Below are 144,179 nucleotides of genomic sequence, written 5' to 3'. Positions count from 1 at the left end.
CGAAGGCCGGCAGGAGCTCTCATGTATCACCTAAGGATTTCAGGCCAATCAGTCTCTCGTCGTTTCTTCTTAAGACGTTTGAGTGGTTGACTGACCTGTACCTAAGGGAAAGGTTACCTCGGGGGTTACTGTCGGCTTCACAGCATGCGTACTGCAAGGACAGATCGACGGAAACGGCTCTCCATTCGATTGTAAAGCAAATAGAGGGCTCCCTCGAACACAAAGAGTATGCTCTGGGTGCCTTTCTAGACATCGAGGGGGCTTTTAGCAATGTCTTACCGGGGGCAGTCGAAAGATCTCTGGTGGGTTTAGGAGTCAAAACGGCTGTGGTTGAATTTATTAGCAAACTTCTATGCGGCAAAATTGTCGCAGCGGAGTGGGGAGGGGCCATAATTAAGAGGAAGGTGTGCAGGGGCACGCCACAGGGAGGTGTCCTATCTCCTCTGCTCTGGGTTGTGGTAGTCAACGAGTTTCTTGTGGAGCTGGAAGCCAATGGTTGTCGGGTGGTTGCCTATGCAGATGACCTCGCTATCCTAGTCAGAGGCACATTTCTGGGCACCCTGCGCGATGTTCTGCAGGGCTACCTGGATACTGTGGCTAGGTGGGCTGAATCATTTGGATTGGTGGTCAACCCGGGAAAAAGAGAAGTGGTTCTTTTTACAAGAAGATATAAGATACCCGACTTCAGAACTCCTTCGATTGGAGGGGTACCATTGGTACTTACAGACAGGGTTAAATATTTGGGAATTGTTCTGGTAAGAAGCTGTACTGGAGGCCCAATGTGGAAGAAAGGGCCAGGAAGGCCGCGGTTGCCTTGTACTGCTGCAGGGGGGCTATCGGAAAGAGATGGGGGCTCTCGCCAGGAGTAGTACACTGGCTTTATTAGATGGTGGTCAAACCGATTCTGCTCTATAGGGTGCTGGTCTGGTGGAAAGCACTGGACACGGCGAGCACCTCCAAAATGTTAGTGTCAGTGCAACGGACGGCGCTTATTGTTATCAGTAGCGCTCTGAGAACAACACCTACCTTGGCACTGAATGTCATGCTGAATATAAATCAAGTAGATATTGCGGGAAAGGCAGCCGCGGCCCGGTCGTTGGTCAGGCTTCGTGATATGGGTTATATGCTTTCTGATTTCGGACACTCTAGCCTTCTTACTAGTTTCGACTTTATCCCGGACAGGACGGACTCTTGCATGCCTATGACCGCTCCCTATGCAACCTTCACCCCAGTCATTCCCCCGAGGGAGGAGAGGGGAGAGGAATTATCTGGAGTGTGGGACCGGTTAACTTGTTCACGGATGGTTTGAAGTTGGACGGAAAGGTTGGCGGGGGGATCTTTTTTCAAGAGCTAAATGTAAGCCGCAAGTTTAAGTTGGCTGATCACTGCAGTGTATTCCAAGCGGAAGTTGCTGCGATTAAGGATGCGGTGGATGAAATGTTATCCAGCGCTACTACGGTTAGGGAATTTAACACCTAATCTGATAGCCAAGCGGCTATAAAGGCCTTGAGCTCAACTACAGTGCGATCGAGGGTGATCTGGGATTGCCTGACCTCATTTGCGATTGCATCGAATTATTTTACAATTAAGATTATCTGGGTCCCGGGCCATAGTGATATTCCGGGTAACTGTGAAGCGGATCTCTTAGCCCGAATCGGTACAACTGAACCGGATGAAGATGGCTGTAGGGATTTCGGTATTCCGCTAGCCACCTGTGGATTGCTCTTCCATAGCTGCGCCTCGATTAAGCTCAGCAAACGTTGGGCGGGCACTACGTCTTGCAGGGTAGCAAGATCTTTCTGGCCGAAAGTGTATGGCAGGAGGGGTCTGCTGAAATAATTGGGGTTTTGACAGGGCACTGTCCCATGCGTATCAATGTGGTACGTCTCAATATATTGGAAACTCCATCCTTCTACAGCTGTATGGAGGATGATGAGGTGGAATCACCAAATCACTTTATACTTGATTGCCCAGCTTTTGCCAGAAATAGGCGAAAGTATTTCGGTCGCGACTCACTTGGATTTCCCGAGGAGCTATCCAAGGTTGAGATCGGGATCATTAGGAACTTTATTGTTGCTACCCAACGATTGTCTTTGTAGTTATATCTACGGCACCGTTATTTTAGTTTATTATATGTGGTATCACAACGGACCTTCATGTTGTCCAAGTGAGCTTCCCCTATCAGGGAAGCTACCACCCAACCTAACCTAACCTAAATTGTATATATTACATATATGTACATATGTATATATATATAAAGATATATATATACATTAAAAGGTAGAAAGTTTATTGTTTACTAGCATAAGTTAAATATATTGTAACGAATTTACTTGCAATTCCCCTTATTTGCAAACTTCTGCTGAGTTCGAATCACTAAACTGTTGAATAAATAACTCCAATATTCCGTATCTACAGTCAGTACACGTTCTTTACCATCCACATTCCCTCTGACGGTAAGACTACTCAATTTTCTACCAATTTGCAACACAGATATCACAGGACATTCAATAGCTGGATCTAGCTCTCGATCTCTACCTCTTACTCGCGCTTGCTCATCTCCTCCAGCTTTGCGTTTACGGCCACCCACATTGTTGGAACTATTAGGACCAAGATCGCAATGACGTGCAATGTGACCGGACTTCCCGCATTTGAAGAATTTGATAACTTTTTCACTCCGCTTTTGCGATCCTTTCAGCGCCTCCAATGTTGCGTATACCCACTCTGGCCTTTCTACTTCCACACGACGTGCTTTGAAAACTGGCTTACACAGAAGCGACGCTGTTTCCTGAATCAGAGCTTGTAACACCGTTTCTGCGAATGTTGGCTTTGGGTTTGCGTATGTAGCTTGCTTTGTTTCGACGTCCCGTATGCAATTTATAAAGCTCTGAATCTTTACCCGTTCAGTGTATTCCACGGGTGCGTCTGCATTCGCTAAATGTGCTAGCCTTTCAATATCCGACGCAAATTCTTGCAATGCTTCACCAGGTCTCTGGAATCGGTTCAGCAACGGCATTTGGTATATCTGTCTCCTATGCTCAGTTCCGTATCGTCTCTCGACAGCGGCCATCAATGCTTCATAGCTGTTCCGTTCGTACTCTGGAATAGTCTGTAAGATTTCGGAAGCTGGTCCTTTCAATGCTACGAAGAGTGCAGCAACTTTATCTTCAGCATTCCAGTTGTTCACTGTTGCGGTCTTCTCAAACTGTAGCTTAAAGACCTGGAAAGGAACAGACCCGTCAAAGGATGGTGTTTTTACCTTTGGATTGCTTGCTGAAACAGCTGGCCGATTTAGTTGTAACTGCTCCATACGACCTTTTAAATCATCTACTTCTGCTTGAAATTGAGCCATTTTTGCATCCTGCGCTTCCAGTTTTGATGATACCTGTTCCAAAATTTCTGCCGACATTTCAGATATACGTGCCTCTTGCGCTTCCAATTGAGATGCCATATATGTCTTTTGGTCTTCCAGTTGAGATGACACTTGCGACGTCATTTCTGAAATACGTGCCTCCTGTGATTCCAGTTGGGATGCCATATATGTCTTCTGCTCTTCCAGTTGGGATGCCATATATGTCTTCTGTTCTTCCATCTTGGATGTTAAACGTGTCTCCTGCGATTCCAGCTGAGATGCCACTGTCGATGTTTGAGCAGTTATTGCAGCCAATATCATGTTCAAGTCTGTGCTCGTAACTGTCTGCGATATCTCGTTTTTCTCTTCAATTTTTGTTGTTGTTTCGGCCCCATCAGGATAAAAGACAAACTCGTCCACATCAATTCCTTGCGACTCCATTACCTCTCGTAGCCGTGCTTGAAGTTCGATCTTATTGCCGGTTGTATTTAATCCACGGTTCTCCAACTCCTTTTTCAGTTGCTGGATCTTCAATTCACTGTATTCCCAATCTTCGGAATTTATTCAACAATTCCTCTTCTGACACCAATTGTAACGAATTTTCTTGCAATTCCCCTTATTTGCAATCTTCTGCTGAGTTCGAATCACTAAACTGTTGAATAAATAACTCCAATATTTAATAGTGCAAAATGGCCTTTATTAAAGTACTTCACAATAACACTCAAACTTTGCAACGAATAGCTTGCTTAATAACCAAACTGATTGATAGCTCAAATGAAACTCTAATATTGCCCGCCAGATTGCGTTCTTAATCAAAAACTGATTATAGCGCCTCTACCGCTGGTGCTTTTATACTCTTTGATTTCCCCGTGGCATCTTCTAGGCGCTTCCAGAATTTACTTAGTTGTCGCCATATAATTATAACTACAGATGCACGTATATAGCTTCTCATATGCGTGTATTTGTGAGCGACACTTCAACAATTACAATTGCATACTTTTGGGAGCATCTCTTCTCTGCTGCGTGTACGTACATATGTGCAGACATAATGTTTTATTCGTTTATGTAGATACATAATGATTGAATTATTGATGTGAATTCACGTCACTGCTTAGCATCGGCCTAGAGATAGTTTTGCTAATATTCCTAACAATATTTAAAATACAACTGCTAACACGAAAATAGCAGTGGTTATTTTGGTAAACATGTAATTCGAAAGCAGAACTATCGAAAAGTTCCCTTTATAAATAAAAACACTTAGTAGAAAGTCGAAAGTTGACTTTTCCATTTTTATATTCGTTTTCAACTTTGAGGAAAAGAAAAATGATTTTCGAAAACCCCATAAAATTAACGATTCTCTTTAAATGAGACGGTTTAAAGTTTCCTTAAATTTTTGAAAACGTTTTTGAAGCTGCTTTGCATAGTTTCAGTAACAAAATTTATGGCAGTTTGTTCTTGATTTTTTCGAAAATAGAAAAGTAATTTAATTCACGGAATATTAGAAAAATATCTACTGCTATTTTCGTGCTCACAGTTATTATTTTATATTTTATTTTTTTGAGATTTTATGATTGATTTAATAACAGGTTGATGTCATATGAGATGTGTTTTCATATTTAGTTTATAAATGTTTTTATTTGCTAATGTGTTACATACTTTTTTTATTTAGTTCATTTCATTGTATATTGTATTTAGCGTATACAGTTGTGTTCACAAAAATAGCAATAAACGTTAATGTGCATTTAATTGTTTATTCGTTTACATAGTTTGGAATTAAATAAAGTAACAAAAAACTAGAGTAAAGTTGTTAAATAATTTTTGTAAATAAAATTATATGTTGGCATTGTCAAAGAAAAATTAAATTGTTTACTCCAGTAACTTATATTCATCACAGCAGAGAAAGTCCCAGTGCCTCGGGTCCTTATAACAATAATAATAAATTATGTATATTCATTTTTAAGTTTCTAACATATATGTAATACTTCTATATTGGCAGTAGCTTAATGAAATTTAAAACTGGATTTTAACTGTTGGTTGGAATTTCTTAACCAATAATTGCTGGGACTCTAATGGTAAGTTTTTTTAAAAAAGTTTTTATTGTAAAAAATCGGTTATGAAATTCTAACCATGAAGTTTCGTTTATTGTATTTGCATATACATCGAATGCTGAGTGGAATAGCATCCTACCCGGCTGCCGTTTCGAGAACGCTCTTTCCCAGAAAACGTTTGAATAACGCCCTAACTCAGAAATTTTTTCCAAAGACGTTCATATCAGAACTCGGTGTCAAAATGCATACGTTCTTTAACCGAATTCGGAGATAGGGCGTTTCCGAAACAAATTCCGAAATAGGACGTTATTTAAACGTTTTCTGAGATAGAGCGTTTTCGAAACTGCAACTGAGATAGGGTGATATTCTACCCAACAGTCGATATGTTTGCCTTTTTATATGGGAATGGTTTGTCTACCACTAAAAACAAAATTTAATATATCAATTTCCATTTTGTCTTGAATATCTTCTTCAAATTTGAGAAGATAGGTATAGAGAGTATTAAAAAATCGGTAATACGGCTTTTTTGTGGTGGAGAAGGTTTTGATTTCCTTAGCCAATCAGTTACAACTCCACATAGGGTGTCAAACCGCGCTTCGTCTTTTTTTCGTTTGGATGACGTCGACGGAGAGGCACGTGGCCCTTCTTCGGATTGGGAGGACGTAGATGGAGGGGCACATGGCCCTTCTTCGGTTTGGGAACTTCTAGGAGGTGTTAACGTTGATATTGTAACGAATTTGCTGCAAATCCTCTTATTTGCAACCCTCTGCTAAGTTCGTATCGCTAAACTGTTGAATAAATAACTCCAATATTGAATACTGGAAAAATGGCCTTTATTAAAGTACTTCACAATAACACTTATACTTTGCTACTCGCTGGCTTAATAACCAAACTGATTGATAACTCAAATTAAACTCTACTATTGGCCGCCAGATCGCGTGCTTAACCAATAACTCCTTGATTGCTCAACTCAAACTGAATTACTTCTTACTCGCCTGCCCCGCTTTTATAGTTTACGCTGCATACTTCTAGGCTCTTCGATTTCCAGAAGTTACTAGTTGTTTCGGCTACAAAATCGCCAGCCACAACTACGTGCACAAATTATTGCTCTCTTTTGTGACAACTCAGATAAGATATATGCATGTGTTTGTACATTTCCGCTCCGCTGCTCGTATACGTACATATGTGTAGACGCAATTATTTATTCGTTTATGTAGATACATAAAGATTGAATTATTGATGTGAATGTTTGTAGTTTACAGTCTCTCGCGCGCACATAGGCATATAAGTAAATGCATCTGTGTGTGACATCTCTCTGGGCTGCCCTATATATGTGTATACTTGATTTAATTATTAACGTAAATACTCCTTGGCATGGCCTTAGCATCGCCTTAGTGATGGGATAATTTAGTGATGCTAATATCCGTGACACTGCCCTCCACCTAAGTCTGATCGTTCCGATCAGACAAATCTCTCGATCTAAACGTTGCTAACCTTTCCAAATGGACCACCTTCATTTTGGTTCGTGGTTTACCGATGGTTTGTATGCGGTACACTACATCGTTGATCCGTTTTACAACTTTGTATGGGCCTTCCCAATTACACTGCAATTTCGGGGACAAACCTTTTTTACGTTGTGGGTTGTATAACAGCACCAAATCTCCTTCCTGAAAACCTTCTGAATTAATTGCTTTATCATATCTGGCTTTCAACTTGTCACTCATAATCTTTGTTCGTTGCCTTATCGGATCATGTATTTCTCTTAGCTCTTCTTCCAAATCACTAGTGGATTTCCTGACATTTCTCTCCGCATTGGCATCTATCCCAAACTTCAAATCAGCTGGCAGTCTAAGGTTATTGCCAAAAATTACTTTTGCAGGGGTTTGGTCCGTTGTCTCATGCACTGCTGATCGGTAAGCCATCAAGAATAATGGTATGCGGGTATCCCATTCTTTATGGTACTTGTCCACTATTTTCCTTAAGTGCTCCTCCAATGTTCTATTGAATCGTTCTACCATACCATCGGATTGAGGATGCAATGCAGTTGTCCGTGTTTTTCGAATGCCCAATGACTTACACATTTCCTGGAACACAGTTGATTCGAAATTCCTGCCTTGGTCAGAATGTAACTCCATTGGTACACCATACCTTGCAACCCAATTGCTTATAAACACTTCTGCTACCGTTTCCGCTTCTTGATTTGGGATTGGGTATACCTCTGGCCATTTGCTGAAATAATCCATAACTACCAGTACATATTTGTTTCCGCCGTTGCTAGTAGGAAATGAACCGGCGACATCCATAGCGATCCTTTCAAATGGCGCACCTGAGTTATATTGCTTCATCTGGCCATGACTTCGTGTTCTGGGCCCTTTCGCTCTGCTGCAAACCTCGCAGTTCGCAATCCACTCAGTGACCGACTGACGGCAACCAACCCAATAGAATCTCTGTTTAATCTTCTCGAGCATCTTCGTGATTCCAAGATGACCTCCGCTTGGACCATTATGCAGCTCGCTGAGCACATAAAGAATCCTATTTCTGGGAACAACTATCAGTTTATTCTTGTATCTACCATCCTCTCCCATACTCGATGAAGGCAACCGGATATCAATTCTAAACTGTTCCACTGTGCCCAATATGACTTCGCAATGGGACTCTCTGCTGACATCTCTTCTCTGTTTGGTCTTTCATTTCGATCGAGCCCTTGCATAACACTTGACAGATCTGCATCTTCTAGCTGGCACTTTCTTAGCTGTTCCTTGTCCCATTCATCTGTACATGTTATATTCATTAGCCGGACATCTATAATGTCTTCTTTAGCCTCGGCTTTTGAACAGTGCTTGCATTCCAAACTACATGGTCTTCGTGACATTGCATCAGCATTTCCATGGGTACTACCTTTTCGATGCTCAATGGAAAAGTCGTAGCTTTGTAGTCGCTCGATCCACCGTGCCAATTGTCCTTCCGGATTACGGAACTGCAGAAGCCATTTCAACGCTGCGTGATCTGTCCTGACACGGAATCGCTGGCCGTAGAGGTATTTGTGAAAATGTTTAATGCACTCTACCAATGCCAACAGCTCTCTCCGCGTAACACAGTAGTTCCTCTCTGGTTTTCCAATCGAACGGCTGTAATATGCAACTACTTTCTCCTGTCCATCGACCAGTTGTGATAAAACGCCTCCTATAGCATATCCACTCGCATCTGTATCTAGAACAAATGTTGCTCCTGGAATCGGATATGCTAACATTGGGGCAGTGCACAAACGCTCCTTCAATGTTTGGAAAGCCACTTCTTGCTCCTTCTTCCATTCAAAAGCTTTGTTTTTTCTTGTAAGCTCATGGAGGCTATGGGGTACGCTGGAAAAATTTAGTACAAATCGGCGGTAATATGTGCACAGCCCAAGAAAACTTCTCAATTCATGTAGGTTCTGTGGTCTTGGCCAATCCTTTACAGCCTCTATTTTTTCGTTCGCAGTGCAGATGCCCTCTGTCGTTATCTTGTGACCCAAATAATTAACTTCCTTTTTAAACAGCGCACACTTTTTGGGACTTAACTTCAGACCAGCGCCAGCTATTCTCTGGAAAACTTCCTCCAAGTTCTTAAGATGTTCATCAAAGTTCTTGCCCAATACGATGATGTCGTCCAGGTACACCAAGCATGTTTTCCAATGTAGTCCTTTCAGTACCTGGTCCATGAGTCTCTCAAAAGTAGCAGGTGCATTACAAAGTCCAAAAGGCATCACTGTAAATTGCCAAAGACCATCACCGACACTGAAGGCTGTTTTCTCTTTATCTTCCTCCTTCACCTCCACTTGCCAGTATCCGCTTTTCAAGTCCAGCGTGGAAAACCATTTCGTACCAGATAGCGAGTCCAGAGTATCGTCAATTCTTGGCAATGGGTAGCTATCCTTTTACGTCATTCAACTTCCGGTAGTCCACGCAAAACCTCATTTTTCCATCCTTCTTTTTTACAAGTACTACCGGTGAGCTCCATGGACTAGCTGATGGTTCGATGACGCCGCTGTCGCTCATTTCTTTAATGATTTGACTCACAACTTCCCGCTTCGCTAGTGGAACACTACGTGGAGCTTGACGGATCGGCCTCGCATCTCCAGTGTCAATTTGGTGTTTCACAACGTTGGTGCGGCCTGGTTTAGAATCATCCTGGTCAAATATGTTCGCGTACTTTAGGAGCAGTTGTTTTGCCTTACTCTTATAGGCTTCCTCTAGCCCATGCGCCCATGCCGTGATATCATTTGAAAGATCAGTATTACTAGATGAAACGTATTCCTGGAGCTGTTCACAGTTAATAACTAATTCGGCCTCTTGGCATCTTCCCAAAATAGCTCCTTTGGTCAAATTGAATGGTGACTTGAACTCATTGAGTACTCTTACCGGAATACGTCCATCTTGTTTTGTCATAGCCAGGGTTTTTCCTACAAGTATGTTCAGTGCTGATTTATTTGCTGCTTCGACAACCCACAATTTGTTTATCCCACAATCTCCATCTACCTTTGCCCAGATTACTGCTTCTGATTTTGGTGGTATTTGCTGACTCTCTTCCACCAGCACTCGTTTACTGCTGTAGCCTCTCTCGTAGCCGAAATTAAGTGGCACATCCATGTTTTTATATCGCATCGTCTTGCTTTGCATATCGATCTTGATGCCTTGGTTGATTAAGAAGTCCACTCCAATTATGATTTCATCAACAATACCTGCCACTATAAAATTGTGAAGTACCGTGACGTTCGCAATTGCTACTTCACATTCTACTTCTCCAATTACCTGGGTGTCCTCTCCCGTGGCTGTACGTAATCTTGCTCCAAGCAATGGTCTTATCTTCTTGTTGACTAAATCTGATCGAATGATGGAATGGGATGCACCCGTATCTACAGTCAGTAAACGTTCCTTTCCATCCACATGTCCTCCGACAGTAAGATTGCTTGACCTTCTTCCAATTTGCGAGATAGAGATTATGGGGCATTCAATTGAGGGAGCCAGCTGTCGCCCCTTGCGGCTGACTCGCTTTAGTTTAACGATTGAATGGATTTGGAGATTTGATCGTCTCCTTCAGCTATGCGTTTACGGCCACCCACATTGTTGGAACTATTGGAATTGCTACTGCAATGACGTGCAATGTGACCTGGGTTACCGCACTTGAAACATTTCATAACTCCGGCATTTTTCTGTTGTGATCCCTTCAGAGCTTCCAAAATTGTATCTACCCACTCCGGCCTTTCTACTTCCACACGATGAGCTTTGTATGCTGGTTTACTCAATAATGACGCCGTTTCCTGAGTCAATTCATGGGATACCGTTTCAGAAAATGTTTGCTTTGGGTTCGCGTATGTGGCTCGCTTCGTTTCGACGTCCCGTATGCCATTTATAAAGCTCTGAATCTTCACTCTTTCCGTGTATTCCACGGGTGCATCCGCATTTGCAAGAGGAGCCAATCTTTCAATGTCCGAAGCAAACTCCTGCAAAGTCTCGTTAGCTTTTTGGTAGCGGTTTTGCAATTCTATTTGAAATATCTGTTTCCTGTGTTCGCTTCCGTATCGCCGTATAACAGCAGCCATCAATGCGTCATAACTGTTCCGTTCGTACTCTGGAATAGTCTGTAAGATTTCGGCAGCTGGTCCTTTCAATGCTACGAAGAGTGCGGCAACTTTATCTTCCACATTCCAGTTGTTCACTGCTGCGGTCTTCTCAAACTGTTGCTTAAAGACCTGGAAAGGAACAGAACCGTCAAAGGATGGTGTTTTTACCTTTGGATTACTGGCTGAAACTGCTGGACGATTTAATTGTAACTGCTGAATCCGATCTTTCAAAGCATCCATCTCAGCTTCCATTTTATCTTGTCGTTCACTAAAACCCTCCAACTGCGATGATATGCGATCCTCTTGGGCTTTCAACTGCTGAGCCAACTGAGATATCATATATGTCTTCTGTTCTTCCAGTTGCGATGCCATATATGTCTTCTGTTCTTCCAGTTGAGATGACATTTGCGACGACATTTCTGAGATACGTGTCTCCTGTGATTCAATCTTCGCTGTTATACGTGTCTCTTGGGATTCCATCTGTGATGACATATACGTTTACTGTTCTTCCAGTTGTGATGACATGTTGGTGGATATTTGTGATGACATTTCTGTTATACGTGCTTCTTGTGCTTCCAGTTGAGATGCCAGTTGCGACGACATTGATGCTACTGTCGATGTTTGTGCAGATATTGCAGCCAATATCATGTTCAAGTCTGTGCTGCTAACCGTCTGCGATGTTTCGTTTTTATCTTCAATTTTCGTTGTCTCTTCGCCATCAAGATGAAAGACATACTCTTCCACATCAATTCCTTCTGCTTCCATTGCCTCTCGTAGCCGTGCCTGAAGTTCAAGTTTAACGCCGCTTGTATTCAATCCACGGCTCTCCAACTCCTTCTTCAGTTGCTGGATCTTCAATTCACTGAACTTTGCCATGTCCTTGTTGTCCTCTGGAATTTATCCAACAATTCCTCTTCTGACACCAATTGTAACGAATTTGCTGCAAATCCTCTTATTTGCAACCCTCTGCTAAGTTCGTATCGCTAAACTGTTGAATAAATAACTCCAATATTGAATACTGGAAAAATGGCCTTTATTAAAGTACTTCACAATAACACTTATACTTTGCTACTCGCTGGCTTAATAACCAAACTGATTGATAACTCAAATTAAAATCTACTATTGGCCGCCAGATCACGTGCTTAATCAATAACTCCTTAATTGCTCAACTCAAACTGAATTACTTCTTACTCGCCTGCCCCGCTTTTATAGTTTACGCTGCATACTTCTAGGCTCTTCGATTTCCAGAAGTTACTAGTTTTTTCGGCTACAAAATCGCCAGCCACAACTACGTGCACAAATTATTGCTCTCTCTTGTGACAACTCAGATAAGATATATGCATGTGTTTGTGCATTGCCGCTCCGCTGCTCGTATACGTACATATGTGTAGACGCAATTATTTATTCGTTTATGTAGATACATAAAGATTGAATTATTGATGTGAATGTTTGTGGTTTACAGTCTCTCGCGCACACATAGGCATATAAGTAAATGCATCTGTGTGTGACATCTCTCTGGGCTGCCCTATATATGTGTATACTTGATTTAATTATTAACGTAAATACTGCTTGGCATGGCCTTAGCATCGCCTTAGTGATGGGATAATTTAGTGATGCTAATATCCGTGACAATATGTTGAAAACTGTCGGTACTTCTGCGTTTTGTGACTGCGTGAGGATAGATTCTTCGTCGTAAAATTGTCCAAACAAAGGCTGCGATTGATACGCAGACTGCGACTGGTATGTAATGGATCAGTTTGTAATTGAGTATTAAATTGATCCTGCTGCTCTCCAGGCTGTGATTGATAATTGAACTGATCGTTAGAAACAACGTATAACGGTTGCGGCTGGTGGGTGACTTCCAATCGAGGTGAATATACGGGCTGCGACTGATACGTGGAATGCACTCACCGCGGCCGTTTAAAGCCACCTTCTCCGAGCAGATATCGATTGCATAGTTTTCGGAAAACTGTGTAGAATGTTAAAAGGGTTTATGAAGAAATGAAAACAACGTGAATAACTTGAAGCGCTAATGTTCAGCGCAGAAATTCAATTCATTTTTATTGACAAATGCTTCTATATTATAGGAATTTTGCCTACAATACTATTACAATATTTTCATACAATACTTACGCACTAAAAATAACTACATTCTATATCTATATACCTAGTCGGTAGAATATTCTTATTACCTCACAATGTAATAATATTTGGTCAGTTGCACTGACAAACTGACGCTGTCGATCAGTCATGCTCGTCAACGCGTGAGCTAGTGGGTGTAACGCTTATGGGTTAAGCAACTGTAAATGGATATGGCTCCCCGCTGAGTTCAATGTAACTTATCTATACCGATATGACTGTGTCTCTATGAGTAATTTGTGTGTGGTCGAAAGTGAAATTAATTTGCGTATGCCTTGCAAGCTAGCCCTATTCTGGCATGTACATAAATGCAAATATCTTGTATTGTGGTAATGCCACACCATTTACCTTTAAGAAGAATCGCATACACTTGAGAACAATTATATGTGATTCTTAAAGTAACTTAATGACCCATTTAGAATTTACAAAATTGTAATTGCTTTTTAGTTTGCTATTGCAATTTATTGTCTTGCGGTAATTTGATATTGAGCGTGAAGAGTTTGTTTACTTTTTTTTATATCCGTTTACATTTGCTTGCCATGTGTGATTTTTTGTGCTGACACAATTTTTTTTTCTATTTGTCTTTTTTTTTTGTACATTTTTTTTTATATATGTTTTGAAGTATAATATATATATGTACATTTGTATGGTTATGTGCTTGTGATTATGAATAATGTTTTGCATCAAGTGGTACTGACATTTGTTTTTACACATCAGAATTTTAAGTGTGTCGACCCACTTAAAATCCGTTTATGTTTACAAATTTATTATGAAGATGTTTTTGTTTTTATCGCCCTGTTGATAAATGATTCAAGGTTCGATTCGAGCTCAAGGCCAGAACAATAATTTTTTTTTCTAATAATAATTATTGTTATTTTTTTTATTTTTCTAAATTTGAAAAATTGTATTTTGTTTTTGGAATAGTAAGTAGAAAATTTTTCAGACAACCTGCCATAGCTGGGCAGATAGATCCATTTCCATGCTGCGCTAACCATTTAGCTATACAGCGGTGGTTTGTTTGACTAGCAAATTTGCTACTTCTATTCCTTTTTACCAACTATATTTATTCAGTGCGACTTGAGCAATCTGCGCGTTGAGCTCGAATCGAACCTTGAATCATTTATCAATAGGCCGATAAAAACAAAAACAATTGTTAATAAACCATGAGCACTTGGGAATGCCAAACAAAGTAATTGACAATAAACAAAAATCCAGCATTATCAGTGATTTGCACCAGATGGTGCAACCTTGAATCATTCATTAAGAAGTAACAGTCACTTGATGCCAACATGGGTTAGTATTTATTAACTACATTTTCTTTTTTACATATCTATAGTGTTGAGTGAATTGGAATGCTTATAGTGCGGTTGTTTTGTGTTTCGTTTTCATATCATATGTGTTATATACTAGTAGATGTTCTATACTAGTTTAAGCCCATTTTTATGGATTACTATTTCTTTTATAAGCTCTCAGTGAAAACTCATCTGCTTTGCAGATGCCGTTCGGAGTCGGCATAAAACATGTAGGTCCCGTCCGGCCAATTTGTAGGGAAAATCAAGAGGAGCACGACGCAAATTGGAAGAGAAGCTCGGCCTTAGATCTCTTCGGAGGTTATCGCGCCTTACATTTATTTTTTATTTTATTTTATTTCTTTTATTTTGTTTGTGCTATCTCTATTTCCTATCCAATTAGGTATTAACGTATAATTATTATTTCTATCTATACTTTTTACTTTATCACTTCCTTTGTATCTTTATCTAGCTTATGAGATGCTTCTTCTCTAACTAACACTAGGTCGCCTAATTTTATTGCCTTACTGGCGCAACTTTTATCATAATTAACTTTTTGTTTTTCTTTAGCTTCTTTCACAAATTTTCTAGCTCTTTGTTGTGCTATTTGAAGTCTATATTTAACTTCCTTGTCATAAGCTTCGTGATTGTACAATGGACTTATTTTATTTTCGTCTAGGAATTCGTAGGTCGGGGTTTTTCGCAAATATAAGCTCGTAAGGACAATACCCGTGTACGGTCGATGGGGCCGTGTTGTAACAGTACGCGAAATACTTGAGATATTCATACCAATCACCTTTGTCACTAGATATGTATGAACGTACATATTCATTAAACGTTCTATGACTACGCTCTACAGTGCCCAAAGTTTGATACTGGTATGGTGTTGAGTTTTTGTGCTCAAGTTTTAGCTGTTTGCACATTTCTTCGAATAAGTTATTTTTGTATTCGGTTCCCATATCTGTTAGGATTGTTTTCATGGGACCGTAAATTAAAATGAAATGCTCAAAAATAGCTTTAGCAACCGTTGTCACATGTTTGCTCGGAACTGGTAGCAATACCAAATATTTGGTGAGATCGCATATAATGGTAACTGCGTATTCGTTTCCATTTATTGATCTCGGTAATGGTCCGACCGTATCGATCTGTACTATATCAAAAGCCTTCGGAGGTATCTCCGTTATTATCATTGGCTCTTTTATATGCTTATTTATTTTATTTTTCTGACAATGGATGCAGCTCTTTACGTATTTTCTTACGTCATTTTTCATGTTTAGCCAGCTATATTTCTGCTTGATCTTATTTATCATGCGATTTATTCCTGGGTGGCCACCACTAATAGGATCGTCATGATATTTTTGCAGAATTTCTTTAATTTTCCCGGGATTAGTCACGTATATAACCTCTGGGGTTAGTGCAATTGTTAGTTTTTTGAAAACCTTGTTTCCTATTTCAATAAATTTACCTATTGCAGTATAATTTCTTTTAAACAATTTGTCCCCTAAGGACAGCTGTACTTGTACAAGGCCTCACATGCCGGCTTCTTTTATCCTCAACAATTAGGTTGCTTGTATCAAAATCGCTACAAATTTTCTTCCCTTTTTTGAAATAGAATTACAAAGATTGAAAACGAGCTCGACTTGTCTTTTTACTTCAAATTTATTTTACGCTTCATATATTTTGGGGTTCTCAGTGTGGCTTGCTTTAATTTTAGCATTATTTTTTATATTTTGAGCTGCTTATCTAGTTGTGACTTTCATTATTTTGCATGCTTCCACTGACATTTCTTTTAAATTTGTTATATTAATGCGAGACAATGCGTTCGCGACGTGGTTTTCTTTTCCGGCAATGTACTCCACTTCGAAATCATATTCTTCTAAATCGAGTCTTACTCGTGTTAACTTAGATGAAGGACTCTTCAGCGAGAAAAGGTATGTTAAAGGGCGATGGTCGGTTTTAGTTAGGAATTTCCTGCTATAAAGATATGGTCTGAAGAAGGTTATGGCCCAATGGATTGCTGCTAGTTCTTTTTCTATTGTAGCTTTGTTGGTTTCACCTTTTTTGAAGGATCTGGAAGCGTAAGCAATTGGTAACTGTTTGCCATCGTGTTCTTAGCTAAGGACTTCTCCGGAAGCATACCCACTAGCGTCTGTTGTTATGCAGAATTTTTTATTGAAGTCGGGGTATTGCAAAAGTTTTGGGCTGATTAATGCTTCCTTTAAGTGGACAAAAGCTTTTTGACATTCTTCTGTCCAGTCGAAGGAAATATTCTTTTTGCAAAGCCTAGTTAATTTTCTTGAGTACTCTGCAAAATTCGGTACAAATCTTCGGTAATAATTGCAGAACGCTACGAACCTTTTAATTTCATCTGCTGTTTTTGGTGTTGGGTAGTTTTGAACTGTTTCAAATTTGCTTGGGTCAGGTCGTATTCCCTTGCTTGTGCATTTATGTCCTAAATAAGTTACCTCTTGACTGAAAAATAGGCATTTATCTGGATGTAATTTTAAGTTGTACTTCCTACAAGTAGAGAAAACATCTCTTAAATTTTTCAGCATGTGTTTTTCTGAACACCCTAGTACAACTAAATCATCCATATAGAGAAATGCTTGGGATGGTTTGAGGCCTGCAAATTCCAGTGTCATCATTCTTTGGAATGAGTTTGGTGCTACTTTTAATCCATAGGGTAGTCTTTTGAATATATATATGTACCATTTTCTGCTGTGAATGAGGTTATATCTCTAGAATCTGGGTGTACATACATATATTTTGGCTCGCTTTGCTACGGCCTAAGATTCAATTGACACATTCATTCATTTGTACAGACATATATTTTGTACACCGTGCATCATCTGATAACTTGAACCTTGGTATGCCACTGTTTAGAGCTTGCTCGCAACAAGCCTGTATACAAATTATTAACATGATTCATTTGTGCTTGCGTTGCAAATTCCACAGCTAATTTTACTTATGCTTAGAATGCAGTTCCCAGGGAACTGAACTGAATGTATATATGTGTTATACACTTAGTTTTTAAGTATTAGTGTAAGTAAGTATTTTAGCTCATAGAAATTTTGTATAAAAGAAAACAACTTTTGAATAAAGAACTTAAGTCTGTCTGGTGCCGCAAAATGGGCACTGCAACCTAAATTACTTTATTTTGTTCAAATTGTCATTCTACCTACGATCCTGCCAGCCCTGCTTAATTTAGCAGGACTGATTTCAATTTTATACCAAGCAGGATACTGTCTGCAAAGGAGTTCAAGCCATCAACTTTACAATGGCCAATGGTATAGTCAATGCAAAGGGATGGATCACAGCGACAGTGACAACAAGTGTGCAGGACAAACCTTAAAAAAAGTTCTTGAATACCACAAAGGAAAGAAGGAAAAATATTTTCTCGGATACTGCAAGACCACTACCACCACCGACGCATAGCGAAGTGGAATAAACGACAAATCTTAAAAATTCTTGAATACCACAAAGGAAAGAAGGAAAAATATTTTTTCGGATACTACAAAACCTCTATTTCCACCAAAACGACAACCACCGACGCATAGCTAAGTGGAATAAAAACAGGATCCTGCAAGCAAGGAGAAAAAGAAGGAAGCCAAAACGAATGAATTGAAAACTGTGCATAGAGCTAAAGGCATCGCAGACATCTGAGAAACAGCAAAAAACGGAGTGGGATAAACCAAGATCGTGGCATAAGAAACAAGGAAACCGAGGACCAGCTAAGCAAAAATTTGGCATTAGTTAAATTATTTTTTATTTAAGTATTTTTAATACTTTTTAGAAGCATTTGGCAACCTAACGGCTGCCAGTTTACGGGCAAAAAGTAGATCTTTGCCAATAAATTTAAGAATTTTTTTTTCCCTATAATTTTTTTAAAGGAATTATATAAGTAGTCAGGAAGAATTTGACGCAGTCATCTTGCGTTGTAGCAAACTAATTGAGGAAGAAGAAAACAATCTAGAAACAGCAGTAGAAGTAAAAACATTGCCCTAAGGCAATTACAATAGAAGAATAAAGGCGTAGAAATCAGCAACAAAAAATAGGGGAACCAAAGATTCCAAAACCAACTAAAATCAAAAGAAAGAGGGGAGGTAAAAAATTCAACCTCAGAAAAACGATAGCAATTTTGTACCAAAAAATTAACTTATCCACAAACATAGAGGTAAGAATTCGATTAAAGACAGAAATAAGAAAAATCAAGGGCATATAAAGTAAGCATTTTCAATGGAGAATGCATTGCCTGATGACCTTGACTACGAGGGTATCAACCGCATTGTTGTCAATTTATAATTGGAAAATAGGAATTTCGAGAAAAATACAATATCATTAAAGAAATTAAAAGAAGCAGAAAAGTCATTAGTCTCACTTAAAAAATGGTGGAAACTGATAGACATGCCTAGGGAACCCACCTTAAAAAATGTATTAATACCCGGACTAACCACAGCGGAAGAAAGGTGGAGGTTGGAAGTTAAATATATGGGACGTACCGACTAATATTAATCAATAAATAAATAAACAAATATAAGAAAATTTTGGCAATTATTATTTCAAAATGGGAGGCAAAGAATCCAAAATAGAAGTACCCAATGCAAAAGTAATTAATTCCATTCAGGTCGTTGACCATAGTGAAGCATTAGAATTTATCAAAATTTTGTTGATAATATTAACAATTTGCACTTGCTTCAATTTGTTTCTCAAATTATACCCAGCTCACAATAAATTCTTACATATGATACATGAGCCGAGCAGATGGTCTAGACAAAGTCTAATTCTAAATGACAAATATATACCCCAATGGAGAAATGGGAAACCATTCTGAACAAGCTTGTAGAAGAGAAGACTTTGGCGGAAAAATCTTATAAGTGTATCAACAATAATACAACTATACTATGATGTACTGTGTTGAAACACCTCACGACAATATTACAGTAGTTAAACAATATAGGAAAAAGCATACAAAGGGTATATAGCAATTTAACAGCTAAACATCAGATAGAAGCACAACAAGTTTTTTCCAGTGTCAGGGATAAATTGGTATCCTCACTGAGTAGATATAACGTTGAGGCATTGGTCCCCACATCATTTGAAAAGGAAATAGAAATAGATTTCGCTATTTTATTACCAGGAACTCAACCGAATTTAGGGAAAGCACCAAAAATTGAAATTACTGATAAAAATTCGCAAACAGAAAGCGACAAAATGCCACAAACAATAGTCGAATTTTTAAAGACTGCTTCATCAGTTCTGCCAGAATTCGATGGTAAAGCTGAGAACTTGAATAGCTTTTTAGATGCTTTGGATATCCTAGAACAAATTAAGAATACCCATGAAGCTATAGCAGTTTCGATGATAAAAACCAAGCTGAAAGGAACAGCCAGAAACCTATTAAGCACCGAAAGCTCAATCGAAGCAATAAAACAAAAATTAAAAACAGCAATTAAAGGTGAATCAGTTGAAGCTTTGACAGCAAAACTCCTGAATATCCAGCAACGTAGTAAAACGGCAAATCAATACACTGCTGAAATTGAAAGGCTCACAAAGTCGTTGGAAGGCGCTTACATATCTGACGGACTAACACCAGAGTTAGCAAACAAGTATGCTACACAGTCAGCTGTGAAAGCTATGTGTAAAAACAGCTCCAACGAAAAGGTAAAAACAATTATGCAAGCTGCAACGATCACAAAAATGAACGAAGCCATATCAAAATTCACTAACAGTTGCACAGAGGTAAGTGGAAATCCAAATTCAATATTATATATTCGCCAAAAAAATCGGTTCCGAGGTCACTTTCGCAGGAGTTACCAAAACAATAATTATAGAGGAAATTAAAGACGTTATCTCAATACCTATAATAATAATAACAGACAAAATAACCAAAGATCTGGTCGAAATTTGGGATCGCGAGGAATTACCCGCAATAACACCAGAAATGTCCGAATGTTTCACAACATGAAAACCAACAAACTCCACCTCAATAAATAAAAAATTATATATTTTCAATTTACACCTTAATAGCTACATATCTTCCAGAACAACTCTGAAAGATTCCATATCAACCCTCCTAATCGATACGGGAGCGGATATTTCAATAATAAACAAGTAAGGACGGGACTGTCTTGGGCTATGCCGAAGACTTCATACCTTTCATGAATGGGGCTGAACAATAATCTTATCCCGTTCGTAATCTCCGAATAATCAGAGGAATAAGATAAGAAATATCTAGTGAACAGATCTGCATACCTAAACGATTTTTAAGATAAATATAAAATAAAAAATAGGTAGGCACTTTGTGTGAGGATGCAAATTCTCAGGTTTTTTGTGGTCTGCGTGTAAAAACTATGACTACGAATCACGTATTTCAACAATATATGACGTAAACGTAACTATTTGATGAAATGTTATGAATTTTGAAGCTTCTAGCATTTAAAAAGGGGCAAAAAAATACAGTTTATATGGGGTATATAATATATGTACCACCGATCTCTATGATTTTTTCAGATAACAATATATGCTATATACGTAAGCATTTGGTGAAATTTGAAGCTTCTAGCTGTTAAAACGGGGCAGAAATTGCGCAAAGTTTCTTATCTGAACAATCGGTTGTATGAGATATATACTATATATACCACCGATCTCAATGATTTTTTCAGACAACAATATATACTATACACGTAAGCATTTGGTGAAATTTGAAGATTGTAGCTGTTAAAATGGGGAAGAAATTGCGCAAAGTTTCTTATCTGAACAATCGGTTGTATGAGATTATATATATACCCGGTCTCTATGATTTTTTCAGACAACAATATATGCTATACATGTAAACATTTGGTGAAATTTGAACATACCTAAACGATTTTTAAGATATATATAAAATAAAAAATAGGTAGGTACTTTGTGTAATAATGCAAAGCTTCACGTTTTTTGTGGTCTGCATGTAAAAACTATGACTACGAATCACGTATTTCAAAAATATATGAAGTAAATGTAACTATTTGATGAAATTTAATGAATTTTGAAGTTTCTATCCGTAAAAAAGGGGCAAAAATGACAGTTTATATGAAGTATATAATATATATACCACCGATCTCTATGATTTTTTCAGACAACAATATATGCTATATACGTAAGCATTTGGTGAAATTTGAGGCATCTAGCTGTTAAAACGGGGCAGAAATTGCGCAAAATTTCTTATCTGAACAATCGGTTGTATGAGATATATACTATGTATACCACCGATCTCAATGATTTTTTCAGTCATCAATATATGCTATACACGTAAGCATTTGGTGAAATTTGAAGCTTCTAGCTGTTAAAATGGGGCCGAAATCGCAAAAAAAAATATATATATACTATATATATATACTATATATACCATCATATATATATTATATATATCACCGATCTCTATGATTTTTTGACACAACATTATATACTATATACGTAAGCAACCGGTGAAATTTGAATCTTATAGCTGTTAAAATGGGGCTAAAATTGCGAAAATATATATATATACTCTATATATATAATATATATACCACCATATATATACTATATATATCACCGATCTGCATGATTTTTTCAGACAACAATATATGCTATATACGTAAGCATTCGTTGAAATTTGAAGCCTCTATCTCTTAAAATAGGGCAGTAATTACGAAAAGTTTCTTATCTGAACAATCGGTTGTGTGGGATATATACTATATATACGACCGATCTCATCAATTTTTTCAGGCAACAATATGTGCAATATACGAAAGTATATGGTGAAGTTTGTAGCTTCAATCTGTTAAATTGAGTAAGATATTACAAAAATCCTCTTTTTCTGAAAAATCGGTTGTATGGAGGATATATGCTATAGTGGTCCGATCCGGCCGGTTCCGACAAATGTCTAATCGGACACCCAAATACACCCGCTCACCAAATTTTATCAAGATATCTCAAAAATTGAGGGACTAGTTTGCATACAAACAGACAGACGGACAGACGGACAGAAGGACAGACGGACATGGCTAAATCAACTCAGCTCTTCAACCTGATTATTTTGGTATACTTAATGGTGGGTCTATCTATTTTGCTTTAAGGACTTACAATTTTGGGTTTCGTGACGAAATTAATATACCATTTCATTTTCATGAAAGGTATAAAAATAGGTAGGTACTTTGTGTGAGGATGCAAAGCTTCACGTTTTTTGTGGTCTGCACGTAAAAACTATGACTACGAATCACGTATTTCAAAAATATATGAAGTAAACGTAGCTATTTGATGAAATTTGATGAAGTTTGAAGCTTCTATCCGTAAAAAAGGGGCAAAAATAACAGTTTATATGAAGTATATAATACATATACCACCGATCTCTATGATTTTTTCAGATAACAATATATGCTATATACGTAAGCATCTGGTGAAATTTGAAGCTTCTAGCTGGTAAAACGGGGCAGAATTTGCGCAAAGTTTCTTATCTGAACAATCGGTTGTATGAGATATATACTATGTATACCACCGATCTCAATGATTTTTTCAGACATCAATATATGCTATACACGTAAGCATTTGGTGAAATTTGAAGCTTATAGCTGTTAAAATGGGGTCGAAATCGCAAAAAAAAAATATATATTCTATATATATATACTATATATACCATCATATATATATTATATATATCACCGATCTCTATGATTTTTTGACACAACAATATATACTATATACGTAAGCAATCGGTGAAATTTGAAGTTTATAGCTGTTAAAATGGGGTAGAAATTGCGAAAAGTTTCTTATCTGAACAATCGGCTGTATGATATATATACTATATATACAACCGATCTCTATGATTTTTTCAGACAACAATATATGCCATATACGTAAGCGTTCGGTGAAATTTGAAGCTTCCAGCTGTTAAAATGGGGCTAAAATTGCGAAAATATATATGTATATATACTATATATATATACTATATATACCACCATATATATACTATATATACCACCGATCTGTATGATTTTTTCAGACAACAATATATGCTATATACGTAAGCATTCGTTGAAATTTGAAGCCTCTAGCTCTTAAAATAGGACAGTAATTACGAAAAGTTTCTTATCTGAACAATCGGTTGTGGGGGATATATACTATATATACGACCGATCTCATCAATTTTTTCAGGCAACAATATGTGCAATATACGAAAGTATATGGTGAAGTTTGTAGCTTCAATCTGTTAAATTGAGTAAGATATTACAAAAATCCTCTTTTTCTGAAAAAGCGGTTGTATGGAGGATATATGCTATAGTGGTCCGATCCGGCCGGTTCCGACAAATGTCTAATCGGACACCCAAATACACCCGCTCACCAAATTTTATCAAGATATCTCAAAAATTGAGGGACTAGTTTGCATACAAACAGACAGACGGACAGACGGACATGGCTAAATCAACTCAGCTCTTCAACCTGATTATTTCGGTATACTTAATGGTGGGTCTATCTATTTTCCTTTAAGGACTTACAATTTTGGGTTTCGTGACGAAATTAATATACCATTTCATTTTCATGAAAGGTATAAAAAGGGTCAAATTGACAGTGATGTCACGATAAATAATTCTCAAAAAACAGATGTAAAAGGAATTGGTTAAGGGATAACAAGCACTATTGACACGGTTAAAGCGGACTTAAAAGATGATTATCTATTAATTAGACACAAATTTCACGTAGTAGAAGACAATTTCCCAATTCCATGCGATGGAATATTAGGATTAGATTTCATTAAAAAATATAACTGCATTTTGGATTATCACACAGAAGGAGACATATGACTACCCAGAAAACATAATAATTCAGATGACTAACAAACCAACAATCAATAGTATTTCAATTCCCGCACGATCAGAAGTCGTTCGACAAGTTCACATAGAAAATAACAATTCAGATTTACTAATCCCACAACAAGAATTGTCTGAAGGCATTTTTATTGCAAACACACTAGCAAATTCAAAACAAACATTTGTTAGAATTATAAATACAACAAATAAAAATGCAACACTGCAAGATTTTAATATACGTACAGAAAATTTGAATGATTATGCAATAGTTAAAAATAATAAACTCGAAAATGAGGCCAACAATAAGGAAAATTTTATTTAATCTTTCTAATATTAAATAAAAATTTTCCAAATTTTGCAAATAAATCACTTAATGCATTATGTGCAGAATTCATTGAAATTTTTTTCATTGGAAACAGAACCAATAACCACTAGTATTTTTTACAAACAAAAACTTCATATGAAAGACAATAACCCAGTCTACGTAAAAAATTATAGAATACCAGAAGCTCATAAGAGTGAAATTAATAGACAAGTAAATACATTAATTAAAGATGACATAATAGAACTCTCAATCTCAGAATTTAATAGTCCAATTTTATTAGTACCGAAAAAATCACTCCCGAATAACCAAGAAAAAAGATGGAGAATTGTTGTAGATTACATACAGCTAAATAAAAAGTTAACCGCAGATAAATTCCCTTTACCAAGAATTGATGACTCATTAGATCAATTGGGAAGAGCTAAATATTTTTCATGCTTAGATTTAATGTCTGGATTTCACCAGATTTAACTCAGCGAAGAATCAAGAGATATCACATCCTTTACAGCAGATAATGGTACATATCGTTTTAGAATATTACCGTATGGCCTTAAAGTAGCACCGAACTTATTCCAAAGAATGATGACATTAGCATTTGCAGGCTTAAAACCTTCACGAGCATTCCTATACACGGAGGATTTAGTCGTATTGGGATGCTCCGAAAATTATATGATTTAAAATTTACGAGATGTTTTCGCAACTTGTAGAAAATAATTTAAAATTACGTCCGGATAAATGCTTATTTTTCAACCAAGAAGTAACTTATCGTGATCATAAATGCACAAGCAAAGGAATTTTGCCAGACCCCAATAAATTCGAAATTATTAAAAATTTCCCAACACCTAAAAATGCGGATGAGGCGAAAAGATTCGTCGCATTTTGCAGTTATTACAGAAGATTTATTCTACATTTTGCAGACTATTCTAGAATAATAACAAGACTTTGCAAGAAAAATGTAGTTTTCGACTGGACAGCGGATTGCAAAAAATCCTTTGACTATTTCAAAGCTGCGTTAATAAACCCTAATATCCTACAATATCCCGATTTCAATAAACAATTTTGTATAACAACTGACGCAAGTGGATATGCTTGCGGAGCAGTATTAAGCCAAGAGTATGATGGGAAACAATTGCCAATTGCCTATGCATAAAGATCATTTACTAAAGGATAAATTAATTAAGCAAAAATTGAGAAATAATTAGCGGTCATTCATTGGGCCATAACATATTTTAGACCATACATTTACGGTAGAAAATTTTTGGTCAAAACAGACCACAGACCCTTAACATTTTTATTTTCGATGAAAAATCCATCATCAAAGTTAACTCGAATAAGATTGGATCTGGAGGAATATGATTTCGAGGTGGAGTATATCGCAGGTAAAGAAAAATATGTAGCCGACGCATTATCACGCATAGATATTAAATACCTAAAACAAATATCGGTAGAAGCATGTAAAATATTAAAAGTTACGACTAGATCGGAAACTAAGAAATATTATAATAATAAAAATTTCAGTAGTAAAAATGAAGAAATAAAAAGTCACAAAGAGAACCCAATAATATTTGAAGCGCTAAATAACTGTGGACTAGTCCAGCCCGTTTTCGATCCTCCGAAATTACGTTTCAAAAAAGCTTGTGACAAATAATGAAAAAATTAAAGAAATTCTTCACAAATTTCATGATGATCCTGTTTTTGGTGGCCACCCAGGAATAAATCGCATGACAAATAAAATAAAACAAAAATATTACTGGAAGGGAATGAAAAACGATATCAGAAAATATATCAAAAAATGTTTCCACTGTAATAAAAATAAAATAATAAAAAACTTGAAAGAACCTATGATTATAACCGAAACGCCCACAAAAGAGTTGACATAGTACAAATAGATACGATAGGCCCTCTTCCCAGGTCGGAAAATGGAAATGAATATGCAGCTACTATGGTATGTGACTTGACTAAGTATTTAGTTGAATACCAATACCCAGCAAACACGGAAAAACAATAGCCAAAGCGATATTCGAAAATTTTATCCTAGTTTATGGTTGCATGAAGACAATTATAACAGATATGGGAAGCGAATATAAAAATAGCTTATTTGAGGGATTATGCAAGCTTCTAAAAATAAACCATAAAACATCAACATCTTACCACCATCAAACTTTAGGCACAGTTCAACGTAGTCATAGAACATTCAATGAATATGTACGTTCCTACATATCCATTGACAAAAACGATTGGGATGAATATCTTAAGTATTTTGCGTATTGTTACAATACTACCCCATCTACAGTTCATAATTATTGTCCATACGAATTAGTATTTGCCAAACAACCCCAGACTTACGAATTTTTAAGAGAATATACTGTAAGCCCACTATTCAATTATGAGGCTTACGGCAAAGAAATTAAGTATTGGTTACAAATAGCGCAAGATAGAGCATATAAATTAGTAAAACAGGCTAAGGAAAAACAAAAAATTAGTTATGATAGGAAAACAAAATATATAGAAATAAATTTAGGAAATTTAGGCCCGGTTTCACCAACTCGACTTAACTTAGTTAACGGCCCTATTCTGTGCATTTGACAAATTGTCAATAAGTTGATAAATAATCAAGATTTTTATCAACTTGATAAATTTTGTTATTCTGTGCGTAAGTTGACAACTCTAAAAAGCTCTTATGCGTATGCTTTTCCCCACACAGTGGTGAACTAAGTATTGTAAACACAAAACAGCTGTTTAGCGCGAACAATTGTTAAATGGAGTCTGCAGAAACGTAAGTATTTTATTATTTTTCATTATATTTTAGTTATATTGTATTTCTTTTATAGAAAATCAAAGTGCGATCGTGCTACGCGCGAACAGTTGGAGCACTACGTGTTTTTTATAGTGCTAACCCTGAAATGGGGTCAGGAAAAAATAACCCTAGGTCACCGCAACAAATGCGCTCTCTATGGGCTCAACTGGCAGAGGAGCTAAACGCCTTAAGAGGACCAACACGTTCTGCAGAAAAATGGAAGGAAGTAAGTTGTAGTGCAAAATTAGTGGTACCATTTACAAGACGGTTCAATGCTTAATATAGATCAAGAATTTTCGATGTTTGTATCAAAAGACGCGTCTTGACCGCAGAATCAATAATGCGAGAGCGGAAATTAAAAAATATATTTGTGTGAAGAGATATTTACAAGCATACATAAAAAGTATGGCTAATTTTAATTCGTTCAAAAGGTATTATCGAAAAACCGAAAAAAGACCCGCGGGTACCTCCGAAACCGTGGATAGAATCCATATTATTTTTGCGCATAACACCTTTCTGCGTTGGCGGCCTTCGGCCGCGCTTATAAATAATAGTGATAGTCTAGTTGCGGGGTTGACTGCTAATACGCGTCAAAAAATATCGAGAAGTGTCAAAAGACGCGTATTAATCTCGAGAACAATAATCCGAAGGCGGAAAGGAAAAATTTTATCTCTGTCCGGAGATATTTACAGTTGAATTTGGCGATTTTCATGTGGTTGTTATTGTGTTGTACCCACAAAAAAAATTAAAAATAGTGATAGTCAACTGTAAATATCTCCGGACAGAGATAAAATGTTTCTTTTCCGCCTTCGGATTATTGTTCTCGAGATTAATACGCGTCTTTTGCCACTTCTCTCGATATTTTTGGACGCGTATTAGCAGTCGACCCCTCAACTAGACTTTTACCAAAGTATGGATTACACCCCGGTTTTAGACCGACCTTTTCTAATTTTTGGATTTTTTGGCAATAACTTATATGTATAATATATATGTATAATATTTTCAATTTCCACTTTCGGATTATTGATACTGGAGTCAAGGCGCGTCTTTTGGTACCAACATCATTTTTGATCAATAATAAGCATTGAACCGTCTTGTAAAATGTAACCAAATTAGTTAATGGCTTTGCGTATAATTTTTTTACATACAGACGCTTGGAGTATGGAAGAGCCACTTACGTACACGTGCACGACGTATAAAAATGAGCCAAAGGGTTACTGGTGGTGGTCCACAATGCAAATCACTTAATGAGTTCGAAGATCGCGCTTTGGCTACTTTTGGCTTATTAGCGGTTGATGGGGCCGGTTTAGGACTGAACGGTAGTGGACTGAACTCGCCACCACAAGAACTACCAGCAAGAACATCGTCCATATTCCAGAGTCCGTCACCAGCTGAGAGTGATACACAATCTCCAAGCCGTATTCTTGCGATGAGTCCTTCGAATTCGCCAACGATTTTGCCGCAGCAAAACCATGCATCAGACTTATTTGTAGCAATGTGGAGCCCATCATCGCCGGAGACTAATGCTGAATCAGCAAGTTTCGAACCATCGATGCCTGGTATGACACCTCTTGAGCCAGAGACTGAAGTAAGTAATTCATATATATTAGGGTGGGGCAAAAATATGGTTTTCCTTTTCTTGGATTGGTTTATACATACATATATTTTCTCGAAATTGAACGCTCGACAATATTTGTTGTAGAGCGTTATACTTTCTGCAAAAACTAACATTTTCGACTTGTGACTGACGAAAACTAGCAATTTTATTTTTTTGTCAGACGAAAACTAACACTTTTAGGTAGTTAGTTTTCTTCAGACATAAAATGAAATTATTAGTTTTGTCAGACACAAAATTTCTTTTGTTAGTTTTCGTATGGCACGTCGATGTAATGATGTTCATAGAAGTAAAGGAAAAACTGCTATGGGATTTTTGTCCCGTTAATATTAAAAACTAATATTGGATCAGTATACATACTTCCTTTTCCGTATACCAATAAAATAACGAAAATAATTTTTTTGGCCTCCCTAATATACAAATATGTACATAGATCGGACACTTTTAAACTGAAATTTTTTCCTTCAAGAATGCTGGAGTTTTGAATGGAAGCTCAGTCCGTATGTCTCGCGCAGAACGAAGCTAACTTATAAGTACTCTAATGAGCAATATTAGCAAACGGAATAGTTTTGAAGAACGACGGGAAAGAAGAGAAGAGGAACAGCGTCAGGAGCATCGTGAAACGATCCAAGCTATCACAACTATCAGAACTTTAACGAGCTGCTTCACTGAACTAGTCAAAGTTTTAAAACCAAATTAAACTTAAGAATAGAGAAGTTTTACGGACTAGTAATTTTCTTTAATTATAATTGAACCAAAGACTGAATTCCTTATAAAAATATGCTAGTTAATATAATAATAGTCCGTAAAACTTCTCTATACACATGTTAAAGTCAGGGACTGCTAATAATATTTTATTTTATTATACAAATTGCTAGTAATAACTAGTTATTTATCGTTTATTTTATTTCAATTGGAAAACAAATTTCAATTGGAAAATAAAAGTTATGCATATATAACAAATACCCATATTTTAGTGCCTTTACAGTATTGTTTTACCAAGGACTTTTATTTTCCAATCAAAATTAAAAAATTGAAATCATAAAAAAATAGTATGGTAAAATAATGTAAAGTAAAATTAAATGAAATGAAATAAACAAGAAAAACTGTAATATGAAATAAAATAATAAAAATTGTAATCAAATAAGATAGTATAATGAAAAATGAAATAAAATAATAAAAATTGTAATCAAATAAGATAGAATAATGAAAAATGAAATAAAATAATTAAATTGTAATCAAATAAGATAGTATAATAAAAAATGAAATAAAATAAGAAAAATTGTAATCAAATAAGATAGAATAATGAAAAATGAAATAAAATAATAAAAATTGTAATCAAATAAAATAATATAATAAAAAATGAAATAAAATAAGAAAAATTGTAAAAAATAAGATAAAATAAATGAGAATTATAACAAAATAAATTTAATATTTTAAAATAAATTAAATAATATATAAAAAACTCAAATACCATAAAATAAAATGAATTAAACGAAATAAAATAAAACATAATAAAAAGTTACTAAAGTCAAACTTTATATTCTAGATTATTTCACTAAGCTACATATATAACTTTATTTTTATTTTTAAATTTTTAGTTTGCCTGTGAGAGCTATTGAAATTAATTATTTCTGTTGTTACATTTATGTAATTCTTTTCTTTTGTTTTTATAAATAAAATTTATTATAGAATACATACATATTTATGTACATATAAAAATCTTGTGTGTGTCTATATGATTAGGATTACGGATTGTGATAGGGGTAGATATATGAATGAAGATAGAAAAAGTTAAGATAAAAAAGTGAAGGACGATATGAGAAGGTAAAAGCGAACGATTCAAGGTTCGATTCGAGCTCAAGGCCAGAACAATAATTTTTTTCCAATGATAATTATTGTTATTTTTTAATTTTTCTAAATTTGAAAAATTGTATTTTGTTTTTGGAATAGTAAGTAGACAATTTTTCAGACAACCTGCCATAGCTGCGCAGATAGATCCATTTCGAAAGGTGCTAAGCCTTCATCATCAGTACGCTTTAGGCATGCTGTGCTAACCATTTAGCTATACAGCGGTGGTTTGTTTGACTGGCAAATTTGCTACTTCTATTCCTTTTTACCAGCTTTATTTATTCAGTGTTGCGCCATCTGGTGCAAATCACTGATAATGCTGGATTTTTGTTTATTGTCAATTACTTTGTTTGACATTATTGACAAAAACAATTGGTAAAAGCGAACAAAAAAGAAAAAAGGAGAGGTGAAGGGGCAAAATAATAAGGAGCTGAAATGATTAGGGATTGACCCCTTCCCCTTCGATAGATACACGCAAGTAAATTTTTTAAATATAAACGTCCTTTAATGAAGGGCTATGCACGCCCATAAGGTTTTGTTTGTGTGTTCTTTAGAGACGTCCAAATTTCTTCTACACTGGAGTAACATTTGCAAACCATGAACCTAAAGCTCTCGGTGATTGTATCCCTACTTTCAAAAATATAGAGTCGAAAAGGACATTTTTAGCTATGAGTAATATTATGCTTTTTATTTGGGAAATGAAATATTTACATGTGCAGTTTTTTAAAGAGTTGATATGTATCTAGACCGTGTTCTCTCTCCCTCGCGGGTGTACTGAGTAGAGTCATTTGGATCACTTTCGAATTCATGATCATCTTCAACGATATCTACGTCCTCTGCCATACCAGCTTTTGCCATGATGTTGTGCAATATGACGCAGCTCGTAATAATAACAGCAGCTGTTTCGTGAGAATAATGTAGCACTCGATGCTTAAGCAAGCACCTAAAACGCGACTTCACAACACCAAATCCTCTTTCTATACAATTTCTTCCAGATGCATGTATCTTATTAAACTTCCGTTCTTTCGTGGTACTTGGGTTTGCAACTGGTGTGAGAAGCCATGGTTCCAAAGGGTATCCTTGATCTCCAATGAGCCATGATTCCCTTTGGTTGGAAGTAGAACTGGCGTTATGCTTGCGTATCAAATACTCGCGTAGGTCAGACGTTGCCCATATGCCTGAGTCATGTGTCGCTCCTGGAAAGTTGGCATTTAGAAATGTAAAACGCAAGCGATGATCGCATACCTTAAAATAATTAAATTTAATAAATTGTAAATATTTTTAACAAAAGCAGAAAATACCGCTTCAACATTAATGCTGTAGTAGCCTTTTCGGTTTAGGTATTGGCTTAACGGACGCTCCACATTGTTTGAAGGCGGAGCAACAATGGCAATGTGGGTGCAATCAATTGCACCTATTGTACTTTTTATGCCGAATTTCCGGAAAAACCTTAAATAGTACAAAGATTTTCGTTATAGATTTATCTGAAAAATTTAATTAGCACGCATACCCTGTTTTAACAATATTCTCTTCTTCGACTGTGCGAGGAGACTCGATTTCACTGCCCTTAACTCTCACAATTAGGTTTGCCACAGATTTCAAACTTCTGGAAAAAGAAGCCTGGCTCATAGGCATAGTGTAATTGTTGCCCACGCATGTTTGGTACGATCCATTAGCAAAGAAGTTCAATACCGATAGAATACGGATCGTTATTGGCAAGGAGGTTTGTTGATCATCGTGCGGTTCCAAGTCATCAATAAGGCGACGGCACAAAGAACGGGTCAAACGGAAATGTTGAACGAACACATTTTCACTTAAGGCAAATGGATTGCTGGCATCTCTCAGGGATTTTAAGTACCTCGAGCGATCTCTATTTTCCTCATTTTCCTCATCTTCACACAATAACAGCAAAAGTAATAAGTCTTCTTCCATTTTAATTCAGACACAAACACGCAATAATGTAATTTTTAGCGCAAATTTGAATTGTCAAGAGGGTTTAAGATATTGACAACTTGTCAACCAAAGAGCTTTTTATATAGAATAGAAAATACTTGATAAATAATCAAACTTGACAAATAAGCAAGATGGTGAATTTGTCAAGTGCACAGAATAGGCCTGTAAGTCATATTTTTTAATTTTTCTGTTTCACCACCAATGCTTAGCTAAGTCGCAAATTAGTCTACCTGTTAGCTGGCTTATTCTCGACTTTCAACAGTGTTGCTGTAGTACAAATTTTGAGTCGAATTAAATGGCACTATTTATACTTATTTCATTATGCAAATATAGCAACCCCGCTATTGTTGACATCTGCAATTTCTCTGAAGTGGTTTATTTTATTTGTATTCTCGGTGGAAAATTTGTAAAAAATTTAATGGATCTTCGAGATTCTGGCGAAAGTGATTGCGACTTTGAAGCTATGCAGGTAATCGTGCTTCGACGAAAAAGAAAAATTAAAGAGCGTCCTGACTTTTTTCATTATTATGATGATGTTGACTTTCGCGAACGATGTCGTATGTGCAAAGATGCTGCTTGGTTTGTTTTTTCTTTAATAGAAGACGCAATTTATCTTGGAGCACGGTAAGTGTACATCATATTTTATAAATGTTGCCCTAAATTACTTCTTCGTTTACAGCAACAGCGCAATGCAGCCACATCAAATGTTTTTCATCATACTCCGGTTCTATGCTTCAGGATCTTTTCAGCAAATTGTGGCAGACCTTTCCGGAGTTTCAAAAGCAACTGCCTCACGTGCAATTTCGCTAGTTTCCTACCATCTAGCATCCTTGCGACCAGATTTTGTGAAATTTCCTCAAACGGAACAGGAGCGCTTGGAAACACAGGCTGCTTTTAAAGAAAAGGCAAATTTTCCCCGTGTAATTGGGGCAATGGACTGGACAGGTGAATATGCGTGAATAGTAATTGGAAAAAAATATCTCTATATTAATTTATAAACGCTTCCCAAGGCAGCCGGTTCTGTCCGGCTGTCATTTCAGTGTAATCCCATTTAATTTGTTGCGTCCCTCCCACAAATTGTCATCCTCCCAGCAGATCCTTGCAGCGGAGTAAACATCTAGTTGAGGGGTCGACTGCTAATACGCTACCAAAAATATCGAGAGAGGTATCAAAAGGCGCGTATTAATCTCGAAAATAATAATCCGAAGGCGGAAAAAAAAATGTTATCTCAGTTCGCAGATATTTGCAGTTATTTCAATATTTTTGGACGCGTATTAACAGTCAACCCCACATATAGATTGTTACCTGCAGCGGGACTGCGCCATACTCTCCTGCTCCGGGAAGGAAGGTGTCGAACCCTAAGGGCGCCCCGTAGTCTACGCCTCAGGGCCCCTCACTACCTTCCAGCAGCTCTGCTGCTCAACAAGCCACGCCCCACGGCGCCACCAGCTCATACGGCCGCTTCCCCTCATGAAATGCCGAACATAAGCACCCGCCCCGTCTTCTTCTCCCCTCTTGGAACCAACGCCTTTAACAACCCTCTCATTAGGGTCCACCTCTGTTGAAACAGCAAGTTTCCTTGGACTCCCGTTAGAGGACATTGATGACAATTTGTGATCGGTCTCACCTATTGGATGGGGCGAAGCACTGCTACAACAACAACAACATTAATTTATATACAGGTGGTGATGATGGTGAAGTCTTTCGAAATAGAATAGGGTTTTTTTCTTTCAATGTGCAGACAATATTCGACAGCAAAATGAAAATATTGGATATTGTAGCTCGATGGCCAGGATCTGTGCATGATTCAAGAATTTTTCGGAATTCACGCATTTCCTATCGGCTTGAAAATAGGGAGTTCCAGAATGGCCTAATTGTTGCTGAGAGTGGCTATGAAAACTCGAGCGTCGTGTTGACACCTCTTTCAAATTGTACAAATAGAGCAGAAAATTTGTATAATGAGTCGCATATCAGAACACGTAATTGCGTCGAGCGCTCATATGGTGTGTGGAAACGTAGATTTCCTGTGCTATCAATGGGCATTCGAATGAAAGTCACTAGAGTTCCTTACAATATTGTAGGAACAGCAGTTGGCCAGGATCTGTGCATGATTCAAGAATTTTTCGGAATTCACGCATTTCCTATCGGCTTGAAAATAGGGAGTTCCAGAATGGCCTAATTGTTGCTGATAGTGGCTATGAAAACTCGAGCGTCGTGTTGACACCTCTTTCAAATTGTACAAATAGAGCAGAAAATTTGTATAATGAGTCGCATATCAGAACACGTAATTGCGTCGAGCGCTCATATGGTGTGTGGAAACGTAGATTTCCTGTGCTATCAATGGGCATTCGAATGAAAGTCACTAGAGTTCCTTACATTATTGTAGGAACAGCAGTATTGCATAATATTTGCATTTGCTTTAATGATAAATCAGTACCACAACTTTCACCTGAAGTTAACGATGCTGTAATTAATGTTTTAACAGCCCCGCCAAATCGCTCAAACTATGAGCGATCTCGAAATGACCATACCAGAAGAACAATATTTGATACATACTTTGCTCGGCTATAACTTCATAATAACTTGCAATAATAAGGCAATATTAAAGTATATTTTGCTTGCATAGCATATTCATAAATCCTTTAATGCGAAACAAAATTTTTAATACATATTTTCAATGGTAGTCACCCATGGCCATGAGCGAACATATTTAGTGGAAGAGAAAATTCTGCATCCAAATGTTACCCGTCAAGGTGATATCGATATTTTCAGCATAATGGTTACCGAACCAAATTTAGTACAACGCGCCAACATTTCAAAAACTGAAAAACTTCCAGCAACCGATTGATAACAACACTATATTCGATGGCATTGCGGCCTATCACAAACAACAGCAGCTCGATAATGAAAATACTATTAAAGTCAACAAAAGCCTTTGATATTCCTAAACGAGAACGTAAGTAGAAATACATTTCTGTATTTTCTTTTTAAAATAAATTGTATTATTGCTTCACAGATCCATTCTATTAAAGCTAACTGGAAAACACCAACGCTACCACGTGAACTCAATTCTTTCGTGGCAGATATGTCTACTAAAAGCTACTAAAAGCGATTAAAGCACGTTTGAAAGGTAAGGAAGGGCGTATACGTGGTAATTTGATGGGTAAAAGATTTCTCAGCACGTACAGTCATAACAGCAGATCCAAATTTGCGTATCGATCAAGTCGGTGTGCCACGTTCAATTGCACAAAATTTAACATTTTAAGAATTGGTTACCCCATTCAATATCGATCGCATGCAAGAGTTAGTCAATATCCTGCCGCTAAATATATTGTACGTGATTATGGTAAGCGTATAGATTTGCGTTTCCATCCTTAACCTTCAGATTTGCATTTACAATGTGGCACAAAGTCGAAAGACATTTACGCGATGATGATTTAGTTATTTTCAATCGTCAACCTACACTATATAAAATGAGTATGATGGGACATCGTGTCAAAGTGCTGCCTTGGTCAACATTCCGTATGAATTTGTCATGCACATCAGCATATAATGCTGATTTTGATGGTAATGAATATACATATAATACCTGGGCAAATTAAAATTGCTGGCCGTTTCTACGGTAATATTCAGGCTGTTATTAACAATTGGTTGTTATTGGAAGTTCACAGTATCGACATTGTTGATACAATTGGTGATCCTCAAACTTATAATGCAGATGTCAATTAATAAAACCAAAGATGATGTCATTAACGTTATTCAAAAAGCGCACAACATGGATTGGACCAACACCTGGTGCGTTATCTCACGTGTAATACATTTTCTTTTTATCTCTTAAACTTATTGTTCACTTACAGGTAATACTTTGCGTCAAACTTTTGAAAATCAAGTCAATCGTATACTAAAATATGCTCGTGAGAAAACAGGTGGTTCTCCTAAGAAATCGCCTACCGAGTATACCGAGTGCGTAATTATGATGTGTTGATAAATATTTGTCTTACTTATTTTTTTATTTGCATTGTAGATGACACTCAACACTTTCCATTTTGCTGGTGTATCATCGAAGAACGTAACATTTCAAAAAAAAACCAAAGGCTTCCTCACTAATTGTTTTCCTCAGAGGCGGTGCTGCACGATATGCTGAGAAAGCAAAGAATGTGCTGTGCCGTTTAGAACACACCACATTGCGTAAAGTAATATCTAACACGGCCATTTACTATGATCCCGATCCACAGCGAACTGCGATTTCAGAGGATCAAGAATTCGTGAATGTTTACTATGAAATGCCTGATTTTGACCCAACACGCATTTCACCATGGCTATTACGTATTGAATTGGATCGTAAACGTACATATAACAGATAAAAAATTAACCAAGGAACAAATTGCTGAAAGGATTAGTGCTGTTTTTGGTGACTGAATTGTATTTCCAATGACGATAATGCAGATAAATTAGTACTTCGCATACGTATTATTTATTTATTTATTTATTTACAGTCTTGTAGACTTAGTTTCTTAAATTACATCTATGAGATCTCTTTATGTTATTGCTAATTGATTTATTGATTTTTGACTTTACATCATTCAATTATCTAAAAGGCATTTTTTTTGATTTCTTAAATTGATTTGATATTTGAAGTTAATTATTTTGTCAAGTTATGACGTGTCGTCTCCAATAGTCGTCCATGTCGTTGGACTTTTAATATAAAGGTAAAATAGTTAAACTACTTCTATCTCATTTTATGCTTTAAAGTTTCGAACTTTAAGTTTTAACTGTGGTCTTTAGTGATATCACAACGAACCTTTCATGATTTCCAAGTGAGCTTTTCCTACATTGAGCATCTGCAACTTAACTAAACTCAATTCACCAATTTAAAATAAAAAAGCAAGTATAATTAACGTGATGGCGCGACTTTCACTTAAAATTTAATATCTCCATCTCAACCGCTTGCCGCTCCCTGCATTGGAGAATGTCTATCTCATGCCTCTCACGCATAAACTTCATTTGAAGCTCCACCCTCTCTTCTTACTTCTTCGCCAAAGAAACCTCTGCCTGCAATTTGGCTACTGTCCATTTAATTTTAATTGAAGCCAAATGCTCCCAGGACGTGTATTTAGCATTTTTGTCACACTGTTTTTGAGGTGTCCACAGTGGTGTGCTCGTCTTCTTCCGCAGTGTGTCAGGACCGGGTACAGGCGTTTCTACATTCGGCTGTGGAAGTTCCTCGTTTTTATCCGCTGGAAAAGTCTAAATCAGTACTCAAACAACTACATAAAAATTTTAGGCAATTTACCATAAATATCTTCATTAAGGGCATCTGAATCGGCAGTATTCGGAATACCCTCCATCTCTTTGCCATTTAACATGGACAACATCCTCTCCTCCACACCTGACAAAGTCTGCGGTGTAGCAGGACCGCCGCCAGTGCCATAAACCGCCCTACGCTCTTCAGCTGCCTTGTTTTTTGCAGCAAATTTAACATTTTTATATTTTTTTTTTAGTTCTTTGCTTTCACGATAAATATCGTTACTTGCGTTGAACTCCTGCGCAATTTTCTCCCAAGCATCGTCTTTATCTTTTACGCTGATGCAATCGGTTTTTTTTCCTTCGATTATTCCCGCATATTTGCACACATTTCTAATAATTTGTTGGTTTCAGATGCATTAAAAGTGCATTTCCGGGACATATTGCACTTTTATTTTTAAACAAATTAAAAAATTACCAAAACCAACTGACACCGTAACTGACAATACTTCAAATTCACTGGGTGGCGTGTAAAACTTAGTTGCAACTTAAGTTAGTCCAGATTTGCGGCTTAGTTTGTTTTCGGTTTCACCAACTTAGTTACTTAACGAAATTGACATACAACAACCCTATCAGCTGTTTTATAAATAGTAGTATTTTTTGCTACTCTTTAATTTCACGCAACCCAATCCATTTGAAGTATTGTCAGTTACGGCTATCAGCTGCGTATTGGCAACTTTTAATAAAATTGTAATAAAAATAATAACATCTCATATGCGGGTGTAAGCGGGTTTGGTAGTTATTTAATGTATGAGAGTGGTACAAGTGGTCTGCTACCTGCAAGATTTCTGAATTCAATTGGCGCTAACACTGAAGCGACACTTGTGCACATGCATCCACGTAATGTGCCACAGAAGCAAGCAATGCAAGAGCAACTACAACGTTGTATATCGGTAAATTTTTATTCGGTGCTGCGAGAATACTATCAAGGGAAGGATCAACAGGTGCCCGAGGCCGCAACTGAGCCAAGTACACCCATTGAAGAAAGAGAGCCAAGCAGTAAAAAGCAGAAACTAAGCGAAGATGATGCGGGTAAGTAACATTGAATAAACGATTAGACAGGCTTGATCTGTATAAAAATATTGCCAAAAACACTTGGAGAATTCTCCAAAGCCTTTCTGGTCTTGTTTACAGAACGACCTAAATTTGTATGCTCAAAAACCTCGGACAGGTTTTCGCCATTGCAGCACAGTAAAACCTTGCTAGCTGTAATAACTTAACTCTTTTTTTTCTGCAGCAACTTCGGGCGCAACATCAAGCACTGTTACAACAACAGCAGCGTCCTCTAATAGCGACAGCACCGGCGATTATAGCGAAACAAATAACCCATCTGCAACAGTTCCAGCAGCGCCGGCGCAGAAATTGCAGATAGAAAACCGGCGTGCATGTGAGTTAATGCGCGTCAATTTCGATGCACTTTTCATAGCAGCAAAGGAACACCCAAGTAACATCATGCAAGCTTTATTACACTTTGTAAAACCTTCACACCCAATAGTGTTGTACAGTCTTAGCAAGGAATTGTTAATGGACTTGTATGTAGAGCTGAAAACCAACTCTAATGTCACAAATTTGGATTTTACTTGAAATTGGCTACGTTACTATCAAATATTGCCCAATCGCACACATCCTGAAGTAAATATGAATGGTAATAGTGGTTACCTCTTGACTGGTTATAACAAAGGCTAACATTCTTAGTTTATTTAGAATGTGTAAACAATTATATTCAAATTAATAATATATGGGACGAATATATACCACGGTTTTAAGTTGACTTTCGCTGTAATTCTTTTTAAATTGGTTTTACTTCCTTTAATTGGAAATAAAATCCACATTCACACAATTTGGGTGTACCCTTTTCCAGCCACATCCAATTAACATAGCGATTACCCTTACCTAAAAAGAATGGTTGCAAAAACTAAATACAAAGCATAGTTGGTTACTCTTTAGTGCCAGGCCTACGTTTTATGATTGTATCGAGTAGCAAGGGATTTGCGGATTTTATTACGGCTCTAGATTTTCGGAACAATTGCGGCTGCGTGCTCACCAAAATGTAGATCCTGATCAAATGTCACACCCAAGATTTTGGGGTGTAGGACAGTCGGAAGCGTAGTGCCATCGACGTGGATGTTCAAAATGGTCGACATTTAGGACGTGCATGTTGTAAATAAGGTCGCGGAATATTTATTCGGTGATAATGCCAGCTTTCGCGAGGCGAAAAAACTGGAGAGATCAGGGAGGTAGCCGCTTATTCTGTTGCACAGCTCATCGATCTGTGGGCCTGGGTCTGTGGCAATTATTGTGTAGTCATCGGCGTATGAAACTATAGTAACTCCTTCTGGTGGTGAAGGTAGCTTAGATATGTAGAAATTAAACAAAAGAGGGGATAGGACACCACCCTGTAGCACCCCTTGTTTAACTCTTCTTGGTTTTGATGTTTCGTTTCTAAATTGCACCGATGCCTGCCGACCACCCAGATAATTTGCGGTCCACCTTTTAAGACATGGGGGAAGGGTAGACCCTTCCAGGTCTTGCAGTAACGTGCCATGGTTGACCGTATCAAAAGTTTTTGATAGGTCTAGCGCTACGAGTACTGTTCTATGGTGGGGGTATTGATTTAAACCGCAATTTATCTGGGTGCTGATGGCATTTAGCGCGGTGGTGGTGCTATGGAGTTTTCTAAAGCCATGCTGATGACAGGCTAGCTGCAAATTTGCTTTGAAGTAGGGGAGCAAAATGGCTTCAAGCGTCTTGGCTACTGGCGATAGGAGAGATATCGGGCGATATGACTCTCCTATGTTAGCTGGTTTCCCAGGCTTTAGTAGCGGGACCACCTTGGCCATTTTCCATTTTTCAGGTATGACAAAGGTGGAAAGAGACAGGATGAAGACATGTGCTAAGTAATTGAAACCCTCTTTCCCTAGACTTTTAAGCATCGGCTTGTCTATGCCATCTGGGCCCACTGCTTTGGATGGTTTAGCGTAACCAATGGCATATTCAACCTCTCTGGCGGTGATGGTAATTGGTGACGCGCTGAATTTATGTTTATGTGCGTGTCTATTGGCCCTCCGTCTATCTTTGTCGACCGTAGGGTGCATTATATATTGTCGGCAGAAAGCGCTCGCGCATTTTTTCGCATCCGACAGCACTTTGTCGCCAAAGGCGATGGAAACTTTGTCTTTGTGCTTAGTCGGATTCGATAGGGACTTTACGGTGGACCGGTAGAGAGGTTACAACCTCTTAGGTGCTCCTCCCATTTCGCCCGCTTGTGTTCATCCACAAGCAATCTGATGCGTTGGTTTATATCCCTTATTTGGGGGTCGCCTGGATCAAGCTGTCTTATAAGGTCACGTTCTCTCGCTAAGTTTGCGGCCTCCGCCTGGAAGTGGGGCCAGATTTCGGGAATTCTCCCGGTGGGAATGAAACGTGCCGAGGCGGATTCAATGACCTTACGGAAGGCACGCTCCCCTTGGCGGGCATCAGTCGGGATAGGGAGGGCAGCAAAGCGGTTGTCTGTAAACGATTTATATTCTTCCCACTTTGCTTTTTTGAAGTTTATGAAAGTGCGTTTTTCGGTGACGATGAAGTCGGCGGTACGCTCGAGCAAAATAAGTATAGGCAGGTGGTCGGATGCCAATGTTAACATCGGCTGCCAGTTGACGCAGTTTACGAGTTCTGCGCTCACGATTGAGATATCTGGCGAACTGTGACAGCTTCCTACCATACGTGTGGGGGCGTCTCCGTTTATTGTGCAGAACGTCGTTTCTTCTATTTGATCCGCCAACATCTCACCCCTACTGTCCGCCCGCAAGTTTGAGTGCCATAGATCGTGATGGGCATTGAAATCGCCTAAGATAATGCGATTGTTGCCAGTGAGTAAGGCTCTGATATTAGCGCGGTATCCACTGGGGCAGCAGGTGGCAGGAGGGATGTAGATGTTCATGATTTCTAGGTTTGCATCGCCTGACCGGACAGATAGGCCTTGACGTTCTAAGACATTGTCCCTGCGGTCGATGCCAGGATCAAATATATAATATTGCACAGAGTGGTGTATGATAAACGCGAGGCCGCCTCCATTTCCGCTCTCGCGGTCTTTCCTGTGGACATTATACCCAGAGCAGGTCTGCAATGCAGATCTTGCTGTGAGTTTAGTCTCTTGAATCGCAGCAATGCGGATGTTGTGCCGCTTCATGAAATCGACTATCTCCGTGATCTTCCCAGTTAGTGCATTACAGTTTAACTGCAGAGTAAGTGACGTGTGACTACGCCTGGGTTGAGGAAGGCCAGAACGCAACTGCTGTTGTTGCCCTGGGACTGGGCGTCCTTGGGCAAGCATTGGGGTACCCGGTAAATTGGGGTTTGCGACCTGGCAACATGGCGCAATGAAACCCGTCGGGGGTTGCCGTCGCGGAGACGCTAAAACGTAGACTACGGGATGCCCTTAGACGTGAACGGCAAGGAGCCACAAAAGATTTATAAAAGTTACGTGGACGTCGGGTATTGGGATCAAGCCCAGAACAACCTGTCCGATGCAACCATCCCTTACACGAGACACACTGAACAGAGTATGACCGTCCTAAAAAGATTCTTTTCCGGCAGATGCAGCAAAACCATTTCTCAGGACCGGGGTCAGGAGACGGACCCGGATTGGATTCGATACCTTCCAGGAGCAAGAGAATATGGAGCAGTCCCGCTGCAAGGAGCTGCTGGGAGGATGAAAATTTGTGGGAGGGACGCAACAAATTAAATGGGCTACACTGAAATGACAGTCCTTGGTCAGTAAAAATCCCGAGTCGCTCCGGTACATAGAACCGACTGCCTTGGGAAGCAGTCACTAAATATAATCAACATAAATTACAGTGTTTATAAAGTACTAAATTATTATTATTATTTGTGAATTTATTTGGTTACTTTTTTCTTAATAAAAATATATTTGCATTTATTTAAAAGTGATAAGTTTATACAGGAGCTTTCTCAACCAATTTTAACCAATGACCGCATTAGCAGCGTTTTGATGTACCTTTTTGCAGACACATCCATTCCACATAAGTTTGATCTTCTTCGCCTGGAAATAATATAAAATAAATATTTAGTATGTTAAAAAAATAGTTTTTGTTCGCTGGTGCTATTTATTCTTCACTCACAGATGCAACATTTTAGTGAGCACGCAGCCGCAATTGTTCCGAAAATCCAGAGCCGTAATAAAATCCTCAAATCCCTTGCTGGCAGTACCTGGGGAAAAGATAAAGAAACGCTCATTACTATATACAAAGCAATTGGCCAGCCGTTTACGTGCTACTCGTCACCCATATGGTCGGCAAGCCTAAAAATGACCCCACTGGAAGAAGCTACAGGCCTGCCAAAATACTGCTCTCAGAATCGCCACGGGCTGCCATCTTTTGTCCACAGAACACCATCTACATAATGAGGCGAGAATATTCCCCATCAGGGAGAGAAATGAGATGCTAACCAAACAGTTCTTGTTGAATACCCAGAAACCTGAGCATCCCAACAGACATCTGATTGATGAGCCAACACCGCCTAGGGGCTTAAGGAGTAACTCCGTAAGAATTTTGAGGAAATACGGCACCTGAGAACTCAGCCGTATGAATGAGGGTTATTAAAGGCGTTGGTTGCAAGAGGGGGAGAAGAAGATGTGGCGGTTGCTGAGTCTCGGCATTGCTACCAACTCAACTACGGAGATTGTAGTCATGAGTGGAAGCGGCCGTATGAGCTGGTGGCGTCGTGGGGCGTGGCTTGTTGAGCAGCAGAGCTACTGAAAGGTAGTGATGGGTGCTGAGGCGCAGACTACGGGGCGCTCTTAGGGTTCGATACCTTCCCGGAGCAGGAGTATGGCGCAGTCCCGCTGCAGGTAACAGTCTAGTTAAAGGGTCGACCCCTAATACGCGTCTTGACATCAGTATTAACAATCCGAAGGCCGAAAATAAGAATTTTAACTATTTCAAAAGATATTAACGAAAAACAGAAATATTTCCCGCGGGTCCCTCCGAAACCAGGGGTGGGATCCATCGTATTTTTGCGCAGAACACCTCTCTGTATTGGCGGCCTTCGGTCGCGCTTATAAAAAATTACCCTGGGTGGGTCCAACACCGGTTTGTAGACCAAAACTATATCCGCGCAAAACACTTATGTTCAAAATTTTTTTTGTGGGTACACAACATTACAACAGCCACATGAAAATCGCCCACTTCAGCTGCAAATATCTCAGAACTGAGATACAATTTTTATTTTCCGCCTTCGGATTATTATTTTCGAGATTATTCGCGTCTTTTGATACCTCTCTCGTTATTTTTGGTAGCGTATTAGCAGTCGACCCCTCAACTAAACTTTTACCCCTACTCTTTCAAAGGCAGATGGTGTAGCATTCACTCGTTAAGTTATTCACTCATTTGTACAAATATATATATTTCAACCCGTTTTGGAATGTCTTAAAATGCATTAACTCTTACATACATATTAATACATTTGTACATACATATATTTTGGCTCGCTTTGCTACGGCCTGAGATTCAATTGACACATTCATTCATTTGTACAAACATATATTTTGTACACCGTGCATCATCTGTTAACCTGAACCTTGGTATGCTACTGTTTAGAGCTTGTTCGCAACAAGCCTTTACCTGTAGACAAATGATTAACATGATTCATTTGTGCTTGCGTTGCAAATTCCACAGCTAATTTTATTTATGCTTAGAATGCAGTTTCCAGGGAACTGTTTGTAAGCATTAGTGTAAGTAAGTATTTTGTCTCATAGAAATTGTGTATAAAAGAAAACAACTTTTGAATAAAGAACTTAATTCTATCTGGTGCTGCAAAATGGGCACTGCAATCTAAATTACTTTATTTTCACTCTCCAAACATTACATCGTCTTTCATATGTAGTTTTTGTTTATAAAAATTATTAGAAGGAATTGGTTCTGTTTCTAGTGCAAAAATATCTATGAATTCTGTGCATAATGAAGTTAATAGTGAATTAACAAATTTTGGGAAATGTTTAGTTAATCTTTTTCATTTTTCTGTGTCATTACTATTTTTAGTGTGTGTTTTTGTTTTAATTAAATTATAGTCATATAGATTTTCAGTATATATATTGTAATTTTGAATAGTTGTGTTTTTATGTGTGGTGTTAATAATTCTGACGAAAGTTTGATCTTTATTTGTGATTGTGTTTGCTACGAAAATGCCTGCAGATAATTGTTGATGGAGTATGAAGATGGTTTTATTACCAGTGTTTACTGTTACTTGTCTAATGACTTCAGATCTAGCAGGGATCGTAATTGTGCTAGCAGCCAGATAATTTGTTAGGTACATTGTCATTGTTTGGGGAAAATCATATGGTCTTAGGATTAGTTTATCCTCTGTTTTGCCATAATCTAGAATACAATTATATTTCTTTATAAAGTCCAAACCTATTATTCCTTCGCACGGTATTGGAAAGTCGTCTTCTACGACGTGAAATTTATGGTAAATTAGAAGGTCATCACCTTTTAAATCAGCTTTAACTGTGCCTAGTGTACTGGTTATACCCTGACCAATGCCCGTTAAGTCTGTTATTTGTTCTGTATTTATTTTTGCATGATTAAGTACCTGATTCTGTGTCTACTAAACAATTTGAAATTGATTTATTTAATGATGTTTTTGTAGATATATAACTATTTAAGTGTAGATTTAGTACACTTATTTTTCTATCTACTGATTTTGAAGAGGAGTTTCCTGGTTTTCTTGCTGATTACAACTGCGTACATTGCGTGTCTGGTGGCGTGTCTGATTGTAGCATCTATTATTATTTTGGTTTTGCGATCTTCCTTGGGAATTATTATTATTGTTATTTAATCTAAATTTGTTGTTGTATCTTGGCTGGGGTCTAAATGTCCTACCTCGGTAACCTCCATAGTTGTTACTTTGGTAACTTCCCCGGAAATTACTCCGGTATTGATTTTGTTGACGAATATTTAAAATGGCATTTGAGCTGACTGTAATTTCTGTACAGCTATTTGTAAATTTCGAAATTGCATTGTTCATTGTTGTGAACGTTCCTGCTTGAATTATCAGTTTTACTTTATCATTCGAGCAGTTATTACACATTGCCTTTACTGCTGCTTGTGTAGAATATCTCGATGCTAAGTCTGGGTTAAGTCTATCCGAGATATAAGCCCCTTCTAATGATTTTGTAATTTTCTCTATTTCTGCAGTGTACTGGTTTGCAGTTTTGCTGCGCTGTTGGATATTAAGGAGTTTTGCTGTCAAAACCTCCACTGATTCGCCTTTTATTTCCGTTCTCAATTTTAATTTTATTTGTTCAATAGTAGTTTCGTTGCTAATAAAATTTCTTGCAGAGCCTTTTAGCTTGGCCTTTATCATGGTTATCGCTAAGGCTTCATGATTATCCTTGATTTGGTCTAGAATATCAAGGGCATCTACAGAACTGTGCAAATTTTCAGGCTTGCCATCAAACTTTGGCAGCACTGATGAGGCAGTTTTGATAAATTCTACTACTGTTTGTGCCATTGTAATGTTTATGAGGGGGATATGTAGTGGTTTATGTTCTTCCACTGATGAATTTTGACTTAATGTTGATGAAGTGGTGCGGTTTCGTGAGGATTCGGTTAGAACTGAGCTAAAATTAACTTGAAGATTTTCCTCTATCGTAGTTGGTATGGGTATTTCCATGTTGAATCTTGCTAATGAGATAGTAATTTGTCACGTACATGTGGAAATAATTGGTAAGCTTCGTTTTGGTGTTCTTTAGTGAGTATATTATTTACCTTATTGATTACCTGTCCTATATTATTTAGGGCTTCTACGATTGTGTTTAAGTGTTTAATTATAGTTTCTGGCTTTATCGTGGTATTTTTATTTACACATTTATATGATTTTTCCGCTTTAACTTTTTCTTCTGATAATTTGTCGTCAATTTCTTGCCATTTACTCATTTTATTTAAATGTTTTCCTTACCAAATTCATAGCCAGATATTGCTATCATTATGCCTTGAGCTAAGCATTTTGAGCAAGGCATTTTAATGAATTTTCCTAACCATTTTCTATCAAATTGAATAAATTGGACAAAGAAGAATTTTTTTTTAGTTTAGTTTATTTTCCTTAATTCTTGAATTTTTTCTTTTAATTTAAACCTATCTGCTGTATTTGTTTTAACGTTAAAAATTTTGTAAGTTTCAGCTATTTCCATTCTTTTTAAAAATTTTGTTCCTCCCCGCTTCCTTCTTTGGATTTTCGGGGCAGTTATTTTTGGTATTTCTTCTGTTTTATTCAATTTGTTCCTTTGCTGATACTCTTCTATATTGATCGGTTTCGGACCTTGCTTATCTGCTTTATTTATTAAAATTTTTCAGAAATCTTTATAAAATCTTTGATTGTGTTTTCACACTTCTCAAAAATTGTATGGAATTCCTCCTCTGTTGTTATTTCGTTCATAACAAAGGAAATAACTGAAACTGTGTATATTTAACGGTAGTTAGCAGGGTATTTAAGAAGCTTTATGAAAACGCCCTAAGCATTCCAATTTACGAACTTAAATTATTTAATTAATTCTTTTTTTTTTTTCTTTAGATTTTAACTGAACAAATTAATAAACTTTTAACATTATAAATTTGAAATATTGTTTTAGTTTTGAATTAACATTCCTGATTTTTTCTTTCTTTAAATTGCCTAAGCAAAAATAAAAATTTTTGGTTACGTCCCTAAGGCCGCCCAATTTATTCTAAAAATTAATGTATATACTTAACACACGTAAAACTCGCTGCCAATGTTGTATCCAGTCGTACTGCTCACCTGGTCCTGCTGGTTTGCTATAGTTGGTCTCCGGCCGGCAGTCAGATATTATATTTGTTCCACCCTTTTTTATGCGTGGTAATTGCGGTTTGATGATTGCCATGAAGTATGCCTTTTGTTCTAGTTTATTGTCTTCTTTTGCCTTTGTTCGTTTTTTAAAATTCAGATCGGTTGCCTGACGTGGAGTCTTGGCCTTCCATATCGCTCTGTTGTGCTTTTAAAATTGTTTGGTGACTCAAATTTTGTGGCAGGATCTTTGAGATCTTCTTCGATATATTTTGCTTCAGACTGTTAGGATTTATATTGATGAAATCCTTTTCGCATTGCTTGATCAGCAACTTTTGCCTTTAAATGTTGAACTGGCAGGATCTTCCTCCAGCTAATCGTGCTTTACGACAGGTTCCTCTGACCAGCTAGATCTTTAGCAGTTTTGCTAATTTCTGATCAAGATGGCAGGATCGCCATGTAGAATGTTAAAAGGATTTATGAAGAAATGAAAACAACATAAATTACTTGAAGCGATAATGTTCAGCGCAGAAACTCAATTCATTTTTTATTGACAAATGCTTTCTCTTTTATAGGAATTTTGCTTACAATACTATTACAATAGGGAAAAATCAAGAGGAGCACGACGCAAATTGGAAGAGAAGCTCGGCCTTAGATCTCTTCGGAGGTTATCGCGCCTTACATTTATTTTTTTTTTTTTTACTATTACAATATTTTCATACAATACTTACACACTAAAAACACCTACAATTTATTTCTATATACCTAGTCAGTAGAATATTCTTATTACCTAACTATGTAATAATATTTGGTCAGTTACACTGACAAACTGACGCTGTCGATTAGTCATGCTGGTCAACACGTGAGCTAGTGAGTGTTACGCTTATGGGTTAAGCAACTGTAAATGGATATGGCTCCCCGCTGAATTCAATGTAACTTATATATACCGCTATGACTGTGTCGCTATAAGTAATTTGTGTGTGGTCGAAAGTGAAATTCATTTGCTTATGCATTCCAAGCTAGCCCAATTCTGGCATATACATAAATGCAAATATCTTGTATTGTGGTAATGCCACAACTGCCTTTATTGAAAGAAGTGTTGCCGGTAGTCCTGAAAGTACATATTTATATATAAATAATATATTCAGTGCTAGGAAAAATTGTTGGTAAATCGCATTCATTTTTATATCAGAGATATAATTTAGACGTTCCCCTAGTCGGCAATTCTCGCTGCGATGACTTTACTCTCCTAAGTACAGACGCATTGGCATATTTTGTATCTTGCCTTTCCCCGTTTCTCCTCCGCATCTTTCACCCCTGTACCGAATTTCAGGCAAGTCGCACCATTAATAAAATTTTTTGGAACTGGACCTTCCATGGTCCACTTCCCGGACAAAATTTTGAATCTAAAGCATCCGTAAATACCCTTGAACACAGACACAGAAATTTATCAAAATCAGTGCAGTCGTTTACGAGGAGTTTAAACACAAATACACGTTCAGAAAAAAATATATATTAAAATATTACAACCTGAAAGGGCCTTAAGCAATGTTCAAAGTTTCAGGTCTCTAGTTTTTCGGGAAGTTCCTTGAACGAAATTTTCATGTTAGGACTTTTTTTGAATTCTCACGATCCCTGGATCACCTATCAAAACTGTCATTGGATTCTAAAGTATGTACCAAGTTTTAAGACTCTACTTCCACGGGAAGTAACTCAAAAATGGATTGAAAAGATGCCCTAATATTATACTGAAATTTCTTGAAAAAGATGAGACATATATATTGTGCTGATTTACAAAGTGGGTGCAGTGCCTGGTAGATTTTGTAGTATCACTATAATATATGTGACCCGGTCTATGAAAAGGTGGCTTATGACTAAAAAAAAAATTACTACTACTAAGAAACTGGAGAAATTTATTGTTTATCTTTAACAGCTATTTCTCGCAATTTCTTTTTTGAGTCATAAGCCACCTTTTCGTAGACCGGGTCACATATATATTTGTATGCGCCAGTGCATATATGCATTATGATGGATGTCAAACCCAGCTAAGTGCCAGGCCCCTGACAAAGTTCATGAAGATTTTGTAGTGTCACCATAATATATATATTTGTATGCGCCAGTGCATATATGTATTATGGTGGATGTCAAAACCGGCTAAGTGCCAGGCCCCTGACAAAGTTGAGGTAGAAATTATGGTGATATCAACATAATATTTTTAAGTAAATGGGACAGTGAAAATATCTCCGGTTTCGTATTGACTTTATGGCCATTTCAGAAAAGCTGGTTTTTCATAATAAAGAGATCGTCCCACAAGAATTTGGTGATCACAACTTTCTCCACACAAAGAACAATTCTATACACATTTTTTCTTGTGTATAACAAAATATCACACACGCATGGAAATTCTCAACTCCATCTACAAATATGTTTTGGCAGAACGAACATTTTTATTTCCGCCTTCGGATTATTCACTTTATGGTCATTTTAGAAAATCAGAATGGACATAATGTCAATGTCGTCTAATATCAGTTTGATTATCAACATTTTCTCAGCGCAAAACACCTATCTACACAACTGCTTTCCTATGTACAACAAAATACAATCACACGAAGTCAAACTCATAAGAATTAACATTTTTCTCTTCTTTTACCAAATATGATTATTACTCACTTGCGTTGTTCAATATGGCGCTGCAAAAACGACATTGCGTCCATATACATCCAGTGGAAATCCCTATCGCTTGCACCACTTCCCGATGGCGCATGCATCCCACTGGATTCCCTGATGAACCGAATTCGCAGAGCTCTCCATCGCACACCACACTGCTCAACTGCAAATATACATTACCAAACAAAGCGTTCAAAAAGTTTGGAACAGTTGGAGGGGTTCTTCTTGGCAAACTCCCACTCCCATCATTAAATTTTACTTACCATTTATTCCGTTGGCGGCCGCCGCAGAATTCCACGCCCGTTCTTTGGCCACCCGATTCCTATACGACACTATACTTTTATCATAACTACACCGATGCATTTGAACAGCTTCAATGAACTGAATGTCCATTTTATTTTGTCTTTTTAATATAAAATTGAATAAATAAAAATTGTTCACAACACTTTTCCCTTTTGTTTTCGACTCGCGAACTTGTATACAAATGTCAAATTCTTCTCCTTATGATTTGTTTGTAACAAAATTGAGGAGTTGGCTACTTTGCAATATCAGATGGCGCCAGTGTCGCTCATTCTACCGTTCTCCATAAAAATACGTGCAATCTACTCATAATGCATAAGCATGTGTTAAACTCATCTATATGAAAAACTGCTTATGTGTCGGACCTATTACTTAGCTGTGACTGCAGGCTCGACATTATGGTTGGCTCATCTCTACCATAATATATATACCTTGTTCAGACTGTCAAAACCTTCGTGTTGATGTTAGGCGAAAGGAATGTAGCGAAAGCGTAAAACTTTACAACTTTTGCGTGTAGTGGGGAAGTTATGTGCTAAATTAGATAAAAATTGGCCACCATGGCAGTAAATATCCCCCCACGTGCTGGTTACATTTTGCGCTTGCCATCTCCTTTTGACAATCTATAGGAATAAAATCAGCTGATGAGATGAGCCACCTATACAATTGAGCCAGGTGTTATTGAAAATTCGTCAATGTCATGGGAATTCTTGGCGATGCCACCCGCGCGAAATTAAAAAAAAAAAATTGTTTTAACCACCCCACGCAGACATGCATGAGGGGAATCCTGACCTTTTCACCTATCACCCGCCAACAAGTACGTTCCAAGGGTGAACCTCCAAAGTGGACCATAACAATCTTGCTTCGCTTTGAAGACCTGAAGACGAAGCGAACAGGAAACCGGTTCACTTGTGGGAAGCACTTCCAGGAACCTGAGCGGTCAGTTAACGTGGGGCACGACTCACCCCTAAGATTAGAGTCTAAAAGTTCTACCGCGAAGCTAGCCGGGCAACAGACGGTCCATCATAAAAAATTAAATCAAGTCAATTGGTAAATTAATTTTGTTTCTTAGTTAAAAGGCTTTGCGGAAATTAGACATTTGTTATGGAGAACTCGTCAAAACTCCGTATGGTATTTTCGCCCCCACAGAAAGGCTAAGAAAAATAAGTATATAGACATTTAGATGAAGGAGAACTCGTCAAAACTCCGTATGGTGCTAGTGGTTATCGCCCCCACAGAAAGGCCAAACAAAAAATATATGTGTGTAGACATTTTGATAGAGGAGAACTCGTCCAAACTCCATAAGGCTAGTACAACCCATGTTTGGACTGCCAGGATGTTCACGGTTCTCGGTGAGAACGCGTGTGAACACCCTATGAAATCGTTGTTCAGGGAGAATACTGGGCGAGATGTCCCCGACCGCCAAAACGCCCACACAGGGTAAACAAATATCATATTTTTAGGTTTAAAAGAAAATAAATTTGTAAATTTAGCAAAATTGAATAAATTGCTACCTAAGTATTAGTGTAATAAACAAAAACATCTATCTAAAGGAAAAGCGTAGGGCAGTTAGGGGTTAAAGAAAAAGGTCAAAATTCACCCCCCCCCCTTTCACCCTATAATACCGACGATTGTCTTCTTGGAAAAGAAAAACATTTTTTTTTTGCGCGAGTAAAAAAAATTCGCGAGATAAATACAATCAATATTTATTCGATAATCGCATCGAATAATAAAAATAATTCAAAAAGCTGCAAATAAAGTGGTTATTGGAATATAGGTGTTATATAATCAATACAAAACAATATAGATTTCGCAAAACTACTTGTGTATTTAGGTGTTAATGGAAATGCTGACATCCCATCATTAGAAAGCACAGGTATAGGAAAAAATCGTTTTTATGCTACAAAAAAAAAAATTCCTCATACATGTTCCTAATGCTCCCAACCGCAGCGCAAAAGGGGGTCTTAGGGACCCGCCTCTGGGACTGGTTGGGGTCACTAGGTCGGGTGAAATGCAAAATCCGGAGGACTTGACGTGCAGTCACATGGCTCCTTCAGCTACTGCCCCCGATGACCACTCCGGAGAACCTGATCCGACCAACCATCCCACCGCAACGCAGGTGGCTGCTCCTGCGGCTGCTCATCTCGGACTGGTGGGATAGTCAACTTCACAAGTTGACCCGAACGGACCACCGTGACCAGCGCCTCGAGTGACACGTTGGGCACCATGTGTTATGGTTACGCATCTACAGTGGAGCAGCAAGGAAGGCAGTCGGCATGATCTAGGGGTGCTCTGTGGCTAGTCATATCGTCTGGGCGGGGTTCTTGCCAACCCTGCTGTCCTGCACCATAAACAGAAAAAAGGTCATATCATGCCTTTAAAAAAACCGTCAAAAAGCGCAGAACTCATTCAAAACGTTTAAAATTTAAAATAAAACGACATCCGGTCGAACCGGATGCCACGGACAGACCGTTTCAACATTCAAAAAGAAATTCAAAAATAAATAACAAAAAAAAACTTCAAAGAAAACTAAACGCAAAAAAGTAACAAAATTAACTGAACCGGAAATGACCGGTTAGCAAACGCAGAAAATCAAAATGAAAAAAAAAGCTGAAACAAAAAAGGGCCGAATATACATGGGGGGCGCCGCGGGTGTTGTAGCGACGCCCGGTGCTTAGCCCACCCTCAAATGCATGGCCACCGACGCACCTAATTTTTTTGGTGGCCCCTTACCTGAGTTACCTAAGTGCCTTCTAAATAATTAAAGACATCAGCGTTCCCATTTTAATAACAAATTTATTTACAATACATCCTATGTATATAAAAGAGAATGGAAATTCAATTTAACGCTTACTTTAAGCTAAAACAGAAGTCGTTTTTTTCTTTTTTTTCTTAGATTCTTTTGTTTTGACGTTTCTTACTTACTTTTAAGACATTTGTTAATTTGTTTATCTTCTTAGAGAAAACCTTTTTGCAATTTGGAAATAATAATACTACAATTATTCGTAGTTTTCTATGCTTATCTTAAATTTAATTTTAATAATAGTTCTTAACCATTTTAACTAAACCTCTTCAATTATTTAATTTTTAATTAAGCGAAATTTTTTTTGTGTTTTAAACAACGCTAGAATGTTGTTTGCATACATTCTATTTTTTGTTTTAATAATAAATATTTTATTATCAAAAACTTAAACCCATTAAATTTTCTTGGTACTTATCATTTTATTTTGGCGTGTTCACGCAAAAATTTAGAAAAAATCCTGTTATTCCTCTAAAACTTAAGTGCAAATAATCACCCAAAATTTTAAATGTCCTTTAAATTATTCTAATTAGTAGGATTGTTCGAACTATTCGATTAGATTCGCTTCGAATAATTTGAAAGTACGGATACTCGCACCCAACTACATTAAAACAATGAAACGGAGAAAAAAAAATGTTCTACTTGTTGGATTATTTGTACTTTAGGGGTAGGTGTTAGTAGTTATGGTCATGTATTATACTTATATGATATGTAAGTAAAGGACTGAAGGTCCTTGAATAATAAAAAAATTAAAGGGCCAACTTGCCCTGAAATGAAACACAGAAAAGTTAGATTTACAGTAATTTATTGAAATAGAACAAGCGGGTTAGTAGTCCACGATGCAACTGCCACTTTGATGCGCGCTGCTTCCTTATATAGAATTGTTTCTCTGCTGCCTTGGGGTGCGCAGTATTTGGTACGCTGGATTAGGCCCTAGCTTCTCACGGTTGACATGCACTGAGGGCATGTGCAAGTATTTCACAATCGTGTGAAACATTATTTGCTGACGCTACTGTCTGGCCCTGTTGGTATGATTCTTGTTGATCGTGTGAAACATAATTTGCTGACGCTACTGTCTGGCCCTGTTGCTATGGTTCTTGTTGCGTAAACATTAGTACGTGGTACTAATCATGAACTTGGTTTCCCACAGGTGTATATGGTGAAATATCATTGGCCTTGAATTAGGGTGTTTGGTTGCAAAATGGTATGACTGCAATTATGCTGATACAGCGGCACGCGTACAGGTAGGGTGTAGGAATGGAATGTGTTGGGTGCCGCAGCGTGTTAACTCCTCCCCTTTAAATATCTGCGTCCCGCAGATTAGATGGCGAAGGGGGTTTCTCGATCCTTGGACTAAGTCGGTTCTCGATTTTTATTTCGGGTAAGTGGATCCTTGCTGTGAGTTTCCTCCAGATAAACCAAATTAGTACCATAAGTAGTAGTAGTCCTGATCCCTCGGATAGCATGAACCAATTCGTCTCAGACTTAAGGAGTTTCAATATGTTCAAGTTGTCTATTGCCATTCCATGTACCAGATAGAGGTTTAAAGCCATGGTGTGGTTCGTGACACTAGTTAGGATTGGTTGGAGCACCTGAACTCCTGAGGTTGTAATGCTTGAATATGTCTGGTTGTTGATCACTACCGTCTCATTGTCTACCTGTAGAATATAGGATACATTAAGATTAGCAGTGGTTTTACCTGAACATATGGTGCCAACCAAATTGTCCAGGAAAATGGTATCCTCTTTGATTATTTCGATGGTGGATGCGTTGCTTGTTAAGTAAGGGCAACTTGTTTCTCCGCCCTTGATGAGGCGCGCCAAACAACTGGCCTCCTGTAATAATTCCAAGGATTTCCTTTCGCATACCATTGCAGAGGATAAGTGCAAGCAATCTCCCTTTATGCCATACGTCTCCCGTTTGCTTGTAAGAATAGTTTTGTAGGGCAATTCTATCCGGTGGCCCTTTCGAATATTAGCTCGTGTGATAAGATGGTTGAATCTTTCTTCTGTGACTTTAGGCAGAGATAAAACATACAGCAATAGCGTGTTGTTAGTGTAGATCGAGGGTTTACTATACTCGATGGTTTCGATGGCATTACTGTATGGAAGGATGTCGATCTCGCCAACAAGCTGGTTAACTTCTGCCTTGCTTAACGATTACTGTTGACGATACCAGCCTTGGCCATTTGGCAGGCGCGTATCAGCTCGTTTATATCCTCCTTCAGGATGGTTATTTTACTTTGGACATCTTGTTCGAGCCTTTCCCTGGTTCTCCGCTCAACGACGTCATTTGTGATCATCACAATGGTGTTTAGCTTCTGCAATAATTCGTTAGTTTTCTTGAAGATTGCGTTATTTACCTTGTATTGTCTGTTATTGTTTTGATTAAGGGAGTTCTCGTTACTGAGGACCTTATCCCAGTCGGTGGCATCTGGTGATCCAGCTACCCATTTCCAGGCAGACCCTAGCCAATTAATGGATCGCTTCGATCTCACAAGGTTGTGCCCTCTTAGCTCGTTTAAGTGCATGTGAATTCTATTTAGTTGGAACAGTAGTACCTCCGTTGTTGTTGTTGTTTCATTGAGGTTGATTAATAAACGCTTCAGTTGAGCCGTTGCCAAGTCATAGCGCTCCAGATCTATTATGTGAATGAGCTTAAAGTGTCCATCGATGATCCAACCGTACCCATCTCGTATAGAAGCCAATGATGAGTCTATTTTAAATATCTCATAAGAGTGCGCGGTTGCGCAGAGGCAGATGCTATGAATTATAGTAATGTTAGTAAAAATTGTATCATCTTAGTGTCTTTTTTGCTAAGCTAGTCTATGAAATTTTAAACAGTCGTTCATTCATTCAATAAATTTTTTAAGAATATTCTAGGAACTTATCCTAATCCGAGTTGCATAGTGGAAGGTGAATTAGTAAAAGTTTGTGAAGTCTGTTATGTTAAGAAGGTTTTTCTATTTCCATTAGTTGGGAACCCAGTAGTGAAGTAGTTGGTTATATTAGTTGCAAGTTTCTAATTCGACTAATGTTATTGATTATGGAAAAATTTAGAATTGTTAATTTTTTAGTAAATTTCATGCAAAAGAATTTTTTCTTTTTCTTTTTTTGAGAGAGAATCTCCATTCCCCTTCTTTTTTTATTATATTTTTTCTTTTTATTTTTCTTTTTTTATTTTATTTTGGCGTTTCTTTTTATGCATGTTTGCCGCCTTTTTCGCAGCTTATACTTGCATTTATTTTGCAATTTATGTTTTGTGACGCATATTTTTTCATTTGTATTGGAATATAGGTGTTAACTTGACTATGGAAGGTCCGCGTTGATCCTTTTTATTCGTAAGCGTTTATAATTGCAAACGACCTACTCATGGCACGGATGACTTCACGCAAGTAAGCAGAAGATCATTTTGGGGAATTGAACCCCTCCGAATCAGTTATCCCACACCAGTGAGGAAAAAGGAATTGAACCACTATAACTTAAACGGCTACAGGCGCGTTAACGCTCGCATCCGAACCTCCGGATTCTAATGATCTTAAGCTTCTCATTAACCTCTTGACCAATGTTATCTTATACGTTCTTTACATCCACTTTGTGGAATTTTTTTCCACTTTCCGTGGTAATGGTAACATTTCTGTTTTCGGCAACAGCTGCTTTTTTATAGAGTGCCTTTTGTTTCCCTTTTATTTGTTTGTTGGCGATGAATAATTCATCACCACTATTAAAGTTCCGAGGGGGTTATATTTTTCCCTGCATTTCTACTCTCTTGTTCGTGGAGTCTTGGTATTTGCGTGCGTTTGGTCCCTAAAGTCTCTTAGGCCTTATTAGTTTATTCTAGCCGTTCTGTTAAAGAATACATCTACCGGTTTTCTTTTTGTTATAGAGTGGATAGTATTGTTGTATCTGTCTACAACAATCGTCACCCTCTCCTTGGGAGTCATTTTGGGAAGATCCTTAGACAAGCATAGATAAATTTCTATCAGGGTTGAATGTAGCCTTTCCACCTGGCCATTGGTCTCGCTCCGTTGTGTAGGCATTTGGTAGATTTCAATCCCTAGAGACCTAATGTAGTTGAGAACGAGTGGTGTTAGGAATCCCCTCTCGTTGTCCATGACCAAGGTTTTTGGCACGGAAAAATAATGTAAAACGTCGGTAAGTTTCTTTCGGATATAAATGGACGACTTATTCTTGATAGGGAACAGTTTAGCAAATTTCGAAAATTTGTCTATACAACTAAGGGACTTTTGTTTTTCGATTTCAAAAATATCCATGTGGATGATCTCACATGGGTGGCTGGGAATCGGTGTCGGTTGGAGATGGGCTTAGCCGGGTGCCTGTCATATTTGTTAAGCTTGCAGACTTCGCACTGCTTAACGTAATACCTAATTTGTTTTGACATACCTGGGAAGTAGTATTTTTCTAAAATCTGTTACCGATTTTCTTTCGGGTTCCTGTGTGCTCTTCGATGCTCTTCCTGGATTATATTGAAAATTCTGTCAGGGATAGTTACATCTTCCACTAGGCGCTGAGTTATCCTGATTTTTTACCTGTGGAAATTATCCGTATACACGTTTTGCAAGAGTTGGATGAATTCCTCAGGGATTTTTATGCCATTTATGACATTAGGATTAAGGCATTCCTTAAGAATTGGAATGAGGTTCGATCTATCGATGTTTGGTAAAGAAATAAAATATCTGCGGTAACCGTGATGCGGTTGCTCATGGCATCGAGATTCTTGACCTACCCTAAATATTAACTGATTCCTGAAGACGTTTATGGGTACCTCTACATGCGGTACCAGATCGGAATTATCTTGTTCAGCGGAGTGCATCGTTGCTTCCGATGCAGCATCTTCATCGTTGTTTCCATTTTCGCTTCCTGACGGTTGAGCCAACACAGAATCCGTTAAAGCGTTTACTTCGGTCTTCAGACGTGAAAGAGCATCGGCAACCACATTAGCCTTCCCTGGCTTATAAATTATTTCGCAATTATACTCCTCGATTCGTGCCTTCCACCTTTTTAATTTCGCATTATAATTACGGCAGCTTAAGAAGAAGGTTAACGGTTGATGATCGGTATATATCCTTATCTTTTTGGCACCGTACAAATACGATCGCAAGTTGTCTAATGCCCATTCAATAGCCAACATCTCCTTTTCGTTGGTGGCGTGGTTTTCTTCAGTCTGGTTTAGGGAACGAGAAATATATGCAATTGGTTTATACGTACCTATATCCCCCTGTGATAGAACTGCTCCAATTGCGTAGTTCGATGCGTCAGTTGTTAGATTAAAAGGCTTGCCGAAATCAGGAAATGACAGAACATCGGCGGAGGTCAGCACACGCTTCAGGTCAGTAAAAGCTTGCAAAGCAGCCCTGTCAAGTTGTATTGCTACCTTCCTCGATGCACTGGCCTTTATTTGTGCATTCTGCCCACGCGTTAGGATTGTTAATGGCTTAGCTATTTTGGCATAGTCCCGAATGAACTTCCGATAGTAGGAGGTCATTCCCAAAAAACTTTCTAGATCCTTCAAATTGCATGGTGGCAAAATTGAGTTCATGGCCTCCACCTTTTTTGGATCGGGACGAACTCCTTCGGGAGTGATGATGTACCCTAAAAATTCAACCTCAGTCTGCAGGAAATGTGTTTTTTCTAAATCCACTTTAAGATTGGATCGTAGCAATTGGGAAAATACCATTTCGACATTCTTCAAATGATCATCAACATCTTTACCAAACACAATAATATCGTCTATGTAAACATAGCAGATTTTGCCGATATATTGTTTCAATACGTCGTCGATCATGCGTTGAAAAATGACCGGTGCGTTTTTAAGGCCGAAAGGTAATCTCAAAAACTCATACTTTCCGTTCATCATTGAGAAAGCAGTTTTTGGTATGTCGGATTCCTTCATGGGGATTTGATGGAACCCAGAAGTCAAATCAATAGTTGTGAAGTAGCGAGAGTTGCCAAGACTACACAAGGTGGCGTTTATATCCGGAATAGGGTAGGTGTCAGGGATCGTTACAGCGTTAAGCCTTTTGTAATCTATCACCATTCGGTACTTTTTCTCCCCATTGGGCTTAGGTTTCTTAGGAACCACCCAAATAGGAGAGTTATATGGGCTCTTGGATGGTCGGATTTTCCCCTCTTCCCTCGTCGACCTCTTCCCTCATACAAGAAGGATAGGGATAGCTTTTGCTATAAATGGGTTCGGGGGTTCTTGTCTTAATTTCAGCTCGTACGCAAGTGTCTACTAATTCCGTCCCGTTAAGGGGTAAGAAAAGATCGCTAAATTTATCAATAAGGTTACACAATTTTCCTTCTGTCTCAGGAGGAAGATCTTTAGACAACGTATAATTCACTTGCGTAGATGTGCGAGCTTTCAATGGAATTTTGTATTTGTTTACTTTCAGGATGTTCGATTTCCTATCAACTATAGCGCCTATATCCTTAAGTGTGTCGTCTCCTATAATCCCGTAAAATGACTTTAATCCTGGGAGCACAAAGTATGTTGTCTCAGAGTCATTACTTATGTCTTTAAATAGTTTTAAATACATTTTTTCTTTTATCAGAATATTCCAGCCAGCTGATTTTACGGAGAAAGAGCTTTCGACCGGATTACCTTGCTTTACGACCGTTCGTCTGAGGAAATTTTTATTGGCACCGGTGTGGATGAGAAAATCTAGGATGCGGCCGTCAGGGAGTACGTACTCTATGTAAGGTACGCTAGATGGCCGTCGGATAAAAAATTCTCCCCCTGTGCATCTTGTGCCTTCTGTAGGTAGTTATTCTCTTCGTCGTTGGTGCTTTCTGTTTATATGTTGAACAGCCTTTGCTGTTTCCGCGGAAGATTGTCTGACTTTGCACCTCGTTTAAAAGGATTCGTTTTATTCATATAATTTACCTTACGGGACTGGGTAGATTCGTCTACGTCCATTTTCTCGATGGGTGGTTGAGAGGTTGTTGGAGGATCTCGGTTTGGTACGGTGTATCCACCTCGTTTTTCAAAGGGATATCGACGCTCCTGGGGACGGTACGTCGTCCTAGGTGGTAGCGGAGGTGCCTTGTTGCGCTCTAGGCCATGCATGCGTTCTGGCATGATGTTCATTGGTGCGATGATGCGATTATTGAATCGCGTAGTATGCGCCGTGTAGTTTCTTAAGTTTGTATTTTGTAATTCGAGGCACCTTGAATATGCCTCGGGTAGAGTCTTTGGACGCTGAACCAGGAGCATCTTTGAGAGGTCGCCATTCAATCCGCGGATGAACACCTCCAGCGCGCGGTTACTGTACGTGTCTATAAGTACCCGCACTGTCTCCGGAGAATATTTCTCAGTTTTAAGTTTATAAATTATTAGAGCAAATTGGTGATTCACGGCTCCGAAGAAGTCATCAAGCCGTGAATCCTTTTGAGAGAGTTGGTACTCCAACGTGCAGATGTCACGCTTGTCCGCATAATGGAGTGATAGACATTCTTTCATGGCGTCAGTGTCAAAAATACTAAAGGAAACGAGGGCAGTATCGGCGGGCCCTCGTATCTTTTGGCGAACGTGTTGTAAAATTGCCCGATAGATGGGCTTATTCTTCACTGGCTCGAAGTCCTTAAGGATGCTTTCGACAGCGTGTACCCACGACACAAACATAGTTGGATTACCACTAAAAATTTGTAACTCTTTTACGGAGTCCGGAAGCCTCGAGTTATCTTTTAATTCCGCCTCAGTTGCTGGAGCTCGGGGTTGAACAGGAGCTTTTACCGTTTCTCGCACCGGGGTAGCAGCTTCTATCGAAGCGATTCTGCCTTGGAGTGTGTCCAGGCACGATACACGCCTCTCCAGACCATTTATTTGGGCCATAAGTGCATTCACGGCACCTGTAAAATTTGTAACTGTAACCTGGAGTGAATCCATCCTGGAAGACGAAAGAGAAGAAATATGGAAACAACAAGAAGTATTACTCATGTAACCAGGATTAGCATTTAATTGTTCACTCTAATTTATAGCCTTTATTTAGCTAATATTTTTCTTTCACTTATTGGCTTTTAATTCCTTTTTTTAAATATAGCTTTAATTTAGCTAATTTTTGCTTTCACTTATTGGCTTTTAATCCTTTTTTTAAATATAGCTTTAATTTAGCTAATTTTTTCACTTCACTCCAATTCACTTCACTACTGGTCCCTGCTCGGGCGCCAGTAAAGGACTGAAAGTCCTTGAACAATAAAAAAATTAAAGGGCCAACTTGCCCCGAAATGAAACACATAAAAGTTAGATTTACAGTAATTTATTGAAATAGAACAAGCGGGTTAGTAGTCCACGATGCAACTGCCACTTTGATGCGCGCTGCTTCCTTATATAGAATTATTGCTCTGCTGCCTTGGGGTGCGCAGTATTTGGTACGCTGGCTTAGGCCCTAGCTTTCTGACGGTTGACATGCACTGAGGGCATGTGCAAGTATTTCACAAACGTGTGAAACATTATTTGCTGACGCTACTGTCTGGCCCTGTTGGTATGATTCTTGTTGATCGTGTGAAACATAATTTGCTGACACTACTGTCTGGCCCTGTTGCTATGGTTCTTATTGCGTAAACATTAGTACGTGGTACTAATCATGAACTTGGTTTCCCACAGGTGTATATGGTGAAATATTATTGGCCTTGAATTAGGGTGTTGGGTTGCAAAATGATATGACTGCAATTATGCTGATACAGCGGCACGCGTACAGGTAGATTGTGGGAATGGAATGTGTTGGGTGCCGCAGCGTGTTAACTTGTATTATACTTATATGATATGGTCGTGTATGGTACTTATATAGTATGTTATATCTATCCTACCGTGTACGTTAAATAATTTTCTTATCTAAGGGCTGACTAATGCCAATCTCACACAGAGGCTTAATGAAATAATTAGTCCAGTTTCTACATTAGAGCCCTAATCGAGTAAAATATTCCATACAAAACGCAAGTTCTTAAATATCTCATTATTGCTTTATTGAATGCCTAACCGAATTCAAAATCCAGTCGGCTTTGCTCGGTGCTTCGAATTTTATTGTCAATGTAAGAAATAACAATCAAAATTAAATTGTTTGCAATAATTTACAAAAAATAGAAAGCAGCGAGAAAATTCAAATTTTAATTTTCGCTGTATTTGCTGCCAAAGACAACATGACTTTCTCGAAAATAGGCTCATACTTGGTTAGGTGCAACACCTATGCCTAGTTGCGCATGTATTTTATTTTGATGTATTTATAGTCAAGAAAGAAATGCTGCTTTCCATTTTAACTATTTTTAGTAAAAACGAAATATTTTTTTTTTGCTGCTGACAGAGGTTCGCTTAATGGAGCAAAGGGTCCTGTATGAAAAGAGAAACTTAATTATTTCATTAATTACAATTGTCATTCGATTAAGTTTCTGTGTGAAAACGGTACAAGTCTAAACTCTGAATTGTGCGAAATTTTCCAAAAAAAAAAAAAACAAGTAAAAGAAAACAAACGATGACATCTTTTAATCTAAAGTAATGAAAATCTAGTTTTGTTGTTCGATAACTTTAGACAAGTATAATTAAAAAAGGTCTTAAGAATTGTATTAAAAACAAAGAATTTTCTTTTTAATTAAAATGCGCATCACAATGTATATACGAAATCGTATGCGCACCAGAACCTTTTCCAAAAAGGTAAATCAAAAAAAAAATTCATTGAATGCATACGCTTGGTATAGGGCAATTTATTGCCAATGAATTACAAATAGCCACACTATAATAATGACATAATAATTTGGAGTACAAAAACTCTTTTTTTTTGTAGTTAAAGATAAGAAACTAAATTAGAGAGCTCTGTGCGGATATAAAGACTTAAATTGTGTGAAGAAAAGTTGCTGACATTTCAATAGAGCAATTGCAAATGCATTATGTTTAAATGAAAATTGTCTAATTGTGTTGCAGCTTTAAGTTTAAATATGTTTGCATATTAATATTTATATGTTGTTGCAGAGTCGCAAATGAAGAAAAATAAGAGTACAAATACGTATATTTTGTCCGTATCCGGAACGAACTCACCGCCTTAAATGTAGTTATTGGTTGTCGTAGTCGGGATTTGCAGCAGGCCTATGGTTTGCGGCCCTGTTGTTGTTGTTGTTGCTGGTAGTGGTGGTAAGTCCGGTGGTTTTTGTGCGTTTGGTTGGCGGAGTTAATAGTGGCCGTGCTCGGTTTAGGCGCGGACAGTGGGTGGTAGTGCGCGGTTTTGGCGCGCAAAGTTGGTGGTTGTACGCGGTTTTGGCACACGATAATGGTGCTGCTGGTGGCGGCTAAATATTGATGGTGGCTACTGGTGGTGTAGCTTATGAGGTGGTTCGCTTTTATCGTCGCGCTCGTGGTTTCGCGGTCGAGGTGGTTGCGCTCACGATGTGGTTGGTTTCGTTGGTGATGATATCGCGCGGGGTGGGCGCGCAGTGTTGGTGGTATCGCACGGTCGATTGTTAGGCTTGTGGGGGTGGAGGTTGCGTTGCTGATGTAGCTATTACTTGAATATATGAGCTGTAGGTGTTGCTGTCAATTGAGCCGTTGTTGGACCATATATATTTGTTGTGGCTAACATTGCCGTTTCACCGGACACCTGAGCATATGAAGTGGTTGCAACAGGTGGTTATAACATTACTGCGTCCCCATTCATATACACCTAACCGCCTGGGCATATTGTACAGAATATTAAAGGCCGATATGCGGCTTCACGCTTCCGTGTTCGGTTCCGATAATTACGACACTTTAAGAAATGTAATTTTTCACCATATAAACTATTTTAGAAAACTTATTGGTGTATAAAGATTCAAAAGCAGCTAAGACAGCAATGCGGCAACCAACCATCCACCTTTGTGTTAATTTCGAAATCGAGGTTCTAAATTATTTTAGCCGCCTTTTCACCAATGTTGGCAAGTAGAGCGATTGAGCGTTGTTGATAACGAGACAAACGCATCCCCGAGGGTCCTTAATAAATTTGCCTGAAAACGTACTCATACAGCGACGAGATCCAAAATACGTCTTAGATACAACCTGTTCCAAAGCACTATGACAAACACTGAAACACTTAACTGCACACCGCACGCACTCAAGTACATGTATATGCTGTGGAAACTACTCCAGACGTCGCAAATTATGTAGTCTTTCTTTCCGTCACAGCACTGCAGCAGGAAGCCCCAGAATTTTCCAACTCGTCAGCGACGGCCAATTGTGCTTTAAATTTTCGTGTTTGTATTTTCCCAATTAGCTTAGTGGTTCTTTTACACAGTTCTTTAATGTAATTACCTTGATTTTGTCGTGGAAGCTGCAAGTTTGTGTTCAATATCACGACCGGCAACCGCGCGCAATTTTCCTTTTGACTTATATGTATATTTATGCTGAAATCAATGAAGCTTTTCAACTGCGTTTATATTTGAATTTATATTTCGCATAATTACCTTCATTTATTCAGCATACTCCAATAAGATGCATACCATACATCAATTTTGATCGTTGTGACAAATTGTTCATATAATCTTAAGCACGTTACATGTGGCATACATTAACATTACAGTTCACGTATTCAGTTTTATTTGTTCTTGATTTGGAACGGGTTCTTATTCACTTCACAATTTGAACGTTAATGCCAATCTTTGCCAAATGACCTCTACTCTAACATATGCTAGCGAAGAGTTTTCATAATGGCGGCTGTGCGATGGAAAGTCGCCGTTATTTAGCTGTGGCTGCAGGCTCGACATTATGGTTGCTCATCTCTAGCGCAATATATATACCTTGTTCAGACTGTCAAAACCTTTGTGTTGATGTAAGGCGAAAGGAATGTAGCGAAAGCGTAAAACTTTGCAACTTTTGCGTGTAGTGTGGAAGTTATGTGCTAAATTAGATAAAAATTGACCACCATGGCAGTAAATAACCCACCATGTGTTGGTTACATTTTGCGCTTGCCATCTCCTTTTGGCAATCTCTATGCCAGTACAATGAAAATAATAATATCAGTTGATGAGATGAGCCACCTATACAATTGAGCCAGGCGTTATTGAAAATTCGTCAATATCATGGGAATTGTTGGGGATGCCACCCGCTCGAAATTAAAAAAAAAAATTGTTTTAACCTTCCCAGGCAGACATGAGTGAGGGGAATCCTGACCTTTTCACCTATCACCCGCTAACTAGTACGTTCCGAGGGTGAATTTCCCAAGTGGGCCATAACAACTTTAGCATCGATCTTGCAATCGAAATCATGAAAGACTGGTTGTTTCCAGCTCTTATACAACCCCCGTGCCATTACCACTTGGACAAGCTTCGCCGGTTGCTCACGAAGTCTCCATAGGATTCGACCTCATACAATTCAGCCACTTTCATCTCATCGAATGCCAATACACACACTTTATCTTGTGCCGAAAGTTCACTTATGTTGTGCATAAGGTCTAATGAGATATGAAATATACCTTCACATACAGGCACTTTTCGACACCATCTTTGCAGAGGGATAACATGTGGAAGTGGAAACCCATTTTGGTATAAATGCATATAAGCTCTGGGTCCACTTCCATCTTACGGTTTTGTCTAACAAATAAAAAAGCGCATATTGGGAAAAAGAGTTGAACAAAGGTAGTAATAAAAAAATGTTCCCAATATATTTTCCCCACATTTTCTCCTCATTTGGAAACTTAACCTGTGGTGACTTATTCTAACTTTTGAACTGAGGGAGGGAATTTTTCGAAAACCTACAGCTGAGTATATCATGTTCCGTTGCAACCGAACATACAATTTTTTATTAATATGCAAATGAACAACAATACTTCATATACAATAAGCAAGAATTTTTGGAAGTTCTGGAATCGGTCAGGAATTAGATCGCAAATAGAATTCGTGAGTAGCTCAAACGATTAATCTATGTGAGCTTATCCCTCGAGTACAGACAATTTTTTTTCTTTTTATAGAGATATACATACACATAGCAAAACATGGCTATGTGGGCGAGCTAACAGATTACTCTATTAGGACTCGTGGAGCTACTACAACTAAATAACAACTAAACACTATTCAAGTTAAAGAAGAGGTGTTTGCCGTGAGCGTATGCACCAAAAACTATATGTTGTTTGGGCATCGGTAACTATTTTGTTTTAATTTGTAATGTTAAATACATAAATGGTTTTAAGCCCCATCCCAAGTTCTATGCACAAATAAAAGTTATGGTACTTTATTCCTAAGTTCTACGCATGCGAATTAGTATATATACAATACAAGGTAACGGAAAACACATACTACGTAGCAACATCTTCTTAATCTGTCCTTCTGTAAAAAAAAGACTCCACGGCAGACATGGAGGTGTTGGCAATATTTCTTTTAAGTTTTTCATTCTCCTCACGTTGCTCAAGATTTTCCTCCCTCAAGCGGGTAATTTCTGACTCCATTGCATACTGGAGTAATATTTCACTAAATAAGTTAAATTTATATGAGGTATTAGAAAGACTAAAATATTAAGAAGTGAATAATCTACGGGAACTTACTGCATCTGGGTTTCACAGCTTATTTGTAGAACATCATGTATATCCGTTTGTCTGCTGCAGCTTTTCCGTGCCAAGTATTGGCCTTTCGCTCCAAAAGTGTAACTTAAAAAAAAAAAAAAAAAAAAAAAAACAACAAACAAGTAGAAGGGACTTTATCAAATAATTTGCATATATTATCTTACTTTTCTTTCATGTTAGAAATGAAAGGTTCACTTTGTAGCGGCGAAAGTATTGTCCGAAATTTTTGTAGATCACCGTAGGAATTACGGTTGGGGACGACGAGACAACTTTCGTTTTTAACAAACTCTTGATTAGTACTCCTAAGTCATACATAAAATTATATTTCGTTTTTTATCTTGCACCAATCGGGAAACTGAATACTTACATCAAAGCCGGACAATAAAGCGACGGAGTGGAGTTGAGCATCAAATTTACTCTCTGCGCTCCCACAATAAGGTAACAGGCTTGAAAATGGGGCGAGCAAATGAAACAATTTTGCGGAAGCTTAACGCCACAAGCTTTTTCCCAATTTTTCCTCTTTCTTGGACCTTGCGTGACTGTGAAAAGCTTCACACCAGCTTTCTCCCTTCTAATATTGCACAAAGAACACTTCCCCATTTTTAAATATACACAAAACACAAGTAAATTCTTTTTTTTTTTTACAAAAATTTGCAAAACATTTAAAAACCACTGCGTAGTAAGACATTTTCACATCAAAAGTAAATAAACAAAAAATGTAAACATAAACAAAGTTTGACATTTTATGACCAGCTTCAAATGAAAAAACATGTAAAATGCAACTGTGATGCTTTTACCTGGTTATTGTACCATGGTCTGGCCACATAGTCTGGAGCCGCTGCACTTTCTTTCACTGCTATGTATGCATACTTACTTCTCCCTTAACACATACTTCCATACCCATACAAGTCTCAAATATATATTTTTGGGACTAATTTCCCGCATAAATACACAATTTAATTTAATTATTATAATTACAAAATCCATAACCACAAGGTAAGATTAAACCAACTGGGTAATCCCAAAGAATTAATGCGTGCTGCTACCAAAAACTGGTGACCGCGACGTGATCCCGTAGTTGAAAACGGTTCTTCTTTTATCTGCACCGGCACTCCGTTAATCACGCCACCATTTTTCCTTCAACGGCATACACGCTATTCGAGTTGTGAGGTTATACAATCATAACGATACAACAATGGACAGTGGTGTATCAAACACGCCGCCACTAATTTCAGCTCCCGCTGCAGACCAGTTGGAGTAGTTTATGCCAGATTGCCGGTACCACCAATGGGCAGCACCAATATAGAAGCCTGGTTTACCACTATGGACTTTTGGTTTAGCGCATCCGGAATTACAACCGACAAACAAAAGACCGCTACTATATTGGCAACGCTAAATCCCAACGTCATCGCTCAACTCAGCGACGTTATCGCTTCATTACCACAAGTGGACCGTTTCGATTACGTGAAGGGCAAAATTATAGAACATTTTGCTGACAGTGAGCAGAGACAACTCAATCAACTTTTGTCAGAGCTACCGCTAGGGGACAAAAAACCATTGGATTTGTATTATGAAATGAGACGTGTAGCAAGCAGCATCCATGGAGATGCCGCGTTAAAGGCCTGTTGTAGCTGCGCCTTCAGGGACGGCCACTGAATTTACAAAAATTGCCGACTCCATCGTAGATGCTATAGCACCAGGCCAAATTACCAAAATCCAAGCGATAAAACCAAACGAAATGACATTGTTGCGTACAAATACAATGGAATTAAACAAAAAATTCGAAAAATGTACGATCCGTTCACGCTGGCGTAACCACAGGCAGTCAAATTCCCGTTGACACTCCCGCAGCGGCGATCGTTCTCATTCTCATGCTAATTCATCGAACATATGTGCTGACGATTGCTGGTATCATGAAAAGTATGGTCGTCACGCCCGAAAATACAGAAGCCCTTGCCGGCGTAGGAACCGAACCGCTTCCGATGGTCATTCGTTATTGCCGACGTGTCAACACCAAATATTGCAGTCGACTGTATCCGTTTCTACGACCTGCTCGTTGACATGTGCTGGAACCGAATCATCGACAACGTTGCACAACTGCGCGCACCACTCTCAACCTATAAAGCATGTGTTTCTATCGGAATCAAGACTTGTGACGCTCGTGATCCATTTGCCTCTTTATTAGCGGAATTCTCAGACATCACCAAATTATCCACGCAGTGATCGACATCGAAGTGTTCAATTTCTCATCAAATAAAAACGACCGGACAACCTGTGTCTTGCAGCCCACGACGATTACCTCTCGACAAGATAGAAGCTGCGCCAAACGAGTTCGAATTCTTGAAGCAGGCATATATCGTCCATCCAGTAATAATTGGGCAAGTCCGTTACATCTAGTGAAGATGACAAACCGAACATGGAGACCATAGCAAAAACTGCGACCACAACCACGTTCGGATTATATGAATTTACATTTATGACGTTTGGATTTTGCAACGCCGCCCAAACTTTTCAAAGACTAATCGATGAAGCCTTACGTGGAATAAATATCGCTTTCCCTTACATTGATGACATTTGCATTGCATCCAAATCAATCGAAGAGCACCTTCTTGATTTAAGAATAGTCCTCCAACGCCTACGCGAATTCAATTGTAACGAAGCTTTTCGTGCCCCGTTGCTTCTTTGATATTTGCTGGGGTATACTCGCCGTTCCCAGGGTTCGTTTACAATAAATTTTTATTAAAGGGGCACCTTGCAAATCGATTTAATATAAAACAACTTCACTATCTTTATTGGTTCTAAATTCTATAATATAAAATAAAACGTGTTTGTATACTTCATTTTCAATTTCACTTGGATTATCTTGCGGTATCCTTGATTGCGGTGGCGGGCCTTAGCGGTCCGGCCGTATTCCGTTAGCTGGGTCCCGTTAGTATGTGGCGTCGGTGCCTTGACGCGCCTTATGACGGCGTCTCTCTCTGCTGCAGTGCTCTGTCACGCCTTACGTCGGCGTCTACTTGTATTGCTGAGGCGATGCTCTGTCGCCGTGTTCCGTTAGACGGATCCCCTTAGTATGTGGCGTCGGTGCCTTGACGCGCCTTACGTCGGCGTTTACTTGTATTACTCTGCTGCGCCTTGCGTCGGCGTCTATTTGTATTGCTGGTTGCTGGGTGATTCTCTGCCACGCCTTGCGTCGGCGTCTACTCGTATTTGCTGGGCGATACCCTGTCGCGCCCTACGTCGGCGTTTACTTGTATTGTTGAGGCGATGCTTTGTCGCGCCCTACATCGGCGCTTACATGTGTTGCTGAGGCGATGCTCTGTCGCGCCCTACGTCGGCGCTTACTTGTATTACTCTGTCGGTGTACCTCTGCTGCGCTCTGCCGCCGCGCTTGGCGCTGGCTTAGCCTGGCTGCGCTATGCGTCGCCGCGTTGACGTGACCTCTGTCGGCGTACCTCTGCTGCCGCGGTTCGCGCTGGCTTACCCTGGTTACGTTGTGCGTCGGCGGACCTCTGCTGCACTTTGCTGCCGCGCTCTGCGCTGGTTTACGTGCGTTGCCGCTCTGATGCGGCCTCTGCCGGCGTACTTCAACTGACGGAGGTGAGCGGGTGTCACCTGTCGCGGTTGCGCGTTACTGTGGCGGGGCCTTTGGTCTTTGGGGGTGATGCGTAGAGAAGGTCAACCGCAATCACCGTTCCACGACTCGCTCCTATGAAGTGGATTCCTATTGCATAGAGAAGGTCAACTGCAATAGGGATATACTTCGCTAGTAGCTCTGGTCACGACCACAGCTCCGTGCTGACTGACTGCTGGTTTACGTGCGTTGCCGCTCTGTTGCGGCCTCTGCCGGCGTACTTCTACTGACGGAGGTGAGCGGGTGTCACCTGTCGCGGTTGCGCGTTACTGTGGCGGGGCCTTTGGTCTTTGGGGGTGATGCGTAGAGAAGGTCAACCGCAATCACCGTTCCACGACTCGCTCCTATGAAGTGGATTCCTATTGCATAGAGAAGGTCAACTGCAATAGGGATATACTTCGCTAGTAGCTCTGGTCACGACCACAGCCCCGTGCTGACTGACTGCTTTGCTGCTGTGTCGCTCCTTTTATGGCTGTTGTGTTTGGTGTTGCTAGCTCAAATGGTTGCGTGCGCTCGTTGTGTTGCTGAGATTTGTTGGTTGGCCGTGTTGCTGTTAAATGTTGCGACCGCTCGTTGTGTTGCTGGGACTTGTTGGTTGATCGTGTTGCTAGAGTCTTTTGTGGCCACTTGTTGTGTTAATGTCGTGTCAAATGTGTGGGGTCGTTTGGTGTGGGCCAAATTAATGAGGATTTATTTGGTCCCCACACTCATGATGTGCCCGACCCCAGGTTGACCTCGTCGAACAATGCCCCTGGTAGTCGCGGTTCCCGTCCTTGTACGAGGAAGGCTGGACTGTATCCTGTGGACGCGGTCACACTGGTGTTGATGGCCAGCTCGATTTCTGGGAGACGATCGTCCCATCTGTTGTGCTGTGATCTGGTGAGTTGTGCTATGATTCTCTTGATTGTCCTGTTCGCCCGTTCCGTCGGGTTTTCTTGCGGGGTGTAGGGCGCCGTGAATTGTTGTTGTATCCCCATTTCCCTGAGGTAACGCTGCCACATTGTGCTGGTGAACTGGACGCCGTTGTCCGATATCAGTATCTTGGGAGCACCAAATCTTGCGAGGATGCGTTCTCTGAACGCACGGCGTAGGCCTTCTGCTGTCGCACGCCTCATGGGGACCAGTTCCACCCATTTGCTGAAGCGGTCGAAAAATACTAGTAGCATCGTGTTCCCGTGTGTGGATCGTGGGTGTGGTCCAACGAAATCGACGCATACCGTGGCGAATGGTTATTGGGCCACTTGTGTGAGGATCTTTCCGGCCGGCTTTTGCTGTGTTTCCTTGTACTTCTGGCAAGACTCGCACTGTCGTACGTATCGACTGATGTCCCGAAACATGCCGGGCCAGTAGTACCGGTTGGCAATCCGCGCTACTGTCCGGCGGATGCCCATGTGTCCAGCGCTTGGTATATTGTGATTTTCTTCTAATACTCGTTGTCGCAGTGGTGTGGGTACACAAAGTTTCCTAGGTACCGCTTCCTCATCTTGTGACCCGCAGGGAATATGGCGGTACAGTTTTCCATCTTGTACCATGTAGTCAGAATATTTCTCGGGGTTAGTGCGCACTTCATTCACGCGCTTGTGCCACCACTTGCATGGTCGCTCTGTTGTCGTTGCCAGTCGCAGGGTCTCCAGTGGCTGTCGTGATAGTGCATCCGCTACCAGGTTCAGCTTTCCTTTCCTGTACTCTATGTCGAAGGTGTGCTGCTGAAGTTCCAAGGCCTATCGTGCTATACGGCCGGAGGGGCTTTCGATGGAGTTTAGCCACTTTAGAGACATATGGTCCGTGATTATCTGAATCGGTACCCTTCCAAGTATGGCCTCATCTTGCGTATTCCCCAGACGATCGCGAGGCATTCCTTCTCGGTAGGCGAGTAGTTGGTTTCCGCCTTGTTGAGTTTCCTGCTGGCGTAGGCGATCACGCGTTCCCCGCCTTCCAAATCCTGTGTCAATGCGGCGCTAGCCCGAAATTGCTTGCGTCCGTTTGCAAGGTGAAGGTCTTGGTGAAGTCCGGACAGGCAAGTATCGATGCTTCCGTTAGTTTTTGCTTTAAGGCCTCGAAGGCTTCCTGTTGTTCGGCTCCCCACTTCCAGTGTTTGCCCTTTTTCAGCAGGGTTGTGAGTGGCTGGCTGATCGTCGCGAAGTCGGGCACGAAGCGTCGGTACCAAGATGCTATACCGAGATATTGACGCAACTCTTTTGCGTTCGTTGGTGGTTTCAGGTCTTTGATGGCTGCAACTTTCTCGGGGTCGGTGTGAATTCCCCTGTCGCTTACCACGTGTCCTAGGTATCGAATTTCTTTCTTGAAAAACTCGGATTTCTCCGGATTTATTCTGAGGTTGGCGCGCTGTAGTCGTAGCATCACTTCTTTCAGGTTGCGAAGGTGCTCCTCCAAGGTGGATCCTATGATGATTATGTCATCGAGGTAAGCGAAAGCCTTGGGCTGTAACCTGATCTAGTGCTCTTTGAAACGTTGCAGATGCGGAGTGTAGGCCGAATGGCATAACGCGCCACTGGAATAACCCGCGTCCCGGTACTGTGAAAGCTGTGTAGGGACGGCTCCGGGGCTCTAGTGGTATTTGCCAGTAGCCATTTTTCAAATCCAAACTGCTGATATACTTCGCCCGTCGTAGCTTGTCCAATATATGTTGTATTCTGGGTAAGGGGTACGCGTCGGGTACGGATCGGGCGTTAAGCTGCCGATAGTCTACGAATAACCTCCACTTCCCGTTTTTCTTCTTGGCTAGTACGATTGGTGCGCTGTGTGGGCTACAGGATGGCTCGATGCATCCTTTCTGAAGTAATTCGTCAATTTCGTTGTTGATGATGGTCTGCATAGCTGGGTTGCGTGGGAAGTAACGTTGCTTGATAGGGCGGTCGTCCCGTCAGGATAATCCTGTGCTCGGCTATTGTCGTCACCCCACTCATGCTCTCGAATTTTCGGATTTCCTTTGCTAGAAAACCGCGCACTCGTTCCGCTTCTTCTTGTATGTCGTCGTCGTTGTTTTGCATAATGCCGTCGTGCTTGAAGTTACTGCTGCTCGGTGCTGTTATACTCTGAATGGTTCCAGATGAGGCTCCAGGGGTGTCGTACCCGGCGTTACCCTTTCTCGCTCGTGTTATACTCTGATTAGTCCCCGGGGTGTCGTACCTGGCGATATCCGTTCTTGATGATGTTGAATTTTGAATAGTCCCAGGGCTGTCGTACCTGGCGATATCCGTTCTGGCTGATGGTGTACTTTGAATAGTCCCAGGGCTGTCGTACCTGGCGATATCCGTTCTTGATGATGTTGAATTTTGAATAGTCCCAGGCCTGTCGTACCTGGCGATATCCGTTCTGGCTGATGGTGTACTTTGAATAGTCCCAGGGCTGTCGTACCTGGCGATATCCGTTCTGGCTGATGGTGTACTTTGAATAGTCCCAGGGCTGTCGTACCTGGCGATATCCGTTCTGGCTGACGGTGTACTTTGAATAGTCCCAGGGCTGTCGTACCTGGCGATATCCGTTCTTGATGATGTTGAATTTTGAATAGAATAGTCCCAGGGCTGTCGTACCTGGCGATATCCGTTCTTGATGATGTTGAACTTGGAATAGTCCCAGGGCTGTCGTACCTGGCGATATTCGTTCTTGCTGGTGTTGTTCTCGGAATAGTTTCTGGCGCGGCTCCAGGATTCGGTGTGTGCTGGGCAAGGGGTCTGGTTAGCACGAGGTGGCCTTCTCCACATGATATGGTGGCTCCCATGCTTCCTAGCGTATCTAGGCCCAGTATGATGTCGTCGATCGCTCCGGGCATGACGTGTAAAACTGTGTGGAGTGACGCTTCTCCGAGGCGTACCTCAGTCCTTATGGCGTCGAAGATGGTAGTGCTAGTCCCGTTTGCCATCGTTATTTTGATGGCCACTCTCACCATTTCTCCGCTTCCCGAGTTCACCACACGTTCTGCTAAGCTGCTCGAGACGAAACTTCTTGATGCCCCTGTGTCGATGACCGCTTCGGCTGATTCCGCGCCGAGCTTGGCTACGGCGTAGAGGCGACCATGCTCTTGGTATATTGTTACTGCCGTTTCAGCGCTGGGTTCCTTGGGTATCGTTACTGCCGTTTCGGCGCTAGGTCCCTCGGGCTCACGGCGCCTTCTTCTTCGTGGAGCCCTCTGTCGTTTCCCTGACGTCGGCGGCAGCATTCGATGGTTCGTATGTCGTTGCGGCCACATTCCCAGCAAAAAATTTTCTGTGGGTTTCGGCACCTATTGGTGTCATGTCCTCGTTCGCCGCATCTCCTGCATACGCCGTTGGGGTCGTATCTCTGATTGCTTGGAGGCGTGCGGTTCGTTAGGTTCGGTGGTGGTGGTGGTTGTGTTGCAGGTTTTGATGGTGACACCCGGGTTGTGTCACTGGCGATGTGTCGCGTAACTTCGCGGTGATGTCCGCCTGGTGATCTTCGATAGTCCTCGCGTATGTTCTCTTATTCTTCGGCAAGTATCAGGAGCTCTGCGAGATTACTGAAGTCCCTCCGACGGATGTAAAGTTGGTAATCGGGGTGGCTGTTACGGAAGATTCGTTACAGCCGCTGTTCGCTGGTGTACCCTGCGTGTCTCATCAAGCTCTGGATTCCTAGTACGTAGTCCTTATACCTCTCCTTGTTGTGCTGCCTTCGTTGGCGTATGTCGTCGTCGAGCCGCTCGAAGTACCTGGCTGGTAGGAAGAAACGTAAAAAATCCTTTTTGAAGCTTGTCCACTCTCCCCAGTGCACATTTTTATTGCGGTACCATTTTAGCGCGGCGCCCCCTAGTAGCTCGGGCATGGTTTTTGGCAGGAGGTCCACGTTTAGCGCGTATACTTCGGCTAACTCCTCTAACCGTTCGATGAACGCTAACGGGTCCCGTCCCCCTTCATACTTTACGGACCACTTTCTTACCTGGTCGATGATGGGCGCGAACACCACGGTCGGTGCTTGAGTTACCTGGCATGTATAGTTCATGGCTGGTGCCGTCATTCCCGCTGGTAAGTACGGTTGCGTGGGTTGATATGTGCCGGTTGATGATGCCGTAATTTCTGATGGTACGTGCTGTTGTGTGGGTACTGTACTCCTGGGAGGTGCCTGAGATGTACCGTTGGGTGGTACCGCTATTCCTGATTGTAAGTACTGTTGTGTGGGTACTGTACTCCTGGGAGGAAACGCGAATTGAGTTTGTTCTACTGTTGTAACGGCGACCTTCGGTGTGCCTCCTCCGTTCGACGGAGTCGGTGTCTTAACCTCATTTACGTCGCTCATGTGCGTAGTTTCCTTGTAGGTGGCTTGTAGGGATAAAAATTTTTCGTGGATTTCCGAGTCCGTATTTGCCTTTGAGGCCAGTGCTGCTATGCGCTTTCGGATTTCTCGGGTGGGTCCTGTCTGCTCAATACCCAATTCCTGTGTGATGGATATCAGCTGCTCCTTTGAAATTGTGTCTAACCACGTGGTATCGATCTGGTCGACCATTTTGTGGTTTGGTTTCTCGTCAGGAATGTTCCTTCTGACGTTTTACGATTTGCAGGGTCCCTGCTCGGGCGCCAATTGTAACGAAGCTTTTCGTGCCCCGTTGCTTCTTTGATATTTGCTGGGGTATACTCGCCGTGCCCAGGGTTCGTTTACAATAAATTTGTATTAAAGGGGCACCTTGCAAATCGATTTAATATAAAAAAACTTCACTCTCTTTATTAGTTCTAAATTCTATAATATAAAATAAAACGTGTTTGTATACTTCATTTTCAATTTCACTTCAATTATCTTGCGGTATCCTTGATTGCGGTGGCGGGCCTTAGCGGTCCGGCCGTATTCCGTTAGCTGGGTCCCGTTAGTATGTGGCGTCGGTGCCTTGACGCGCCTTATGACGGCGTCTCTCTCCGCTGCAGTGCTCTGTCGCGCCTTACGTCGGCGTCTACTTGTATTTCTGAGGCGATGCTCTGTCGCCGTGTTCCGTTAGACGGATCCCGTTAGTATGTGGCGTCGGTGCCTTGACGCGCCTTAAGTCGGCGTTTACTTGTATTACTCTGCTGCGCCTTGCGTCGGCGTCTATTTGTATTGCTGGTTGCTGGGTGATTGTCTGCCACGCCTTGCGTCGGCGTCTACTCGTATTTGCTGGGCGATACCCTGTCGCGCCCTACGTCGGCGTTTACTTGTATTGCTGAGGCGATGCTGTGTCGCGCCCTACGTCGGCGCTTACTTGTGTTGCTGAGGCGATGCTCTGTCGCGCCCTACGTCGGCGCTTACTTGTATTACTCTGTCGGTGTACCTCTGCTGCGCTCTGCCGCCGCGCTTGGCGCTGGCTTAGCCTGGCTGCACTATGCGTCGCCGCGTTGACGTGACCTCTGTCGGCGTACCTCTGCTGCCGCGGTTCGCGCTGGCTTACCCTGGTTACGTTGTGCGTCGGCGGACCTCTGCTGCACTTTGCTGCCGCGCTCTGCGCTGGTTTACGTGCGTTGCTGCTCTGTTGCGGCCTCTGCCGGCGTACTTCTACTAACGGAGGTGAGCGGGTGTCACCTGTCGCGGTTGCGCGTTACTGTGGCGGCGCCTTTGGTCTTTGGGGGTGATGCGTAGAGAAGGTCAACCGCAATCACCGTTCCACGACTCGCTCCTATGAAGTGGATTCCTATTGCATAGAGAAGGTCAACTGCAATAGGGATATACTTCGCTAGTAGCTCTGGTCACGACCACAGCCCCGTGCTGACTGACTGCTTTGCTGCTGTGTCGCTCCTTTTATGGCTGTTGTGTTTGGTGTTGCTAGCTCAAATGGTTGCGTGCGCTCGTTGTGTTGCTGAGATTTGTTGGTTGGCCGTGTTGCTGTTAAATGTTGCGACCGCTCGTTGTGTTGCTGGGACTTGTTGGTTGATCGTGTTGCTAGAGCCTTTTGTGGCCACTTGTTGTGTTAATGTCGTGTCAAATATGTTGTGGGGTCGTTTTGTGTGGGCCAAATTAATGAGTATTTATTTGGTCCTCACACAATCTTGCAATGCAAATTTAGAAAACCCGAATTGAAGTTCCTAGGTCACCTGGTCGACGCCCGAGGAATACATCCCTTGCACGAAAAAATGTCTGCAATTCGCAATTTTAAGAAGCCTTCTATTGCAAAAGAGTTGAAGCGTTTCTTAGCAATGTTAAATTTTTACCGAAAATTCTTGCCAAAAGCAATGCCATACCAAGCGCGCTTACACCAACTCAGTCGGTAACAGAAAAAAACGACAATACACCAATAGTATGAAACGCTGCATTCGAGCGTTGCAATTACGAACTTTCAAAAGCAACGCTAGTGGCACATCCCGCCGCCAGCGATGATCTATGCTTATTCGTTGACGCCTGAGATACGGTTTCTATTAAAAAAAACTGAGTAACGCGCAACGTTCAAACAGTACCTACGCCCGTGAGCTGACCGCTGTTTACCAAGGCGTTTGTCGCTTTCGCCACATGATGGAGGGACGTAAATTCTACATCGTTACTGACATCGACCGTTAATATACGCATTTAAGCAGAAACCTGAAAAAGCTTCACCCCACGCCTTCGTCAGCTGGATTTCGTAGAACAATCCTCCACGGATATTCGCTACACTCCCGGCAGAGAAAACGTCAGCGCTGATTTACTTTCGCGGATACAACCTATCGGCCGAAAATCTCAATTGCGCAGCAAAACGATACACATCTACAAAAAAGTCAGCTACACATAAAAGCTCCCTAAATTTAAAATTGGTTCCTATTCCCAACAGTACTCAACAGTCGGTATGTGACACTTCGACAAATACTGTCCGACCGTATATTCCCTATCACATCCAGGTATACGTGCAACGGTCAAATTAATAACACATAAATTTGTTTGGCCGATCATTAGAACAGATACTGCGACATTCGTCCGAACTGCTCAGATTATCAGCGCGCTAAAATTCACCGTCACACCAAATCAAATCCTGCGAAGTACGAACCTCCTAGAGCGTTTTTGCAATATCAACATAGATACCGTTGGTCTGTTCCCACCGTGTGAAGGACAACGATACTGTTTAACAATGATCGACAGATATACTCTTTGGCCAGAGGCAGCGCCAATGCCTGATATATCTGCGGAATTTGTCGCTAAAGCACTACTCTCACATTGGATAGCTCGGTTCGGAGTCCCAGAGCGAATCACTTCAGACCGAGGAAGACAGTACGAATCAGCTGTTGTCTGCGAATTGATGGCCGTGATCGGACAAACCACCTACCAACGACGCCGTACCACCCGCAATCAAACGGCATAATTGAGAGGTGGCACAGAAGCTTCAAGACATCAATCTTATGTCATGACCCAAACAGGTGGGTACACAATCTACCGACAATCCTTCTTGGTCTTCGTGTTGCATTCAAACCGGATATTAATACGTGTTCAGCATCACTTGTTTACGGAACAACATTACGCATTCCTGGCGAATTTCTACAAGAAACAAAAGCAAAAAAAGTAACCGCCGAAACAGTATCCCAATTCCAATCAGCAATATTGAATCTGCGACCCACGCAAACAACGCATCACACTACTTCAAAAGTATTTGTATCACCTTCTCTGCGAAAAGCCACGCATGGTTTCTTGCGCAACGATTGATCTGCCCATCACTTACTCGACCATATTTCCCAGTGCTCAAGCGATCGCCTAAGTACTTTAAATATTAGTACGAGGTCGAAATAGTCAACATAGATCGGCTTAAACCAGTATTTGTGGCGAACTACCAATACAGCGAAGCAATCAACCCTACGCAAGATGAAGAAGAAGTACCGCCCAGTGTAGGCGAAAATCAGTACGAAGCAACATCTGTCTGTTCTTATTCTTCCTTAATTCCTTTTACATATTAGCTTTAAGCTTATCTTCCTTTGTAATTACATTTCTTTCTTTCCCTTTTGGCATTCGTCAGCAAACGAATTAGACGTTAATCGCTCTTTAAATTAAAGTAATAAAATTTAGTCTTATAATTATAAAATCTAATTCTCGGTATAATTACAAAATCAATAACCAAAAGGTCAGATTAAACCAACTGGGCAATCCCAAAGGAATTAATACGTGCTGCTATCAAATATATATCGGTTTAAACTAGAAGTTTTTCAATTTCATCTTTAATGGATTGAATTTGCGACTATAAATGTGATCCATAATTTTCGTACAAAAGTGACGATTGTACAAGAATCTATGGGTTCTGTATCAGCAGCCATAACAATAATATCGAAAAGACCACGATTGAGCCTTTGGTGACTTCATTAGATCCTTGCCAAATTTATTATAATTTAACACTTGTTGCAACAAATTCCTCCAATTTCTTTCGATATTTCGGCTCAAATATTATTTTTTCTCATTTACTCATTCACTCAAATACATTTTGCCGCGAAGTGAGTCTGCGATCCTTCTACGTTATGCATTACGAAACCCTTACAAGTAATGTATAACATTCACTTAGATTGTATGCTGACTTGTAATGAAGATATTTCTACGCATTCTTCGTAATAGAGATTTTAAAACTTCGTGAAGGTTCGTGTAAAATACATATATACATACATATGTATGTAGGAAATAGAAACTGAAATACTTTGTATAACTTTTACTTTGTTATGTGGTTAAATATTGAAAAGATTTTAAATAAGCAGATACAAGATTGTTAGCAAATTTATGAATGTAACAGATTTTTTTGGGTTCAATTCAGAATACCGAAATAGAAATATCTAATTTAATTTATAATCATTTGATAAATTGTTAAAATCTGTTTGACTAACAATAAATTTAAAACATTAAAACTAAAAGCATGTTCTAAATCCTTGAACCTACATGTATGTTCATACATTTACATATATATATACATGTAGGTCAGGACTCCTTATAATTGAAAGTGCGCCTGTCTAGTGAGAGCGCAATCGTCGCGATGATCATGCGGGTGAATTGATTTTTCACTTATTCGCTTGCTACCAAGCAACGAGCTAAAGGCCGCGGCTCAATGACATTATTCATATAAATTCGTTTAACTCAGGCTTATGCATTCCAATAACATCGCCACAATCGACCAAGATGTTGCGCTTGTAAATTTGAAAGAACTTCAGACTTCGGAATTGAATTTAATTACGCCTTGCCTGTTCACATACAAAATTCCCGAAGCACTGTTATAAACATTCTGCCTATACAACAAATATACTTGCTAACATATTTTGCGTTGTATTCGACTGTTATATTGCAGTTTTTAATTGCTAAAAATATTTGAAAATTTACCAACCAGTGGGAAATATAAGTTCACTTGCAACGTGTCCCAACACCCTTAGCCAAAGCAAATGTCACAATTTTCTTCTTATGATTTGCTTGGAACAAAATTTGGGAGTTGGCTACTTTTCAATATCAGATGGCGCCAGCGTCGCTCATTCTACCGTTCTCCATAAAAATGCGTGCAATCTACTCATAATGCATAAGCTTGTGTTAAACTAATCTATATGAAAAACTGCTTATGTGTCGGGGTTTTAACAACAAGCGCATTTATTTATTTGAATATAAGCAATGTTACCCAATGCCTTTAAGCAAATGCAATGCATTTCATGCTACAAATGCTTTGCAGCAAACAAATTATTTTCATAAAAAAGACATTTTACCGTTTTCCATAATAATGTTGATAAATTAAATTAAAATAAAAAAGAATATTTATTTAAAGAAAAGAAGCTGGCATTTCTAGAAACCATAAAATACTGGTTAATAAGTATGGATGCTTTCCTGAAGAAATCAAGCCGAAAACGTCTTTAAAAAACGAATTGTCATCCTTAATTTCTTTTGACATTAGCTGCTAAGCGACAAACTTTAATTACACCTCTGAAATTGCTGCGCATAAAATTTGTCCTATTAAATTTCAATACACATTATACTCAGATGTAACTGAAGTATGTGTATATGTTTCACCCTCTACACTAGTTCTATGTTTTCTATGTGTGTCCACAATTCATCGCAACCGAGGGTTGTGTCTCCGCTTTTCGGTACACCCTATGCTGTAGCTATTTATTTAACCATTAAGCAAAGATAAGCGTTTTTTTTACACGCAAACGTAAACGTATACGCGTGTGAAAAAAACACGGCTATTGTCAAAGCGGGTAGACCATTCTCTGATGTTAAATGTATTGAAAATGTACTATTAAAAGTTGTAAAGAAATTAAAGCATTACAGCCGAATACGAAATTTGCGAGACCTTGCTTTCAATTGAAAGCTTCTATGGAAACGTGACAGGGAACTCTTGGTTCAGCATAGTAAAGAAAAAGCTTTTCGCCACTGCTGCTATGCAGAAACTTTCAGGAGTGTGTAGGGATGGCGCAAACACTATGGTTGGAAAGTGCGAAGGCTTGATGGAATCTCAGCCCTAATTTCCAAATTTAGTAAAATTTCAACGTAAGTCCTGCACTTAAAATTCGGGTCCCACATATCGATAGCAGTATCAAAAGACGCCTATTATGCGTCAAGATTCAGAATCCGAAAGCAGAAACTATATTTTTTATCTCGTTTAAAAGTTATTTCGCGGAAAACCCGTCGGTACTATTGTCGCTTTTTCGTTGTTGCAATTAAACAAACGAAAACATATGAAGGTGGTGAATAGTGTTGCCAGCTCCGCAACAATGTTTTTTATCTTGGTAGAATATTATAAGTCGACGTCGACATAAATGCAAACAAACATACACTATCAATGTATTTAGTTTTTTAAAACTCTTTTGTAACTCTTTGCGTAAAACTGCTTGCAATTAATTCTCTTCTCTTTTCTTTTCTTTTCTTTTCTTTTCTTTTCTTTTCTTTTCTTTTCTTTTCTTTTCTTTTCTTTTCTTTTCTTTTCTTTTCTTTTCTTCTCTTCTCTTCTCTACTCTTCTCTTCTCTTTCCTTCTCTTCTTTTCTCTTCTCTTCTCTTCTCTTCTCTTCTCTTCTCTTCTCTTCTCTTCTCTTCTCTTCTCTTCTCATCTCTTCTCTTCTCTAAAATTCGGGTCCCACATATCGATAGCAGTATCAATAGACGCGTATTTGCGTCAAGATTCAGAATCCGAAAGCAGAAACTATATTTTTTATCTCGTTTAAAAGTTATTTCGCGGAAAACCCATCGGTACTATTGTCGCTTTTTTCGTTGTTGCAATTAAACAAACGAAAACATATGAAGGTGGTGAATAGTGTTGCCAGTTCCGCAGCAATGTTTTTTTATCTTGGTAGAATATTATAAGTCGACGTCGACATAAATGCAAACAAACATACACTATCAATGTATTTAGTTTTTGTAAAACTCTTTGAATAATTTGTAGTCTAATATTATTTGGGGTGTTGACATTGCTCGGGTTTATAATCAGATTCAGTTGTATGCGCAAAACTGCTTGCAATTAATTCTCTTCTCTTCTTTTCTCTTCTCTTCTCTTCTCTTCTCTTCTCTTCTCTTCTCTTCTCTTCTCTTCTCTTCTCTTCTCTTCTCTTCTCTTCTCTTCTCTTCTCTTCTCTTATCTTCTCTTTCCTTCTCTTCTTTTCTCTTCTTTTCTCTTCTCTTCTCTTCTTCTCTCTTCTCTTCTCTTCTCTTCTCTTTTCTTTTCTTCTCTTCTCTTCTCTTCTCTTCTGCAGAAGGGTGTACTACGCAGAAGGACATCACCGTGGCGGTAGCCACGTGAAATATTCGTAATTGAAAGACGTTGCACGTTTGATTGTGCGACATTAAGTCTCCACTTTATTGAATAAATTATTGTCTTTTATACTAATTTACTTAACCTATACATTCATAAATATCTTAATACTAATAACTAAAAATAAGTACATAGGAAATGGGTTATGCATACATGTACGTTTGTATACAGTCTTTGTATACATGTAGTTTTGTATGCATAACTCCATACATGTAGTTTTGTACAATTTGCAGCGTCAGCAGATCAGTTTGAATATTTTGGTATTTTCCCACAATTAGTTGAATATTTGTATGTATATTACAATGGGTTGTGTGTTTATATGTGAACAAATGCGTGGTGGCAACGGCGCGCACCCACGTATTTGTTAAATAATAGTTAAGGCGAAAAAAGGGGGAAGAAAATAAAAACACCAAAAGGATTCCGTATTAATAAAAAGAATTCACAAAGTGCTTTTATTTATATGAATACAACAAGTGTTAAGAAAAGGTTTAACAAATGTTGTGGAAAATGATATATATGTGATTATAATTTTGAAAAGTTGAACTTACGTGAACGGGCGATTACGTGTTCCTTTGCTGGCTGCTGGATTAAAAGAGGACGAGCCTCTTTGCGACATGAGCCGATGAACCCGCGATACAGCTCCTTCGTTGGGTTTCCCGGCAACAAAGTTGCTATACCGCGGGCTCACAGCGGTAAAACTCTAAGATACATGCGTACTACCACTCACACATGCCTGTGTGTATTAGTGATCACAAGCATGCATATGTGGTAGTAAACGAAGAAAATTATGTTACGAGGGAGGGGAGATATATTTAGGCCTGTGGCCTAAACATACCGGCCCCCTTGCCGTAAGCAACAAAGAAAACATTAAAAAAAAAAAGGGATGCCACGTGATCGCACGTCCAGTAAGGCGCTAATGAAAGAAGGCAGTGCAGATGCGGACTGCAAGCACTGCACGCCAGATGGTTGACCTCACGTTTCGCTCTCCTGTGGAAAAAGAAAAGAAGTTATTAGATATACGTACGTGGTTTTAAATTCCGTGCATATTTACTTAAAGATATATAAGATGGCGCATGTGTGAGGCGTGAAAGTCGGATATTTATTTTTGGCAGGCTCCCGAGACCACCAACCCGAACACGGTCGGTTGGGTTAGGAGACCGCCAACTGTCGATGCCGGTGTACCGCTCACCATCATTTCGGCGTAAATGTCAGCGCCGAGTGTAAGCCGTATCGGTGATGAGCGGTAGAATTGCGGATCAGCCAGCCGCATGAACTCAAAGGGCGCGGCAATCTTGGGGTCCACATTGGACGGTGGACTCAAACGGAAATGGCTTTCGGCGACGGCTGCTTGGGTTGTTATGCGTGTCGACGCTCCGAATTTGCCGCGCAGTATGAGGGTGCATTGTCCATGCCCTTGGCGCTCCAATTGTAAGTCGCGTACCAGCTCCGCATCGACGATCGTGCTAGTGGCGCAGGGATCAATAATGGCCCGAACCAGGTGTAAATGCCCACGCGATTCGATTCGTACGATGGCCGTCGGCGCAATGGGCACGAAAGGCCGCATGATGGGCGATGGTGTGGCCTGGAGCAGCCGCCCTGTCCGGAAGCCTTCCGGAGTGTCGCGCGTTAGCTTCATTGTACTTTGAGCTTCAAGAGAGTATGGCGTCGATTTCTTTCGCCGTTGCTGCCTTGCGAGTTTGGACGATTTATCTGAGTTTCGATGGGATCCGACCTCACGGTGCCGCCAATTATTTTGTTGGTTTCGAGGTTTGTTTGCTTTCGCCGCGCTTTTTTCATGCTGTAACAGCGGCCGGAAACTGCGCATCCCATGATTTACCGTTGACGGTCTTGTCTCCGTTTTTGCCCGCACTTCCTCCATTTTCGCTCTCTCTTCCTCCATTTCCTCTTCCTCCACCTGCTGAGCCCAGGATTTAGCCGGCCCCGAGAGGTTGATCGACAACGCATCGTCGGACGTGTTGTCTTCGCCGTTTGTGGTCGTCTCGTCGCTTACCAGTCGACGCTCATCTAAATGAAGCGTGGTGTGGTGCTTCTCTTGGCACCTCTTGCAGCGATACTTGCTGTTACATTTGTCCACGCGGTGGAAAGGCGACAGACAGTTTGGACAGTACTTATGCAGAAGTACTGCCCGCAATCTCTCTTCTGGGGATTTTTTTCGATATTCGGCACAGATCCTAAGGCTATGATCCCTGCCGCAGAGCTGGCAAGCAACGTCGAAACGCTTTGCGCCTCCCTCTGACTTGGCCAATAAGGTTTGGTAACGGGTCATGATCTGAAAGAATATTGGTATCATTGATCATGCCCAAATTGAGGTTGGCGGAATGTTGTTTGGGTGGCGTAAACAAAGAAAAATTATCTCTAAGGTATTATCCAAAAAAAAACATTTTATTGAAATAAAATTTAATTGAAATAAAAAATTAAAGGCCATAAGTCAATACTTATGCGCGCAAAGAAAGGAAGAAATAATGGATTTAGCACGCATCCAGGCGATGTGGCTGTCGCTTTAGCGCCTTTAGTACATTTTATAATTTGATTTATGTCGGTAGATGTTACCGAAGTAGTCCTAAAATTTATTTTTGATTTGTGGTGAACTTTGTTTTCACAACAAGTGGCCTGCCACCACACGGAACGGTTCGAAACCTGGCTGAAAAGGTATTACAGAGTTGCACTTCCACCATTCAACATTATTTTGACGTGTATTGCCGATAATGTTGAGATCCGTGGAATTAAGTGTTTTAAATCTCGACCAAATGAATGATTGGTCGAGATATGTAATACGCGACAAGTGTGGCGTGTTGTGCTCGATATGTCGTGCGGCATGCAATGCCTGACGTGTAGTGCGTGACGTGGAGTGAATGACGTGTAGTGCGGCGTGTAGTGCATGACGTGTAGTGCGCGAGATGCTTGCGCATGAGGCCTAACGTTTGTATTACAATAATCATTGACAGTCGGACATTAAATGTAGAATGTAGAGATTTTGACATCTGCTACGCTTTTCCATTTCCTGAATGAAACCAAAAATGCAATTGCTTTAACCCACGCGGTGAGAACGGCTTCCGTAGTGTGGTCGTAGCGTACTCCGGCTAAAATATCGAAGACCTGGGTTTTGTTTGACATTGGCCTGCTTTTGCACAAAGAACAAAAAACCATTTTCATCGGATCACGACGTGAAAATTCATGAAAACTGTGCGGAAATTTAATTCATGCAAATCGCTAGGAGCAACATAATTTCAACGTCAACGCGAAACCTTTGTGAAAATAAAAGGTAAAATGTAATAAAACCACAAAAAAAAAAACTGCTAGGGTTTCGTGAAATTGTGCAGCATAAACGCGTGCTAATAAGTATGTGTGGATGCGTAGGAAACTGAAAAGTTTTTTTTTTTTTTAATCTGTTGTAGAGCTGAATTAGGAAAATAATTATATTTAAAACTTGCTGACTATTGCGAAAAGCCAAGCACGTGAATTTATATTTTGTGTGTGCCAGGGAAGGCTGAAAATAAGTTGACACAAAAATTCGCGCTTGATCGTGCATGAGAATATTCTAATTTCTTTTTTATCTACTACACTACGGTGTTCATGCTAATAATTCAAGTGTATTGTTTAAAGCAGCATTTACGCTGTAAAACGTCTGCCCGCAATAATAATACAACAACCCACAACTTAGGTTAACCATCAGCTGTTAGCACAATAAGCATCGAACTTCTCATCACAGCATAGGCGCCATTATTTTAAGTGCACAATCAACATGCCATCAATTACATACAAGGAACGTATACTCAGCCCTCAACAGATGAAAAAACTGTCTGAACACAAATATTCCTGCAGCAGTGGTAGCCTTTTGGATCCATGGCTAAAGCCATGGTGGAATTAGTTAGTGTCAATGACGCCATTATGGCTAGCGCCGAATCTTATAACGATCATTGATTTAATCATCAACATAGTAACGACAATAATATTAGTATAGTACAGTCCTGATGGCCGTTCAGCGCCTTCTGGCTGGACCAGACTCCTTTTGTGCCTGCGGTCTGTTCGTCCATCAGAGCTTGGATTCGATCGATGGTAAACAAGCGCGTCGCACAAATATCTCATCACCTTTGGGTGAACTTTTTGATCATGGTTGCGATTCAATATCCACCGTTTTTGTGGCGCTATTGGCGTGCATATCCTGCCAGCTAGGACACTAACCAAATTGGTTATTCTTTCAGTGTTTTTGTGCTATAGCGCTTTTCTACTGCGCCCATTGGCAGACATATGTTTCTGGTACACTGCGCTTTGGTAAAATTGATGTAACAGAGACGCAATTCACGATTATCGTCATACATATTATATCAGCTGTTTTTGGTTCGGATGTTTGGCAGACGCGGATGTTTGGTAATTTTCAAATGTGGTACCTCATAGCGTTAATGACCATAGTTTGTGGACTTTGGTCGTTATGGTTTATATTATCTGTTATTTTTGCTGGCGGTGTTGGCAAGAATGGCTCCACAGTTGCTGGTACCAGCGTTTTATCGCCTAGCATACCACTGACAATGGTTATTTTACCTACCCGCTCTAATAATCGCTCAAAAGTCGCCACAAAATATTTTCACTGAACATTCATCGCTGTATATATTGGCATTTGGTATGGTGGCTTCCAAAGTCACCAATAAGCTTGTGATCGCACATATGACAAAAGCTGAAATGGAATATATGGATTGGTCGCAATTGGGTCCAGTTTTCTTATTCCGCATATAACCATTTTGCGGGCAAGTATTCGTGGTTTTATAGAAAAACAAAAAATATTTATGTTGAATTGTCTTCACCTATAGATTCTTGTTATCGTGTATTTGCAACTAATAAGAGTATCACCTCAACGCAGACAAAATGGATATCATGGACATACAAGCGGTGGAGTCCAACTGAGTGACGTCACGGTGACCCCAATACCACGTTCACAAGTACAAACTTTTACAATTATCAACAACAAGCGAGCAACGTGAACAACAACCACAACTACAAATTTCCGCTATACATCCTCCAACGCGTGATCGTAGCGGTGGTGCATCAAGCTCCAGTTCCTCAAGTGCCACGACAGTGCTTGACCTGCATCACAGTGTTCTAGGAAGCGGCCGAAATAGTGGTGGCGCAAGTAAAAGCAGAACCGCACGTGATTTATAGTAAACGTAAAGGTAATATGACTTTTCATGATTTGGATAAAGAAAAGAAAGTTGAGCAGTTATTGAAAAAGAATGTAATGGACACGGTTGCACCATGGATAGCATAATCGTTAAATGATTATACTATTAGCATTTATAGTGTGCAGTTGAATACAATAGTTGCTTATCCTTTGACACGTAGCTACGTAAATCATTTCGATTCACTCACAATATGCACATTCAATTTCGATGATTTCAAACGTTCATCCTCCAACGAGGATGAATCTGTTTCCATTCCCTACTTTTGGCAAAAATTCGATCCAGAAAATTGCTCTATCTGGTTCGGTGAATATAAATATAATAGTGAGCTTACAAAAGTGTTTATGGCGTGCAATCTCATCACTGGTATGGTTCAACGTCTCAATAAAATGCGTAAGCAAGCCTTTGCTTCAGTGTGCGTGTTTGGTGAGGATGATGATAGTACCATACCCGGTGTTTGGGTGTGGCGCGGTCATGAATTAGCCTTCACACTATCACCCGAGTGGCAAATTGGTTACCGAATATGATTGCAGCAGCTTTTCCCACAAAACATAAATTGATGCAATTACTTGAACTTTATTTCGGTGTATCATTCTTGTCGAGCCTGCGAATTGCAGTATAAAAGCCACCCAAGAATATCGTTGATGCTTTTGCAAAAATTCCATCAACCAGCTGAAAAACCGCCTTAATGGCGATATTTCAATTTAAAAGTGAGAATGTATACACACATTTTAAATACTTATTATAAACTAGCACATTGGTGCCTGAAAAATTTAATAATAACTAGAGTTGTTTAATATTAAAAAAAAATGCAAGGTCGAAAGCCTCCGAAGGGGCGGCTGTCATATTTTATTGTGCACCTTATTACAACTTCTTTGCTGAAAATAATATCGCCATGTTGGTTTTTCTCAGCTCTAACGTAAGTTTTTATATTCCTTTCACAAAATATTTCCCACTTAGACCCGGTTTTTCAGTACAAGTTCAACTCCGTCTGTCAGTTAAACTACGCTTAAACATATTCTGCAGTTTTTCACTCCACTTTGACTGAAGTTTAAGCTGAGCCAAAGCGGCCCATCTGGCAGGGTTAAACTCTAGTGAATCTATTAGTTATTTGCGTTGGTTCGAAATGGCATCGAATATACCCAACTAGTATTTGGGCTTCAGTACCATTAGAGCTCATGTTGATAACAAGGTATACTTCTAAAATCTGAAGAGTTGTTTCGAAACAGTGGCTCGCTCAACTCGAGAATCATAGCGTACTCAGCTACAGCGTTATTACTTAAGTTGAAAAAATTTATTTAACAACTTGAGGTTCTCTAAATGAACCCAAATGTAAGATTCCATACTACAGTATTTTCACAAAAACAAAATGAAATATTCAATTAATTACAATATACAAGAAAAAGCAACTGCATAAAAAATCAACTGAGATTTGAATGCTTGATTAGTGTTCCGCTTAAAATTAAAATTAACCAACTCAATACATGCATAGTATACCCTTTCTCAGTCTTCCACAACATTAAATATCCAAACGTACTGCAGAACGAACGTTAGTTTGTAACTTCAAAGATTATAGGTCCTTCGCTTTTGTACGCGTAGTGTGTTGAAAAACTACACTACTACTTAGCTGTTCCCCTTTTTTTTTAAAGGTTGAAAGGTAGTCTTGGTTTGTTTGAAATTCGCTAACGCTGATAAATACAGGGTGGCAAAGGGTGGAAATTAGTTGGGAACGAGTCACAAGAAATAGATTTCGTGGTATCGGGGGGTTTGCTTTGGTGGAAAGGTTTTGAGGCTTATCAGCTGCACGTGATAATGAAATTGATTGCCGTGCTACAGCAGGACTCGTCGAAGCCTTTGGTCCCGGGTGTGGGATTTGGACCCGCACTCCTACGGTTGAAGTGTTACACGCGTATTCAGCCGCGTCATGCCGTAGTTGTTGAAAAGTTTTCCCAATTGCCCTCTTTGCATATTTTATTCTTTTACACATTGCATACTTCGTATGCAATTATGTGTTAAAGCTATGCTTAGTACGGCGGTTTTCAAAGAAACTTTGGTTTTGTTGCTGTTGTCGTTCTTTTTATAGAACTACAATGAATTAATCAATTTTGTCTGCTTGTATGATTTTAATAATCGACGATTGCCCATATTGCTTTTTAAATGTATGAAAACATTTATTTGAAGCATTTTTTTTTTTTTAATTTTATAATTTTTATTTAATAATTTTGGGAAAAATTTAAACAACGTGCCATCAGGACGGACAAGGCTCAGTATACATACGTAGTTCATTTTATTTAACTGTTGTAAAGAAATGTAAATAATACATTTGGATACTCATTTAAGTGATCACGGTTGAGAGAAAATTATTATGCATTTAAGCCCCAGCGGTTGCAGGTGCAAGGTGTCAGATATAGCAAACCCAAAAACCCGTTTGAGGAATTTGGCAATAGGCGATTGGATTTTTATGATAATGAGGAAAAAAATGATTCAATTGTATTCTGTGGCAGATAGTGAATCTGCGTTAGGGTTCTGTTGGCCTCGGTCTGGGGAACGAGAGCTGGGTTATTGGTTTGTTGGCCTCGTTCGGGGTGAACGAGAGCTGGGTTATTTGTTTGTTGGCCTCGTTCGGGGTGAACGAGAGCTGGGTTATTTGGGATAAAGGAGTGTGGACTCTTAAAGTTCATTTTCATTGTCGTTGGGCGGAAGTAGTACCAGTTTCGCGATTGGTCTGCTAATTTGTCCCTTAATTGTATTGACGTCAACAACACGTACACGGTTATCGGAACCTGGATGTGTGTTAACGATTCTCCCCATTCTCCACTCGTTTGGTTGCAGGTTGTCCTCTTTTATGACGACTAGGTCCCCGGGTTTTAGGTTGGATTGTGGATGTTTCCATTTATACCTTTTCTGGATTTCGGTGAGATATTCCGATTTCCATCTTTTGCAAAAGGTTTGATGAAGGGCTTTCATCTTTTGCCATCGGTTTACAATGGCAGCAGGGTTTTCACCGCAATCGAGTTCAGGTGGAGCTAAAAGATGCCCACCTACGAGAAAATGGCCTGGAGTAAGCGGCTCCAGGTCGGAAGGGTCGTTGGATGAGGGACTGAGGGGCCTAGAGTTGAGGCAGGCCTCAATTCGACATAAGAGGGTAGTAAACTCCTCAAAGGTATATTTATGATCGGACGCGATCTTTTTAAAATGGGTCTTAAAACTTTTTACCCCAGCTTCCCACAAACCTCCCATGTGAGGGGCGCTTGGCGGTATAAAATGCCATTCTAAAATGTGGTGGCTATATTTATTCACTGTTCCGTCCCTTGCTTCACGCAGAAATGCTTTAAACTCGGATCGTAAAGATCGAGAAGCTCCGACAAAGTTAGTACCATTGTCGGAGTAAACGTTTTTCGGACAGCCTCGTCTGGATACAAATCTGGCGAAGGCAGCTAGGAAGGACCCGGTACTAAGGTCGTTTGTCGCTTCGAGATGGGTGGCTTTCGTCGAAAAGCAGACAAACAGGCAAACATATCCTTTTGAAACTCGACATCCCCTCCCTCGGTAGGATTTTATATCGAATGATCCCGCGAAATCTACCCCAGTGTTAGTGAAGGCCCTAGTAAAGGTGGTGCGCTCTTTCGGAAGGATCCCCATAAGTTGCGTTTGTGTCCGCTTCCTGTAAATAGTGCAGACTTTACAGTTGTGGATAACCGACCTTATCATGACTTTAACGCGTGGGATCCAGTACTGAGTGCGGATATGACGTAGCATCAGCTGGTTCCCTCCATGCAGGGTGGTCTCATGAGAGGATTGGACGATAAGTCTGGATAACCTGCAAGTATAAGGAAGAATAATGGGATGACTTTCATTATGGGACATGTCTTTCGATGCCCCAGTCCGCCCCCAGTTCGAATGATGCCTTCTTCATCTATATATGGGTTCAGGGGTAGAATCTCACTCTTCCCATTTATTAGATTTCCTGACTTCAAGTTTGCGTACTCTTCTTGATAATGTTGCCTCTGGCATATTGTTATCAATCTTCGCGTTGTTTTTTCTTTTTCGTCAGGAGCGATCGAATGAGAATCCCTTTTGAAGGAGGCTTTAGTTTTTGGGTGCGTATTCTGGAAAAACCGAAGAATATAGGATATAACCCGCAAAGCCCTTGGTAAATCGGAAAACCTATCTAGAATATCAAAGTTATTTTTCACCAAAGTTGTATGAACTTTCACCCTCTTTTCCTCCATATTCGTATTGTAATCTTCTTCTTGTGTTGGCCAATTTTCGTTGTCTTCTTGTAACCAAGAAGGTCCCTGCCACCACAAAGAATTGTTGATTAGGTACGAAGCGTAGAGGCCTCTGCTCGCCAAATCTGCAGGATTTGACGCGGAGTCTACGTGCCGCCATACTTTGTCTCCTACTTTATCGATGATTTTCGTTATTCGATGTGCCACAAACGTTGACCACGAACATGGTGGTTTTCGGATCCATGCCAGTACTATAGTCGAATCTGTCCAAAGGGTTACTTTAATGTTTGAAAGTTGCATATTTTCTATGGCCGACTCTATAATTTCTGCAAGTAGGACTGCGCCGCAGAGTTCCAGTCGTGGCAATGATATGGTTTTGACCGGGGCTACTCTCGTTTTGGCCATCAACAGGTTGGTGAAGACTTGATCCTTTGTTTGTACCCTCAGGAAAACAGTGGCGGCATATGCTTTTTCCGAGGCATCGCTGAATCCATGTATTTCGACATTGTCCTTCAATGTGTAGTGAACCCATCGCGGTATGCGTATATCGTTGATCTTTTCGTAGTCCGTCATGAATGATTGCCACCGATGTAGAGTAGTTTCAGACACATCTTCATCCCAGCCTGTCCCTTCCAACCAAATATTTTGCATTATTATTTTGGCTACAATTACGACTGGTGCCAGCCAGCCAAGAGGGTCGAAAAGTTTTGCGATCGCAGAAAGTATTGACCTTTTTGTTACGGCGTGGTTATTGTCAAAGGGTTTCGCTGTGAAGTAAAAGTAGTCGAAATGGGCGTTCCACCTGATACCGAGTGCTTTTACCATGCTGGTGTCTTCAAACTCAAGAAAATCCTCGCTTAATAGGTGTTGCTTCGGTATACCCTGTAGGATTTTCTTGCAGTTGGACGTCCATTTTCGCAATGGGAAACCTGCCGATTGCAATGCCAATGATATTTCGTCCCTTGCCTTGATTGCAATTTCGATGCTGTGTCCACCGGCGAGTACGTCATCAACGTACATGCAATTTCGCAGTATATCTGCTGCCATTGGATGCGATGTCTCCACGTCATCAGCTAGTTGGTGCAGCGTTCGAATCGCAAGATACGGAGCACAATTAACCCCAAAGGTTACCGTTTCCAATTCATAAATGTTAATTGGGTTTTTGGGGCATTTGCGAAATATGATTCGCTGATATTTTGTTTGGTCTTCATTGACCCATATTTGGCGATACATTTTCTCTATGTCGCTGTTAAATACGTATTTGAACAGCCGCCAACGTAGTATAAGAACTGTCAGGTCGGATTGAAGAATCGGACCAGGATATAAGGCATCATTTAGACTTTTGCCATTAGTGGTAGGACAAGATGCATTAAATACGACTCTGACTTTTGTCGTTGTACTTCCCTCCTTTATAACAGCATGGTGCGGTAGGAAGTAACAGTCATTTGAGTCTGGCGAAATATTGCCTATTTGTTTCATGTGCCCTAAAGTTTCATATTCGGATACAACTCTATTGTATTCCGTTTGAAGGACTGGGTTTTTCGCAAGTCGTGTCTCGTTGCGATAGAATTGAGAGCACGCACTTCTTAATGAGGGGCCTAAGTTAAACTCTTTCCTAAAGGGTAAGGAGACTACGTATTTGCCATCGTTGTTCCGAACTGTTGTGGATTTGTATAGCTCCTCGCAGTAAGTGTCATCGTTATTGATGCTCCTTTTCTTTGGAATTTCCTCTATCTCCCAAAAAGCCGCCAATTGTTTATCTAAAGTGACCTCATTGAAATATGAAACTAGGGTCTTATTTGTATCAACCGCATCTGTCCGGCCTGTCAAAATCCAGCCGAACACCGTTTCCTGTGCTATTAATGTGTTTAGCACGTCCTTCCTGATACCGCCTAGCATAATTTGGGGGTATATGTCTCCGCCCAGAATTAAATCGACTGGCTCATTGACAAAGAATCTTTTGTCAGCCAGTACTAAGTCAGGGAATGCTTGCCTAGTCATTGCGTTTATTTGGCAAGTTGGAAGATTCCCTGTTAATTGTGGTAAAACCAGCATGATCGTATTGATCTCGATTAATGGGTCTGTTGGTGACCGCAATTGTATGTTGCACGCTTCTTTTACTTGTGCAGACATTGTATTACTGATGCCCGAAACTTGGGCATGCAGGCGTTTGGATGGCAGATTAATTCTGCGCTTTAGTTTCTCGGTAATGAATGAACATTCAGATCCCGAGTCTATTAGGGCTCTCGCCGAATAGTCAACACCATTAAAACGAATATTGACCTGAGCTGTCCCTAGTAATACCCCTTTATTTGTGTTTGCGAAACATGAGTTCACATTATTAATCGGAGCGTTTTCTCTTTCAGCATTGCGTCGTATTTGAGCTTCCCGTGAGGTAGATGCTCCTATAGTGTCAGGAGTATTTGTTGGTTTTGGCTGATTCGAAATATGAAGCAGCGTATGATGTCTTAAATGACATGTGGCACAGTTCATTTGACTGGTGCACTTTGTCGCCGAATGGCCAGCAGAAAGGCAGTTTATGCACCCACGGCTGCTCTTAATTTGTTCAAACCGTTTATTGGGTGTTAAACGTAAGAACTTTTCACACTTTGAAATTCGATGTGCAGGACTTTTGCACATCTTACACGTAGGTTTGGCTACTGTTGCACTTGCCTGGTAGGACCCTAATCGTTTCGACGATGTATCTGCCGAGGAACGAGAAGCATGTGGCTTAGAGGGTTTTGAAACCGTATCCCCTCTTATATCTACGACAGTTTCCAACGTTTGGAATCTGCTGGATAAGAATTTATCCATATCTGCTCATTTTGAAATTTCTGTTTTATTTTCTATGGTTTGTTCCCATAGAGCCAGTGTCGTTTCTGGCAGTTTTGTGGAGCACAAATACGTTAGAATTGCATCCCAGTTTGATATGTCAATCTTGTGACATTGAAGCGCTGAGATACAATTGTTTATTTCACGTTGCAGTTTTTTAATGGAGCTACCGCATTCGCTCTCAACTGCTTTTAAACTAAAAAGAATTTTTAATTGGGCAATGACCAAGATACGTTTGTTTTCGTATCGGTCACATAAATTTTTCCACGCTGTATCGAAACCGTCTGTTGTTAAGGAACACGGTTCCACTATCTCTTTGGCCTCCCCTTGAGTTTTTTGCCTTAAATAGTATAGTTTTTGCACTGCATGGAGTTTACTATTATTAATATATATGGCAGTGAACATGTCCCTAAAAGACGGCCATGAAATATAGTCACCTTTGAAAATATCCGTATCACATGCTGGCAGGCGCACATGATATTCCATGTTATCTGAGACATCTACTTTCTTATCTTTCCTTTCAAAATTTTCCAAAAGCTCAGCTATTGCCGCCTGACACTTTAGGAAGCTGAAATAGCACATTTTATGCTTCTTCTTGATAGCCGATAAGTCCTTTGAATCAAGCTCTGATGAACCTAAGAGCTTTTCGTATGTCACCTTCGTAGCTTCCCACAGAGTTTTTAACTCATCCCTTTGGTATATTAGGGAGTGTTTACTGTGTTGTGAAGGTGACATGTCGTTGAAGTCATTTTCATACTCCGTCACTGCATCTGCTTGGCGTGTATAGGTATCCATTATATGAAAATTTATTGAAATATTAATTGATTAATTGCCTTTGCAGAGAGTATTGAGTGAAAATGAACTGAAACGAAGGACTGTGTTTGAGAGAGATCTCTCGAGAAAGTGGCCTCGAAGCTTGCGAGAAAGCTAGGAATTAATTTAGAGAATGTGCAATTTTCGTGGTGGCAACGGCGCGCACCCACGTAATTATTCAAAGAATGCTCTAATGCAGATGTGCCAATGACTTGTGTAAGCCAATAAGTAATGGCTAGTGAAGAAAGTGGTGTTAGTGAAAAAATAAAGAAATGTATGAACGTTCGTTATGGACTTTTTGGTAATTTAACCAAGGGCTGTGATCTTTTGTATCACAAAAAATTAGATCAGTCAAAAACTGATTTGTGTATTGCCGCAAGTAAAAAATAAAAATAATTCAATTTTTAAAAAATTGAACAGGAAATAAGCCTTTTGGCCACCCAAACAACAACAACAATATATGTGTATGTAACTAAGTGCACTTTGTACTATAGCACCAAACTAAATTGCAAACGTATTGCCCGTGTAAATAAGTGCAAGTGATTTTTATGTGGAAGAAAATTTTATTTAATTAAATGTGCGCCTAAAATAAATTTACAGGTTTCTGAATAAGCAACCTTAACAAATCGAATTTTTGTGCAGTGGATTAACTTAATTTTTTCAGATAAATCCTGCAAAGGTGAAAATCGAAAAGTGACGCAAATCGGTGTTTGAGGTTATGTTAACCTTTTAGAGCAGTGTTGTGCTACCTTGAGCTGTGTCCGGAAAATCTTACCGCTGGTGGGGGATAGTTCCGGATAGTCACAAGGCGTGTTGCACAAACTTTAAATAACTGCGTTAAGCGCCTTTTCCTATTTTTGCACAAGATGAGACTTCTCACTTCACGGAAAAAAAAAACAAAATCACTTGCACTATTACATATAAAAAAGTCACTTTGTAATTTGTAATTTTATTTTGTGAAATTTTATTAAAAGTGAAAAGGAAAACCCTACCTAGCACGGAATACTTTCAACCACGTACCTTTATTAATTCGTTGATCCGGAGTACTCGAATGTGAATTAAATTTTGTTGTTGGATGTTTCCAAAATGTACCACCAAAATGTACCACCAAAATTTATCAGTTGTTGTATATTGGATATAAATCGCTGGTATAACCAAGAAAGTTGTATTATTTGCTGTTGAAATTTTTGGTTTGTCCTGTGTATTATCACTTCCTTGCTTTAATGCCTAGAGAATTGAGTGGACTGTAATTGTGTGACTGGTTCTCTTTACCGGCGGGGTAAGGACCATGAACAAATGCGTGGTGGCAACGGCGCGCACCCACGTATTTGTTAAATAATAGTTAAGGCGAAAAAAGGGGGAAGAAAATAAAAACACCAAAAGGATTTCGTATTAATAAAAAGAATTCACAAAGTGCTTTTATTTGTATGAATACAACAAGTGTTAAGAAAAGGTTTAACAAATGTTGTGGAAAATGATATATATGTGATTATAATTTTGAAAAGTTGAACTTACGTGAACGGGCGATTACGTGTTCCTTTGCTGGCTGCTGGATTAAAAGAGGACGAGCCTCTTTGCGACATGAGCCGATGAACCCGCGATACAGCTCCTTCGTTGGGTTTCCCGGCAACAAAGTTGCTATACCGCGGGCTCACAGCGGTAAAACTCTAAGATACATGCGTACTACCACTCACACATGCCTGTGTGTATTAGTGATAACAAGCATGCATATGTGGTAGTAAACGAAGAAAATTATGTTACGAGGGAGGGGAGATATATTTAGGCCTGTGGCCTAAACAATATGTATAATTTATTAACTGTGATATGTGTCTCATATTCGGCATTCTGTGCCGTCTGGGTTAGTTCAATAATTGTAATATGATTATTACTAAAATATATTTGAATTTGTTATGCGTAAAGCCGCAAGTATGTTACAGTAGGTGTGGCATATAATGATACAATACAGTGTGTGACGTATAATGCTACACCATCCACCTTAGAAAAAAAAGTGTTATATAGTTGTTTTGTGAACAATTGTATAAGACTTTTTGTCATATTTTCAATTGTTTTGATTTTTTATTGTAGTGAAAGAGGTTGTTTGCTTTGTTTTTGATCTGTTGACCTTGCTATTTTTATTGTTATAATTATTGTTACTTTTTACATATATATATTTGTATAAGTCCATTTATTTTTTCAAAATTGTAGAGAAAGAAAAAATCTTTTAATTTTGCTTATTTTATTTATATTGTTTATTTTATTTATTTTATTAAAATTTTATACAATTGTTTTATTGCTGGATTTTAAATGTGTCGACCCATCTAAAATCCGATTGTTTTTAGAAATTATTTTTATTAATGAATCGGGTAAATTGGAATGATTATTTGCTAAAAAAAATATTTTAAATGGGTTTAAGTCTATTCTTATGGATTATTAGTTCCTTATCCCTATTGTTCTTATTACCAGACTCCTGTCTATATGGTATTAAAGTAAAATTGTTATTTTCGTCGATTTTCTTTACTTTATACCGTCCTTTATATCTATGGTCTAGCTTATGGTTATCTTCTTCTTTTACTAATACTAAATCTCCTAATTTTATTTCCTTACTGGTGCCACTTTTATCGTAATTAATTTTTTGTTTTTCCTTGGCTTCTTTTACCAATTTTCTAGCTCTTTGTTGTGCTATTTGAAGTCTATATTTAATTTCCTTATCGTATGCCTCGTGATTATATACTGGGCTTATTTTATTCTCATTTAAGAAGTCGTACATGGGGGGGTTTTTCGCAAATATAAGCTCATAAGGGCAATAGTTATGTACGGTCGATGGGGTCGTGTTGTAGCAGTACGCGAAATATTTTAGGTATTCATCCCAATCATCTTTGTCACTGGATATATATGAACGTACATATTCATTAAACGTTCTATGACTACGTTCTACAGTTCCCAAAGTTTGATGATGGTATGGTGTTGAGTTTTTGTGTTCAACTTTTAGCAATTTGCACAGTTCTTCGAATAATTTATTTTTGTATTCGGATCCCATATCTGTTAGGATTGTTTTCATGGGACCATAAATCAAAATGAAATGCTCGAATATAGCTTTGGCAACTATTAGCGCATGTTTGCTGGGGACTGGGATTGCTACCAAGTATTTTGTGAGATCGCATATAATGGTAACTGCGTATTCGTTTCCGTTTATTGACCTTGGCAATGGTCCGACCGTATCGATCTGTATTATATCGAAGGCTCTCGGAGGTGTCTCCGTTATTGTCATTGGCTCTTTTATATGCTTATTTATTTTATTCTTATTGCAGTGGATGCAGTTATTTACGTATTTCTTTATTTCACCTCGCATATTTTTCCAGCTATAGTTTTGTTTGATTTTCTTTATCATGCGATTTATTCCTGGGTGGCCACCACTAATAGGATCGTCATGATATTTCTGCAGAATTTCTCTAATTTTCCTGGGACTAGTCACGTACACAACCTCTGGGGTTAGTGCAATTGTTAATTTCTTGAGAACCCTATTTCCTAATTCAATAAATTTGCCTACTCGAGTATAATTATCCTTAAACAATTTGTCCCCTAAGGACAACTGTATCTTTTCAAGTCCTAAATTGGCGGCTTCTTTTTCGAGCCTGATAAAGAATTGTCCTAAGTCAATTTTATCATCTACAATTAGGTTGCTTGTATTTATGGTGCTACAAATTTTCTTTCTTTTTTGAAATATAATTTCGGGGGATTGAAAACGAGCCTGACATGTCTTTTTACTTCAAATTTATTTAGCGCTTCATATATATTGGGGTTCTCAGTGTGACTTTCTTGAATTTTAGCATTATTTGGTATATTTTTAGCTGTTGATCTAGTTGTGACTTTCATTATTTTGCATGCTTCCACTGACATTTCTTTTAAATTCGTTATGTTAATGCGAGACAATGCGTCCGCGATGTGATTTTCTTTTCCAGCAATGTACTCCACTTCGAAATCGTATTCTTCTAAATCGAGTCTTACTCGTGTTAACTTAGATGAAGGGTTCTTCATCGAAAAAAGGTAAGTTAAAGGGCGGTGGTCGGTTTTGATTTTGAATTTTCTACCATAGACGTATGGTCTGAAGAATGTTATGGCCCAATGGATTGCTGCTAGCTCTTTTTCTATTGTAGCTTTGTTTGTTTCACCTTTTGTAAAGGATCTAGAGGCGTAAGCGATTGGTAACAGTTTGCCATCATGTTCCTGGCTAATGACTGCTCCGCAAGCATACCCACTAGCGTCTGTTGTTATGCAGAATTCTTTATTGAAGTCGGGGTATTGCAAAAGTTTTGGGCTGATTAATGCTTCCTTTAAATATACAAACGCTTTTTGACATTCTTCTGTCCAGTCGAAGGAAACATTCTTTTTGCAAAGCCTAGTTAATTTTCTTGCGTATTCTGCGAAATTCGGTACAAATCTTCTGTAAAAATTGCAGAACGCTACGAATCTTTTAACTTCATCTGCTGTTTTTGGTGTTGGGTAATTTTGAACTATCTCAAATTTGCTTGGGTCGGGTAGTATTCCCTCGCTTGTGCATTTATGTCCTAGATAAGTTACCTCTTCGCTGAAAAATAGGCATTTGTCTGGATGTAATTTTAAGTTGTATTTCCTACAAGTATCAAAAACATCTCTTAAGTTTTTCAGCATGTGTTTTTCTGAACACCCTAGTACAACTAAATCATCCATATATAGAAAGGCTTGGGATGGTTTGAGGCCTGCAAATGCCAGTGTTATCATTCTTTGGAATGAGTTTGGTGCTACTTTTAATCCATAGGGTAGTCTTTTAAATCTATATGTACCATTGTCTGCTGTGAACGAGGTTATATCTCTAGAATCTTGGTGTAATTCTATTTGGTGAAAACCTGACATAAGGTCAAGGCATGAAAAATATTTTGCTCTTCCAAGTTGGTCTAAAATATCATCAATTCTTGGAAGTGGAAATTTATCCGCTGCTAGTTTTTTGTTTACTTGTCTGTAGTCTACTACCAGTCTCCATCTTTTTTCAGTATTACCTGGTAGTGATTTTTTAGGTACCAGTAAAATGGGGCTGTTATACTCTGATATTGAGGGTTCTATAATGTCATCTTCGATCAGTTTATTAACCTGTTTGCTTATTTCTCCTTTTTGAGTTTCGGGAAATCTATAGTTTTTTATGTATACTGGTGTGTCATCTTTCATGTGTAATTTTTGCTTATAAAAATTATTAGACGAGATTGGTTCTGTTTCTAGTGCAAATATGTCTATAAATTCTGTGCATAATGAGGTTAATTCTGAATTGAGAAATTTTGGGAAATTTTTAGTTAATCTTTTTAATTTTTCTGTGTCATTACTTTGTTTATTGCGTGTGTTTGTTTTAATTAAATTGTAGTCATCTAAATTTTCAGTATGTATTTTGTAATTTTGAATAGTTGTGTTTTTGTGTGTGGTGTTTATAATTCTGACAAAAGTTTGTTCTTTATTTGTGATTGTGTTTGCTATGAAAATTCCTTCAGATAATTGTTGATGGGGTATGAAGATGGTTTTATTATCAGAGTTTACTGTTACTTATCTAATGACTTCAGATCTAGCAGGGATCGTAATTGTGTTGGCAGACAGATAATTTGTTAGGTACATTGTGATTGTTTGAGGAAAATCATATGGTCTTAGGATTAGTTTATCCTCATTTTTGCCATAATCTAGAATACAATTATATTTCTTTATAAAGTCCAAACCTATTATACCATCACACGGTATTGGAAAATCGTCTTCTACGACATGAAATTTATGATAAATTAGAAGGTCATCGCCTTTTAAATCGGCTTTAATTGTGCCTAATGTACTGGTTGTACCCTGACCGATGCCCTTTAAGTCTGTTATTTGTTCTGTATTAATTTTTGTATGATTCAGTACTTGATTCTTTTTAATTATGGAGGTATCTGCTCCTGTGTCTACTAAAAAATTTGAAAATGAGTTATTTAATGAAGTTCTTGTAGATATGTAACTATTTAAGTGTAGATTTAGTACATATATTTTACTATCTACTGATTTTGAAGTGGAGTTTCTTGGTTTTCCTGCTGGGTACAATTTCGAACATTACGAGTCTGGTTGTATTGTCTATTGACGCTTTGAGTTTGTGCTCCTCTTTGAGCATTATTATTTGTTACTGTGTTGTTATTGTATCTCGGTTGTGGTCTAAATCTTCTACATCGGTAGTTCCCATAGTTGTTACTTCGGTAACCTCCACGGAAATTACTTCGATATTGATTTTGTAGACGAATGTTTAAAATTGTATTCGAGCTGCCTGTGATTTCTGTGCAGCTGTTTGTGAATTTTGAGATTGCGTCGTTCATTGTTGTGAACATTCCTGCTTGCATTATCATTTTCACTTTGTCATTGGAGCAGTTCTTACACATAGCTTTTACTGCTGCTTGGGTAGCATATCTCGTTGCTAGCTCTGGGTTTAATCCGTCCGAGATATAGGCTCCCTCCAATGACCTAGTTATCTTCTCTATCTCTTCAGTGTATTGATTTGCAGTTTTGCTACGCTGTTGGATATTCAGGAGTTTTGCTGTCAAAACTTCTACTGATTCGCCTTTGATTGCGGTTTTTAGTCTTAGTTTTATTTGTGAGATTGTATTCTCGTTACTTATGAAGTTCCTTTCCGTGCCATTTAACTTTGTCTTTATCATGGTTATAGCTAAAGCTTCATGGGTATCCTTGATTTGGTCTAAAATATCAAGAGCATCTAAGAAACTGTGTAAATTTTCAGGCTTGCCATCAAACTCTGGCAGCACTGATGAGGCAGTTTTGATAAACTCTACTACCGTTTGTGCCATTGTGACGTTTATGAGTGGGTTATTCAGTGGTTTATGATCTTCCACTGATGGGGTTTGGCTAAATGATGGTGAAGGGGTACGGTTTCTTGAAGGTTCAGTTAGAACGGTATTAAAATCAATTTGGAAACTTTCTTCTATAGTAGTTGGTATAGAGATTTCGATGTTATATCTTGCTAATGAAGATACTAATTTATCCCGTACTGTTGAGAAAATTTGTTGAGCCTCTTTTTGGTGGTCGGCAGTAAGTATGTGATTTACTTTACTAATCAATTCTTTTATAACATTTAAGGCTTCTAAAATTATGTTTAAATGTTTTGCTATCGTTTCTGTTTTTATGGTAGTACTTTGGTTTATGCACCTGTATGATTTATCTGCTTTTAATTTTTCTCCTGATATCGCTTCTAAGATTTGTTCCCATTTGTTCATTTCTATCTTGGCGGGAAATGGAAATTCTAAATTTGAAGGGTTTTGATAAGGGTGACCTAATCGTTCCAATTTACTAAGAAAATATTTATGCTCATTTTTTATTTTTTATTTCTCAATTCTTAAATTTTTTCTTTCAATTTTATTCTATCCTCCTTATTGGTAGTGATATTAAGTAGTTTAAAGGTTTCAGCTATTTCCTTCTTTTTTTTAAATTGTTTACCTCCCCGTTTTCTTTTTCTTATTATTGTCGGGGAAGGTATTATAGGAATTGTTTCCTTCTTATAAAGATTGTTCCGTCTCCGATATTCCTCTATTGTAATCGGAGTTGGACCTTGTTTAGTTGTTTTATTTATTTTAATTTCTTCTGCTAATTTTATAAATTCCCTAATGGTGTCTTCGCACTTCTTAAAGACTTTGTGAAAATCTTCCTCAGTTTTTATTTCTTGCATAACTAAAGGAGATAGCTGAGCCTTTGTTTTTCAAATTGAATAGTACAGATGTTCTATTTAAAAGATATTTGTTCAATGTTTAAAAAAAATTGGAACTAATTTTATTTCCTACTTAAAGAAGAGAAAAAAAAAGATCCTAAGCAAAAACTTTCGTTTCGTTTCATCGGTCTGGATGTAGTTTGCCGTTAAATTGGTGTTGCTGAAGATTTCCAACATTTATTCCACCTCTTTTGCTTATATTTGATCCGTCATTTTTATTCCAGCTTGCTTACGTTTTTATTTGATCCGTTCTCCTTATTGCCTTTTTATTCCACTTCGCTTATGCGTTTACTTGATCAGTCATCCTTCGATTCTGATTTGCTCCAATTTTCATAACTGATGATTTTGGTTTTAATTTGTTCAGCTCCTGATGATGTTAGCAAAAAATTTTTTGAATCTTCTTTGTAGCGTAAAATATCTTCTTTCTTTGTATCTTGTTACGTTCAGGACTACTTTAGTTTGGCAGGATCTTTAGTCCTTTCTTTTCAAATTCTTGGCAGTTAGTGAGCTGTTTGTGAGATGGCAGGATCTCTGTCCAGGCAAGATCTAGCGAATTTTGCTTATGAGCAAATTTTCAGCTAAGTTAAGATCAAGCTGGCAGGATCTTCTCCAGTCAGAACGTTTTAGCAGTTGTGCTGATTTTTGTTCTGAGCTGGTAGGATCTCCATGAAATATTCGTAATTGAAAGACGTTGCACGTTTGATTGTGCGACATTAAGTCTCCACTTTATTGAATAAATTATTGTCTTTTATACTAATTTACTTAACCTATACATTCATAAATATCTTAATACTAATAACTAAAAATAAGTACATAGGAAATGGATTATGCATACATGTACGTTTGTATACAGTCTTTGTATACATGTAGTTTTGTATGCATAACTCCATACATGTAGTTTTGTACAATTTGCAGCGTCAGCAGATCAGTGTGAATATTTTAGTATTTTCCCACAATTAGTTGAATGTTTGTATGTATATTACAATGGGTTGTGTGTTTATATGTATAATTTATTAACTGTGATATGTGTCTCATATTCGGCATTCCGTGCCGTCTGGGTTAGTTTAATAATTGTAATATGATTATTACTAAAATATGTTTGAATTTGTTATGCGTAAAGCTACAAGTATGTTACAGTAGGTGTAGCATATAATGATACAATACAGTGTGTGACGTATAATGCTACACACGGTTATACCAGACACCCGGACTTGGCATGGCGTAGTCCAGGGTTATTTTTTATAAGCGCGGCCGAAGGCCGCCTATGCAGAAAGGTGTTCTACGCAGAATTACTGTGCATGGCGCAGCCGGTGTTGGATCGGCTAACATAACAATAAACATAAGAGTTATAAGGTAATATCAGCTCGTTCACGAATGCAAAAAAGAGCTTTTTAAAATTTTTTGTAAATAAAGACTAGAAAAGTTAATGATATATATACATCAGATGAAAGGTACTTTTATAAGTTATTTTTCGAATTTGTAATTTTCCATCCACTAGTTTCGGAGATATTTTGATTTGAAAAATTCATAATTTCGCCTTTTGAATGCAAAAAAGAGATTTTTCAAATTTTTGGTAAATAAAGACTAGAAAAGTTAAAGATATATATACATCAGATGAAAGGTATTTTTTCAAGTTATTTTTCGATTTTTTTATTTTTGAAATCCATCCACTAGTTTCGGAGATATTTATATTTGAAAAATTCATAATTTCGCCTTTTGAATTGGAATTACCACCAAACCTTTCATTTGCACCAAAAAAGAAATATACCGCTGGAATCAGCATAAAAATCTCTATAAAGATCGATTTTTTTTTTGACAAATGTATGTATTCTGCACTTGTTCAAATTAAATACATTAATTTCAAGTTATTCAGAGAATTACAAAAACAAAATACATTGATAGTGTATGTTTGTTTGCATTTATGTCGACGTGCCACCACCTTATAATCATGCCTATCATGGCATACGTCGGATGGGTTGCGGCGGGAGTTAACTCGACCCACACTCGATTCACTTTCTTGCTAAAATGCTATCATTGAACCCGACGGATGCACTGCATTACAATCCGTAAACTGTATTATCAACATAATCAGCTGTGCAATAATTTCAAAACACAAATAAATATTTGTTCAATGTGTAATATGGATTCAATAGACTTTTATTTAGATTTCTATGAAAACACAAATAAGAATGCAAGACGAACCCGGAAGCAAGTAAGAGATAAAGCTGTTGAGGTACTCCGGTTACCTGATCATGTGTAAGTTCATGGAGAATATATATTTAGAACAGTTGACGTTGTCAATTTATGTGTACTCCTTTGATTTGTTAAACAGTTCCGGCTCAATAAGTTAGCCTTTCAATATGTTCTGGATATATTAAAGCGGGAAATGCCTCCCGCTCGCAACTCATGGTCAATATCACCAGAGCTTAAACTAGAATCCTGTCTAAAATTTTTTGCTATCAAAATGGTAGTGGACAAAATTTTAATATTGGAATGCCGCAATCCACAGTTTCCACAGCACTGTCCGACGTTCTTAATATTTTAGAAGCAACACTATGCCCTGGATGGATAAGCCTGACAATGACGGAGACAGAAAAGCTTGAAGCCAAAAGGTATTTTTTTTGAAAAAAAAGAATTCCTGGTATAGTTATGTGTGTAAATGGCATCCATATAAAAATTTTAAAACCTGCTGGGGACAATGCACACCTTTATTATAATAGGAAAGGATATTACAGTATTAATGCCATGATTGTAAGTTAATTTCCACAATATAATTTACTAAGAAAATAATTTCCTTTCTTAAGATATGTGACCATAAGTTACGAATAAGATATGTGAATAGCAAATATGCAGATGCTAGTCACGATTCCTTTATTTGGGAAAATAGCGATGCTTCAACATATTTCCTAGCCTTGTACGAAAATGGAGACAGAAGCACCAGATTGTTGGGTATGCATTTAAGAAAAAAAATTAACCATACATTTGTAATTTTGATTTACTTAATCTTGCCCTAGGTGACTCTGGATACCCACTTTTACCCTGGCTGATAACACCCTTTCGAAATGCTGGAGCTAATACACCCCAAAGCCGATTCAATAAAAGTCATAGCTCGGATCGCAATATTGTTGAACGCACTATAGGTGTCTGGAAGAATTGGTGTCGATGCCTGCTTTCCTCTCGCCAACTCCATTATTCTCCAGAAAAAGTGGCTCAAATTGAAAACTTTGCGGCGGCACTTCATAACATTCGGATCCATTACAATATTTCAGAGGAATATTTAGACGGGGTTTATGAAAACGATGATTATGAAATAGGTGAACCTGTACAACACCAAAGATATACAAATGAAGCAAAGCAAATTCGCACTAAAATGTTACAGTGAAAGAAATTTTATTTTCTCTAAACATATGTATATATTTGTTAAAATTAAATAAAAAATCCTTCCTGGCAAATGTTGCACTTTAAAAACTAAAGCTAAAAAAATTTAATTATTCACAAAGGTACTTAGTTTCGTTTAGATTTAAATACTCATACTTATATATACATTTAACATATGTATATATTTGTTAAAATTAAAAAAAAAGCCTTCCTGGCAAATGTTGCTTTTTAAAAACTAAAGCTAAAAAAAATTAATTATTCACAAAGGTACTTAGTTTCGTTTAGATTTAAATACTCATACTTATGTATACATTTAAAATATGTATATATTTGTTAAAATTAAATAAAAAAGCCTTCCTGGCAAATGTTGCACTTTAAATACTAAAGCTAAAAAAAATCACTAATTCAGTCAGATTTAAATACTTATACTTATTTTTTGATGCCAGTTGTTTGTTGATCCCTCCTAACTCAATACTTAAAAGTTCTTTTTTTACCCTCAATTTTTCAACAGCATTCGTCTCCATATCGATATTGTGCCTTTTTGTCTCTTCAAGAAAAGCTTCATTATTTTTTTCTGGTAATGACCCAGCCTTTCTACCGATCTAGTCAGTCGTTTTATATCATCTTTAACATTTCTAAAATGCAGTTCTTGCGCACCAACACCTTCGCTAATTTTTGAATATAAGTTCTCCTGCACACCTATTTGCTTTTCTAATAAATCAAATTGCTCTGGTCTCTTTTTTTTGCGTGCATTGCAAATATTTCACTGATTTTCTACATTTTCATTTCCTAAGAAGTCATGGTCCATGGCATCTCGTGAAGTAGATAGATTGCTACCCTCACGAGTTCTCTTCGATATAGATGGAGTAATGTCATAAAACGTCAGCTCTAAATTTATTGGAGTGGTATTCTCAGTTATTTTCTTCTGAGTAACTCCAAACTGCTTTGCATTTCTAATGCCACCGACACAGTCATTTAGACATACTAAATCAGCAACATCTTCTTCCAAACTAGTTAGGGGTTGTTGCCTATTTTCTCCCCCACCAGTTGCTTGCATTTCTCTTTTGTTGTGTGCCAACTTTTTCTTAACTGCAGGCTTAAAGTCTGACCAAACCTAAAATTAATACGTAATTAAGTATATTTTCAATCAACTATTGAACCATCTACAAACTTTTTCCATTTTGCAATGGTTTTCGATGGAGGTCCTAGAGAGTTGAGATCATCACGCTCGCCTTCCCAAAATTGTTCTACCTCGTTTGGAGCATTTCTTGTAAAATTTTTGGCTATATCGGGATGCTCCTTCATTTTATATACCAAGCATTTAAACTGGTCCCTGCTGGTTGTGCGTTTCCTAAAAAAAATGGAATTTTTAATATATATTACTCAAAAAAGATATATAACAATATTTTCCCTTAAATTTTATTGCTCTCCATCTTTATTTTAATAAGATCCTCAACACAATTAACTACGGATAAAAAAAGAGTTAATTTGTTTGAAACGCGGATCGAATGCGTGATCGGTGTTGCCATTTATTTAATCGATCCGCGCACTACATTATCGATCCGCACCCTGCTTTATCATGCGTTTATTATGATACCGAATACCGTCGGATCGAGTATAACTCCCTCCGCAACCATCCGGCGGATACCATGATAGGCATGAATGTTCTACCAAGATAAAAAGACATTGTTGCGGAGATGGCAACACTATTCACAACCTTCATATGTTTTCGTTTGTTTAATTGCAGCAACGAAAAAGCGACAATAGTACCGACGGGTTTTCCGCGAATAACTTTTAAACGAGATAAAAAATTTGGACATCGATCAAGTACATTGATTTGTTCCTGATGATGGTTTCAGATTGAAACCGAAATATCGACCAATTATATAAATTATAATACCACAAAATACATGGTGATTTATTTATCCTTGCGGCCTTGAGCTCAATAATTAACCAGAAAGTTAAGATAAACTTATAAGGCTATTAACAAAACCCAAAAACGAGATAAAAAATATAATTTCTGACTTCGGATTCTAAATCTTGACGAAAATACGCGCCTTTTGATACCGTTATAGACATGTGCGACCCGAATTCTAAGTGCAGGACTTAAGTTGAAGTTTAACTAAATTTGGAAATTAAAAAGCTTATACCGGTCTAATTTTTTTTAAGTGCGAAATAAAATTACATTATTCCACTTTTATAACCCAACGTTTCGATAATAACTTTTTAGCATCATCGGGGGTATGTGTTTATTTGTTAAATCTGTTACAAACAACAAAATACAAAAAATGTTAAATTACATACAAAATATATTGAGTTTGATAAATCCGTACGAAAAATCAACTAAAAACAGATAATAATACATAAAAACCAACTTACAATATTGCATTCTGCCGAGGATTTTTCCTCTTTTAAATTATTTAAAACTATTGTTTTTGTTGAAAAGTAACCGGTTCAGGATTACAACACGAATAGATCGTACCTTTAAATGCAACTCTACATCTTATTACTCCTTTGGTGTATTGTATTTCTTATTCACAATATTCTTTTAGTCTTTCAATAAACTCAAAATTAGTAAACCGTGTTTTATTAATTACGCTCCAAGGACCTATCCCCAACATTGGTTATGGGCGCAGGACACGGTCCGCGAAAGTAATTAAGACGTGTATAAATAAATTAAAACGGGTGTGTCGCGTTTTAAAGAAAGATATACGCAAAAATGAACTCGCTATATCAAATTAAGAAACTCGATGAAAAGAATTTTGACTCATGGCGGGTGCAAATGAAAAGTGTCCTAATACATGCTGGAAATTGGCACATAGTGAGTGAAAAAGTTGTAAAGCATGAAAATCATGCATCCGAGTGGGAGATGAGAAGGCTTTAGTCCCAATTACTCTTAGTGTAAAAGCGTCGCAACTCAACCACATAAAGCAATGCAAAACATCAACTGAAGCGTGGAAGGCTCTAGAAAACTTGCATCAGCCAAATGGACCTGTACACAAGGTGTCGTAATATAAGAAGCTTCTCGGTATGAAGCTAAGTGACAGCGAAAATATGTCTAAATATTTAAATGACTTTACTTGGATGTAGAAAAATTAACCGAAGTCGGAATTGAAATTAAAGACGAATTAGTTACAATAATTCTACTGTCAAGTCTACCAAAGCAGTACGAACATTTTGTTGTTGCGATGGAGACAAGAGACACGTTGCCGACATTGACGAATTTGAAGGTCGAACTTCTAGAAGAGTTCGAGCGAAAGAAACAGACAAAACGCGGTTCAGCTGAATCCGAAGGGGAGTCGCAAGCCTTTGCTTCGTGGTCAAATAATGCAGAAAAAGGGGAAACTTCAACGTATAAGAGAAATAGAAATATGCAAACTGTCAAATGGTATAAGTGTGGGCAGCGCGGCCATTACGCTGCAAACTGCAACTTGAAATCCAATAAGAACGATCAGAGAGCAACGAAAAGAAATGAGCATTCATTTACGATGTTAGAAGCAGCAGAAGCTAGTGCGTTTGATAACTCGACTTGGCTTCTTGACAGCGGCGCGACAGCGCATATGTGTTGCAACAAAAATTAGTCTAGCGGGAGATAATTTCATTTACGCAGAAGGTGTGGGTGAAGTGCGAATTAGATATTAAGAGAGTGATATTATTCTACACAATGTTTTGTTTGTGGAAAATATGGGCAGTAATTTTATATCCATCGCTAGAGCTGTAGAAAATGGTCTACAAGTAATGTTTGATAAACATAGGGAAAAAATAATTAGCAAAAATGAAATAGTGTTGACCGCCATGAAGGTAAACAAACTTTTTGTATTTCGATGCAGTAGCAAAAGCAATAGCAAAAGAAATAGCAACAAATGTTTTTATTCTTCAAATGAAAAAGCAATTTCGTGGCACGAGCGATATGGACATTTGAACTACGGTAGTTTACAAGAATTAATAAATAAAGACATGGTGCGCGGAATTGAGAAAGTGACGTTCGCTAAAGATATTGAGTGCGAAGTATGTGCACGGTGCAAAATAAACGTAAAGCCTTTTCCGAAGAGTACGGAAAACCGAGCAAAGAAATTTTAGAATTAGTACACACAGATGTGTGTGGCCCATTTCGTACAAAATCGCTTGGTGGTGCGCGTTATTTCTTAAATTTCATAGACGATAAATCCAGGCGCATGTTTGTTTATTTTCTTAAGTCTAAAGAAGAAATCTTAGAAAAATTTAAAATGTTTGCAAATTTGGTAGAGCGCCAGACTGGAAAAAGAATTAAAGTAATTCGAAGCGATAATGGACGTGAGTTCGTAAATAAAGAGTTTGATAAATATTTAAATAAGTGTGGCATAAAACGGCAGCTCACAGTGCCGTATACGCCGCAGCAGAACGGGGTCGCCGAGAGGGCCAACCGTATCATAGTTGAGATGGCACGTACCATGTTGCTTCAGAGTGGGCTTCACGAGTGTTTATGGGCAGAGGCAGTTAATACTGCAGTATTTCTGCGAAACAGATCGCCTACAAAGGCATTAAATAATATGACGCCTTACGAGGCTTCGTCTGGGCGAAAGCCAGTTGTAAATTTTTTAAGAGTGTTCGGCTCAGAAGCAGTTGCGTTGAATCAAGTGAACAAAAGTAAATTCAAGCCTAAAGGAAAGAAGTACGTTATGGTAGGTTATTCACTAACGTCGAAAGCGTATCGCTTATATGATTCAGAACAGCGCATGATAGTAGAGAAACGCTATGTAGAGTTTTTACCGATGAATAAAAATGAATTGGTAGATTTTTCTGACCTCTTATCCACTGAAAATCGTGAACACATTACTAAAGCGAAAACATCTAAAGTGAGTGAAGATGAAGCAAATGACAGCGACGATTTTTTTCAGGAGGCGAATACGCCCTCTGATACAGACAGCGACTAGAAAGATAGTTTTTGTGAAACTCCGACCAAGGAGGAAGAACCTCCTGCGCAAATTGGTCGAGGTAGGCCGAAGTTTGTACGTACTGGAAAGCCTGGGCGCCCACGAAATGTATATAATTCGGTAAATATGATGCAAAGTGCGTGCGAAATTGAAATTCCTCAAACGGTGAAAGAAGCTGAAAACTGCGAGCTTAAGGAAGAGTGGGCAAATGCGATGAAAGTCGAATATGATGCTTTGGTGCGAAACCAAACGTGGGTGTTAGTTGACTTACCAACTAGCGAAAAGGCAATCGGGTTTAAATGGGTTTTCACCATAAAGAACGACAAAAATGGTGGCGTTGAACGATTTGAGGCGCGTTTAGTCGCAAAGGGCTGTGGCCAACAATTCGGTGTAAATTACACTGAGACATTTTCTCCGGTAGTACGTTACGCTACAATTCGTATGGTGGTAAAATGTACACTCATCAAATGGATGTTTGTAGCGCATACCTTAACAGCGAGCTTACTGACGTAGTATATGTGCAGCAACCTGAATGTTTTATCTACAAACAATTTCCTGAACGAGTACTGAAGCTCAATAAAGCCATATACGGACTGAAACAATCCGAAAGAGAGTGGAACCAAAAATTGGATGAAGTTTTAAAGAGAATTGGGTTCGAAGCATGTAATAATGGGCGTTGTTTATACAGAATGGGTAACCAAGGTGATTTAAGTCTCATTGCTGTATATGTAGAGGACTTGATCATTAGCTCCCAAAACAAAGATGATCTCTTGGCGATTAAATCACAGATATCAAGCAGTTTTGAGTGCGTCGATAAGGGTCCCATTTCGTATTTCTTAGGAATGGAGATCACTAGAGAAGGCGAGACGGGAAACATCTCAGTTGGGCAATCATTGTATGTTAGAGAGATTTTAGAAAAATACAGTATGACAAGCTGTCGAGTAGCGAAGACACCGTCAGACGCAGGTTTTCAAATAGGATGCACTAGTGAGTCGTGTGCTAAAGTAGATGTTACAAGTTACCAATCAGCAATCGGTGCATTAATATATCTCGCTATTTGTACAAGGCCAGATATATTGCATTCAATTTCTAAGCTGGCACAGCGAAATCAAAATCCGCATAAAGAGCACGAATCTGGTATCAAGCATATTTTAAGATACCTGGCAATGACTGAAGACTACAAACTAGTATACCGTTGTACTGGAAAACCTATAGAGGGATTCGTACATGCCGATTGGGACAGCAATACTCTCGACCGTAAATCGTACACGGGGTATGTATTCTTCATGGGTGGTAGTGCAAGCTCATGGGAAAGTAAGCGACAAAACAGCGTAGCCCTCAGCAGCACAGAGGCAGAGTAATTCGCATTGGCATCAGCTGCAAAAGAAGCAGTGTATTTACGAAGTCTTATGAAAGATATTGGCTTATGTGATTCTGGTAATCCAATTGTGGTTTACGGCGCTAATTTAAGTGCACAGCAATTAACGAAAAACCCGGTTTATCACTCACGAAGCAAGCACATAGATATTAAATATCAGTTGAAGCCGGTCAATAAATTATTGTAAATATTTTTGTGTTATGATAGGCTTTTCTTAACCATAATGTTGCTTTTAGTGCGAAACTGCATTTATTTAAATATTTTTTCAATTTACCAACGTAATTTGACATGAAATTATAAAAATAGTTGTTTAAAATTTCAACAATGTCCAAAAATTAAAACCAAACAAAAAACAATAAACGAAAATGGAATTACATACATATACATATTATAAAAACATATCTCTGATACCATCTATATGTGGTACAATTGTCAAACTAAACAACAGAATTTAAAGGCATAACAAATAAGCCGCGGAAATGCAATCCGTGTCTTCTTTTATGTTTACTGTTTTGTTCCTTTTCTCCATTATTCGTAAGCTCTCTATAGTGTATTTGATTTTTGTTCGTTTCTCATATCAAATTACGTTGGTAAATTGAAAAAATATTTAAATAAATGCAGTTTTGCCCCTGAGGAAGCTAAGGTGCATAGCGAAACGTTGGGACGTAATAGTGGAGTTTTACTTGCACTAAAAGCAACATTATGGTCAAGAAAAGCCTATCATAACACAAAGATATTAAATATCATTTCGTTAGAGAAGCAGTTAATACTAATCAAATCGAAGTAAAATATACTTGCACTAATGAGATGATTGCTGATGTGCTTACAAAGAATTTAAATAAAATTAAACATGAGAAGTTTGTAAAATTGTTAGGTTTGAGTTCAAAGCATATGTAAACGAACTACTCGTGTTGAGGAAGAGTGTTGAAAAGTAACCGGTTCAGGATTACAACATGAATAGATCGTACCTTTAAATGCAACTCTACATCTTATTACTCCTTTGATGTATTGTATTTCATATGCACAATATTCTTTTAGTCTTTCAATAAACTAAATTATAATAAACGTGTTTTATTAATTACGCTCCAAGGACCAATCCCCAACAGTTTTTGAACATACAACACTTTTGAAAAACATAAAAAACAATGAACATTTATGGACAGTAAATCAATACCACCTTAACGCTATGGTAATCTCGTCAATACTAAAAACTATTTTCCTAAACACGTAATGTAAGCAGATGCTATATTGTCTGTATCTTCTTTCTTGTTAATCATCTTTTCCCTTCTTTCCATGATTCTCAGGCTTTCTAAAGTGTATATTGTTGTTTTTTTCCGTCCCCTGTCAATAATCTTCGCATTAGTAAAGTCAGCTGAGTGTCCGCTTGATAGTATATGTTGTGATAACGCTGTACTGTTCTTTTGTTTTCTTATATCCGCTTCATGTTCGCCCAGTCTAACACCTAAGGGACGCTTTGTTGTGCCAATCTATATTTTTTTGGCGCATTCGTCGTTTGGTTTTCCTTTGTAAGTAATTTCGTAAATGACGTTGTTTTGTTGATGGAGATCTACAGGACACTTTGTTCTTGTAAATATCGTTGACAAAGTGCGGTTTGACATATGGCAAGTGTTGTCTTTCCTGTCTTTATTATGCTGTGATCAATATTTTCGGTAAGTTTCGGTATGTATGTGACGCTGTAAAACTTTTTCGCTGCTTTCGTTTCTAAATTTGTTCTTTTGTTAGGTTCGTTGCCGGATTTCATCATTTATTGGTTTATTAGGTCTCATATTAAATTATTGGGATAATTGTTGCTGCGTAAAATATTATAAATTTTTTGTATATTGGCATTATGAAAAGTTTTGTGGCTTAAGGTCAAAATTTTATGTATGAATATTTTGCTGTATTAATCTTATATTTGGTCGACTGCGAGGAAAGGTAGTTTATTAAGCGTCCAGAAGAGGTAGGTTTTGAATACCAGTCAAGAAAAAGGTTGTGTTTCTCCCTATGGATGCAGACATCAAGAAAGGGTATTTTGGAGTTGGCTTCCATTCCCATTGTAAATTGCAGTTTTTTGTGATATTTATTCAGAATATCTAAAATAATATTCGCGTCCTTACGTTTAATTATAGCCAAGAGATCGTCCACATATTTACATATAAATTTTATGTCTATATCAAATCGTTGCTTAAGTTCCAAAATAGCATTGTCAAGTAAGTCATCCATAAAAATGTCAGCGATTGTAGGTGAAATTGGATTGCCCATAAGCATTGCAAACGTTTGCGTATAAAGCTTATTATCAAAAATAAAATAATTATTATCTTCAAGGCAGAAATCTCCTGGAATTTCGGCTTTGGAATATTGGTTTTTTCTTTTATTTGTTTCCATTTTCCTAAAATTATTTTCGAGGCTAGCATTGTTGGTATGTTAGTGAACAATGAAACGACATCAAAGAACACTAGAACTTCATCATCACATAACCTTATATTGGCTAATCTATCTTTTAGTTTGAACGAATTCTTAACATTGTATTTTTCCGTTATTAAAGCTTGTAGAATATCTCCAACGTACTTTGACAATTTGTAGCAGGGGACCATAACTGAAGAAACAATAGGACGTAAAGGCATTTCAGGCTTATGTATTTTTGGCAATCCATATATTCTAGGTGCCGAAGCCGCAGAACAAGTGAGTTGTTGTTTCTCTCTATAATTGATATGTTTGTTTTTGTAAAGATCGTCCACTATTCTGTTGTTTTTCTTTTGTAAAGTATTTGTAGGGTCAGTTCTTATTGCTTTATAAGTGCCTTTGTATTCGATTAGCTTACTCATTTTCTCTGTATACTTAGGTTTATACATTGCTACTGTTTTCTTTCCCTTGTCAGCCTCTGTTAAAACAATTTCGTTCTTGTTACGCTTAAATTGGAAAATTCTATTGCTCACTTTGTTACGCGGGATTTCTTTATCCTTTTCGTTTTCTAATGATTGTATAATTTGTTCAATTTCGGCTATGATGTGTATAGGTGAAAAATTTGATTTTTGTTGTTGGTACTGTGAATTTTTTACCAAGTGACAATATCCATTTAACTTCGTTAAGGAAATCAATCGTTGTTTTATTTACGAACCAGTTATCGTTTGTTGTTATTTTAAGTTTCTTCATTTTTTCCGTTCTTAAGTTTATTTATTTTCGACGTTCTCTTTCTTTCTGCGATCCTGCGACTGAGGAAACCTTGTTTATTGACAAATGTGTTAAATTCTACCTCATTTAAAGTATATTTTATTTGTTGTTGAGCCTGATTTAATAGATCGTTTGTAAGCTTGATTTTAATGCTGGTTTGCGTGATTTCTAAATTTAATATTTTCATCAGAAAACTATGTTTTGACTTATCAATCTGTGGTCTTATATTTTCAGAAGTGGTGTTAATTTCACCGTATCTGATTGAATTTGCTAGGTGATAAGGGATAAGTCTGTAACGTTTGCATTCTAAGAGAAATTTTAGATCTTCTTTATGTTTAGATAGTTTCTGTATTTGTTTGCTGTAGAGTTTGAGGGATATGCATGCTGAATTTCCATGCTTATAGCTTATATGCTTGTAAAAATGCTTCATTTTGGTTGGCTTTGTAAATGATGTTCGTAGCAGAAAAAATAAACAGATTATTCGGCAGGCCTTCCCAGTTTGATTTCCGACCAGTTCTTGTTGAATCTGAAAGCTTTTCCGGTCTAAGTTTTTTTTTAGTGCGAAATAAAATTACATTATTCCACTTTTCTAACCCAACGTTTCGCTAATAACTTTTTAGCGTCAGCAGGGGTATGTGTTTATTTGTTAAATCTGTTACAAACAAGAAAATAAAAAAATGTTAAATTACATACAAAATATATTGAGTTTGATAAATCCGTATGAAAAAACAACTAAAAGCAGATAATAATACATAAAACCCAACTTGCAATGATGCACTCTGCCGAGGGTTTTTCCTCTTTTGAAATTATCCAATTTCACCTACAATCGCTGACATTGTTATGGATGACTTACTTGACAATGCTATTTTGGAACTTAAGCAACGATTTTATATAGACATAAAATTTATATGTAAATATGTGGACGATCTCTTGGCTATAATTAAACGTAACGACGCGAACATTATTTTAGATATTCTGAATAAATATCACAAAAAACTGCAATTTACAATGGGAATGGAAGCCAACTCCAAAATACCCTTTCTTGATGTCTGCATCCATAGGGAGAAACACAACCTTTTTCTTGACTGGTATTCAAAACCTACCTCTTCTGGACGCTTAATAAACTACCTTTCCTCGCAGTCGACCAAATATAAGATTAATACAGCAAAATATTCATACATAAAATTTTGACCTTAAGCCACAAAACTTTTCATAATGCCAATATACAAAAAATTTATAATATTTTACGCAGCAACAATTATCCCAATAATTTAATATGAGACCTAATAAATCAAGAAATCATGAAATCCAGCAACCAACCTAACAAAAGAACAAATTTAGAAACGAAAGCAGCGAAAAAGTTTTACAGCGTCACATACATACCCAAACTTACCGAAAATATTGATCACAGCATAATAAAAACAACAACACAACACTATAAGTCAAACCGCACTTTGTAAACGATATTTACAAGAACAAAGTATCCTGTAGATCTCCATCAATAAAACAACGTCATTTACGAAATTACTTGCAAAGGAAAACCAAACAACGAATGCGGCAAAATATATATTGGCACAACAAAGCGTCCCTTAGGTGTTAGACTGGGCGAACATGAAGCGGATATAAGAAAACAAAAGAACAGTACAGCGTTATCACAACATATAATATCAAGCGGACACTCAGCTGACTTTACTAATGCGAAGATTATTGACAGGGGACGGAAAAAAACAACAAGATACACTTTAGAAAGCCTGATAATCATGGAAAGAAGAGAAAAGACGATTAACAAGAAAGAAGATACAGACAATATAGCATCTGCTTACATTACGTGTTTAGGAAAATAGTTTCAGTATTGACGAGATTACCATAGCGTTAAGGTGGTATTGATTTACTGTCCATAAATGTTCAATGTTTTTATGTTTTTCAAAAGTGTTGTATGTTCAAAAACAATAGTTTTAAATAATTTCAAAAGAGGAAAACCCCTCGGCAGAGTGCAATATTGTAAGTTGGTTTTTATGTATTATTATCTGTTTTTAGTTGATTTTTCATACGGATTTATCAAACTCAGTATATTTTTTATGTAATTTAACATTTTTTGTATTTTGTTGTTTGTAACAGATTTAACAGATTTAACAAATAAACACATACTCCTGATGATGCCAAAAAGTTATTAGCGAAACGCTGGGTTAGAAAAGTGGAATAATGTAATTTTATTTCGTACTTAAAAAAAAACTTAGACCGGAAAAGCCTAATAATATACCTTCAGATTCAACAAGAACTGGTCGGAAATACACAATATTCAAACTCGGAAGGCCTGCCGAATAATCTGTTTATTTTTTCTGCTACGAACAACATTTACAAAGCCAACCAAAATGAAGCATTTCTACAAGCATATAAGCTATAAGCATGGAAATTTAGCATGCATATCCCTCAAACACTAGAGCAAACAAATACAAAACTATCTAAGCATAAAGAAGATCTAAAATTTCTCTTAGAATGCAAACGATACGGACCTATCCCTTATCACCTAACAAACTCAATCAGACACGTTGAAATTAACACCACTTCTGAAAAGATAAGACAACATATTGATAAGTCAAAACAAGGTTTTCTGATGAAAATATTAAATTTAGAAATCACGCAAACAAACATTAACATCAAGCTTACAAAAGATCTATTAAATCAGGCTCAACAACAATTAAAATATACTTTAAATGAGGTAGAATTTAACACATTTGTCAATAAACAAGGGTAAGATAAGATAACTGGTTCGTACATAAAGCAACGATTGATTTCGCTAACGAAGTTAAATGGATATTGTCACTTGGTAAAAAATTCACAGTACCAACAACAAAATAAAATTTTTCACCTATACACATCATAGCCGAAATTGAACAAATTATACAATCATTAGAAAACGAAAAGGATAAAGAAATCCCGCGTAACAAAATGAGCAATAGTATTCTCCAATTTAAGCGTAACATTAAGCATAATGAAGCCCAAAAATTTATATTAGCGGCATTTTATAAGGCGAAAGCGTTCGTCGGCAAATACAAGAACGAAATTGTTTTAACAGAGGCTGACAAGGGAAAGAAAACAGTAGCAATGTATAAACCTGAGTATACAGAGAAAATGAGTAAGCTAATCGAAGACAAAAGCACTTATAAAGCAACAAGAACTGACCCTACAAATACTTTACAAAAGAAAAACAACAGAATAGTGGACGATATTTACAAAAACAAACATACCAATTATAGAGAGAAACAACAACTCACTTGCTCTGCGGCTTCGGCACCTAGAATATATGGATTGCCAAAAATACATAAGCCTGAAATGCTTTTACGTCCTATTGTTTCTTCAGTTATGGTCCTCTGCTACAAATTGTCAAAGTACGTTGGAGATATTCTAAAAGCTTTAATATCGGAAAAATACAATGTTAAGAATTCGTTTAACCTAAAAGATAGATTAGCCAATATAAGTGTTGATGAAGTTCTAGTGTCTTTGATATCGTTTCATTGTTCACTAACATACCAACAATGCTAGCCTCGAAAATAATTTTAGGAAAATGGAACCAAATAAAAGAAAAAACCAATATTCCAAAGCCGAAATTCCAGGAGATATTAGATTTCTGCCTTAAAGATAATCATTATTTTTTGTTTGATAATAAGCTTTATACGCAAACGTTTGGAATTACCTACAATCGCTGACATTGTTATGGATGACTTACTTGACAATGCTATTTTGGAACTTAAGCAACGATTTGATATAGACATAAAATTTATATGTAAATATGTGGACGATCTCTTGTCTATAATTAAACGTAACGACGCGAACATTATTCTAGATATTCTGAACAATTATCACAAAAAACTGCAATTTACAATGGAAATGGAAGCCAACTCCAAAATACCTTTTCTTGATGTCGAGTGCTAATAATCCAAGAAATCATGAAGTCCAGCAACCAACCTAACAAAAGAACAAATTTAGAAACGAAAGCAGCGATAAAGTTTTACAGCGTCACATACATACCCTAACTTACCGAAAATATTGATCACAGCATAATAAAAACAACAACACAACACTATAAGTCAAACCGCACTTTGTAAACGATATTTACAAGAACAAAGTATCCTGTAGATCTCCATTAATAAAACAACGCCATTTACGAAATTACTTGCAAAGGAAAACCAAACAACGAATGCGGCAGAATATATATTGGCACAACAAAGCGTCGCTTAGGTGTTAGACTGGGCGAACATGAAGCGGATATAAGAAAACAAAAGAACAGTACAGCGTTATCACAACATATAATATCAAGCGGACACTCAGCTGACTTTACTAATGCGAAGATTATTGACAGGGGACGGAAAAAAACAACAATATACACTTTAGAAAGCCTGAGAATCATGGAAAGAAGAGAAAAGACGATTAACAAGAAAGAAGATACAGACAATATAGCATCTGCTTACATTACGTGTTTAGGAAAATAGTTTCAGTATTGACGAGATTACCATAGCATTAAGGTGGTATTGATTTACTGTCCATAAAAGTTCAATGTTTTTATGTTTTTCAAAAGTGTTGTATGTTCAAAAACAATAGTTTTAAGTAATTTCAAAAGAGAAAAACCCTCGGCAGAGTGCAATATTTTAAGTTGGTTTTTATGTATTATTATCTGTTTTTAGTTGATTTTTTCATACGGATTTACCAAACTCAATATATTTTGTATGTAATTCAACATTTTTTGTATTTTGTTGTTTGTAACAGATTTAACAAATGAACACTTACCCTGATGATGCTAAAAAGTTATTAGCGAAACGTTGGGTTAGAAAAGTGGAATAATGTAATTTTATTTCGCACTTAAAAAAAAAAACTTAGACCGGAAAAGCCTAATAATATACCTTCAGATTCAACAAGAACTGGTGGGAAATACATAATAAAAAGCTTATATTTCATAAACTAAGAGCTTCCTAGAGTTGCGGATGATAATTTTGTGATTCTTAGGACCCCCGCCACACCTCAAAAAAAAGTTGGAAAATCGTGGCACCTTATTCAAAATATTCCACGGTATGAAACCGCAAATAGACCTTTTTGAAGCGCCATTTAAATGCGACGTGACTAAGTACCAGTTTGAAATCCAAAGTGAACTAGTCATCTTAAGGAGTGAAATGGTTATTTCCAATGACACGAATAGGATTCAATTCTGGAAGAACTTGAATGGCAACGATTACCCCCATCTTGAAAAAATTCGTTGATATGTTTGTCATTATTCCATTTAACATGTTTTTCTGAACAAACATTTTCCGATATGAAGTATATTTGTTCAAAGTTGCGAAACTCGTTGACTTCAAGAAATTTGAATAACATATTTCTAATACGAAATTGCCAAACAAACATCGTAGAAAATGTACCCAACATAGTGAAATATACTTTTATATACATTGATCAGATTTACTTATTATATTCGCAAAAGTACATACATATGTAAAAAAATTATTAGATTTTAGCGGAAAGAATTCCGGAAAGTGATAATATTTTGAGGGCTTGCTTAGGTACCCACAGATATGCCAAAACCAAGTTTTCGTATTGTTTTGAGTTGCAGAAGGGGTTGAAAACCCCTCTTCTTCCTCATGTGTTTGGGTCGTGTTTGTCTCGCAAACGGTGCTTCTGACAAAAAAAAATTATAGATTTATAAGTTATGCAAAAAATCAGTTTGCTTCAGTTTTTACTTAATATCTGGAAAACTATCAGAGACACAATAAATGTTGAATACTCAGTTTATTACTAATAAAATTGTTTACAACTTTTATAAAGTTTTTCTTTCAAACCAACTTAAGAATAAACAAATATTCTGCTGTAAGAAGAAAGTTCTACAAAAAAATTCACTTTTTAATGAGGAAAATATTTTTTAAACATTTTTGAAACTCACTAGTGAAAGTTTTTATTTTTTTAATAACGACACGAAAATTCACCCAGAAAGTAACATAGTGTAGACTGTTTGTATGGTCGAGTTATGTATAAAAATATTTTTAGTTTTTTGTTGTACATATATAAAAAATATATAAATTTACTTATTATATGCGTTAATTTTATCACATGTATCGCGCACAATTATTCATACATATTTTGATACCGATCAGCCATACCCATCACCAGTGGCGGATCTAGGATTTGGTACTGGGGGGTTAACATTTTTTTTTCACTTTCAAATTTAGCCCCTAGCCTTTTTTTTGCCCTCTTTAAAATGTTTGCCCTTTTATGGCTCCAAATCTATTTGGGCAACTCGGATTGTGACATTTGTAATGTGTGTATCAAATGACATCGAAATTTTATTTTATTTTTTTCGTTATGATGATGTGTCAGCTTGGTAATCAGCTGATAATAAAACATTAATCGATTATCAAGTGTCATCACTTACACAACGTAGAAATGAAAAGGTAAGGAAATATTTTGCATAAAACGCCTCTAAAATTTTTTTATCAGATATTTAATAAAAAAGCAAGTGCCAGCAACAGCAGAAAACTTCGAAAATGAAGAAAGCGATGAAAGTGAGTTTTTCTTATATCTGGCGGAACAAAGTAATTACTACTTACTTAACGTATTTTTATTATTAAAAAATATAAATAGAATTATAACAAGTAAAGACAGGGTTGACAATATGCTGTTAAGTTTTTAACGATTAGAGCCGTCTATGCTACTTATTTCAACTTTCAGAGCTTCGTAACCACAAGAAAGTGAGTTTAATTCAATTTATGTAAAAAATGCGAGATGCATTCGGTAAAAATATTCACAGTAGACAATTCTTGGCATAACAAATTTAAAACCATACCGTGTGTCCTCAGTATGCCGTTACGTGCAAATTGCACGTAACTCGCACGTATGATACCTCAACCTTGCACGTAATGACTTAGTTCGAACGGAGGGGGCGGGATTTAGCCCTCCCTCCCCGAAACCCAAAAGAGCGGAGGCTGAAAGCAAGCAAAGAGCGTCGTCGCCGGGTGCTACAGCGAAGCTATGCAAAAAGAGCTCCGACAGTAAGGCTCAAACATGCACACCAACATTAAGTGAGCCAATTAAGCAGGCGTTAAATAAGCAAAACGCACCCGGAGGAAAAAAGATGACCAAGCTAGGCAAGACGAGTGAGAACTTGATGCAGTTCTTCATAGGGCGTAATAATATACAGGCGGAAATCAAGTACTTGGCCTCCGTAATATAAAGTGCTGTACCTAGGGTCGGCCCTATAGGTAAAGAATTTAGAACATAAATTGCGTGCAACCGAAAGTGGCAAGGATAGAAGTCCATCACCCCCAGGAAAGCGACCGAGGAACAATTCGTACTCGACCAAGGAGAACAACGTGGTCAAACCCACTACTACGCCAAAAGACGTCACGCCAGGGCACGTGGGCAGTCACAAACGACGGCAAGAAATGCAAGAGAAGACAGAGCGGGAGGAGGACACTGCAGCACAAAAGACGGGAGAGTGGCTAAAAAGAAGAGCAAGAAAAAAGCCCCTAAGGCTAGGCCGGACGCAATCATCATTTTCAAGGAGGGAGATGCGGCGTACACCGACATATTGGGTAAAGTAAGAAGATGCGACGAATTAAAATCCCTGGGTGATGACGTCAAAACGATTAGAAAAAGCGAAAGGAAAAAATCGAAAGATGGGAAAACAAGCGCCTACCAAGCAGAAATTGAAGCGGTACTAAAGGACTCGGCTAAAGTTATAACAAAGTCCCAAATGGTCACACTACAGTGCAGAGATTTCGATGAGATTACTACGGCCGGGGAGATTTGCTAACGCCCTCCACCAGCAACGCAACATCAAATTTCCAGATGTGACTGCAATAAAAAGCATACGCACAGGGTACAGTGGCACGAAGTCGGCACTTATAAGCCTTACAGCGGATGATGCCAAGGCTGCTCTTAGTGTGCAAAGAATCCGTGTAGGATGGGTTTCCTGCTGAATTAGAGAGGTCAAGCAAGGGAAACGCTGTTATACGTGCTGGGGCTGCGGGCATATAGCTCAGAAATGTAAGGAGACTGTTGATACCTATAGACTATGCAGGAAATGCGGGCAGGAAAGTCATAACGCTGCAAGTTGCGAAAACGCTCCGAAATGCGCACTATGTGGTGGAGAACATTCGGCAGGCAGTTTTAAATGCCCACAACGAGGGGGTAGCAAAATTAGTGTCTCACGAGGGTATTGCAGCTCAATTTAAACCATTGCGAGACAGCCCAAGAGCTATTATCCCAAACAGTCTATGAAGGAGGATATGACATAGTGGTACTTTCTGAACAATGCAAAAATCGCCAGCAGCAGGGTTGGCACTCAGATTGGGCAGGGAAAGCCACAATTTGGGCACAAGCGAAATTTCTTCCACAGGAAAATATGACGCCAACGGTAGCAGGTTTCACGTGGCCAAAAATCAATAATATATAAGTCTTCAGTTACTATGCCCTTCCGAGCATGACCATCGTCGAGTTCCAAGACATGATATACGGGATCACCATGGAAGTACGAGGTAAACACCCGCTTTTAGTGTGTGGGGACTTCAATGCATGGTCATCTGTGCGTGGAAGTAGACGAACGAACGAAAGAGGGAGAGTTCTTCTCGAAAGCTTTACTTCTTTGTGGCTAGAACTCCTAAATGAACCAAGGATATATACCTTCGATACAGGTACCAGACTATCCATTATAGATCTCACCTTCGCTTGCAACGAAATAGCAAGACGAGCAAAATGGTCCGCAAGCAACGTCTACACACACAGCGACCATAAAGCTATTAGCGTAGAGTTGCTCGAAACTCCACGAACGTTAGCAGCAAAACATCGACAAAGTAGGAAATGGAAGCAGCACCTTTTCGATCCACAAATATTTCATATTATCTGGAAGGATGCCATAGTGCGAGGATCGCATGCGGAAGACCAGTCGGTTCAAATCACTAAGTCGCTATGTATGGCATGTGATGCTGCCATGTCCAGAAGTCGCGGAAAAGCCCAGCGCACTCCGGTATATTGGTGGAATGACAAAATTGCGGAAGAGCGTAGAAAATGCCACAAAGCACGAAGAATAGCACAGAGGACAGATCATCACCACGATATGCGGAGTTACACAGGGAGAGGCATTTACTTGGTTTTGTTGTAGCACGGGAGATATGTACATATATACTCCAGCTACCCAACAAGCAAAGTAAACGTAAAGTAAGATTTGCCAATAGATCGATTTTTTTTTCAAACTTTTCATTTCGATTGAAAAATATTTTTTTTCAAATTTTTCATTTCGACCGGAAAATAAAAGTTCTATTTTCAATTATTAAGGCATGAGATCACTATCACTATATATTTATAAATAGTCAGTCTGAATCAGATTCCGTGGACACTAACAGTCCATCCACGTTAATATGTGGAAAATATGTTTGGACCTTTTGCCCCAATACTGCGAGCAACGACCCAATCCTTTTTTTAAATTTTCGATCGCGCTTCATCACATGCTGCTCCAAACTATGAAGGCGCTCGTCTCTGCTCGGTAGTTGCGGCGTGCCCGATCGATATCGTGGGTTAGACGCTCGAGAAGTGGATGGTGCTGTCGAACAGCTAGAGGTAGACGAGGTCCTCGGCCTCATGGACACTTCCCCATCCCCACTGTGAAGCAAATAACTGGGGTGGTAATTTTCTTTTTTGGACGCGTAATTGTGCATGGCGTCAAAATACTCCCAATCCTTTGCTTCCTCTGCCATGGCCTCTTCTCCTGTTCCTTTGCCTAGTAAAGAGAAATTAGCAAAAACAAATATTGAAGTTTAAATGTTAACATGTGTACCAGTTTTGTATTGAAAGAAGGTTTTATATTTTTTCGCAAGGTTGTTCCATTGGGACTTACAGGTTATCCAATCCTTGGCCTCGGAAAATGATTGCGCCACTTTTCTGGAAAGAAGTAGTTCAAATTAGATGGATAAGCGATATACATAGATTTATATTAAGAAAAAAGTAAGGAAGTCTAAGTGGCTTTCAACATACGAAAACTAATTTTCCGAATGTCCCGGTCCCTGCATCACCTAGCTCAATTTTGTTTTCCAAAAATTGTAAAGTTAGTATGTCTCGAATTTATGTTGCTTTTTAAGCCGCTAGATCACCGAGAAATTATTTAAAAAGGGATTACAAGATTCCCAATAAACAATTAGTTTTCTGGATGTTTTGGTCCCTGCGCGATCTACCAGAATTTTTTCCACTTGCATTGCACAGTCCCGGAGGTGTTGTAGGAGTCTTTAATTTTGCCCTGCATATCCAATAAATAACCTGCTGTTGTAGCCAAAGAAGCATATTTTACTTGTGGAACTTGCAAATGTGGAGTGCCGCAAAAAACACAAAACACTACATCTTTTGGACGAATTGGAACCGCCATTATATACATATGTACATACCAATGAATACATATTTATGTACTTACCTCCATCCTTCATTGGAATTGGCATTTTTGCCACTAAAAGGCGCCTCTTCCTCCGTGCGCCTTTGAATAAGCAGTAGCCTTTCTTCATGGTTCCCTGTTTAAAACAAAATATATACATATACATACATATTTCTATAAATAAATATAATGCAAATGTTCGCAAATTACTTACATGTAACGTAGGATGTTTTTCGTCGTTTTTTTTGCCATTTAATTTTATAATTTTATTTTTAATTTTTTCGTTTTAATAACGCACGTTGGCATAACAATTGACAATAAACACTTGTACACATTACCAATTGTCAAAATTTAACCTAGCCTTATAAGCTAGGGTAAATTCTGACGTTCGTACCCTGCAAAAATCGTGTGACCAAAAACGCACACAGACACACGAATTTTTGACAGGGGTGACGATTAGGAATGAAAAATTCTCCAAATGAAATAGCATGTTGACAAATTTAGCTTTCCCACAATGTATCGTGCCCTCTCGCACCTATTATTTTTATAGGGATAGCAAAATACGTCATTTTTGCGTGCAAAAAAATCCGCCAATTCTAATTCAGCAGAGACAGCAAAACATTTGGTGGTCGAAAATTTTTTCAATTTTGAGAGTTTTAAATGGAATATCTCCGGAAAGATTTAAAATTAAGAGGGGGTTCTCCAGATCACATATATATATATTTTAAAGTGCGCAAACTTATAATTTAAAAGTTATTTGGTGTTAAAGTTTACAAATTTCTGTACAAATTTTATGTGTGTATACGTATATATATGTGGCAGCACAGCTTTGTAATGTCATCAATAAAATATATGTATATATATATATGCGCATGTTCCTACAAAAGCGCGATTTATTTAATAAAAACATTTATAATAAGTGAAAACAATGCAAAAATGAAATGTGAAATATACAAAAATGCAATTTAAGTTTATCGTTGCCAATTTATATAGATATGTATGTGGATTAAGGTTTTGAAAGATGTGTAAATTGTAATTTAAAGTGCTATAGAAATTTGGTAAATTTGCAAACTTTAACAACAAATAACTTTTAAATTATAAGTTTGCGCACTTTAAAATATATATATTTGTGATCGGGAGAACTCCCTCTTTCATTTGATACCAAGTTTTACCCCGAACTCGGGGGGTGATATTCTAAAAATTTCCCGAATTTACAATTATATAGCACCATGCCGCGAATTATGATAAAAGGTGGTGTGTGGAGAAACACTGAGGCAAGCATTTGACGCGACTGGTTACTCTTGGCCGTTTATTAACTAAATTGATAACTTTCAGGATGAAATCCTCATAGCAGCTGTAATGAAATATGGCAAAAACCAGTGGTCACGTATTGCATCACTGCTGCACCGCAAATCTGCCAAGCAATGTAAGGCACGCTGGTACGAATGTCTTGATCCTAGCATAAAGAAGACAGAATGGTCACGGGAGGTGGATGAAAAGTTTTTGCATTTTGTTGGTGGTGAACGTTTCAACATTTTCCAAGGTTTGGCATTCATTTCATTTTTATAGTTTATAATTATTTAAAGGTTGCGTTAATGTTAGAACAAGTACATTGATTTTACGTGGCAGTGTTGAAAAATATTTGGAAGAAATTGAGCTTCGTTACATGATGCTATAATGCTTGTGCGGCATACAATTAAACATGATTCTGTTGTTGCTGGTAAGTCAAAATACAAATTGAAAAAAAAATCTTAGGGCCTCATTCTCTATTACGAAACGAACTTTCGATGCGGATCAGAGACGAATCGCTAGTGTATTTGCACTATGTTAAACAATTGCAACTTATCACTTGACAATTACGTTTGCCTTCCTGTTTGTTAGAAAGGTAAAGACCGAACGAAAATGATAGAGAATACCATTGCTAGGCGAAATCGTTCGGGGAGGGAGGGATGGTCTGAAGGTTTAATGTGGCCACATAAATCGTTGCCGAGATGGTCGGGCTGGCACTTTAATGGTGCTGTGTTACCGGAGCGTACCGGATCTGTATCCGGCAAAAGGACCATCACATCGATAACACTCCCCAAAGCCTTCGGGGAGCAACCATATCGCTACAAAAACAACAACAACATTGTGTCCAAATCCCGAAAAAAAACTATAAAATTTGTGTCAGTGAAATGATAATTATTGCTTTTGGTTGTTAGTTTTGAGGCATCGTCATCGAGTTCCTTCTGATCGTATATGCCGGTTCTTTTGCATTCTTTTACCTGCATAAAGTGCCGTTGAAGCCTTCCCCACCCTCTCCTCCACGTTGAGCTTCCATGACAGCTTACTGTCTAGGATCATTCCTAGATATTTTGTGCAAGGTTTCTCCCGTAGGGTCGCCCCTCCTAACTTAGGCCTGGTCCAATTAGGGACCTTGTACCTCTTTGTAAACAAGACCATATGCAACGTCATCTGCGTAAACCGTAAGTTTTTCTGGTCCCTCGTAGAATCCCCTAAGCAGTTGGTTAATGACCAGCGTCCACAGCAGAGGTGATAGCACCCCTCCCTGCGGAGTGCCCCTGCCCACCAATTTCGTGGCTGCGTACAATCCCCATTGCGATGTAATCTTACTGCAGTTTAACATGCAGTCGATCCATCTGGGTAAGGCTGGATGTACTTTAACGTAATTAAGATCATCAATAATCACCCATTTAGAAAGCCCCGGCAATGCTTAAGAAGACTTCTAGAGCATATTCCTTATATTCCAGGGCTTTTTCTATGCTTATTACCACCCTATGCAATGCGGTGTCTACTGACTTGCCTTTGGTGTACGCCTGTTGTGTTGTGGAGAGCAGCTTTTCATCCACGTTGGATTTTATGTACACATCTATCAGCCTCTCAAAGGTTTTGAGCAGAAATGATGTTAAGCTGTTGGGTCTATAATCTTTGGGATACACGTGACCGATCTTCCCCGCCTTTGGTAGGAAAGCTACACGAGCAGTTCTCCAAGAGTGCGGTACATGATTCAGTTTATGCACCCATCGAATATTATTGTAAGCCATCCCACAACCGCCCTACTTGAAACTTCTAGCATGGCCGGACATGTACCATCTGAGCCCGGCGATTTCACCACCACTACGAGATCCTCAGTAGTGTAATTAGGCAGCATATATGAATGCAGCTGTTTCCTTACCATTACTACAGCTCGCACCCGTCCTTCCGTTTGCGCATAGTAAACGCCAAATCCGCGCGCGCTAAGTCCAGAAATCTTTCCTCCCGATGGAAGCCACGGCTCCTGGATCAGCGCGTTAGGAGGAGGAGTTCGCTCGACGCCACTTTACTGTGTTGGAGATTTATCTGTAGGACTCGCAGCACCAATGGGCTGCTTGTCCCCCTCCAGCACCTTCATCGTGACGTCGTCGTCCTCCCATAGCCCTTTTGGTTTAGAGTGTTCGAAGCTCCCTTCAGCCTCTTGTACCTGTTTTGCCGGGTGTTCCTCTGTGCGACTCACAGCACCATCTGGCTGTTGGTCCCCTTCTAACACATTCGGGCTGACGTGGGCTACCTCCACCTGTCTTTTTTGCCTTAGGCTTTTGAGGTCCTTTTCGACTTCGCCCACGTCCAGCGTGTTAGGACTTTAATACCCGCGACTTCTTTTCCTGAGTCGCTTATAAATTTTGCCTGTACCTAAGGAGCTGCGCGTACAATATATCCTCCGCCTGCTTGTTTATTTGGAAGATGTATAACTGACCTTCCTCCGTAGGCCGAGATACAGTAAGTACCTTCCAATCCTGTGTCGGTATGTTCGGATTTGGATTCTGCAAAAGTCGCAGTGTATCCTCCGACTTCATCACGCATGGTATCCATACCTTAACTTTTGGTACCTTGGGGATTTGCGCTTTATCCACCATCTCAAAACGCGCGTTCGTGCCCTGCCTTTGAAGGTTTGGAACCACTTCCTCCAGCCACCGCAAGCTCGCGATGTTGTCGCACGCTATCATCTTCATACCATTATACCATCCCCCCGAATCAAAGGTTGGAAGGAGCTTACTTGGTTATTCCCGCATCATCTTAAGCATTAAGCTAATAAGCTCCTGCTACGATCAACCAGCGCCACAGTCAGTGACTGCTTTGCCACATCACTCATCTTCTCGGGAAAAGCCGGCGTCTTAGTGTTATTTCCCTTTGGCACCTCCGAGAAAGTCGGAGTCTTAGCTCCCTCTAGCACCTCCGAGAAAGTCGGAGTCTTTGCATTATCTCCCTTTGGCTTATCTCCTACTTCCATAGTTGGAAGTTCCCTCTGACTCGCAGCCTTCGAGGTAGTTGCTACCTCGCTATTAGGGCCCATCTGTCTTACAGCTTTGGGCCTACTTGTCTTGTCTATGGGACTGCCCTGCGTCGCGGCTCTGGGACTGGGCCCTTTCTGCCTCTTGAAAGCAGGCTTGTCGCCTTCCGCCGAACGTTGCCTTTTCATTCTGCCATTCGACGCTTCTTCCTCCTCATACCGGTTGCAGAACCGAGGGTTTCTCGCAGCAAACCTTTTGAACTGCCTTCGACCTATTTCTACCGCCTCATGAGCCCATGCCAAGCGCTCGATCTCCTCTTCTCTTGAGTCCACCACTGCTCCCAAGCGTTGTACAATTCTTAGTACTGCACGGTACTTCGAGAGAGCTCTTTGCTCCGTACCCTTCTCCACTCTTCTACTCCTTTTTCATTTGTGTGCTTCTCCAACACGGAGTTCATTGAGTTAGCACTACTCTCGCTCCCCGAGTCCGACGCATCGCTTAATGCGTATTTGTCGTCCTTGGCTTGCGGCTCAGTCCTCTTCTTATCATCGTCCTTATGAAAATTAGGTAATCAGTCGTTCACCTTGGTCGTACGACCACCAGCCCGACAAGGCGGGCTCAGCGGTCCAGTATTATATACGGGGAAAGAACCGTCAGCCACAGCAGCGCCCCTTACTGTGGTAAGGCCATCAATACTTCCCGAGGTGGTCCGGTATCGGGAAGGCTCCGTTCGAATACAGCCGATTTTATCCCCTGGCTGCAAATCGTCCAATAGGCACGGTCCGCATAACACCCTGGATTAGGGGGTTGGCAGTAATTCATCACCGACATCCCGCCGCCCTCCTATGAGGCGAAACGGCGTAGATGCCAGTCCTAAACAGCTCCTCCTCATAGTCGGGCGCTATGGAGATCGGCTAAGCCCTCACACCAACGACGATTTTCGTTACAATTGCTAGTGCATGCTCTCCAAGATGTAGATCCTGATCGAAAGTCACACCCAAAATTTTAGGGTGTAAGACAGTCGGTAGGGTAATGCCATATGGTCGACATTTGGCGCGGTCATGTTTTAAATAAGGTCACCGATGATTTGGTTGGTGAAAATATCAGGTTTCGCGAGGCGACAAAACTGGAGAGATTGGGGTGATAGCTGTTTATTTTATTACAAATCTAATCGATGTAGGAAACAATAGCATAGGCGTAGAAGCAATAGTGGCTCCTGGTGGTAAAGGTAGCTATTGATATGTAGAAGTTAAGCAGAAGTTTGAATATGAGTTTTTTTAAGTTATAGCAAAAAAAGCGTTGAGGATTTTTAATATCTTACCAGGTACCTTCGTAGATGTTTCTAAGAATGAAGAATAAAACCTATTCAAACTCAATTTTCACCAGGACAAAGCCGCCGAGACTTCGCTATACTTTAACATACAATACGTTACCCCATTTTAGCACAACTATCATTTTTTGATTTTATTAAATTTTATAAAATGTTTCTTCCTCTACAGTTCTATTTCGGTATTGGATGGTAAATATGGCTTTCGCATTTTCTCCATCAATAACTGTGAAAAGGTGGAAGAAATCTATGCGTGTAAATCTCACATATTATCTTGGTCGAGCGTTTCTTCAATAGCTCTCTAGTGGTGATGGTGACAGCAGAGAAACCCAACTGTTTACAAATGTTACACTTAAAAAAGAATCAAAATATCTGCCATTCTGTGTACGGCTGAAATACCCACAGTATATGAATGAATCGATTGCACCTAATTGTCTGCCTAACGGATAGTATACATATTCATCAAATCGAAAATATTGCACCAAACGAACTGGGTCTGAATAATGAAACAGTACACATATTCAAAATCGATGAGGAGGCTGTGATGATGGTATAGGGTGAGTTGTTGAATAACATACGAAAACCACTTTAACCCATCTATATATTTGCATTACAGCTAAAGCTTTACAAACAGCAAAAATTGCTGGCGCCAAGCAATTGGAAAAGGCAGTGAAGCATTCATCACACTGTACGGATGGTGTAAAGTTAGAAACTGATGTTGTAACAGCTGCCACCGACACAACGGTTATCTCTACTTCGCCGAGTAGCGGCTCGTCCGACTATCTATCGAAGACAGTATAATCATATCTTTTGCCAACACAGGTTAGCGATGTGCTTGCACAGGAAAAGATTTCAATTGGAAAACAAAAACCAATTAAGAGAGTTTATTTTTTGTTAAAGTATTTACTTTTCTTTATATCAACAGTATTAATTTAAGTTGCAATATCACGTACATATAAAATAAGGGATGTGATACGATTGCTGTCGGAATTAGATTTGAAACCAATCAATACTCCTGCTAAGGGTTGTAGAATTATTGCTTGAATAATTAGATTTAGAACAATAATAAGTCTGACTTAATTACAAGTCGTACATTTTTAAGTTCATCAATTACGACAGCAATCGGATTCCACGACACCTTTGAATATTCTTGATCTGAAAAAAGAGTAAACCTAATCTGAATTTCTACTAAGCTTTAAGTTGTAGATTATTCAAATAATTGGAGTTTTTTCTAAAGCTTAAAATTATTTTCTGCTCGCTTAGAAAAGATTTCAATTGGAAAACAAAAACCAATTAAGAGAGTTTATGTTATTATTAAAGTACTTACTTTTCTTTGTATCAATTGTATTAATTTAAGTTGCAATATCACGTACATATATAATAAGGGATGTGATACGATTGCTGTCGGAATTAGATTTGAAACCAATCAATACTCCTGCTTTGGGTTGCAGAATTATTGATTGAATGATTAGATTTAGAACAATAATAAGTCTGACTCAATTAATAGTCGTACATTTTTAAGTTCTTCAATTACGACAGCAATCGGATCCACGACACCTTTGAATATTCTTGATCTGAATTTCTACTAAGCTTTAAGTTGTAGATTATACAAATAATTGGAGTTTTTTCTAAAGCTTAATATTATTTTTTTGCTCGCTTAGAAGAGATTTCAATTGGAAAACAAAAACCAATTAAGCGAGTTTATTTATTATTAAAGTTCTTCTGTTTTATATGAACTGGATTAATATAAGTTCCAATTTCATGTACATATATAATAATATTGAAAATAATAAATATTGAAAATTCAATTTTTTTGGTTCATATTTTATTCATATGGCTGCTCCAGGCAAAGTAAATCTGCAGGTAAAATTCACGTTATATGGCGGTTATATATATGGTAAAACCGCACAGTTGAAATGACGGAAAAATGACCGCCTTTTGACGAGCATTGTGACGTGTGTGAGCAGCACAGTACTATGCTCACATCCTATAGGTGGGAGCGGAATGCACGGTCACATTAATAGGAACGAAACGGAAAATTTGGTCACAAAACCTAATCCGCCCATGCAAAAATGACTATGAATATAACCGCTGCAGAAAGTCACAATGACCGTAAAACGACTAGTAAAATGACGCGGAGCATTTTTGCAGGGTATTCACCACGATAACTGTCAGAATTTACTCTCGCGCTGTCAAAATTTATTTTTATAATATAATTTTACAAATTCGATCTTCTACTGTGGTAGAAAGTGCTGATCGAACAAATTTTCATTCGTTATTATGACACTTATTCGATCAAAACTAGTGTCATTGTTCGATAATTCGATAAATTCAGAAAAGCACATTCCCATGATCTGTAACGACAGCCTGTGGCACTGTGGCATTACGGCAAAAAGTGATGTATACATATATACAACCATGCATACGCTTTGGTTGCGCGCAACATATTTACGGTCAAACTTCAAGCACTTCCGATTATGTCGAACCATGCATATCTACGTCAAACATTTTTAAGCCACGTCGAACGCTCAAACCATCTGATATACTTTATGTGCATATATAAGTGTATGCGCGCGAAAGCAATTTCTCCTTTGGCCGTTCTAATCTGTGTATAGCTTGTGGTTTGTTCGGTTATGCCTCGTTAAACATGTCTCTGTAGGTAACGTCTTTTGGTAAGGGTGTGTGCGTACTTTCTTCGTCTGTTGAGTGAAAATATGGCGAAGGAAAGATTTCGTGGCACTTTTCAAGGGCTTCGTTCACTAACCGAAATGGGACTTTGGATCATTATTCAAAGTGTTCAACACAGCGAAGGAAGTGCGACCGGGAATTTTTAAACCCCAGTAGTGACTTATAAAAATCAAAAAAAAAAAAACAAAGTGATATTTTTTTTGCCATAACCCGCTACAGTTACGGTTCCGGCCGCCGGTACACCAGCCAAAGGACACTCAAGCAATCTGCCGCCGCTGAGATCCTCACGCGGCAGGAGTATTCCTGGGCTTCAACGAAAGGCCGTTAAACTAATAAGCATTCGAGAGGTTCCTGCAGCTGAACTGCCTGGAGGCAATAAACAATTGCAGCATATTTATACCCCCCTAAAGCTATGTTATTTGGAGAAAGACAGCGACGATACCAATAAAGTAGTACTTAAGCACCAGACCAACGAGGCCAGAGCACAGCATCAGCCCAGCGACAACAACAACAAACACACGGAGAGAAGACTGGCGCGAACCATTTACATATACATAAATTTATATTAAGACTGTATGATAACCTTATGTACATACATAACAGCGAATTTTTCTTGTTAGGCTAACCCTCCTTGGGGGAATTCCAGGGAAAACGTTTTTTCTTTGGTTAAACTTTTTAATAATTGACGGCGGTTTTTTTTTTTTTGTTCACCCATTTTTTAGCTTTTGATTTTTTTTTTTTTTGCATCCTGTTTGTGTTTCTTTTGGTCAAATCAATATATTTCATAAACAAAAAAAAAAAAAAACAGGAAAAACAGGAAGGAGGAAGATTTCGATTGAGGTAATCGGAAATTTTGATTTCCCAACTCCCTCCTTCTTCATTCCTTTGCTTTTTTTTTTCTTCTTTGACCCACGTACTTAGGTCCGGCTGAACGAACCAGATCTTGCCCGTCACAAGGCACTCAATAATTTTTTTTCACTTCACCTTCTGTGCACTTTTGACCCCATTTTGTGGTTTTTTCTTCCTTGTTTCCTCATTTTAAACAATTTTTCTGACCGCCGTAAAGCCCGAAATAGAATTGGCTGTTGTATTCCAGCCCACAACCGCATGACTAAAGGCGGAAGTGCTTCCAAAATAACTCCTCTCTGAGATCCAGCCAACGTTAGGCATTGGAAATCAGATTATTCACTTAGCTTTCCTTTTAATGAGTCTTCTTTATGTACATATGTATGGATATATATATATACAATTTTTAGCACTGCTCTCCTAGATGCGGCGTCTCATCGTGGGATAAACCGGTAAGTGCTAGCACATAAATATAATACCCATAATTAAGTATATACATATACATACAATTTTACATACATATTTTATTTTGCATGTTTTTCTTATCATATGTTTTTTTTTGTTGCCTGTTGGAATATTAAGAGAGGGATTAGTTTGGGGATTAAATACCCAACAGCGGCGGCCATTGAACTAGAACCACTACCGAAAAATAAACGGAGTTATGATTGGATTTTATTTTTATTTTTTTACTTGTATAATTATTTTATTTTTATAATTTTATGATAGGCTCTGTAACTGCATATCTACTAAGCTCGATTAATTATGTTGAATTGAAGCCTCACGTATTTAAGTTTCCACCACTTACAAAAGTTTAATATAAATTTTTTATGGATTTGTTTTGAAATTAACTTGTAAGGTAGTTTCACCTTTTCTTTTCTTCTTTACCAATAGGCAGGACTAAGTGCAGATATGCCAACTGCTGTTTATTTTTGAACGAGGAGTTAGTATAAGAAAATTATTAATACATATATGGGTAGATATAAGAGTACGTTAACATCTGAATTAAATAAAGGAATGTGAATATGTTTATAACGTTTTGAAGGAATAACTTTGGTTCTGATTTTTTGGATTTCTACCTTTTTTTTTGATTAACGGGGTAAGATACCATGATGCGTAGGTAAGATACCCTGTTGTTTGGTGTGGGCGTTGCACAAGCGCGTAAGAGGGGACGTGGGTGTGCAGAGAGACGTAGAGGCAGGATGTTAGGTTGACCAGGGACGTAGTGGACAATTAACGGACGGACAAGTGTCAGGCAAAGGGGTCTTCGCTCGGTATACGGAGTCTTAGCGGAGCCCAAGGCTACGTACACTACGTAGAAGTGGGAGGGCAGACTCCACCTGACATAGACGGGCCTCTTCTTTCCTATCTTTCTTTTCGCTTCCTTTCACGCTATCACCTTCGACAAGCCTAGGCATGACTTACACATAATTTGTTTACGAGTACTGCAGGTGAGGCCGGTGGAAAAGACCCCCCATCCGACGAGCTAGCGTGGGCTAACAAGCATGCCTGCATACCGCCGTGACTCACCACCGCAAGGCAGTATCGTAACAATGGCGCCCAACGATATAGCCCAAACTCTTTCTAGTGTTTTACCATTTTATTATTCTTCCGTTACTTTCCTCCCTCTACCTACGTATCTATCACTTTTCTATTTCTATCGATTTTTCTTTCAAATTTCATTACCTATCCTTAAGATTTTCGACATGTTAGGGTTATAACAGCGACCCACATTCGACAATAGGGGAAATCTAGCTGACGGTGACTTTGGACGGATGACGACGAACATACGGACCTAGCACACTCACTACGACCTTGCTAAGGTGCAACGCCGTAACACACCGAACCTTTAAAAGTTTTTTTTGTTTCATAAGGAGAAAACAAATTTCATACCACTTTACACATCGGTTGTACATACATGAGTATTACGTAAATAAGTCTACATGTATATGTAATTAATCTCTACACCATTTAATTTTTTTTTTTCAAACATATATATACATATATTCATATGGATTTGAAAATACCTTTTTAATAAACATATTTAGAAGAATTGTTATAACTACTCACACGTCTATTTTATTGACTAGTTCATTTCCTAAGTTTTTTTTATAGTTATTAGAGGTGCAAATTTTTTTTTTTTTCACCAATTTCCACCGGGTTATCCGGTTAAATAAATTACCATCATAAAGTCAACACGGATTCAAAATTAATAGTTTTACACTTGCTTCTCGAGTTTTTTATATTGTCTTGTTTTTTTTTATATTAATTATTCTGAATTAACTTACCCAAACAAAAAAAAAAAAAAAATTTCAAATACTCAGGCAAGGAAATTTTTTTTTAAAGAACATTTCCTTTTTATTGAATTTTAATAATAATAATAATAAACTTAGTTTAGTTAAGAGCCAAAAGCATAGTGAATTGAATTATTGCTTTTCCCAATTTTTTTATATGTTTTTTTATATTATTGTTTTTCTTTCAAGGAATTAAAAAAAAAAAAAATTTTTTTAACTTTTTTGCCTGAATTCGACTTTTCAATTTTCTGAAATCGTGAACCTAATATATAATCTAGATTAAGTTTCAAACAAGTATTTTGCTAGTACTTGCTTTGGTATTCAAGTTATTTGTTGTATACGTAGTGTTTTTCATATACACTTAACCTCGTCGGAAATTCAACATCACCCCGTTGGTGACTAGGCTAAGACATTTTGAGTTTACCCCGGCTTGAGTTGTAAGCATTCAACAGGTTCTAATTTTTTTTTGATTGTGCGTACACGCTATATTTCACCTGAATTTACTTAATATCTTTAATAACGTTATAGCCAACGCGTTACTGAACCAAAGCTTTGCTTTGCAACGTTTATTCGCATATTTCTTTTTTGCATAACACCCTATTTATAAATTCTTGAATTCTTTTACTTTAATTTTTCATGAAGTTCGGTGGTGTGTGAGCTCGTGATAGAGTGTATCTTGTTGGATTCCCAAACCCAATACCTTGTCTCGGCCTTGTGAAGAGAAGTACCCAGGAAGCAAGCCTCCTTCGCTCGTGTGTGTGTGCGTACATGGAGGAAGGGGACAACCCGGATATAGTTACTGGTGGGTTGGGATTATTTGGTACCGATAGGCGCATCACTAGGAGTGTGACTAGGCAATTAGAAAATCAGGTGGCAGGATCCCTTTTTAACCAAATCGATACGGGAATACCATTTCCGGTTGACTTCGTACCTACTGACCTTTTTAATCGGTGTGCAGCCAGAATTTTCGGTACAAGCGAAGGGGATATAAATAGGCGTTCTGCAGTGTCGATCACCAACCAAGTGGCCATCAACGAATCCAACAGCAGCCTAAGTTTTTCTCCAAAAATTGAGCGGCTACTAAATATGTCAGAAAACGGAACACCAGGGGCTACCGGAGGAGCGGATGTCGTGCAGGATGGACAGCCAGCAAATTCGGGTGCCGGTGGTTCGAGGGCCGCAGGAAACGGACCAAGTGCAACTGCCGTCGGTACCGAACAGCTAGAGCGGATGATGGAGATGATGGGTACACAAAACCAAGTTATGGCGCAGTACATGAGTGCGGTTCGTGACCTGAGGACCGACGTTTCGCACCTCAGCAATCGTATGGAAGACTTAGAGGTTTCGGCTCAAGCGCTGAACCATCCAGTCGCCAACGCATCCACTCCGGAAGGGAGAAAGGAAAGGGGCCAAAATGGGAATAACGCCGAAGCTGCCACAGGTCAGGGCAGAAGTGAGGAACATACGCACCCAAACTGGAGAAAAGTCGACCTAGATAAATGGTACGTCAAGTTCGATGGGTCTGCTAAGGGGATCACTGTAAAGAGCTTTTTATTTAGAATTGAAAAGTTGAAGGCACAGTATAACATATCATATGGACGCCTCTTCACAGATTTCCATTATCTCGTGACAGGCTCCGCGCTTAAGTAATATTGGCAGGTTCTTGAGGACCATGCCGACGACTCTGCCTTTGGCTACTTCGAGCTTAAGGCAGAGTTGTTGGCCCATTTTAAAACCGCATAGTTTGATTACGAAATAATTAGAGAAATCATGGAGAGGAAGCTGTTAGGTCAAGAGAGCTTCGATGAATTTTATGGGGAGGTCCACGACTTGACGTTTAGGCTGAAGCAGAAAATTCCAGAAAAGGAACTAGTTGGCATCATTAAGGGAAACTTGAAGCCTTATTTGGCAAATTTAACGTTCAGCAGCAAAAATGGATACCTTGGCCGAACTAAAGACGGAATATCGGCGTGCAGAACGCCTAATCTAGGAGAATAGGAGTAGGTCGGCAAGAGCAGTGAACGAGATGGTATTTCCCGTAGCACAAGTTGGGGCTGAAGTAGATGGGGGGAAGCTCGTCGAGGCACTCGAAAAGCCAGCCAAACCGAGACTAGGGTTTAATCAGCCACTTAATAGTAATAACTCTGGGCCTTTTTCCACTGCTGGTGGTGTGTCTGTTGGAACTAACTCCACGACAGGTCCCAAACCCACTGTTAACTCCTTTTGTACGTCTCCATTCCACTTAATGTTATGTGTTACGTGTGGTATGCCTGTGAACTACTTTGTCATGAATCCGTCGGAGGCGTTGAAAGAAAATAGGTGTAAGTCTCGTTTTCACAGTATGGTTTGGTTTGCTTGTGGTAGTGCCACGTCTTTTTGTGTTTTTAAGACCGGGAAGGGAAACTCCACACTGGCGGATATTTCCGGGACCTCCAGCCAGGAACAGGCGCAACCGGAAACCAACCGGAATACAGGGTTTTGAAAAGGGATAGAACCGTTCGTGGTACAGAGGAAGTAGGATCTGGAGTGAAAACCGATTTAAAAAGTTTGCACCAAAGGAAAATTGATTATGAAGCAACACGTAGGAGAATTTTTTGTGAGGAAATAATACTAGAGAAAAAGAAACGAAACTTTGAGAAAATAAGAAAGATGAGAGAAAAGGCAAAAAGAATTAAGAGGATTTTTAATAAAATTATCTCAACGATAGTAACGGTTAAGGGAGACAATAGGATCTTTGCCCAGACAACCATTGGTGGCCGGGACGTGGTAGCTCTTTTGGATTCGGGCGCGGGGGCTAGCTGTTTAGGAAGAAATTGTCAAAGACTATTAGAGGGCAAAGAAAACTTAATACTCCCGATAAGTGGGCAAAACATTCGTACCGCGAACGGTGGAGAAACGCCAGTTTTGGGAGTAATCACCCTTCCCGTGCATTGGGATGGAATGTGTAAGGAATTGGAGTTTTTGATTGTGCCGGGGTTGCAACACGAAATCTATCTTGGTATCGGCTTTTTGCAGGTGTTTGACTTGAACGTGGTGAGTAGGGGAGCTATGTTGTGTTCAAAACAGGTTGCCGTTGCAGAACTCGTGCCCGCCGAAGGGGACTTGTCCTTTGATGCCGTGCAGCATACGTTGACGCTGGAAGAGAGTAAAGCGTTGGAAAATGTGAAAGCGAAGTTTCCATATTTTGCGGTGTTAGGATTAGGGAGTACAGATGTAGAGGAACACATCATTGAGGTCGTTAATGAAAACTTACCCGTTAAGCAGATACATTACCCGATCTCGCCGGCGATACAGAAGCTTGTGTACCAGGAATTAGATAGAATGATAGATATGGGAGTGATAGAAGAGAGTAATAGTAGTTGGAGTTCTCCCGTATCGTTAGTAATTAAAGGAACAAAAAATAGGCTCTGTCTAGATGCGAGAAAAGTTAATGAACGCACGGTGAAAGACGCGCACACATCGACGGGATTGTTAGCCGTTTGCAAAACACACGTTTTATTTCCGCGATAGATCTTAAAGATGCATTTTGGCAAATACCACTGGAGCAAAAGTCCAGGGAAAAGACCGCTTATCAAGGAACTAAAGCTAGCACATGAATGAAGTCGAAAAGCTTATGATACTAGGGGTAGAGAAGTAAGGTTTCAGATAGGACAAGTGGTATATCGCCGAAATTTCAAGCAAAGCTCGCAAGTGGACCATTACAACGCCAAACTTGCACCAAAACAGGTCAGGTGCGTGGTGTTGCGCTCGATAGGGAACTCCATGTATGAGCTTGGTGACACTAGTGGGAAGAAAATCGGCATATACCATGCTAAAGATATGTTCGCTGTTTAGATAGGTGTTTAGTGCATGTATGTGCTTAATAAAATGTATGTGCGTTTTGTCAGTAACAACATGGACACTTATCCCGACGAACTGCTACCGCAGGAATAAATTGTAAAGTAACGTCAATGTAGTTATTTATGAAATTATTGATTGACGTAGTATTATGTGTATACCTATGTGACGCTATCTTTTTGACTACCTATCCCAAGCTATTTTGTTCTACTTATTTATTTAATTTTTCTTTTCATTATTTTTGTGATGTTTGTATCTTACGTATGCTGGTGTATTCCCACTTCATGTTCGGTTGTTTTCACTTTTATCAATCTCCCTTCAGTATTATTTATTTTAATTTAGCGACAGTTAACCATCTGTGATATACTTACCTAAAGAACTAGTCTGTGATACAGGAAGTAGTCGAGCATGAATACCAAAGAAGTAAAGCAGGGGCGTCACTCAGCAGACCTTTATAAAAGGAAACGACGAAGCCCGGCTCTGGGGCATGGGTCGAAGCCACACGTTAGGCAATATGATAAGCTTACAGGCTGCGTTAGGAAACCGTTTTTACGCGCACATTCCAAGTTGCAGGCAACATCAACGGCCGGGAGCCTGTAACGACAGCCTGTGGCACTGTGTCATTACGGTAAAAAGTGATGTATACATATATACAACCATGCATACGCTTTGGTTGCGCGCAACATATTTACGGTCAAACTTCAAGCACTTCCGATTATGTCGAACCATGCATATCTACGTCAAACATTTGTAAGCACGTCGAACGCTCAAACCATCTGATATACTTTATGTGCATGTATGGGTGTATGCGCGCGAAAGCAATTTCTCCTTTGGCCGTTCTAATCTGTGTATAGCTTGTGGTTTGTTCGGTTATGCCTCGTTAAACATGTATCTGTAGGTAACGTCTTGTGGTAAGGGTGTGTGCGTACTTTCTTCGTCTGTTGAGTGAAAATATGGCGAAGGAAAGATTTCGTGGCACTTTTCAAGGGCTTCGTTCACTAACCGAAATGGGACTTTGGATCATTATTCAAAGTGTTCAACACAGCGAAGGAAGTGCGACCGGGAATTTTTAAACCGCAGTAGTGACTTACAAAAATCAAAAAAAAAAAAAAAACAAAGTGATATTTTTTTTGCCATAACCCGCTACAGTTACGGTTCCGGCCATCGGTACACCACCCAAAGGACACTCAAGCAACCTGTCGCCGCTGAGATCCTCACGCGGCAGGAGTATTCCTGGGTCTCAACGAAAGGCCGTTAAACTAATAAGCATTCGAGAGGTTCCTGCAGCTGAACTGCCTGGAGGCAATAAACAATTGCAGCATATTTATACCCCCCTAAATCTATGTTATTTGGAGAACGACACCGACACTACCAAT

General features: G+C 38.8%; 2 protein-coding genes and 2 pseudogenes across 2 annotated transcripts; 2 read left to right on the top strand and 2 right to left on the bottom strand.

The window, feature by feature from the left end:
• Positions 1 to 30,943: 30,943 nt before the first annotated feature.
• Positions 30,944 to 32,855, bottom strand: LOC137239233 (putative nuclease HARBI1). The gene is made up of 3 exons (XM_067764284.1): positions 32,347 to 32,855; positions 32,138 to 32,285; positions 30,944 to 32,081 (listed from the first exon to the last, which is right to left on the bottom strand). Exons 1-3 carry the CDS (start codon positions 32,766 to 32,768, stop codon positions 31,560 to 31,562), a joined length of 1,092 nt encoding a protein of 363 aa, XP_067620385.1. The 5' UTR covers positions 32,769 to 32,855; the 3' UTR covers positions 30,944 to 31,559.
• Positions 32,856 to 38,782: 5,927 nt separating this feature from the next.
• LOC137238285 (tRNA (adenine(58)-N(1))-methyltransferase non-catalytic subunit TRM6-like) lies at positions 38,783 to 39,779 on the top strand (annotated as a pseudogene).
• Positions 39,780 to 84,368: 44,589 nt separating this feature from the next.
• On the bottom strand, positions 84,369 to 97,678 carry LOC137236894 (uncharacterized). Its single transcript, XM_067759984.1, has 3 exons — positions 97,578 to 97,678; positions 84,540 to 85,778; positions 84,369 to 84,475 (listed from the first exon to the last, which is right to left on the bottom strand). Exon 2 carries the CDS (start codon positions 85,773 to 85,775, stop codon positions 84,588 to 84,590), a length of 1,188 nt encoding a protein of 395 aa, XP_067616085.1. The 5' UTR covers positions 85,776 to 85,778; positions 97,578 to 97,678; the 3' UTR covers positions 84,369 to 84,475; positions 84,540 to 84,587.
• On the top strand, positions 86,522 to 134,949 carry LOC137236895 (choline/ethanolaminephosphotransferase 1 pseudogene; annotated as a pseudogene).
• The last annotated feature ends 9,230 nt before the right edge of the window (positions 134,950 to 144,179 follow it).

The sequence above is a fragment of the Eurosta solidaginis genome, chromosome 1 (assembly GCF_040869045.1).
Source record: "Eurosta solidaginis isolate ZX-2024a chromosome 1, ASM4086904v1, whole genome shotgun sequence".
NCBI lineage: Eukaryota > Metazoa > Arthropoda > Insecta > Diptera > Tephritidae > Eurosta > Eurosta solidaginis.
This window is presented reverse-complemented; position numbering and strand designations above follow the sequence as displayed.

Coding starts and splice junctions, on each gene's coding strand:
- LOC137239233 (XM_067764284.1), bottom strand. CDS start 32,768: ATGGAAGAAGACTTATTACTTTTGCTGTTATTGTGTGAAGATGAGGAA. Junction 32,286..32,346: donor GAGAATATTGTTAAAACAGG/GTATGCGTGCTA, acceptor GTACTATTTAAG/GTTTTTCCGGAAATTCGGCA. Junction 32,082..32,137: donor ACAGCATTAATGTTGAAGCG/GTATTTTCTGCT, acceptor AATTATTTTAAG/GTATGCGATCATCGCTTGCG.
- LOC137236894 (XM_067759984.1), bottom strand. CDS start 85,775: ATGACCCGTTACCAAACCTTATTGGCCAAGTCAGAGGGAGGCGCAAAG.